This window comes from Manduca sexta, chromosome 26 (assembly GCF_014839805.1).
Source record: "Manduca sexta isolate Smith_Timp_Sample1 chromosome 26, JHU_Msex_v1.0, whole genome shotgun sequence".
NCBI classification, from domain to species: Eukaryota; Metazoa; Arthropoda; class Insecta; order Lepidoptera; family Sphingidae; genus Manduca; species Manduca sexta.
This window is the reverse complement of record NC_051140.1, coordinates 12,582,447-12,726,625: the sequence shown is the minus strand read 5'-3', so window position 1 is coordinate 12,726,625 and position 144,179 is coordinate 12,582,447. Positions and strand designations below refer to the sequence as shown.

Sequence of the window (144,179 nt, the reverse complement as noted above, 5' to 3'; positions counted from 1 at the left end):
TACATTCATATCTCTACAATTATTACCTAATATGCTATATTATAGTATTTATCAAATTACATATTATTAAGACTGGATTACATTTTAAATCGTTACAAACCATTGGCACACTCCGAGGATTTTAAATAAATTATAGTCTAGCACCAGGTATATTGTCTACTTATATGCTTGGTCCAATCTATAAGAAAAAGCGCCAACAATGCTGATTAAAAAATATAGAAGCAAATCATTCACATGTATGGGTATTGGGTAGTAGTATATTATTTATTGGAGATAGAAAAATAGAAGGAAAAGCTATATTATTATCTGTAGGTGAGCATTGCCGCTATAGTATTATTTACGGGAAATTTCATTCTCTGCGAATAACTAATATAACGATAAACTTCCATGGCATGTATCTTACATATTTTACCAAACTTCCAAAAAGAAAGAGGTTCTTAATTGGTATGTGTATGTTTTTATAGTATAAAATTGAAAATTATAATAAAAGTAATTGTGCAATCCAGAAATAGACTAGACAAATAGAAAACAACTGTTATATGGAGTCTTTTTCATATTGTAAAACAGTAAAATTGCTTTTCACGCTTAACTTAAAGACACGATTTTGTAGGAAATGACCGCAGTTGGAAAACTGTTTAACAGATAATGCATTTTCAATTGCCAAAGATAATCATGCCTATATACGGAGATATAGTAGACGTAAACATCGAATATTTTAAATGCAAAACTCTGTGAAGATATTTGAATAAAACTAAAATACTATAAGTAACATATAGAAACTACTGAATAGATTCGGATAATTTTTAGCACATAGATTGAGTACATCCTGATTTAACTTAGGCTACTTTTCATGTCGATAATATGCTTCCGCAGGAGATAATTGAATTTGTCAATTTACATAAAACCGTAATGTATTATTTACCTAAATCTGCCATAAGAATTGCACTTTTTTAGTAAAAACTGTACAAGAATCCTTTTAGTAGATTTTGAGACAATCGATCACATACAGACAGACAGCTTTTGGGGACTTTGTTTTATAATATACATAAATTTTGCTGAAGAAAATAGTACCATAACTACAATACTAAGCCTGATCCACAAGTGTTATGTACATATTGGACATTCAATATGAAGTTAAAATCAAATTCTCTATAACAAAGCGGAAATCGACGCAAACGGCGCCATCCCCTAAGGCAAGTTGGAAATTTAGTTTAACTTATAGGTTAGTTACACAGCGCGAACTGTTGAGCTGTCAGTGAGAAGCTCACGCTATCGTTAACTCGCATATTTAGTGCCTGGAGTCCAGTCGGCTGGTCATAAATATAGAGCCACATCATGGAATGAGCTTTTCTCTCCAGATGACAAGTGATTACGGACAGGAGAGTTATATAGACATAAAGTTGTGTTTGGCTAATCATTTTATTTTTCTAAAATTCTGATTGGTCCACGTCCAGGCATGCAGAGCGGATAACTTCTATACATACTGACTCTCTTCATCACAGCAGATTTACAGGAAAGAGATAGGCGTTGACCGCCCATTTGATATAAATAATGCCTCTTCCTACTGAATGATATAATTCAAGTAGACCCTTCTTATATATTTAGCTATAAACTGATAATTAGTTGTTTCGGTTTTGGCGCACTGACACTCACAGACTTCTGTCATATTTTAAAGTCTGAACATAGGAATAGTAACTATTATATTAAGTGTGACCACAAACCGCATGACATAGCCACTAAACACTATGGCACCGCTTAGACGCCAAGTTTACCATCCAACCACGACTTACCATATAAAATATGCGTCCAGTTCCGGCGATGTGTTTCAAACCGGTTTTACACAAGAAAATATAGTTTTTATAGCACAATGTTTTAAGTGAATTTGACAATAAATGACTCCATATCTATAATCTTTCATAAAACTATGAAGATGACAGAATGCATTGCAAAGATAAACACTCAATACATCCAAGGTAGGCGATTTTTAGTTCTTAATTACAAGATGATCATTTTAGTAATTAATTGGCGCAATTCTACAAATGTATAATTGTATGAAAACAAAATATTGATTAGATGTCATTTAACATCAACAACATGTATGAATGTACTCCGTCTATTCGTTAAATTGAACCTAGAATAGGTTCCTCCTAACCTCCTAAGGAGGAGGATGGTACAGGGGATGTGATAATTCACATGCTCTGTTCCATCCTATTCTCCTCGGTATTAATCATTAATTAACTAGTATTAATTAACGAATTTTATGAAGTAAAAAATAATAAAACAAGGAAAAATAATAAATACTCGTAGTTTTTAAACGCTTAGCGCAAACGCAACCGACTTGTTGCACCAGACATAATGCACAAAACGTCAACGAGCTGACAGTACGTCGTTTCATAATTTTCAAAACAACTGCTTTTCCACAATTACTAATATAATCACCAGTAGATTAATTGATAGTTGCTTTAACTAAATTGTTGAGATTATCAACATTTAACGCTACTTACAATCTTTAAAATCTGTCTGCTAAACTTAATGATTGATTTATCAAGATTTTCCAAATTTATTGTCAATTAAAATTTCATATTCGTGTACTTATATTTCTGGGTATTAACTGTTTTCAATTCTCATTTATTTTCTGAACTTTTTATTAATTTAAATCATTTTATACACGTCCTCACCAATCAATATTTTATTCTGTGTTTAAATAATTGAAGCAATTATTCATCAAAGACTTGAAATAATGTGATCTGTGGAATTTTTTTACAAAATAGTGTAATGCGTTTATTACTGACGGGGTAAAACACTAGTAATTTTTATATGGTAACGAACGAGCACATGAATCATTTAGTGTTAACCCATCTTCGTCGTTTGAATGTGCCCTGTATTAATATACATGTTCGTTACCATATAAATAAATTCCCTAATGGGAATGGCCTGCAACCCTTAAAGGATAGATTAAGGAGGAAAGCTGGGAGTTTGAGCCTTCGCAAATCTCATCCACTATATCGCAACAGCAAGTTGTGACTTTCAGTCGGATTTTGTAAAACTGTGGTATTCTACCTTTACAGTCAACCTATTTATATCTGTACACAAACAGTAAGGCTACAGTACTAATCTACCACTTTAAAGGATATTATCGTATAACAGAATGGTATATAATACCGATCTTATGTTGTCAACTAGGGTACGATAGCGTGTGGCAACGTATCGCTTCACTGAGAAATTCTGAAGTCTACACTTGGTTACCGTTTACAATCTGTACGAGCGCTAGTGCAACTACAATGGCCACGGACTCTACGATAGAGCAACGAGAACAGATAAGAGGTATGTTTATACATGATGTTATGTATTGTACACAAATACAAAGTAATAACGTATTTGGAATAAACTAAATAACCTGGGGACGACTCAGACCAAAGTTTAATACTATAATTATTCAAAAGAAAAGACGCCATTGTTGATAATTGCAAATGAAGATAAGTGTTAAAAATTAATAATATTGTGATTGCTATTACAAAAAAGCAAACAATTCTATATTCGTCATATCCGAGAATTCATGCGTCACAGGTATTTTTTTAAAGAATTTTACAGTTCATAAGTCCGCGCAAATTATAAAAAAAAAATATAACCACTAGTAAAAACATACTACAAAAAAATATTAATAATATTTAATGTTCTGAAAATATAAAATGTGGCATTGTTGATTATCATGTTCATTTTGATAATGTTTTTATCACCTGAGGTGTCATCCAAAGAATATAAGAAACCTTATTGAATAACATCTATATATATAAAAAAGAATCCTTATTTCTCTTGATCATGCTATCACGAGTGAACGGTTAGACCGATTTGACAAATATTTTTTTTGTTGTGTTTGTGATTGTCAAGGAACAGAAATTCAAATAATTGCGCGGGATATTAGAAAATTTAAGAAAACTTAACGAAAATATTAATTTTATATAACTGTCAATTGTTTGAAATAACTGTCAGCGATTGACAGAATGCGCGCTGCAAATTCATAGTTAAGACGGGATAACGTCTGTCGGGTCAGCTAGTTATCTTATATAATTAATTACAAAAAAGTATATCTTATCTTACGTCTTACTAGTCTTACATATATTATAAATGTGAAAGTTTGTGAAAATGTTTGGATATTTGTTACAAGTAAATGTAGTAGCAACTGAACTGACGATACTTTTTATATAGGTCAATTTCTGTCGCGGGAAATAAAGTAATTTATAAGCTCATTAAAATATTGGAATATTGCAGTATATTAAAATCTCACTTACGAATTAATACAAGTACCGGGATATGATTGTTATTACGTGCTTATATTAATTAAATTTTAATTATAAAAACATCATACGGAAGTTTAATAATTATTATTGAAATTGGATTACGATGGTTATATGAAATAATTGGACGAGCTATTCGGAATCATATCCACTTTTAGTTAGTGGCACGTGAGTATGAACAAATATTGTTATTTTCATTGTATGTATATATAATGTATGTATTATATAAACATCCTCACTGCCTCGATTGTCATGACTGCCTCGGTGGCTTAGTTGTACAGCACACGCGTTACGGCAGCGCTCTGAAGTACTGGGTTCGAATCCCGGGACGGGCAAAGTGATATTTGGATTTTTCTACTAGGTATCAGCCCGGAGTCTGGAATTTTATCCCGATATGGTGATCGGCTTGCTACCTGTTACATCATGGGACGTAACACACTGGGCGAAAGGTGGGTGCCCTGGTTGCGCTTCTGCATACCACTTCAGGGATAACAGCGTGATGTGTTTTTTCTAAGCATCTTCGGTACATCGGTACATGTGTGTCACGATAATTATTGCTTTTCTTCTACAAAAACGTCACGAAAGAAGCGAGCCGCTTGATGGTAGATGAGATGATTACCGAAACTATAGCAAGACTAGCCAAACTTTGAATTACTAATGCACTTAATGGCATTACATTGTACTCGTCACCTTTAGACATTACATATTAAATCTCACAATGACCAGTAAATACACTACAATGTCCTTCCAACCGGAAAACAACTACTTATATTGCTTGTCGACTGAATTAGACATTGTGGTTATATCATAGATTTTCCTGTTATATAAAAATATTATAATTAATAATAATAAGATAAAGAGAACGAAAACCTCATTTTAGAAGTAATGATCAAATATGATAGTAAGTCATCTGATGATAGCATCCATAACGCCACAAGATTCGTGGTTTACCTCAAAAATACCATCGAAGCATATAATTATTACCAAAACAATCACAAAATTAGTAAATACTCATTAAACAATGTTTAATATAGATACAACCGAAATAGTTTATATTTTTATATACAGTTGGTGAATCAATAGCACACATTTTTTCCTAATTAGCCCAATATTCATATACTAATTACATACATACAACCAGCCTTTGACATTTCACTACGAAGGTACTGCTTCTTAATTTTAAGCTGTTGCTCCGCCTCATACACGCGTATAATATGCTCAAGCAAATCGATTGGCGTCAAATGGGAAGCATGTTTAAATCTTCAATCATCTTTGTGTTTTATTTGCAACACGTTGTTATAAATACGTCAGATTTGTTAAATATAAACGATGAGTAGTATCGGTAAAGTCTTACGAAAAAAGAAACGTATTCATCTAGTTGAAGGCCATTTATAATACTGTGTTATTTGTAAATACAACTACTATGGGTATGAATGATGGTGTGCACGAGACGGTCACCAGATAGATTACTCTGGGAAGCTCGAACACGTAGTAAGATGCGGAAAATGATGCTTCTAATTACTAAAAAGCTTTGAATGTTCACACTACATAATGTACGCTTGTCATGATCGATAACATCTAACTTACCGTAAGATTATGTTCGTGGATTATTATCCAATTATTATTACGTATTTAGAACTTATCGCAGTATTTTATACACATTACTGTTTATAACACAACTGCTAAAATCAATATTAATACTATATTTAATATCATAAACTCAACGTGCGTTGCGTACCTCTCTCTAATATTACTCCATTACTCCTAATAACTCCGTTCAGTTATTTTACTTTTTAAAAGATCAAATGATTTACCTACCAGTTTGAAATATAACCTTTAATATTAACAAATGTTAAATTTAGTTTAGGTTTCGAGTTTGTTTTTACTAATCAACAATGTGTTTAGCTAGTTAGTACACGTTTTTGAATAATTAGTAGAGCATCTATTTTAACAAACATAACATCATTTAAAGAATCTAGATTTGCAACGCGACAAGTCATTCGAGAATGACATCGATGCATCCGGCCTTAAGGGGCGGTGTCAAGAATTTAATGGTTCAGATGAGCGAGAACATGTGAATACAAATGTGCATAATCACATGCACACACTCATCGTGCACCTCATTCACCGTTTAAGCTCAGAATCAGGAAGCAAGAATTATAAACGTCAAGTGATTTGCACTGGTGTCGTGCAGGGCGCGGCGTGCGTGATGGCCCAGTCGGAGCGCGGCGCGGCACACACTAGGGCGGGCGGCGGACACGGCAGCGTTACGTCAGCGCGGGGTGAGGGGCGCGCGGGGCCGCGGTCGCGGGGAGGGAGCGCCCCGCACTACTGCATCCTCCGAGCGCCCATCTTCGTCGACTCCAGTGAAAACGTGACATCTCCGTTCCGCACCGACCGCGCCTCGCACGACACGACTCTCGCTGTCCGCACTCTCTCCAACTTACCAAGTCTACAGCTTGGTGGTCTCTCCACTAGGATAAATTATTTTGTCTCTTATTCCGAGTTCGGTTTCCTAATTGATTATGTTAATTCCCGAAGATAGTTGAATTTGTGTCATTATTTTCAGGTGTGAAATAAAATACATTCGTAGTTTAATAGTTTATTTTTCTTTTAATAATAATAATAATAAAAAAACAAAATTTAAACTCTAAGAAATCCTTAAGAAATTCGGCAATCAGCAGATAGAATGGAAAAAAATAATTGCTAGAATTTATGAACATTAATTAACTTACGAATAAACTCTTAATATAACTAAGTTAAATTATGAGGTAGATGTTTTCAAATAGTCTTTCTTTAAAATCTTATAAATAGTTACATAACTACACATTAAAATGAACGAATGAAACCCGTATTGTTACAATACCCACATATTTATATTTATCTCCTACTGAAATTCTACCACATCTGTTTCATTGCAGCTTGTTTAATAAATTAATATGTTTGTTTTTTACTATTGAACACGTACACAAGAAGACTACACACGAGCACACATTTCGACAACTAGTATTCTACATGAATGCTTTTAACAATTTATAAATGACAATACACATTTAATCAAGACATCATCATAATTATTGGTATGTTAAACTAAAATATCTCGGAGGTCTAAACAGAGGTGAAGGCGCACTTATTGTCCCGCAGCGGTGTTTCTATGCTGTGTGAGAGGCGATCCTTATCTTCATATAGTAAAATTACACGTCAAATTAAGACTTTGCTAGTTTTATCTCATAAGTTTTCTGTGATTAAACCAATGCAATGGAGCAATATAATGAAAATATATCTCCTAATTGTTCTGTGATTAAACCAATGCAATGGAGCGATATAATGAAAATATGATCTACACGATGGCGTCATAAGTGTGTAACTTATATGAAGAAAACGTATAATCTAGAGCTGCAGAAACTATTGGCATGGCGATAAATATTATTATAAAGTACTTAACTCGTAAAAACTTACTCATCGGTGGTTGTAAAATGACATTGAACACAATAACATAAAATCTTATTAATATATCATAAACACCTTAAACTACTTGAGGTAGATTAACGCTAATATTTTGTTACTTCGATATTACATTGTTACGTACTTGAATATATAAAATTTCAAACAGCGAAGGTTAAATATTGGTTATTTCTTAATAATTGTTTTTTTCACATTGTGTGAATGATATGATTGAGATATTAACTACGTTTACTGACGGTTGCTCTGTTACATTTATTTGCGACAATTGTAAAATTCTACAACATTCGTTTTTGTAATTTTAATGTTGAACAAATTACATTACAATTGTCGTTTATGATTTTTATAAAATCTAATTTTCATAGTAATAATAACATTTTAACTCATCTTACAAAATAAAAAATACGTTACGGGACACAAAAATTGTAGCACACGATTGCATTCAAATCTTTGGAGGATTCTGCTCCCTTCAGTCACCTTCATTATAAAACACATTCAATACTTAACCTTACGCTTAACAAACAATTACATTTGAATTATTCAATTGCAAGAATAATTAAGTACCTACATGTTTATTGACACATCTACTTATTATTAGGCTTTTGAGCAAAAGTAAATCGCAAATGGTTTTACATTTTTAGTAGGTATTCGTTATCGTTTTTGTGAACAGTACTGTTTACAAAATATATTGCAAAAACCACTATCATTATAAAATCAAGGCAAGTTAATTGAACATAAGCTACACTCAATAGTTGTGTTAGCGAGTCACTCTTATAAAATAACTTTAGAATTATTGCAACAAGGTAAATTTTACTTTGGCACATTAATCTTCTACATTTACGAAGTACATAATAATGTTGTGTGCTATCAACATAATACGTGGACATGTAGATCTTTTACGCTATATATGTAATTATTCATTTTAAAATTATGTCGACTTTACAAATATTTGCATTACGCAAATATTTGTAATAATTTCAGGTAACAATTCTAATCATTTCAGTTTAAGTGTCATGAGTAACATACGATTTACGTTTTGGTATAGCACTGAACCATATTAAAGAACATCAGGGTTACTTTCCCATGGTGGTAATATTAAATTGCCTGTTTACAATAGTGGGGGGAAGAGTTTTAGATATTACCGTTTTTGTGGCACTCCATTTTTGTTCGTAGCCAATTAAAAAAAATCTTATCTTAATAATTTTACACGCTAAAAGAACTACGTTAAAATGACGATAATATAATATAGCAACGAAATTAATATAAACACACGCTTAACTTTGGATAAATACCAAATAATGTACGTAAAAAATCAAGATATACGACACTCGAACACATAAAATTTGTACTTATGTTACGTTAGCAAACTTAGGTCACATGTTGTTAAAATAATATAGTTATAAGATTGTAGAGTTTGTATTACTAATGGGTTTGTACTGATCAGTCTTAGTTTACATTCTATTTTGTACTGAAAATGAGGTAGTGGTTTCTTTATTCCTAATAAAATTAGCATTACAAATTAAATATTAATCGTGTCTTTAACGACAAATAGACGGAGGGTTACTATTGCCAGTTATCTGTCGGAATTTTAGAAAAATATTTATCTTCTCTCATGTGCACCCATAAAGATGGAGTGATGAACATTTTGTTATTGTAGAGGTTTTGTTATTGGAGACGTTTCGCATGGAGTCACTATTGCGGAGGGTGTTGTTGACTGCCTTGGGAACTGCTGGAACTCTTGGATTGCGTTTCGTCCTTTTTCTTCTCAACCTTAAATTACATAAATAGTAATATCTTGATTATTATCATATGTAACTTTAAACAAATAAAAAAATACAAAATAATATGACTCTTGAGTCAGTACGTAATTGCTAACTCACCATTTTTTTGAGTTTCGTGAATGCTTAAATCTTGCGAATTGATTATTTTTTTTACTAAAATATACAACATGATATTTAATATGAACTCATTGCATCATGCTTATTCTATTATAATGCAGTATCGGCTTTTGAAAATCAGCTTAATCAAGGAATTACCTGAAAAGGGTCGCATCAGTGACAAACCGTTCAGGTTGGATTATCCCCAGTAATTTACTTATGTTAGAAACCTCACACAACGAACACTTTTGTTCCATAGTTCACAAATAAACATATAGGCGCATGTAATTTTGATATTGTACGTGTATTCCACAATTTCTTTTTTACCTTCCCATACATCACTCCAGTATGGCGACTTTTTTGACGGATCCACTCCGGGACAAATCGTATTAAAGAAATTACACAATTGTTTGCATGACATGAAAATCTGACCGATTAATTTTCAATCTATCCCCTATTAACGCTTTCAGTAGACCCATAAAGCGAGGTTAGATTTTTATAGAACTTATGCTTCTTATAATCACAATTGGAATGAAATTGTTGGTATAAAATAAATATTATTGTGGTTTCATATCTCTATTAAACGATTCTGAATCTCTTAATCGTAAGAAAGATAATAAACGTTACCTTTATAGGACAGTCAGCAATCAGATGATCTTCGCTCTTGCAGTTGTGACACCTCTTTGGTTGTGGGCCGATGCTGCATTTGGCAGCGATGTGGTTGGCAAACTCCCCGCAATTGTAGCAACTAATGAAAAATAGAACGTCAGTTTGTGAGTTTTTAATAAGAGTTTTGGGATTTCCCTATGAATCAGCCCGTCTATGGGTATTCAAGTATAGGTACTCTTTCGTATTCTAGTTTGCAGGATATTGTAAAATAACATAATTAGCGGGTACTACTCATTGGGAACTCAACTTCTAATATCACAGGACATTCCAGTTACCACAAAGTGAGCAACTTGCTACCTCACCATTAATTTGTAAAAAATGACCCACACAATACGTGATAACATGGGCGCCGGTAGGGGAGTGCAAGTAGGTGCACGTGCACACACACAATAAACGAATAATATAAGTCACTGAATATTTCTGCAACAGTGGGAACTATCGACCACAGAGGTTTTTTAGGATAAAGCATTTTCAAAAACATGCGCGACTTGAATTTGAAAAAACAATCTTAATGATATTATGCAATATAGTGCAAAGGTGCAGATGCACCTCTCTAAAACTAATCTTGCCGGCGCCCATGCGTGATAAGGTAGTTTGTTTTAAGGTTTGCATTCTTAATTTTTATAGTTGAAATCCAATTTATAGTTCTATATTAACAAATTATAAATTTACTTTCTTTGATTTGTACTAGCGCTATCTGTCGGCATACCAAGAGACCAACAGCATTTGTACAAACATCATTCCTCCAGCCTAAAGTTTAGTACCAATTGGAATATGTGTTTTAAATTCTAACTACCAAACCAAATTAGTCATGATGAAAATTGATTATGGGAATTTATGATCTCCAAAGCTTTGTGAATAACGGACAGCGATCCCTCCAAAACGTGTAACTTTTTTGTTCTTAGAGTCTGATTCAGCTACCGACTAATTGTTACTGTAATTCGTCAAAAATACTCCATAATCAATAAAAAGTTAGGCACGTTTGGATATTTTACCATAACATATTATATCTATATTATTATTATAAAGAGGAAAATATTGTGAGTTCGTTGTATTGATTGTTTATATGTTAAGTTTGAAGGTCTAATCTCTGGAGTTGCTGAACTGATTTTAAAATTCTTTCACTAATAGAAATCTACATTACTAGGAGTAGGATTTTTATAAGCTATTTTTAACCCGAGAAAATAATTATCCCATAAAATCCTTATCACGAGAGCGGGGCGCTGACAAAAAATAGTAAGAAAAACTATTTATGATTAAACCCCACAAAATGTTTTCTTAAAGAACTGAAAAACGCGATGAGCATGGTGCTCGTCTAAAGACAAACCGTATTTATTTCACAAAGAATTTTGAAATAACACGTTCTGCGTGACATTAATTGCACTCGTTATCCTAAAACCTTAAATTTTAAATGTCAGCGAGCATTACCCTGACTGCAATGTCCTTCAAACTGAAACGATAGTAGATAGATAGCGATACTACTCGTATACTGCGTCTTGGCAGCAGAAATAGACATTCCCGTTTAATAGTATAAAAAGAAACCTATAACCAATTTTTAATTTTTGGTATACCCATAAGAATGTAATATCAGACACATGATATAAATAGTTCAATGTAACTGTTGAAATACTAAAGGGTTTTACAACATAATAATAATATTTGAGAACATCTTGCATTTGAATGTTTATAATCGTGTAACTGTATTTTCCGTGCTGTGATAATGCGATAACCCTTGTTTGCCGATGTGAATGGGAACACAATCACATAGTTCGTAAATATTTCTTGTTGCACAACCGCTGTAGTTTCATGATAATATACGTATTTCGGTCGTATCTTGTTACAATGTAACATTTTCTTGCAGAGTGTTTATTCCGTGTAAAAAATAAAAAAATATAACTAATTTGACTGTCGCTTTACAATAACAGTATTTTTTTTTCTAAATAACTATATCCTTTCAGTATAAATAATACACAGTATGATAAAAGAAGCAGCCATTTCTATTAACCTTGAGCCGCAAAACTATGCACATCTCTGAGAATTTACTAAGCTATAATGAGCCTAAACTGAATCAACTATAAAAACAAGAAGAACTCAGTTCAAATTGAATTGTCAAGATAAATAAAAAAAAGGTAATGACTCCCACATTTGATTTAGGTTAAGCATAAGGCAATTTACAACTAAAAAGGTTAGATGCAAAAAGGTCTAAATTATGAAATCTTATCACATAATTAGTTAAACTTATTCAGGTTCTATAAAAGGTCGGAAAAATAAACAAATAATCCAAGAAGTTCATAAGGTATACGGTAATATCATTAGAATTATTATATCAATTTCCAATGTAAACTAGTTAAATAATAATTTACCGTATTTTTCGGAAGCGTTTCTTGGAGAGCGGACGGCGGTGGGAACCTTGGCAGTCCACGGACGATGGGCCAGAGACACGTGTCGCCTCTAAACCCTTATCAGACTCCTTGCACTCAAACTCTACATCTTCCTCGTCGCCGAGTGATCTAAACCCAGGCATTTGGATAACACTCTGAAAGAATATATAAATTACACCTCGTTATTTCCTATACAAGATAGTTTATGTATAAATTTGTAAATACCTAATATAAAGCGACAAAATATGTATATTAAGAATCCTATTTCCCATCTCCTAGACAGGATAAAATGGCCATTAAAATCTGTTACAACTGAAATGCACATAACTGTTAACAATATTTCGTCTATAAAGTGGTTAATGGGAATGGTTGTAAATTTACTTATCGGTTGTGAGAAAAATGTCAACGTTATCGGCATCCAGTAACATAGTCTTGACCTAATATAAGTTTTACCGCTGGCGTTGTTGCAGCCGAACGAAGTACGAGTTTGGTGGCGCAAATGTATAGAAAAAACATCCGGCCTTGATAAGCCGAACAAACAAATAAGCGCACTATCGGGTCAACCGCTAGATACGCCACAACATTTCGTGAATGGATTTACTTTTCTATTTCAATAATTTTAATGTAGCAACTTCGATTTTAGAACGTTACGACTCAGTTACATGTTTACGGGATATATTTTCGAGATTGCAAAATTATAAAGGGCTCTTCTGTCCATCGGTAATTGTCCAAAAATATCCACCTGGTGCACGAATACGTCTTGACCGCCGTCGTCGGGGGTAATGAACCCCCATCCCTTCGCCACGTTGAACCACTTGCATCGTCCGCGGCGCGTCACCCCTGTCACGCCGCTGCCACTCGCGCTCGCGCTCGCGCCCGCCACACCTGCAACAAATACGTTACCTCTTATTATCATGTAGCTTTTACGGCAGCTTCGCTTCGTTGCTCGCTCGCTTTCTTTATCGGCTTCTAACAACACCGCCATCTTCTGGCACTTAACATTACCTATGTGTGGAACGCACCTGGAATTACCTTAACATCGACAACTTTAATTGTTATACATTAAAGCATAGGAAGTCTATTAAATGTATACACATTCAATGCATTTCAAATAGACAAAAATGTAAGTAATTGTTAACCTAAATTAAGTGGGTTGTGTTGTTTTTTAATGTATGCACAGACATTTAACGTTCGAAAATCTATTAGTAATAAATAAGGGCCCACGATCGTTACTGAACTAAGAAAGGGTATGCCATTCCCCTTATCGGGCTCTTACACAAAAAATAACGTGGGAACCGAGTGAAATAAAAGACATTTCTTTTTGTATTACCGTAGCTATTAACTGAGGATAGATAGCTAAACATGGATATTAAATTACCGACTTATATAAATATATTATAAAAGTTAGAATCAAGTTTATTATTCAGCAATGACTAATGTATAGATTTCATTGAACTGTTGTGAGTAACATTCTGAACATTCCTCAAATATCGGATATAGATACGGAAATTGTAATAATGGATAGCCGATGACTAACAACTCCTAGAATTAAAATAAGATGACAAATACAATGACTGGACGAAACGTTCGCCCATTCTCACGTATTTAGAACATAAACAGAACGTGTTAAAATTCTTAAACCCATAAGTTACAAATGCAGTAATATAAAAAGAAGACATCTTTACCACTATCTTGCTCAATCCATAAAACTTATCATCATATATAAATAGTAGGAACAACAACATAAACATATAAAGTTCTACCCAAAAACTTACCGACACAAACTTTCATTAATAGAACGCATAAATGCACAAAGGCTTATTTAAATGATTGCTGTTAGCTATATGATAATTTATAGGTAGGTTCGCTAATTCGATATACATTTGTATGCGTTGGTATGTAAGCTAAGCATATTATTTCGGGCGGCGGCAGCGGTAAAAGCGAGGTGGCAGGCACACGTGGCGACGGCGGGCACTGGAAGAATGTTCGGTATTTAGGTTGCGTTTCTGGTACCTTTTTCATTCATTGACGTAACACTGCACCGAGGCCTCGTGACGGCGTGCGCCGCGCGCCATACTTGCCTTGTACTCGCGCACGCCTATCGTGTAACCTCACCTTATAAAAGGCTTCTCTACATTTTCTTTCCTACTTTAGCCTTACTAAGGAACGATACCTAGACTATGTTTTGTGTGCAGACAGCGTTCTACGTTAATATTTAGCGCCTTTATATAGAATAAACAAATAAAACGCATCATTCGTACGTATGACAAATATTTCCAGAGAGGAATGTAACCGGTATCTTGACTCTTCTATTAGTTTATAGTGACTTGTTTGAAAGTGGGAATCTAAATATTTTCGGACTTGCTTCGTAAGTTTTATTACGAAATAAATTGATTCACGGCGTACTTTTTAACGCTGACTTGTTACCAATCATTACCATTTTTTTCTTTTATATATTTTTTATAATATATAATAGGTACTATCGAATAATGGATTGTACGTTAGCAAGGGAAATTTAAGGGAATTCCGTTACATTTCGAAATAAAAGTACGTTATCTTTGCTTATGTTACCCGAAGGTTTTTATGAATAAGCTAACAAAGTGACAGTTCCTTGTGCCGTCGACTGCACCGTGTTATGAACAATGCCTGCGTTGACATAATAAACACAGTAGGAGAAAGTTTATTCACAACATTCCAAAAAATACTATACAAACTGTGGAGTACGCTGTACGCTCATCTACATCAGTTAAAGCCCGTAATGCGTGCCGTAACTGCAGCGTGCTCATATTTCTTCGATATTTTGTGTTCATGACATGATTGTCGACAACTTGTGTGTGTCTAGGTATCCTACACAGCAAAACAAGTAATAACTTAATTCATATAGCATTTGAGAATTCAAACATCGACCGCGGTCGTATGAAGAACCAGTAAGTAACCAAAAACTCAATGAGGTGTGTTGCATTGCGTTATCAATGTTTACGCGAGTAGTTTATTTTAATCTGTAATATTGGTGCAAGAAGCCAGCCCGGTATTTATATACATGTCAGAGAGAGGTAGCAGGCAGGCAGCAGCGTCGGCCACTCGTGTATGTGCTATGTGCCTGTTTTGTAGTTTTGTTTACTCAGCACGCAGCGCGTGAGTTGCCGCCCGCCCGGTTGCCCCGCTTCGCCGCGCCATGCCGCCGCACCGAGCTACGTGCTGCGACCTGCTACACCTCAACAACAACGCATTACCAACTTAAATACATTCTACCGACACCGCTATACTTTTATAAAACATTATTTTATTTATCGCGCTTTAATTTTGTTATCATATTGTCCAATGCAACACCCGACCGAAACATTCCGAATGTTTACCCAGAAAAATAGCAGGAAGTTTAAAAACAAAATATAATCAACCCATCTAAATATATCTGAAAAATGTTAACACCACAGTAACACGCATATATAACAGAACAGAGACAAAACTCGTGACATTTCTAGTTTATTGTTATTTCTTGAAGAGTCTATATGGGCTATTTTTAAAATGAGCTTAATTTAAGTTGGTGTTATTTTAGAAGCAGGAAGGGGAAATTCTACGCATATTTTAAGTGGATCGTCTACTACTGGCAGGCACCCCATCCTCGACCATAGTTATTACGCACGCTACACGCCACACACCCGCTTACATTATTTAAGCACTCACTATAAACACAGCGACTATTGAAGGACCCGTATCATTGCGTTCTTTCTCACAATCCTTCAATATCCTTTACTGATATTGTAATCAATAATTTCATATATACTGTAATATAAGTCACATTGTTTTTTTACCATAGTGACATGATGTAGGTAGGTACTTAACTATATTGAGTTTAGTATGAATGTCAGGACTATAGTACCATATAAGAAGTAAGCTTTTTAATATATGTATTTTTTATTTTAACGAATGCTTTAGTTAATTACATTTGATCCCTTTTATCGCGCCTTCTTTTTAAATTATACTAATAGGGAAAGATAATATATGTAAATATGATGAATGATAACCATACGAAATAGGAGCCATTATCCATGTTATTTATAATTAAAAAATGTAAACTATGTTTTCGTAATCACACGAAGTAAGTTCAATAATAGCACAAAAAAATACATTTTGATAGTACAAAATGTTAATTTAAAGTCCGCTTGGGTATTCCAATCGATACATTTTGAAATATTGAAACAAGCTGCATAGCTTAATGAAGCATAACAAAAATTAAAGTCGAGGCATCAGCGTGATCAAGTTCACCTGTCTTGCGATCTTTCCCAGCGTTTGAGTCGGCCGTGGGTCCAGTGTCATTGACCCACGTGACTACCGGCGGACTATCCAATACATGTAAATATAATTTCCTAGTAATACCTTGTTGTACCAAGGTATGTGTGTTACGTCCTATGCGGGTCGATGATTCGTATCAAATGTTTGAGAACACGATAGTGTGCGCGTACGCCGCGGTGCGTTGAGCCCCGAGGAGCGACGAGCGAGGAGCTGACTAGTGGTGCAGCTCGTCAGTGCGAGTGCCTCGCCGCCGCGTGGGTGTGCTAAACATTTTTCAAACTCTCAACTGTATTGTCATTAAGTACACAAATATATGCTCAATCCATAAATCAATATTGTTATAAAGTCTTTAATGCTTATTAAAGCCAAATAGTTGATGATCTTACATTTATTTGTACATGTTGAAATATAAAAAATATTTAAATATCATTAACATGTTTATTTATTAATAGCCGTTAGTTCCCTATGTCCTGAAATATTATTAAATACTTAAAGTTTACAATTTTTCATCTCTAATATAAAAAAATAAAACAGTCATTGCTATTCTTATAAAATTAAAACTCGCAAAGTTTCCATACAGTAAGTCGAGTAGTAAACAAAATCAAGGCACGTTTATACAACGCACGTCCAGCAAGCAAATGAAATGACCTAAAATGTTCTGCCATTCACTACTTTTGCTGTTATCAATCGTAGGCATGGAATTTAAAACATGAATCATCGTCAAGTGGCGCTTATACTTCGGGATCTTGAACTGGGAGTGAAAGAGACAACCAAACGTACCACCATTCAGATTTAATTGACTGGTTACGAACTCGGACCCTGCGTAGGGACGTCACGTTACTTGACATCGACTTTCTAAAAAATGTTCACTGGCTACTACTCCATGGATATGGTAATTCCTTGAGACGCTGCTGTATTTTAAGCAATAAATATATTTCCAAAACACAACAAACGTGTGTGTGTTATGCAGGCCTCGGATCGTCACCGCGTGTTTAGATAGAGAGATATATTATACATAACTATGGGTTAAAAAAAATGACTCATAATAACTACAAAATTAAAATGAATTAGACACTACCGCCTTGACAAGAATTCAACAAAAACATGTCCTGCAGGAGGAAGGAGAAGAAGGGAAACGGAATAACGCTCCATCCAAAATGCAGTCGGCACACTGACGAGCGAATTACCCACACACACACAAATAAAAAATTAATAGCATCAAATAAAGTATAAACTTTGTAGGGATAAATTTAGGGTAGAAAACGGCGTGCCATGCCGGGTCGAGTGTTACGTTATACGCAGGCACTACGCATGCGGACGGCGAACGGTATCGTAGGAATAGTAAACAATTAGCTACTCGGTGCGTACACCCTGTTTAATAAAAATGTTCACGCCACATATTCCAATACGGCGTTAAATACTACTACTACGGGTCAATTGGTGAGAAAACTGCATGCTGTTTAAATGACTATAAATGAACGAGTTATGCCACTCGCTCTAAAATATTAGAGCTATTGTAAAAATCACTTATACAAGTTGTAAAATACTGCGTAGGTAAGCATGACGTCATACGATACAAGACATTCTCTAATTGGGAAGTACGTATTTATAATTAGTATATGTTGTTGTGGATCAACGTTATGCCCAGTAAACATGGCACACATATGTGCGACATCAGTGAAACGAGACTCTATTAACCTCAATTTGAATAATTTCAATGATGCTATAAACAACTGTTTATGATTGCCTTCCCGGGCACTGTGAACTGAATGTCCTCTTAGTAAATGCATTATACCAAGAGTCTATTATTAATTATTTGCACACCATAAATGTACACCCTTTTCATAATAATAAACAAAAATAAACATGCACAAAATAAATAAAATAAAAATAATAAAATAAAAGGAATTAGGACTCGTCTGAAAGAAAGCATTAAATCTTATACTACTTACTCGAAGAGGGAACTGCATTTCCGCCTTCCCTCCCGCTCATGGTAACTAAAATTATAAACTGGCACCACAAATATCACCTCTGCGTAACATACATCCTCCGCATGAACCAAAAACACTATCGTGGCGGCGAGTTCATTTATTGTTGTACTTCCCGCACGTTAAAAACTTATCAACTATCAAAATATGTTGAGTGCATGAAAGCGGACGCGCGTGCGCGCGAAGCGACCGACGACGCGTACGCAGGTCGACTGCATCGAAAATGAGTGACAGTGGCGTAGAGTGTAAACCGTAGAGTCGAGTGTCGAGCGCCGAGGGCGGCGCGGCAGCGCGCCGATGCGGTCGGTCCCTTCCCGGATATCGTCAAGCAAGTACTTTTTAAAATAGAGAAGTTAACGGAACGTGTGCACCGCCCGAAAGCACCGGTGGCTTTACCCCAACCCAAAATGTGTCACTTGTTAACGCGCCGCAACATACTGTGCGTTCGCCGCTCGCTCCTGCCACTTCCAACAGAAACGGGCACACGGGCGCGTTGCAGGGTGAATGGCACCAACTCACTACCTACTACTCGCATCTACCACACACTGCCTACAAATACCCAACATCCAAAACTCACAAAAAATATACTCAATAAAACCCGCCAACGGCGCTTGTGTTGGGATCTTCTAGAGCCCTAATACTTCGAACGAGCCTATTGTTTTTTTTATGTTACTCGTCCCCGGCCATTTATAAATAACATCATCCACTTGCCGTGACAACTATACCTCTAGATAGATTTAAAAATAATGGCATTTATTACTTATCGCAAATAATTAATCTTTTAAGGGCTATATTCATAATCACTAATCGATAAAAACATAAAGTTCCTTCAACTTAAACATAATTTTACAATATTTTAAGAAAATCAGTATAGTTTGTCTCTATGTATAAACATTTTAATCAATAAAATATTATGATTGTTGAGTATATTATTTTACGACCTATTTTTATGCCGCTATCTATGTCAAATGTCATCATAGACAAACATTAAATCGTCTGATATAGAGTGGCAATGAGTGCACACTACTCTGTTATGCCAGATGAACACGAAGTACATATTTTTAGTGCAATATAGTACTAATATTACTATTAAAATTACTTTGATGTAGCTTGCAGCTGTATGGTAATCATTTAAACCGGACCAGAATAATATTAACCACTTTTATACCACTATTATACCACTCATATTATTTAGCTGTTTACGAAAAATGAACGGAAAGCTTGTGTGGGCCTTATATTGCGTATTAGCTAAATACGCACCATTATTTTATAAAATCTAAATTAATAAGCACAACACCTATCAAATTCATATAACCCTTTAAAATATACACTTCGAGACCAAAGCAACTATTATAAATCTTTGATCAATAACTACAATAACAATAACTCAACCAGACAATTTTCATATTTCATGAAATTAAAGTGGTTTTAACTTTCTATTAAAAGTTGTGGATTAAATGAATCGTTAATTTATAGTATGATAATAATAAATTGTTGCTTGTGTTGGTACTTCTTTTTCTGTATTACTATTACATTATGAGTTAATAACACATCAAAAGTGCTCATAATAAGTTAAGATAATATATAAATGCACTTTTAATATGCACATTCATCGTTGTTTTTTTACGTTAACGAATTTGTAATTGCAAATCCCTTACAGATAAATATTTGTTTTTTATAGAAACAGACGGTTGACACAACATATCCATGCTATTAATTTATTAGGATTTCGTTTAAACATAATTAAACAAACGACATAAGTTTTCTCTTTTTAAATACATTTCTGAGCAATATAATTTTCAGTTGCAATTAGCGTAGTCGATTCGCGCGCAGTTCGTTAAATATTAGCAAACAATTGTTCCCCCAAGCGTCGGATCTGTTTCCCCTGGAGAGATGTCGCATCGTGACGAGCGGACCAGTCGACTCCATTGTTGTCCATCTAATCCACATATGATTATGCATCAAATAATATTTAACAAAAGTCGTCACAAGAAATACTTGTTTCCAAATAATAAAACTCAACTTACGTACGTGTTCACTTTCTCTAATCTTTTCACCCCTAAGAACCTAGCTAGTTAGTTATTCTATCTTTTACGAATAAAATGCAAATTAATACACTGATTAAATCCATTGTTAGTACTTCCTTTTGTAAAACGTTGTGAAACTTGCGTGAGTCAACCCATGATCTATACTTCTAAAAATATGAATACCAAAAAAAATACTACTTCGTTTATGGTATACTTCAACAAATTTTAAATATTACGTTTCTAAACCAAATTGATTAATAGAATTTCTCCATTTCTGGCATCAAGAAGCAGTGTACAAATAATAACTCATAGAACGGTTTAATAAACTTTGTGCATTATAGTTAGTTAATTACTCAGCATTTCGAAACTGAACCTTTAACACCTGCAGGTAATTAGGGCATGCAATATAAGGGTAGTATATATAATAATCAAAATCACTGCGCTTAAATAAAGGAACTACACTAACTCTAACTTTTAAAGAAGAAGACACGTAAGATAATATCTATCATTGCTTAAAGTATGTTTTTTGTTTAGACTTTTTACCTTACCACGCCTTGACCAGGAGAGGAAAATCCAAATATGTCTACATTCAGTATATAATTTTCATCAATTTTGTGGCGCGGCGTTTGATATAAATCCTCATGAAAAAGCATTTTTTTTAAAATAGGGAAAAGGTAATAAATAAATTTTATTTGTACTTTTTTACTTTCTCAAATGCGGTAGAGGCATTCTAATACAGTTATATACCTATAATATATGGAAATTTATTATTAAGATGTATAAGCATTGAAACGTCACAATTTATGTGAACAGTGAAATATGTGTTTACATTTACACCAGGACAGGAAAAGTGCACATGCGCACCACTCTTTTTGTGCCAGCTGTATGAATTGAAAGAAACCTGTAAACTAGGATACTGAAATGATGCGTCATTCTTCCATCATCATTCTGATAGACTCCCGGCATAATAAATACTGTGAATTCAAAAATAAAGACGAAAAAATAAAGTCTACTTAATACAATCATGCAGAACGTTTTATCGTCAAGTAGTTCCAATATCCGCCAGCTAGCTTCATTTGGTCATTAAAAATTTGATGGGCGCCGAGGGTTTTACTCAACATTTTTTCCGATGCCACTACATCCTCACATTCAACTTGTGATAAAAGAAAGGCGTTTTATCAAACCTTCAATTGCTGGAATGATGGCAACGTGCTTGGTCTTTAAACCATGAGTATCATTTCAACACACACACCAATCATTCCAAACGTATGTAGATTAGGCGAGAAATATTCTATGTGATTTGTTTTGAAAAACATACTAAAGTTATAGGCCGGGGTTGAAACTTGTACCCAACTTGTGTTGTGCTTTAGTCCAACACTTTATTTGCTTCTATCGCCCATGATCGTTTATAATTTATTCCTATTGTTTTGTATGTTATTATAATTTTTCCAAATATTTTAATGTATTTTTTGTTTCTCTTTAGTTCTTAATGTCTTATATTTATGTCAGTTAAGAAAGAAATGATCGATTACTAAAAAAAACCCATAGCCAGCCTTTGTTTCGTTGACTGCTGCTGTGATCGAACACTTAATTCATGATAGAAATAAAATAGAACAAAATCTTAAAATGCAGCCTGGTGAAAGAGTTAATTGGATGTACTTTACATCATCTTTTCTTGACCTGCTAAGGTCTTGGATGCATATTCTTATGCAGACGAGGCCATTTTCGACTGCTTTTTTGAGAATTACTGACCATCTTTTTCAGAGGGGCCTAGCGATGTCTATAGTAATTGTAATCTAGGATACAAAACAGATATATAATACTTTAATCCAAATGCAACCAATAAACCTTTAAGAACCCTAAATACTAACCATTTTGAATCAGTCGTGATCGCCGTGTCAACAACCTGCAATGCATTTAGTTATTTAAAAAGTTTCAAATAATTGTTTCAGATTCGATTGTTTATATTATAAATAAAGCCATCTATCTGACTCGTAATACATTTTTATAGCAGGTACAGCACAATCCAATAACATTATTTCACGGTTATTATAGATAATAATAGTTGAAGGTTTAAATAACAGATGGCAATAGTGTCGTGTTTTAGCGCCATCTAGTATATTTATTTAGAACTAAATGAAATTCTTAGGGTATTTTAAACCGCAACCCCATGTGTACGTATTGTGTTTTGAATAGAGGCGTTTCCTAAAGGGGTGGTGCCCGCACCGACCCCAAATATGTCAAGTAGGTATTTTATAATATTCATGATTCATGACTCGACATTAGACAATGTCGAGTCTTACACCAAGGCTAAATAAGTAAAATTAATAATATTTTCAAAATAACACACTTCAATTTAGAACTCTGTTATATTAATATTGTTAAATAATTTGCCTCAATAAAAAAAACTACTCCCGATACAGAGTCCATTTTCTTTATCATCTTCACAATGGTTACCAATTAAAACCGAACTAATGAACCACAAAATCCTTTAGGAACTCTTAAAGTGTCGTTAAACATATTTTAAACTTATACAAATTTGTTGTATTAAATATAAACATGCAAATTCAATGTGAAATTAAAAAAAAAATAACTTAACGTGGAAGAGCTTAACCTCTATTAATAATAAAAAAAATACAATGTTTTATAACTATGACTACTAAACGTAAAAGAAACAAAAATATATTCTGGTTTCAAGAATATCCATTGTTTCTATAAAATGTAATAAGTGAATGGTTAAACAATAAATTAAAAAATGCTATCTCTTGTTTATTTTATTTTCCTTGAAATTGTAATAAGTGTTGGACTCGAAGGGCCTTCCCAGCGCCATCCGGCAGGTGGGCGGTTTAACCATTCTACTCGATTTGTTTATTGTTCAAGCGAGTTTTGAGATTTGGTTTATATCAATTATTTTTCAACTTCGCAATAAAATGAAGTTTCTGGGCTATTGTACGGAAGTTGTATCTTTGCTTACTCATGGCGAAAAAAGGGTGCTTTAGTTAAACTTGCGCCTACTCCTTAAGAGATAACTAGCGTGAGTGTATGTGTGTAACTTTGTTGCAAATGCCGATACAATTTACCTATTCGCGGCATTTATTATTTCAACTCTAAAATTCAATTAGGTTGTACCAACAATAAAAAAAAAAATAACAAAAGCACAACCTTTTCCAGATACCCGGGTTGATAGTCTTGAACCCCTCCAAGAGGTAAACAGGAAACACTGTTATTAAGCGTCTTCGTGTCCTCTAGGCGTAAAACTATTATAGTAAGTAAAACAATTACTTATATGACGTGATAAGACTAACTATTAGTTAAAAACCTATTATAGTCTATGTCCTCTGCTCTCGTGCGAACATAGTTTGCCGGGCTCTATCCTATGATATAATACACGAGAATTTAATGGTATGTCGAGCGCAAATTCCAAGCTTGGCTAACTCAAGCGTGTTTTCGGAATGTAAAAACGCACATAAACAATAGGATATCCTACGTTTATTATTTCTTGCATTTATGATTGCAGCAAATTCAATGCACGTTGGCTGTGAAGACCGACCGTGAAATGAAACAATGTATGTTTAATTTGAGAAAGAAAGAACGATGCAATAATATTATACCGGTTATTTCTTTTTGATATGTATGTACTTTTGATATGAACACATATGTATTTTCAACTCAGCTTTGAAATCTACATATAGGTGTTAAATTATTATGGACTACACACCTCTAATTCCATGATTTTAGGTACCTTCTTATCATCAATTCATCGTTAAGGCGATACCTCAAGGTCCATTTTCATACATTTTGTTTCACCTTTAATCTGGGTAACTAAACAAGTATTGGCAAGTAAAGAATTTAAATTCACGTCTTGTTAGTGATTAGTTCTCGCAGTTGAAAGAAAAACGTAAAAATAATTAATAATCATGGATATTTCTGCCTTTAAAATTTCGTCATATTAAATTTTCCTTGAGGTATCGCCTTAAGATAAATGGTTATGTAAGTAGGTATCTACGCAAGAAACCTGTTGTGCGATTTTGTTTTAAATAAGATCGTTCTCGAACAAAAAATTTAACCGCCTTCAAATATCACTCAAAACCAATAAATAATTTCACATAACAGGTGTATACTGGATACCAATTTTGGAGTCGGTGCCTAATTAAAATTGCTAGTTAAGCTAGATAAATACATTAATAAATATACAAAAACAATGTGCTGCCAGCATACAAAGTCAGCAAGTCAGATCGTCGCCGAGGATAAACACACTGCTGCAGCACATCAAATGGAAGCTATTAAGGTAATATTTAAATTTGTAATCTGTTTACTACCCAAATCATTCCCCTGTTACATATAGCTGGTCAAAAGTGGGTGTATTACACTCCCTGCCCCGAAAAAAGAGGAAAGAAAAAGGTGAAACACCATACATGTGCTTGGTATTACACCTTTCACTGTGTATGGTTGTTAGTAGTAAACGCATACCTACAGCTTTTAACTCATTTGAAAGAAATATAGCCCATAGATGGAATAAAATCTAACTAAACTAGCAATTTTAATTAGGCACCGACTCCAAAATTGGTATCCAGTATATACATACCTGTTATGTGAAATTATTTTTAGGATTAAGTAGTTTTTGAAGGCGGTTTAAATTTTTGTTACAATTATTATTATTTAACACTGATAATATTAAAGGTTAAGACTACCTACGCTATGGCAGGTCAATCAGACATACTTAAGTTATTTTATCAAGATTCAAGATCTATACAGCTTTCAGTGAATTGCCAGGAGATGGAGCGCTTTTATAAATTTTACGCTGATTAAACAATTTTTCCACAAAAATTACTAACCGATCTATCCCAATTTCAATTAGCAACTAAATCCAACCGTTAAGAAAAACCTTTACTAATATATAGTTATAGATACATTTTAAAAAAATATGGTATAATTGTTTAAATATGCGGAGATGGAACAAGCTGATTCATAAATCTTAGGATTTGTTTATGCGCACGAGTCTTTTCATGTGATAAAGGACACGGTGTGCATTCTTTCTGGATTGTCTAGCTAAATGGCAGTCTATGTTTTAACATAGGACTTAATCTATCTGTGCAACACATTTCACCAAATTATAATTTGTAGTTCATAGATATATAACAAAGACAAAATATCCAAACATCTTTACAGGTATTTTCATTCATAATATCAACAGGATTCTAAATTTATCATCATATTTTTTAATTATAAGTAATATTGGTTAAAGTATCACAGACTCACAATTTCCGTTGTAAAGTTGTGCTTCGCCATTTACTAGGCCATTAGTGGTGTCAGGAGGAGCGGGTAACTTGCCGGGGTCGATCACGTGCACCCATGCCGGCGAGCCTGCCGCGGCCGCTGCTGCCGCTGCCGCCGCCGCCGCCGCCGCTGCTGCTGCGCATACGCTGCAATCTGTAATCATGATTACACAAACAATTAGGTATATTACTTGAACAATTAATTTTATACATTTCGAATATATATTCATAGGACGGTTTTTTGTACTTTTAGATTTAGTTTTAGAAGCTTTTTATATGCAATATTAGATATATAATAGATCTATCTCCACGATGCGACGTTTGGCTGAACATGTATGATTATTTGACTGGTTTTAATGACTAAATAATAGAAAAGTATATATGTATGTGAAAATCTATACCAATTATAATAATTTAACCTCTTTATCTAACCATTTTAATTGATTAAACTTTTATTTTTAAAGTTCTTGAAATATTTTACACAGAGCTATATTTATATTACAGACCTATCGTTTAAGTATTTTCCAATTAACAAAATTCTAATAAGAGTCACCATTATAAATCTAGATATTATTTCATACAAGTAGTATTTTTTTAGGTGTTCTGTATTCCTATGTTTAGTAAAATAAAGGTACTAAATGGGTAATAAAGTAATGTACACACTAATAAACAGAAAGTATCGACTCAACTTTTGGAAAATAGCATATTTTACTGTATTATTACAATAATTTATTTAATAAGTTTCAAGAGATAGGTACAATAACAATACCTTATTATAGAGCCATTTTTGTAGTCTAACATTATTTTCATTAAAATAAATATAAACTCACTCTGTTTATGTTAAAAAATATATATTACATATAGTGATATAGCCGATAAATGGAACATTACTTAATACTGATGCCGAACTTGTTTGCTGCAAGACGAATTCTCATCAGTTTCTTATATAAACTAGAAATTGTAACTTATGTAAACGAAAGTCTAATTTAACACTCATTTACGCCATGCCGACACAGTATAATAATATTAGAATAGTTCTTACCCTTCATGTATAAAATAAATATAGCTCTCTCAACAAATAACCCCAATCTATCAGCACATAGTCCTTTTCTCAATACCACACAACTTCGTGTCTCACTATAAAACGCACATAACTTCTTTCTTCTTTTTACAATTAATGTTTATATTGTATCTATTATTCTCGTAATAATTTTGGTATACATGGCCCAGTCACTAGCGGAGCGATTGACGATGAACTGCGTGCTACGGTTTGCGTGAATTAAGGGTGACGCGCATGATTGGGGGATGCTGCTATGTTCATATTAAGTAAATAAATACTTCACCACATTCATCACATAGAGTTGAGTTTTTTACATTATTTCCTTTTTTTGTTTAATTTTAATGAATATTTTTTACGTTTATGGTCTTAATCGATTTGCAGCTTCTGATAATTAAAAAGGCCTAAGATCTTTGATTGGTATCACGATATCCGAGAAGTAAATTACGTTTATAAAAATAATATTTTGATTCTTACACGTAAGTAATACCTACCTAGTTCTAAAATGTAATGGAAAAACAAAACCGTGTGTATCCTAATCTTAAATGGTCTGTGTTCAGTTTTACTATAGGTATCGATCATTTTATTTATAGAACGGTAATTCTCGACATAGCATTCTCAAAATAATTAAGTACCTATTACTATTCAACTTTATTGTTATTTGATCAACTGAGAGAAATAATATTATACTTAAATCATTTTTTGTTTGCGGTTAGGACTACCTAATACCTAATACCTATATTATCTTAATAGAAGTTTTTAGGAATCGTCAAATTAAAGTATTTAGAATGTAAGTATTTCACTTTATATTCGAATTATTCATTAGATAATAAAAAGGATTTAACAATAATTTCACAATAAAAGAAAAATTATAAAAGTATCTACAAGGCTTACCTCATTTTCAAACTTCGGTTAGTAACAAAAAATCTAACTTGATATTGTTCTTAAAATAACTACTTTGCTATTCCATAAATTTGAAAATAAGTTATAAGTAGGTATCGCAAGTAAGCGTCTACAATAATAGTTGAGCATAAAATTCGTATTAAGTAAATGACAAAAAATACAAAAAAAAATTATACATTCCCTTTTTTTTCCAAATTGATAAGTTCGAAATATTTTCTGGAATTTGTAAATAAATGTAAAATTATTTATCTATATTCTGTAATGTCGGCCATGTTGGCACAGATTTAGTCCGGGTCCCGGTGTGCGCATGCGCCGTGGCGACTGGGCACAAATACACAGCCGGCCGCACATCTGCTGGTCAGTACAGCTCGTGGACACAATACACGCTCCGAGCACCATTTCCCACATAGAATCGGAGACAATCCTACTATCAAGCGTGAAACGCAATGCTTATAAGTCATGTCTGTGTATTTTAGGAATTAGATACATACGATTTGAATAGTGTTTTATACAAATCTGAAGTCACCATGTGTAAAACAATGTGATGATCTTCCACTTCTGAAATGAGACTTACGAAACACGGTGAAGAAGCGTTCTTTCACATTACTAACTCCAGGAACTATATTCTAACTACCATTTAGAAAACTGCGACAAAGTCAGTTTAAACATCAATATATTAAAGGAAACTAGGGCATCTGAAAGAAAACCGACATACAGGAAACATTATAGTTTTTAATTTTCAAAATTTAGTGAGACTGCCTGAGACCCGCAAAATATCATTTTTTTTTTTCTAAATTAACATTCCTTTTAAATAATTTGTGAATAATATATTATACATTTTTGGCGTGATGGTTCCAGTCCAACAAAATAAATACCTACCATCACTGAAATATTTTCAGTCGAAGTAATATGGTCAATAAAGGTTTTACTCTTTTCATTTCTCTGAAACATTATAGGACTTTTTGAATGTCGACAAGTCTTTACTATTTTGCACGAACACGAAAACAGAAAAAATAGTCCAATTCGATAACATTTAATGAATGTACCTATGTTATTTATATTTTTAATTTGTAACATTAAACTGGTAATTGTATTTACAAGAATTGGCAATATCATAAATGTATGTACAAGAAACTAAATGATGGACACCTGAGCCGTACCTGACTCACAACTTGGCCCCCACGGCTCACGCTCAGCGTATGCGTTAATGCTCCATTTTTTTTTTCAACACACTGCAAAAAGTTTTTGATACGCATATTTTTAACATTATTTGGTGACAAGCAGTGAAATTCTATAAATATAATATAATAAATATACGCAAATCATTATATTGAAATTCATATTGCATATTCAACTAGAGTGTAACATAATTATTATAGAATCTTATACGCAACCTATGAATTTACAATTTGTACCCAAGTAGTAGTAGATATTATATTGCAAAATAATATATATACAGAGTCATTTTGACATCGCATTACTTAATGAAACCACATACTTTTCTACTTTGAAGTAACACAATAAGTTATTTGAGCCATATATGTAAAATAAATATTAAGTAATGAATGATTTTTGGCACAATGGAAGCAAAGGTTAAGACGAGTCTGTGGTTTCATTTAGTAACGCAATGTCAAAATTTGCTTGTATGCATTACATTTAATTATTTTAGAATTTAAAATTTAGTGAATACCCAAATCATTAATTATTAAAATATTCTCATATAAATCAAATAAAAACGTTACCGAAAACAATAATTACGGATCGGAGATCATAAAAAAATTAATAAAACCACGCTGATAATGTTTCATGAAATATTTATTTTTAATAAGCCTTCGGATCAAAGGTCCCTGCTATTTGTAAATAGGGGAAGTTTTTTTGATAAAACGAAAAAATCTAATAAAAAAAGTGAATCAGTCGCGTGCCGTAAAAATACTAACGTACATACAATAGACACATCATTTCGAATTAGCTAAGGATTGTCATGCGTTTATTTTTTTATATGTATTGTGAATTCACACAGTTATAATTCTAATTTATATAGATGACATTTTTATTAATTAGGTCTCGTAAAATTCTGATAATATGATTGCTTCGTGGCGAAGCGGTTACATCACTGAAGTTCTGGGTTCTAATACCGAGTTGGGTCAAAAATTGTTGTAACTGCGTTTTGGTATCTTAAAATAATACTGTCACAGCTGGGAGTCGGAAAGTTAGCTTTGCGATACCCCCGTGTCTCGACAAGCTCATAAAGCCGTCGATCCTGCACTTGATTTATCTGTGGTCGTGTCGAATTGCCGTCTCACTGGACTATGAGAGTGAAGGAACAGAGAGTGCACCTGTGTATTGCACACACACTATAATATCTCCTGCATACTTGGCTGATCTTCGTCGGATTAGCAACGAAATTCTGCAAGGAGGGATTCATTAAGTATGTAACTGGAGATATGAGAAACCAGAAAAAATACTGCAAATGTAGGAAAAAATATGTTTATTTCTTGCAATTTCCTTAAAGTATTCCGTTTATGAAAAATAAACTAGATCACAATGCAATCAGGAAATACGTCATTGAATTATTATTCTTATTATTTTGCCAGACATGCAGATGGCAATTTGCGAATGACCGTTGTACGTCAATCAGAGCTTAGGGGCCAATCTAAAAAACTGACCCCTCATTGACCACGCAAAAAAGATGAAAAAAAAATGACAATGAGTATAAAAAACCAATATCAGTGTGAATGAAACCCCATAGTAATGGTGCGACCACTCGCTGGCTTAGCCACGCGTCACCCCTTAATTTACTAAAAAAAATCTTTTAAATTCGTCTACGTTGTATCGATCCAGTTGGATAAATAGAACAACGAATATTATTAATTAGTGCTTAAAATTTGCGTAACTATTATGTGGTATATTGATTGTGTTTAAAAACATGATGGATTCCAATCACTATATAGGACATAGTCATACTATGTGGAACAAGTTTAAGTTAAGTATAAGTAATATGCTAGCCTTCGGTCGTGGCTCCACTCATGGGCTAACGTAAATGCAGGAATATTCATAATAATGATCATATCCAGAAATCAAAATAATTAGCAAATGATTAACAACGTTGATATCTTTAATCGTTAACATTATTAAATCGTTTAGGATGTATTCGTTTTTAAATTCTATTAAAAATATCACTGCATAACTTGTAATTGCACATATATAACACACATATATAATAAATAAATTTTATAATAGGTTTCAAAATGTCCCCAGGTCACAGTACTGCGATCATTAGTATGTACCCATACAAAGTTGCGAAAAATCTCTAAGACATTAATTTATTGGTAACAATAGCTCTGGAATCCCATACTTATGCATGGTAACTATTCTTTAACTTTTTTTTTAATCCAATGTAAATGTTGGAAGGAAGTAAGTAAGAAGAATGTTCAAAATCGATGCATGAAAGATGTACCTAGTTTGTACTAATACGTAACTCTTACATAATGTATTATATTCTACAATTATTGTCTTGAAATTTCTTTTATTATATAAAAGTGACGATTAAGTATTAAAACAACTAACGCTATAAATATCAGTTTTCATTTAAACTATATAGTAAGTTATAGACCGGACAGCGAGCCAAATTTTTGCTGCAAATGTTGTTACCAATTGGGTAATAAATCGCTGTCTTATTTGAAATGAAAATATATTGGTACAAAAATAATATGTTTAAAGAAAATATGCTACTATTCGCATTTGAAACGTAAAAATCTTGATATGGTAAATATATTAAGTATTTTACATTGATTTTGTTATATTACGGTATTGATTAACGATCACATAAGCGCCAAATTTTTGTATGACAATATTCCCAATGTTCGCTCTATCTATGGTTTTTATCTATTTAATAAAATAAATTAAAATTGCACCGTATTATATTATGTTTGCTAAAGGCTAAGTAGACCGTTTTCTTTGCTTTTAATATAACTGTGATATAATAATTAAATTATTTTGACATAAAAAGTAACTTATGTAAGTGTTGGCTCGGGGATAGCTTGAATTCATTTATTTTTAAGATGATTGAATACGTATATAAAAATAAATTAACGCATAATGTATATAAAACAACTAGCATATTAATACGTAAATATAATTGCAAACACGATTCAAATATTGTAACGAAGTGATGACATAAAACATTGACTTATCCGATAAATGCAAAATAAAATAAAAATGAGATCTTTGAAAATATGAGTGACGTGCAATAGGTCGCAGAATGGTCGTTGCTAACAGAACGCTCTAATACTCAGTATGCATCGTGGGGGCGGGCGCAACCCCAACTAAATTGACAACTTTTTGCGACGCACACAATGCTCGTCAATCGTTGACTCACGTCCACAGTTTACATACTCACCAAAATAAGCTCTCGCGCTTAAAATTCATCAAAATAATAAAGTTGACTCATCGTGAATTTGTATGTAGGGGATTTACACCGAATATTTAACTAACAAACTTAGGGCGTGTTTTGATGTTGAGTGGTACACTCGAGGGATTTGCCTAATAATCACAAGATTGATAGTATACTCGACATTTTATATTTCAAGTGTTCTGCAATTTTCGCGGTAAATATTTGTTATATCAATACTGTAATATAATATGTAAGGTTTATTACATTTTAAAAGAACATAATATTACATGCATCGAATGAATTTACAAAAAATAATTATTTTGAGCCTATTTATTATTATTGGATTGAAACTGGTTTTGAAAAAACCTTTTCGAAAACAGTTTTTTTTGTTTTCCCCAGCACACGCTAAATGAGTACTATTTAAGCTAATATTGGACTAAATTTATGTATTTCTCTCTTAATAAATTCGTGTGCTTATTTTTTATTTGCTGGTGAAGATACAATGTTGACATTACAGTTATATCTACTTTAAAAATCTTTCTATTCACTGAGGGCCAACCTCTCGTATGTCAGGGTCTAGTTTAGTAAGTACCACTGCAATGCCAATTTCTGCCGTCAACCAGAATCCTACTTTCATTGTAATTTGGATTAAAGCACATTATTAATACCTAGAATGATGCTCACCATCTCATTTTAAGGAGTGCATCACGCAGTGCATTGAAATTCAAGTTTGGTTTGTATAGCTGTTTAATGGCGGTCGATAAGATTGTCTTCAATCGAGTGGCTTAAATGTATCATGGTAATATCACTTTCAATAAAAACATAAAAATATTTATAAACACACATGATTTAAGCCATTATCCCTGAAGGCGAATGCAGATTTGCAACAATATTTAGTAGAGCTACCTAATGTACTATAATATTAATAATAGAGCTTGGTAGAGCTTATCTGATAAAATATTACATTTGCATTTGTAATTTTTGTGTAAAGCAAAAAAAATCTGTTTATAAATAGCGGAAGTGATAACGCCAATCTCACGAGAAATATAATATATGAAATAATAAATATTGCATAGTATTGCATTTCATGCTAATCACATGGAAGAAGATGAGTTTTACGCAACAATCATGTTACAAAACCATTTTTACTTCTACTTATGTCGCAAAATATATTATGTGTTATAATTATTTTGAAAATAAAAAGTTTTGGAAATAACGCCGCGACTTATTAATTCTAATAAGACTTGAATATTTATGGCTTACAGTAATTATTTTATATATACTTTCATTTACAATAAAAATTAAGAATGCAATTACTGTACGACATTTTTCAATAATTATACTGTACATATAAATGTAGTTTGATCCTAAATTTCACGATACAATCCACCAAATAAAATTTTTGCGTGTAACAGTTTAGTTTTTTTTTATACTTCGTGAAAAGGGCGAGGACCCTCGCTAATATGAGCCTTGCTATTGGTTATTTGGCGGAGGGACGCGGTGCACCGCGCCGAGGGCACCAGTGCGTGTCCGCGCAGCCAATCAATTCACTTATTTTTTAAATAAAGGACAAAAATGGTAAAAAACATAGGAGTTTTTTAGTGTTGCATGCCAACCCCTATGTAATGATTACGCAAAATGATTGATGTTTTTTTAGATTATTGCATATAAAGTGTAATATGTACGTGATTAGTGCGTACTATTTATAATTAATTAAATTATATGAATAAAATATTTTCTCAACATACTTACATTGATAATAAATACTTAAATAGTTTTTTAAACCTATTATTATTTCTAATCATTATACTAAGAATTTAATAAATAAGGAAGATTTTAAACCGTCCATTAATATGTTTTATTAAAAAGTTTTTAATTATTCAACAATGTAAATACCGTTAAAAACAAATTCTTTATTAGAATAAAGTATTAGCTAGTTTATAAAATAATCGTCAAATGTAGAGTCAAGTCCTAAGTAGGTCAACATTGTGGTCGAACAGTTGTGGAATGTAGCCTCTACGAGCCTCGTGGTATAATTTATTTTAAACAACAGTAAGTACTTTTTTAACACTAAAACTAATCGACTAATTATAAATTATTTTGTAGGAAAAGAGTTAGAAGGACTTAGAATAATAATATATTCATTTAGTCTTCTATGAAGTCTTATTATCGTATAGCTTAGTACTGTGATTTAGAGAACGCCATCTATCGAAATAATCTAGAACTTCTTGTTATTAGAACTGGAATTCAACTCTAATAAATTAACGTGTTGACGATTTAGTACTGTTAGATACCGCAAGATGCCAGTAGTAGCACCGCCGCGCTATTTGTAAATTTTAGAATAGAGTACCTACTTTGCGATAATAACAGACAATATTATTCATTTTTTTATCTTTAAAAAATAATGAATACAAATCACCAATCATGTGTATATTTTCAAACATATAAAAAACAAATTGAGTTTATATTTATGATTGGAAAAATGGCATTTTTTAAACTGATATGTTAGTGTTTTTTTATAGCAATCGGCATGCAAAACAAAGAAATGGATCACATCAGTTTTTATTAATCACATCACACCATGAATAGTCACAATAAAAACTTACTGATTCGTTTCCCATCAATATTTTATTTTAGGGTACGATAAAGATACTTTAGGGCTTCGTTTATCATATTATGTAACACAAAAACAAATCCGCATTCCCCTACAAATGGTGTATCTACCAGCCTGGTAGAACCAGCATATTTAGGCTATGTACAAAAGCGCCCACAGAGTGACTCTACAATTAACAATTTGAAAATACGTAGATATATGTAACAAATACAAAAATATAGTAAAGATATTCTCTTAACACTGAATATTCTAAGTTACGTTTAGGTGAAAGCTATTAAATCATGATAATTAAATATAATAAATAATCTTTCCGTAATTTTATTGTGGTAGAGCACTAATCTAAATTTTATGACGTGTTATAAATTCCGGCGCTAGCAGGAAGGTATGGCCGATCGTCGGACTGTGATTTACAAAGATTATCCCGGCAGAGCGAGGGCGAGGGCCGGCTAACGGTACCGCGTGTTTCGATTTCGTAGAGCATTTCTCCGCGCCGTCCCGTTACTCGGCCGAAAGTACTTTTGTTGGTTGCTCGCGCTGCGCCCGCGCTCCTTCATACCACCGATCGCTAGAGTTTACTGTATTGAGAACACAGCGGTTGTTTAGTTGCCATTGCGACTGCGTTCAAAACAAAGACCATATTTTCTATAATAAACGAAAAGTCACACGCTTAATGCTAGGTTCAGTTAATCATACAGTTATATATTTTTGAATTTCTTGGATAATTTAGAAAACGTAATAGCTACTTTAAATAACTTTAAATAATTTCTGCACATTATTTCTCACGTTCTCTCTGTTAACATTCTAGTTTATAAAGAAAAATTATTTCCTCTATGCGAAGGAAGTCAATAAAAATTAGTGACTGTTGTGTAAACGAATGGCCTTGTGCGGGTCGATGACTGCTGCGCTGGTCGTGGAAGATGTTTACTACATCGACTGAGTGAGCGTAACCAACGAAAGTCCGAACGCTAAAATATGTTTCCGAAAAATTTAACACCACCTCATTTTTCATCGAGCTGCAAAACGCGTTTTGCCTTCATAATCGCGTAATTTCACAACATACATTATTTCATTAGTCATTACGCTTCTCTGAAATGCACAACCAGATTACACTTTATAAGTACATATCATTTTATAGTACTTTTATCTACTGCAATATTGTTTGCAAAATAGAGCCAGTTATACTTTTTAACTATGTTTGCGATATTAACCTTTAACCAAATTCTTACGTTAGTTTATAACACACATTGTAGGCGATTAAAAATGTATATTAATTTTTTGTATAAATATAGACTCTAGACAGTACGCAACCCTATCGGCGTAAGGGTGTTGTATTGACGTGGTGTCTGGGTGTCGAGATGTGGTAGCGAGGTGTCGCGGTGTCACGGTGTCGGCGGGGTGGCTCGCGCGGGTGACGTAATCCCTGCGGTTCGATACTCTCGAAAGGCTGCGGGGTCGACGGCCGCTAGACGCGGAACCGCAGCCTACGCGACTGCTCAATTAAACATTCCGCATTTACCATACATCAAACTCACATCTGCCTATTGACACTAAATTCAATATTTCAATAGTTTCTCGTTGCACTACCCTCGTCATTTCACGTTACATTCTTTTTCTCCGAGATGCGAGGGTTTATTTTGGATTGAATAAGTCTATAACTTCTTTTAGATTCTCCCATCTGATTATTTGTTTAAATGTGATGTTGCTGACACTGTTTTACAGTTTTCAATGATTCTTTCCATTTGTCACAGGTACTTTACTTTATCCATTTACTTTGAGAATACGTAATAAAATAAAGTTTTAAAAATTTGTCATTAAACGACGTAAATTATATTTACAGCTGTACTATCGTTTCCAAAAACATGTTTTGTTTATATTTGACTTTATCTATTCTACTGTTAAAGTTTTGTAACATTATTAATAAGTAGTAGACATATTAAGATGTGTTTTAATAATGATTTGTTTCACAATGAATCAAAAAAGGTTTATCCAACTTATAGTGCTTTAGTAAGCATTGTAAACTTTACTTAATTTTTTTTATCATTATGTAGCATTCGACAAACCGGACTAATTTAGACAAAAAATAACTCGAACATAATACAGTGCGGGACAAAATCTGGAATGAGAGAATCGTTAATTTTTAATTTAGAACTGCATTTTCATGGTTATGTTTCTTTAACATTTTTTAAATGTCACAAAAAGTATATTTTTGGATCGTTTGATTATAATTTACATAGCCTTGACGAATTGCATTTTAATAGTGGCACGAAGTATGATTAATTTTTCAGCAAAGGTAGTGTAATATTAGTTTTGCAGTACTCAAACAATCAGTAAATGTTGTAAAAATCTACATTAATTAGGCATAAACTACTATTAAAAAAAACGTTAAAGGACATTTTTCTGTAATTACAAATATTTAAATTAAGACATTCGTCCCCACGAGGCTAGTTAACATCACTTTCGTGAAAAGTAAGTAAGCTAAGTGCAATAATAAGTCCAAGTGAGAGGCGAGCGAGAAGGGCCGCCGAGAGCGAGTTGCACAAGAAGGGTTACAAAACTATGGCAATGAACCTGAGTGAACCTGAACCTTGCGAACCGCTAGCCGCCGATGGCGACAGGCGTTGTAAACGTTCGAATCGATGCATTCCCATTAAACTGCAGCCGATGTGCCGTTTTTATTTATTCGATGTTGTGGCGCGTGTTACATGTACGTCTTATTGTTGCGTTTGAATGAGGATGTATTCTGATGGATCACCAATTTTAGAATGCGATTATTCTGGTTTCTTTTTCTAAAGCTAAACTATATTTTCCCAGAACTTCTAGCCTTCGATGACTAACCATACACTGCAATAACATGCGTAATGTAAACTAAAAGTTAGAATTGAGGTTTTCCTCATGTTGCTTCATTTAAACGCAACTCTTTTGGCAGTTCTTACAGGAAAATCAAAGAACACTATACATCGTCACCAATAATTTTGTTGTATGATTTCAAAATACTGACATTGCATTAGATGATTTTTATGTTTATATCACCTTTCATAACAATGTTGCGTTAGTCCTTATTTAATTGTTATACAGTCATTTTTCTACTTATCTAGAAGCAATAAAAGATTGAAGAGCCCTGTCGATCGTGATGCAAACAGCTCGGCAACGGGCGCGGAAATGTTCTATGCAGGCTGCGCGGTGCAGCGCCGGCCGAGCGCCGAGCTCGAGCGCGGCCACTGCGCGGCGCAATGCGGAAACTAACCTTTTTGTGGCTCAACCACTCACGTATACCACAGAAGGATCACTGGCATAAAGGGAACTTTAGAAAATGCATGTATTTGTATATTTGTGTAAATATAGTACCAATTAACATAAACTGCAATATATTGTCAATGTTGTTATTTTTTAAATTTAATAGTAATGCTATATACTTACGTGAATTATAAAAAAAATCATGAAGATTTATAGAACTTAAGTATGCTAAGCCTCCTTCAAAAGAGGAAAAGCATTTGGTTTGTGGGTTTAAAAAAACGCTTCGCATTTGTTTTGCAATAAATCTCTATCTTATACTTTTTGCCATTACTGTGATGTAACATTACCGTGTCTAACTTTAACATATTATTTATCATAGGCTCGTTTCTTTCGCTAAAGTTTCCTCCGATTACTTTTTTGATAGTTTCAGCAAAAAGAACATCTGATGAATCTCTTCTCGTGTTTATACTCTCAGACTTAATATGATAAAGTAGATTTATTAATATGTATCCAGATTTTAGAACTTAGAAAACACCAGTCATGAAACTATACCTGAACGTTGTTGTTGACGACATGTGTATGTATAGTTGCAGTACCGGGGCTCTTACTGCGCGTACCAGACATGCGAAGCACGTTTAGTAATCTAGATGCAGCGTTATCAACCCTTCTCCCCTTATCTAATATACAACTATGAATGAAGGTATAATATGTTTTTATGCTCACTGAAATATTACTTGAATTGATTTGGATTGTACTACCGACTGCTTATCCAATGTCCACCCTCTTGTAGATTCCAACCCAATCAAAGCATGTTAGAAAAAACTTACATAATGTTGCCCAACCTTGGAAACCATAGTTACTACGGATTAGTAGTTAACAAGATAAATAATATCATACTGGTAAACCTAGAAGAGGATCCATACAATATAGTTTTTTATAATATTTATTGAATATTTATATTATATGTTACTATTTAATTCTCGTCTTTTTATAAGACTAGTAATAATTAATTATAATAGCCGCCAAACAACTTGAGCTCACTACCTTTTATGTTCATAAACAATGGTGGAAGATTTCTTTTGAACGTAGAGGTACATAGGAAAAAAAAATCCCCACCACGCGAATGCTGAAGCTATTTATATATAAAATATAATATATATTGTATAATTTTTATTAGTAAAAGTGTAGTAATGGTTCTGTAGTAGAGTGTTGTGTTGTGGTGAGGTACTCGGAGCGCGATCCGCCGCACTACGACGCGACGCCACGCTCATAGCCACGGCTGGCATTGTAAATTAAAATAAATTGCTACTTATTATCTCTATTTGATTTTTTATGTTTTTACAAAAAGTACTGAGTGAAAAATATGAACCTTGTTTGTTTAGACTTTATGGTTTAGTAATACTGTTGTATTAAACATTGGTTTAATACGAAGCTTTTGCACTTTGTACAAAATTTAGTTCTAGACATAGATAGGAATATAAAAATCTGTCGTTGTAACACGTAATATATTATCCTTTATTCATAATATGCATCTCGTAACAACTCAATATTAATATAAATTAATATTTAACAAAAATTGCTCAGAGACTAATTTCATTAGTATTTCCACTAGATAGGCGCATAATAATTATATAAAATCAAATAAACAGTAATTATAAAAATTAGTAAATTTTATCAAAAATATGTTTTAGTTTTACATTATTAATAATATTTATTTATTAGTCATAATTCCGCGTGATTTTAATTTATATATATATACTTTATTACCATAATATAAAACGTGAGACAAGTTCATGTACCATAGCCTGTTTTCCTTATATAAATAACCTTCAAATACACAAAAGTTCTTCGCTCATCGCGACATAGAAGCTAAACATAGTTTCTTATACAAACGACATCAACGTGCGCGTACACTTTCAACATGCGCCTGATTGCTTTTCAATATGTTGATGTTTACTTAGTAACATCATCGAATTTTAGTCACAAGTGTTCTTTCTTTATGTTTAATGAGTCATATGAGTCAATGAACTATTAGAACAAAGTTCGTTTACATTTTCCATTTTCAGTGAACGCTTTTTCATTTATAAATCTGATCAGAAGTATCTAGTATTTGTAGAATATGATACAAGGCTTTGATTATTCGTTTTAAATAATTCATATATGTATGTCTGTTGTCAAAACAATATTGAAATAATCCATTGAAATTGTTTTTAAGTAACGGCATCTGTCTCCAAATGTGATGTTTGCGGGTTAGTTAATGTTACTGAACATTGTGGGTGCTGCAGATTCAACAGTGTGAAATAGACATGTGAGTATCAGTGTCTAGCTCCAAGCGAATGCCAGCAGTGTCTCGGAGAGCTCGGCCGCAAACTGGTGGAGAGCCGCCAAACGCGGACTTTGCGAGGTCGTTGAACCTCCTCCACGCTCATTTGCTCGATAAAAGTAAAAACTTATGCTCTCTGAGTTGCTTCAAACTGGTATCAATTTTTTAAATATCTTTGTCGTTGAATTTTAATATCATATGTGAATATGTAAACATTTGTCGTCGTACTGGTCTAGGATTTGGTGAAGTATATTTTGACAGTTTCGCAGCTGTACTGTCCAACTCTCCACTCGGGTCCCTCATCCCTCTTTTGGCTTTCTGGAATGTTAAAATATTCGTAGTGGTTGCGACGATATTCTTATCGTAAAATTAGCATCATATATTATCTGAGGTGTTATCATAATAATATTTGAGCTTAAAACATGAAAGCTTAACTGTAAAAAGATTACTTTGACAATAAAATCCTTTTTAAATTGATACTAACAACACGTAACAAATTTTATAAATCTACACAAAGCAACAATAAATAGTTTTAATCGGTAAAAGAGAATTTTCATTTCACTATTCAAAAAATAAATAAGTTTATCCATAACAGAGTGAGCGTAGATGAAAAGTGAATCAACCTGACGTTTGGTTGCGCGGCCACTCGCGTTCGTTCACCTCACAAATTTTCGTTTCGTTAGCTGCTTCGCTGTGTGCGTACCCTCCCCCCCGCCCCTCCTCGCATGCGTCCCCCATTCCGCCAACTTAGATCACGACTAGGCACAAATACGCCATTGTTCGAATACGAGCTGAAAAAAAATCAATGTTGCTCCAACGCCGCCGGATACATCATATTGCTTTCTGAACGTCAATCATAACATCATGCGTGTTCTCTTCGCCAATTAATACCACCGTGATGTCTTATACCCGCAAACACGCAACTGGGAAAAAATAATTGAAAGGATTTGCAAAGGCCGGATATGGATATGCGAACACATGAAAACAGTTTTTGAGTAAATCATAAAGACATATTGCATTCGAATGCTTTTATGTTATCTACACCTGGTCTATTTTCATGGTGCGCTTTTTCGATCAATTAAAACCCTGATCATTTCCAATTGACATAACATTAATCCTATCCTGTGGATATAAGAACACAAATAAATCTAACATAAATGTTGTTGAATGTATTCAAAGCCTCGCCCGGCGTTATGTAATCAAAGTTTGAATATTTAAGTATTACGGCCACAACACGTTTCCGTCGAGCTTACTTCAATAAGCTTGAACAAATTTACTCTTATAGACAGAAGTCGTTGTTGATTCAAATGGAACAGTGGTGATGCAAGCTAGGCCTTGTCAATGACCTCTATTTCGCCACCGACCATTTGGAGGTACCAGAGAGGTCGTCGATTCGCGTCAATCGCTTTTAACTGACAGTACTACGCCACACCGTGCCGCCTTCTTGTCAAACATTCTCTATTGGAGATTTATTTTGTGATACTTTACCTCAATATTATTTATATGCAATTGTTGCTTAATGTGACGCGTCACACATAAAATGTGATTTCATAGTATGTACATGTAATGTTATTTATAAACATTATTAGTTTGTTACACAATAATTACGCAAGTGACTTTTATAAACATATTATTTTCTACCTGTATAACCTGAATTAATATTTTTGACATCAATTTATAGTTCTAATCGCAGCGCACCGGGGATGTTAATCCTGAGGTTCTAGGTTCGATTCCTAACTCAGGCTTCGTAAATCTTGTGATTTTTCGAATCGAAAAACACACCTGAAATGCCCTATACTGAAATTTATAACCGACAAGGCGATAGGCTCGCTCCATATTACATCAAGGGACAAAAGCTATACTATTTTTCATCTGCCTACACCTATGGGACGGTAATAAAAGGCATGAGGATACCTATACCTATACCTAATGGAACGAGAACAATAAATTTCGTGATATATTTATTACTTAATGCGAATATGATAAACAGATAAGGTCAATACAATTATATTTGGATTATGTCAGAAGCGAATCATCAGCGTCATCATCTGTTTTAAATAAAGGAAAAAGAATTAGAAAAGACATTAAAGACAGTACTCTCATCAGGATATATTGTTGGTCGCATTAAGGCAGTCATGGTTTATAACAATAAGAGTGGACATTTGTGAAGCGACGCGGGCAGTCATCTGATGGCGAAGATAGTCATGATGACATTGATAGAATGACGATTTAGTGAGTAGGCCAGCCACCACGGAAGACACTGCTGCAGTTCACCATGGTTCAACGTGACACTTTCCGACGTCATAAACAACTTTCCTACTAGCAATGCGCTCGCAACTCGGCGCTCAGGCCGGCTCGGTGCGACGCGGCAGACGATGCCAGCGCCACCGCCGCGCGCCCCCACTCGCAACAATCAAACGCTCGTATTCGACTTATGCAGAAAAATATATTTTTACAAAAATGTCATCATTGCGCCGAAGTTGCATCGCCGGTTATCGGTAACTAGGAGTAATACGAGAGAAAGTTTAGTTGTATTAAGAAGTATTTGTGAATGAAATGTTAAAACTAGCGCAGCATTAATATTAATGTGTTGAAAATATAAAAATATACTATTTTAAAAGCATCGATATTGTTATAAAGATCCTCAAAAGCTGCTTTGGTTAAAACATAATAAAATAGTCGAACTATATGTTTATTTTAATGTACTTTAATATTTTTTGTAAATGTGAAATACGATATGATACACGATATAATATAATATAATATACGATATGCAAATAATAAAGTAATTGGTGTGGAACTTATTTTTACTTTGCACCATGGATATTGGATAGGTACAAAACGATTAAAGAAACTTTTAATCATAAAACAAACTCCGTCTAGTATTTTCCCTGCGGCCTATTTAAAACATTAGATATAAGATTATCCGCGGACGGTTATCGCTGGTTTCTTTCGGCGTAAAAGATTATAAGGATCAGCAACAAGCTAAGACCAGAAGATTAAGCTCCTACATTCAGTTTAATGGCTCATCCCTTTAAGCTCGATCCCCGTACCAATAATCATTATTAAACTACGTTTTAACGAATCACTATTCTCAGGCCTTCCTTACATAATTCAGAAGTCAAAGAGACAAAAAACGCCTTAACGCGGTTAATCACTGATTAAAATGTTTATTATTCAGAACTTAGAATATAATCGGATAAGTAATGTTCCAAAGTTTTACTTGTAAGGTATTACAAAAATATTGTGCCGCCACTACACCAACGTTAAATTCGAGAAAACATTAAATTTAGCAGTTAATAATATAAAAATAATATTTTAAAATATTAATGGATACACAAACTAGATAAATAGTTAACTTAGTTAAGGAATAATACGGTTCCTTCAACAATATTGAAATAAATAACGTATCATTAATATGGCATGTATTAACATATGATTTTATGTCCGTAAAATACACAATTATCCTGTTTTTCCGCACAAAGACCGACTCTTGGGCGGAGACGCGAACAAAATCTAGTATTGTTACTTTAAACAATGTTATAATTGCCATGCGATGTTCGAGTCCTCAACATTTTTCGTATTTTACTCAGTGGCGTCGACGGACGCATTGTTCTCAAAAGATGTCGTTAATCTTCAGATTTATAGCTTCATCATGAATATGTGGTTAATTAAGAAGGCACGCCTTTTGCGTTTTTATTAACTATAATTATTTTATAAAACGTAGTTTTAGTAACATTACCAGTATCGATGTCTTATAATGAAAATTCTAAACGACTCTATTGTTCAGGTTGAGTTAATTATAGATTATTTTTTCACTAAACAATAATATTTTTTTCTTGGTTTGGTAGTGTAAATTTACTTCAAAGTCTCTATAAATATTAAGCTCGTGACCCGTAATGGTTCAAAGACTTTGTCTGAAACGTGAAATTGAAATCTTTCATGTTACGACCCTACCGTGGACTTAAAATAAGAATAGAAGGAACTTATTAGCAATCCTTGTAGACCCAGTTGTTATATTAACAGGATTTTTAATCTGCTCATACTGCTTTAATAGCAATGTATTCCTTGAACATTACATAGAAAGCATTCCCTATCGGAAGCGACTGGTGAGGGAGTCTCTCCCTTCTGGACAAGGCAAAATTTCTCATTATAGTTAAGCAACTATACCAACATGTTGGCTTATGGTGGAAGCCCACCATAAGCCAACATGTTGGTTTATTGGTAACTGGCCCAATACTATTTAGTGAGCTAAAAAGATACACCAGAATGAGACTCGTGTAAAATACACGTCATACAGTTAGTTCAACAAGGTCAGCTTGGACCCTAAAGATGTTACATTTCCCAAACGCACAAATACCTTTAATGTATACACGATTTTTGTTAAGAAAAATACTATGATTGATATACTATGAAAATAATATAATTTTTAATCTAACAATAATTATAGTTTTCCTACTTATAAATGGTATTTTGCATACGAAATATGAAATCGTTGTTTTATAAGCCAAGAAACGAATTGTAATAGGTCTGATCTATTTGCTATGTTTATGATATATTATGTTGACGTCCCATAATATTAAAATCTAAATTTTCTATCAAAATAAAAATAATAAAGAATGCACGTTACATCTTTGGTAGGCAGCTCCCTTTAAACCCATTTTTGAAATTTTAGACCAAACATATTATTCTTTTTCGTAATACATTTAAATGCTGAGATGTAAGTTAATGTTGCATTCAAAGCCGTAGCTAGTTGGCTAGTCTGTAGGAAGTGCGGGCTTCCTTACTCATCCCTACATAAAGAGGTCGTTGGCACACGCTCATCGATCCCTATCGATTGGAATAAAGATACATTTTAAATATTATTCAATATGGATGTTTGTGTGATAAAAAGAGAATACGCCATAAATTAAAATCCAGGAAGTTCTATACTAGAAAATCTTACATGAAACACAATATGCTAGTATTTATTTTCTAATAAAATGGCTGTACAACAAACAAAAGTATATTTCTAAATATGTCGAATTTATTGAAAAATAATCATAATTTTATACCTTTGTATTTAGTATATTAATTTTATTTAATTTCTATAAAGATATATAATATCACGTAGTATCTTTTGAATTGGTTCAAAAAGATCTAAGTAACTGAGAAAGTTTTTATTTTTTTATTTATCATTTTCATATTCTGAAACATTCATATAAAAGTAAAGTGGTTTCGACATTTTATATTCTCACTGACTAAATAAAATAGGAGTAGCGAGCTGTCAGTTCGTCTATTAACTACGCAGCAGGAACCGGGATTCTAACGGGACTTGTCCTTTCTTTTTACTTTTTTTAACCTCGGCCTATTTGAGGTATGCGTTCGCTTTTAAAAACGCCTCAGTAACTTTACGCTCGTGATTTCCGATTCTAATTGTATTCACTTCGATCCAAGTACAGGAATCTCTATTCCTGCTTTTAATGCATTAGAGAACTTGTTTACAAACATTTTTGTCATATATCTAATCAGTATAGTTTGGCTTACGAATTATTTGTCGTGAAGAAGTAAGTGAGATACAGCGATGAGTTCTAACTATTATAAAATATAATTTATATTTAAGGATATACATAATTAACCTATCAATTTTATACAGGTACAATATGTTTGAATTGAAAAAAAAAAAGATATTTCCACACTTTGTCACCATTTCTTATAGATTTTTTATATTGAAGCAAATCGAACGTACGAGACGCTGAAGTTCTTCTGTCCGTTCATTGTTCTTTAGTACCCTTCAGTGGGTGTTGCAATCAATATCATTGCTTCGTATCAATATAGTTACAAAAAGTATTAATATTAATTATTATATTTATTATTATGTCGTGTGTAATTATTGCTTTTCTGAGTGTTTTATTACACATTATTTTTGATATACCGCAATGTTTTAAAACTTTGGCTCTTACGTGTGTTGTAAAAACACATATTCCAACGTAATGGTACCATTATACATTTTAGCATGCATTATAATACAATCAAGACGTAATTATTATATTGTTAATACTATCAGGTTACACTGTAAATAGATTTTAAAAACCCGAAATTTATCCCATTAATATCTCTTCTGTGTCGTTTTCACAATAATTTTAACTGAAGGTCTTGCCCGTTTTGGTAACCCTTGTTGGTGGCGCTGAGGAACTACTTCTACTCCACCCAGTCTTGTGCCTGCTGCAGAACATCCGTAACTGGGATTCTCATGACTTCTCTGATAGTGTCAGACCATCGGCTAGGCCGTATGCCGTCTACTATCCCCACTACCACCAGTTTACCCAGGTTGTCTGACTGCCTTCTTGGTACATGGCCTAAGTACGAGAGGATCCGCTAGTAGCAGATTGTGAAGAGTCTGGTTTTCATCTTAAGATGGCTGAGTATGGATACATTGCTTCATTTTGCGGTCCACGGTATACGCAACATTCTCCTCCAGCTCCAGATTCCAAATACGTCGATCTTTTTCCTGTCCACGGCGCGGTTCGTCCAGGATTTGGATGCGTACAAGAAAATTGAGAATACCAATTTTCGCTATATAAGCCGTGATGACATAATGCCTCAAGTATTACAGAGGACCAATCCGCACCCTCGTATTCGTTCTGCGAATGTTTAGCGCATGCATACTAAAACTGAGCTACAGTTTATGCTAATAAAATACTTAGAAATAAATAATCTAGAGTCTCAGTCGATAGAGAAAGCTTCTTAAATAAAAAATATATCATTTCCAAAAAAACCTTTTATAATAATAGTGGTCATCCAGTGATCAAAATTCCACTGTCGAATTTAATATTTTTGCAACGAATACTATACATAAAATTTTATTTTTCTGTACTTCTCTATGTGAATTTTAATTATGGCAAATAAAATATATCTCCGTGCTTAAAATGGGTATAAAGTTAATTTTTTCATGTAAAGATTAATGTATACATTATCTGATCTTTTACTGATAGAACAAAATGCTTTCTTATAAGTGTTTGAATATTCATTACCATATTTTATTCCATTATTCTTTGTGTTGCACGTCACTCAGCATATTGGTTATTGTTTACATTGAGATTGATTTACGATGCCAGAAAGACAATGCGAAGTGAGTAGCGATGTTGTGGTCAGGCCATAGCTGCTTTGTGCGCGCGCAGTCTGCTGCGTGCCCTTTGTGTAAATAACGGAACCTAGCGACGCTGTATGACGTTGTCTTTGTGACGTCACATCGTAGATGTACTTTTTAACAAAGTGCGTTTATTTGGACATGCGGGCCCGGCACAATGTAACAGTTCCTGTTGTAAACCGGGATTTATAGTAAATAACTTTTTCTGAGAATCAACGGACGTTCGACAACAATGCATTGGAAAGATATATGACTGACCATTTTACTCCGCACCGTAACTAATCTGAGGTTTAGATACCATATCATCAGCCGACGGAGTTTTGTTTTTGTTTATATTTGACGCGCAGGTAGTTTAGCGGTTTTAATGAAACAAACATTTCGTTACCAATAAATAAAGAGCGACCTTTTTTGTAATCATTTTCCACTAACCGTGATTTTTGATGTATTTAACATTACAGTCACAAAATATACTGTTATGTTCAATATGTCACAAGTAACAGACAGGCATATTACTATCACGCGCAAAAAGAAAATAAAAAGTAGGAATACAATTAAGTGTCGTTGATGCAAAAAATGATTATAGCGGTCTAGAAACTCTGAGACGGCATCTATTGGAAGCAATTCAATTAACATACCTCCCATGCGTGCAAATGTCTTCTTTTTTATGTAACAGATACTGTTACGACCCTGACAAAGGAAAGGGGTTTAATGGGGAGACTGCAAAAACCCTGTGATTACTTAACCCATATCCGTTATTTGGGGCATATGGTCCCGTAACCCTTTGGCCCCGTTATGTGCCCTTTGTTTAACGACAGTTGCATTATTAATATAATAGGCATCTTTTTATCCCCAAAAGTACAATAGCCTACCAGATGTTATTTTTTTATCGATGTGATTTGTTCGATACTACTTTTTATAGTGAAACATGTATACAATCAACTATGTCAGTACTTTTAAAACATGTCTGAGGTATAGGTTTTATCTAATACATAGAAGTGTTTAGCTGATTGCTAAATTATTTTCACTTTTGTCAATGTGACAAGTAAGGCAAGAGAGTTGATGTGTGGCTTCCAAGTTCCAGGAATCGCACGCTTTCCATAGCGGAGGAGCGTGCGCACCACATCTTCCCGAGGAAATGCACGCGGGTTCGTTGCACTTACAAACTCATAACCCCCTTTCTAAAGCGCCGATCCAATTATGTGCACTTTCGCAAGCCGCTACTGTCACTCGCCTAGATACGGATAGGAAACTCGGCGCGATGCGCTTGCACACCCACCTGTCGATATAACCCTATACGACATCGCACCCGTGCGTCGCCCGCGCAGAGCAGCCCGGCCCGACACTCCGCACGCTCCATGCCTACCACCGAAATATTATTTACAGTTTACCATTTGCATCTGTAAAGCAATGAATGTTTCATTATAAACACGAAACGAAAAAGCTATGATAATCATCTAAAACCAAAAATTTATTTAGTGGGAACACTTGCTACAAGAAGTTTAAACAACATTTTGCGGGCCTAAATTTAAGAGTATTTTGTGTTATGAAAAAGAACTAGGTATTGAGGTTGTCACACTTTAAAAATTTCAAATAAAGCCTAAGTATTTGATGTTATAAACATCGACATTATGTTACGTCAATTATTTAATCAATTACAGATATTATTGGTAAAAATAATACCGTAAATTACCGTAATTACTTAAACACGTTTCGCTTACGATATTCTGATAATAGAATTAAGTGAATCAATGCAGTTCGTGAAAGAATATTACCAATTATATTATGGTAATCCAAAAGATGCATTCTACGAATTCCTTACACCACGTGGAACATGAAAGTTTTCCAGTCGTAATCAACGCCCGTAGCGCACGCCAATGAAAACGAGACAAGCCAACGAACCTGACATATTGTTGCTCCTTACTACCAGTTATTTATCGCTTCAAATTCATTATCAGTCAATACAAAATATTACATAACTTTTTCGTACTGCAAAATGCCAAATAGAGATTTAGATACAAATATAGTTGAGTACATACGTAGGTCATTGCAGTCTACAATACTTGAATGGCAATAACATTAGATAAGTATTAAGTAACAATACTTAACGCGCGCATTTTTTATTACGCGAATTTGTGCTACATTAGGATGACAAAAAAAGCCAAGTTAAACTTGTCATGAGTGATTGCAGTAAAGAGGGTGGAGGGGATTAGAGTGCATCGGCACACTTACCTACTGCACACTGCAGCGGCGAAATGCAACGGCGACGGCGCGTCGTAGCTTCTGTGGATATACCTGGAAATCGACCAACACAGTAAGACCTACCGCACCCCGCCTTACGTGAACATACGCAAATCGCTCAGGGGAAGCTTACTCAAACTACGGAGTTCTAATTATCTTAGTCGCGTTATAAATCACTGACGCCTCGGAAAAGTGGAATGACGTCCGTGTGGCCACGCGGTTTTCACTCACTAACACAAATTTAGAGAGAAATGGAAAAACTTGTTCTCTTTGCTTAGGTTCTAATTGCAGTGTACAGGATCATTAGTAATGCGTTTCTCGCCATCAAGACAGTCGTACAATGTAACAAATCTAAAATGTAATAATTCATAGCGGTCACCAACGCAATTAGCATTACACTATACTAATGTTTTACAGTAACAATATCATGTTTATAACTCAATATTTATTTATTGAATATCATAACATTTGTTAATAATCTGAATTCATAATTAAAAACATGTGTGTATTATTCAAGAGATAATGATGACCAGAAAACAGATAAAATTATCTCGTCGGGAACTTCATTGATTTTAATACTGCCATTCAATATGCCCTATTGCTCTTTAAAGTGATAACGTATGTTTTTTTTTCTTAAATAAAATAATCATTTTAATAGTGAGTAGCCCCCAGAATATAGCAATATCATTGTGTTATTATAATATATTTGTACTTTGGAACCCATCACCAAAGTAAAAAAAAAAACATAAATTTTTATAATAATTAATATTGAACAATCATGTTGAGCATTTAGAGTATACACAATAAGACGATGCAACGTTAATGCGAATTGCACTTGACACGACGGCGAGGTCAATGGCAGCGTCATCGTAGCCGCTCGTAGCAACAGTTGAGCCATTGTTACCTCTCACCTCGCAGGCCGCAGCGTGCCCGAACTGAGCTCGCGATCGCATTGTCACTGACCCCACAATAACTGCGGCTAATTATATTATGAATTAACACTTAAATATCTAAAAACCTCAAAACTGTCCAAAAAATAAAACAATCAATATTATATAGAATTTCCTTTATTTAGAAAATTGAGGAAAAGACATGTAAGTCTATATGTACCTTATAGCACTGGCCTTATATGTTATTATTAGCTTTTTAAGTAACATAAAACAGTTAAGTAATCCGTGTAACCTATACATAGTGAAAAGAAAGTAATAAACAAATTGAGGTGAAAAGAAATAGTGAATTTATGTCATACGGCGGCGAGCGCAAACTAGGCTTTATATTTATCCAGTTTAAACAATTTGCCGGGTATATACACGTAGTGTGCAATGCATTATGAGGTGACAATGAAAGTACGTGTCGCATTTCTCGCTTGCGATAGTTCGCTGGAATAAGGCCAGCGGCGTTCATCGGCCTCGATCGCGCCGTTAGAGCTCGCTCCGAACCCAGAGCGCGGCATGGCCGCACGACCACGACAGCGCTGTGCCGACGCACACTCCACGTCGGTAACGACGCTGATGCACTTGGACTACTAGCCATGGACACCTACACCAGCTAACTAGCTTGAACTACTGGATGTGTTTCTCTTCCTGATATTAACTAACTTAAATAATTTTATATTTGTACCACCATCAATTTGAAACATGTTACATACATACATATATCTTACTAAATCTCCTGTTTGTGTTCTGGTATGACCTTAATGACCTTAAAAACATGTAATCCTATAATACCATCTAGAAACAATAACATGGGAATAAATATTATTGTTGTTATATTGTGTTAATGTAAATCAATGTTTCCTATTATGTAAAACAATTACAATCAAAGTTGAGCCGACGGAAAAACCTTTGTGATAGAAAGTAATAACGGTGGCAGCGCTTGCGCAGCTCTACTCGTATGAAGTGTGGCGTATGATGAGGTGAGCGCATGATTCACGAAACTTCGCCGGCCGCTCGGTGACATAATAAACTAAATTAACATAATTCCGCTGTGAGTTTCGGTTAAACCCCTTTCCTTTCCGTCACTCTTACTCACGCTGTTGGCTGTCTGAATCATCGGGGCAAGAGCTTCAAGAGAACTGGAAACTACGACCAGCGCCAAATGCCGACATGCATATGTTTCAGCGGTACCGTTACGGGAAAAACATAATTATATTGTCTACAATAAACCTGGCCGGTGGCGTTTACTTGTTCGATCAGATTGTGGAGCACTCAAAAAACTGTACGAACATCATGGTAATATGAATAAGTCCGTTTATAATCTTGCATTTTATGGAATTTCAGACACAAAAAATGGGTTATGCGTATCTGTGATAGAAAAAGAAAAGAATTTTAAGTGTGGCACATAAGCTGTTAACTTGTCGAGCAAGAAATACCACCTACTACAAAACTAAAAGTTGAAAAAAATTATAGCAGCTTCAACAAACTTCAAAATATGTAAATAGTTTTGTGTAGATACCTTTACCACCCAGACCTGAGGACCACATTTAAACCCGAATCACATCTCTGAATTTGCAAAGCCTCTAAGCTTTAGACAGCCATATTATATAGGAGTATCCATAGAAATTAAATAAAAAGTAGGTCACAACCAATATAAATATTGGTAACTATTGGACAACATGTCTACCCTAGATTTATTTCTCCAAATTTTAAACGTTAGTGTCATGGAATGGCAGTGACGTCAATCATTTAAAAACCAACAACGACAAAAATATTTTTCAATTTGCACCACTACCACAGATCAGCGAGGAAGGAAAACTTTGTTATTGCGCACATTATGAATATAATATGTCTTTTAACCATGTTTTATTGCCCTCAGACGTGGCAAGCTTAGGACATACTCGTTATTAAGATAACGTATGTATGAACTGTAAATTACGTATTATTTCATTATGTAGTTTTGAAAACCAACCATAATCATAAAATATATTGGTATTTAAAAATTCACTACACAAGCTAGCAAATTTGTAACAGTAACGACTTACTCTGATTTCTTTTTCGTTTGTTTACATAAAATATTTTACAAGTATTTTCACCATGAAGATTCTGATCACCGTGGATTTTGTTGCAGTGGAATAGACTTCTTGTACTTAGCATTTACTTTATTCATTGCATGTCATAGTTATGTCCTTATCTTATTCAAGTTCAATAAAAAAACATATTTGGACCTAAGTAGGTCAGTAATATCATTTCTCATTCATAAATTTATTTCCGGTGACGTTTTTGTTTCTACTGCGTACATGCGATGTTTAATGGTAGACGGTGACATTTGCAAGCCTCCATTGTAGGATATGTGGAGTGACGGCAATCGATGCTGTGTTGTCGGCGATGGCAACTGCGTTCCGGTAATGTAACCGTCGCGTATGCCTGTAAGAATTCTGCTGGAGGTTCGTTGAACTTTCGTGAGTGCAGAACGTAGCAGCAGGGTGGGGGAGCCACACTAGGTCACACCCGGCCATCGGCACACTTACCTTGACTCGACGCACACCGCACCACCGCCGTCACCGCCGCCACCGCCTCCGACGTCAAACTCATGCGTTTAACATCTACGCATAGAAAACTAGGCAATGCTTTGCCACTTGATTTCTCATTATTTATTTTATAAACATAAATGTCGGCCTATAAATTCTTTACTTGTTTTGCGAAACATAATCAAACTGGGTAGGTCATCGAAAGCGTAACACAATGGTCAGTGTGCATTTTTTTTAAAAAAAAACTTTTTGTTTCCTTACACTGATAGAGGTATGAAGAACATCAATAAATAGGAAAAAAAGCAAAATGAAAAATAAACAAAGTCGCTGAAAAGACAGTTTTATTCGTACTATGATAATATTTCAGCCAGACATACTCAAGTGACCACTTTAATTTATTGAAAATATGATGTCGACTTAATTTTTTGAGTAGAAGAATTTCTATTTTCAGTAATTTAATTTATAGAGCTGGTTGAATATTGATGATAGTGCAACCAGTATATCTTTTATAACTATGGCAAATTTGACCACACATCACCCTCGTTTCTCCGAAGAGCCGGGTAAAAACAATTTTAAATAGATTATGTATGTTCATGACAGTGACCACAACTTTATAAATATATTGAAACAAGCTCACGCGATTTCTTTTCTGTAGAGGTCATTTCATACGCAACGGGAAAAACGTCGAGAGGGACGCGTACACGTCGCTCATGAAGACCACGTCCTGTCTTGTCGGTGTAACTCTTCACGTGTAGACAAACTGGGTTACATCACTTCATAAAATCACAACAACATCGAAGCTTACATTAAGAATATTTCATAGGTAAAATGAATAAAATTTAATTTCTCAACAATTATTGTTTTAAATATAGAAATATTTATTATAATATAATATTTCATTTAATTTATGTGTGTCACATGAAATATTAATATAAGATTTATTGTTTTTAACTCCATAAATTATTTTTAACCAAGTTACGCATTTTAATCCGTAATGATATTAAAAAAAACACACACAAAAATTATCTTGTTACATATGCCACGAGCTTTGTTATCTAACTTGTTGCGTAACGATGTTCCACACTTTCTGGGAGAGAGGTGTGGATAACTAGCATGTTCACGTAAGCTTTACTGTTATGATATACATTGTAATAATATTATTACACATTTGATTAGGTAATTAAATTAACATTAATTATGCAATTGGGGTATCAACGACCCCCTAAAAATATTATAGGTCTTATTTATGGTTTCTTGAGAAAAACCAATATTGTTCTACTAGGGCTTGACACAGAAGAAAAATCCCTGTAATCTTTTCTGCTCTCTCTTTCTCTTTCTTGCATTCTGACAATCATTTTATATATGTTTACAATAATTGACTTTATATATGTCACAATAGTAATTTCAATTACTTATGTAATTACATTTTACAAATTTATTATTGTCCATATAGTCACAGAATGTACGATGAGTCATACTTATCTTTTTAAATTTATTAAATGACCCGTTATATCAGCTTTCGAGTTATTGATATATAATTCGTTCTTTGAACACATAACGATGTTTTATGTCACTATGACAGCAATGATGTTTTATATCGCGTTGAAAATTGTCGAGACTATAAAGTTCTCGTCGACCATTAATTCACACAACATACGCATTGTGACTATCTGTTGTCACATCATTTCTTTAGTTTAACGTTTATTATCATCTCTGAGTCAGCATTGTTCTGAACTGTTTTTGGGTACGTTTTATATAATATTTTCAATATATACAGTTGTATCTTCTTATCTTACTAATATAATAAATTCATAATTATAAGTAAAAGCAGAAACTCCAAACGATTTTAGATGAAATTTAGCATATGGTATCCCATATCTCAGCTTAACACACTTTTTATCTATACAATTTTTTATTCCAGAAAAATATACAATAGAGTAGAACAATATTAGGAGAAATGCTAGTGCTCCTTGGTCCATCTCCTACCCCTATGAGAGTAAACGTGTGACGAAGTACCACTTTATTTATGAATCATATCTCTTATTCTAATGGAGTTATACCAGTCTGTTTGCTGATTTTTACTACGCATATTTGAACAGCTTTCATAAGATGGTTACTAGGGGGCAATAACCTCTCACGTTGCTTGATTTCATTAGTATTTTAAGCAATCTCAGGGACAGTGATTCTATGGCCTTCACCTTTTTAAAGAAACGCATATATTAAAACAGGTTTGTTTCTATAAATGATAAAAAACTATTAAAAAAAACTCATTTCTCTTTCGTTTTTAGTATACAAAACTTTTATATTAGACAATTATTAATATCGTATAAGATAACTATATATACTGCACCAAATACATCTGTTTTAAAGTTTAGTATTTTTTTCAAGAGATGTCAAAAACCTTTGCTTATGCGGGTTATACGTAAGTTATCTTTCACAACACATACAATGGCAACGGAATTTAACTTGGCTTTTATAATATATTACACTGTATAATATACTATTGTATTTTTCGTCACGTAAAAATACCAGCTTCAGTACTCGATCGCATATGTATTAGACTTAGTGAAGTAGAAAGCATCAGGATTACAGGAAGGGTATTTAGAATTTCTATGCCGACGTTATTAACTATTATACATATTATGTCCCGACGTCAAAGTTTAATGATATAATTAGGAAATTATATCTATATATTATGGAACTGATGAAAAAAAATAACGAATAAATATTATAGCAATTAGATAAAATTATTTCATAAAGTAACTCAAAATATGATGTACAAACTAAAATAAAAGTTTACTGCCATTGCTCTCTAAATTACTGACGTAAACAAAATATACTGGGGTAACGGCTCAAGAGGCAATGACTTGTTAATTACACCACAACACTTGTTAAAACTCAATAATTAAATAAATCTTTAACGCCGTGAAATTTTCTGTAAATTTGCAAACGTAATATTCAAAGGAAACATGTGTGCAAACATGTTACTAAAAGCAATTTAAATGTAGTTAACCAGTCGCAGAAATTGGCTAATAGCAGCCATTGACTCTGGCGAACACACAAAAGAGTTCAACGCTCGTCGAATTCAGCTAGGTAGTCTCACGACTCTACACAATAGATTTTTTGTGCATTCCTTCTTTCGGTTATGACATCATCCTGACTAGCATTTCTATACTAAATTTTAATGTCTGAGGATAGACATATATTCCAGGATATATCTTATAATAACGTTTATTTACATTGATTTCATAGCAACGAGTATTTGGCTCTCCAAATATATTCGCTTTAAAAAGTAAGGCACTTTATTTGAATTGAAAATCGATTGCATTAGGACGGACATCTTCTATAACAAATAATTACATGATAATTATTTCCTGCCTAATAAATAATAATCCAACATGAACAAATCTTTGAAAAATGTTTTATTTTATTTTATTCAAAAGAAACAGAAAACAGTTACACATTAAATAAGTAAAGGGTAAAATTACACATGTACTGCATATACATGTAACCAACAACACTGTTCACAGTATAACAGAAAACTTTACAAAAAAGCAACAAACCTCTATAGGTCATAAGTATGAGAAAATCTCAAGCCTGCGATATTCAGTTTATAATACATTAGAAGAAAGTAAGTTATAAATTGATTTTTAAAATTTTTGTTTTGTAATAGAGGAAATATCAACACTGTCGAAATGCGTATTATAAATTTCGATGTTGTCACATTTCGTTAAGATAACCGATAATGATCGGTTAATGTAATTTTGCCGTATAAAATTATAAAATAAAATTATTCTTAGAATTAGGTATTCGTTAATTTTTTTTTAATAATATAATAGCAGTCGAAATTCTGTGACTAATTGTGATTATGAAGTAAAATTTTATTAAAAGATGTTATAGATAATATTAAAATTGAGAACATTCAAAATATATGTATACCTTGCACAAAGTCTACAATCTACACTTTCCTCTCTCATAGTAAAGAAACTAGAGACTTGGATTTGTTTTTCCCGTTTGAAAATATTGACTACAACCATCAAAAGTTATCAATTATGTAAAGTAAAACAGGCCAAATGTATTCTATATGTATGTATAGTGTAGAGTACTCAAAGAAAACAACTGACAAAAAATAAGCGCATTATACATAATATTATCTAAGCAAACAAATTACTTCAATAAAATGTATGCTAACTTGAAATACTACTAATTAATACCAAAATGAGCAGGCCACCGGATTTGACAAGAATGTCATGAAAACTTAAATCCAAAACCAACCGAATATGAATACCAAGGCACTGCGTGCGGAACCCTGTACTGCTTCCGACATTCTACGGCTTTTGAGGACTAGTCTCATAATACCCGTTGATTAGGTACACTGGCTACAACGTTTTTATAACTAGAATATAAATGTTATAAACTCAAATAAACATCGTGGTGATATTGACCCACCTGGCTTCCTATACAAAGGACCTACCACCTACTAAAACCTATTTAAAACAATATGTTGTAATTCCAAATCCTTATAATGTGATTAAATATAGGTACCTACTCAAGCAACCTTTTAAAGTTTCAAATGGTGTCCGTGTCTATAAGAACACCATTTACTAGAAGACCATGCCGCTATTATAAATACATCATCAAAATAAAATGACATATTAATTGGCAATATTCACCTAGGTGTTTATTTAAAATAAAAAGTTTTTTATATACGTTCCACTCCATTCGGTTGGAGGAAATATTTTGTCAAATTTCGTTGACCCCGCAAAAATATTGAGTCTGTGTACGCTTTACTCGCATCTGTAGTGAAAAATAATTTAAAATAAATCAATAATACGTTTAATTGAGGTACCACACTCGAGCGTGTTATGCACATGGCTCCGCTTGTGATAAATTCTTACACTGCGCTAACCATATTGCCAAAACATGACTACTAACTATCCACACTTTGTACGCGACATTTTGACAGCTCAATCCGCAATACTTACACAAAATATATGTATGTTAGGCTGTATAAACTGGCGGGACGTGCAAAAACTTAAGGAATAATTCGGTGCAGAAGGCTTCGTGCCCTCGAGCGGCGTCGGTTACGTAAGTTCATCTAGTTTCAAGGTCGAGGACGTTGCTCCCAAATCGCTGATCGCATCCTGCCTATGGAGGGGCGACTCCAACAGGCCAGTTTGGACATTTACTTTTTTTACTTTATTATACTCGCTTAGATTCTGTTAGACGTTTCTAATCATCTATTTTATGTGTTTGGCGGTTTAAAAAATCTTATAATCTGATTTGAATTTAACATCTTTTTGCTCTTTCAAATGATAATGCTAATAACGTTGTGAAACGAAAGTCGCCCTTTAACAGTAAGTGCCGCCGCTGCTGTAAATCATTAAGAAAGTACCGAGGCGATTTATAACCTAATTCTCCACCCTGAGGGTGGCCAGTCGATGAACAATACAAAGAAAGTCAATAGAAGTAGCCACTTCTTTTACAGTTGGAGCTACTGCGTAATAAAACTCTTTCTTTTGGGTTTTTGTTAACAAATGAAACAAAGAATGAAAGTATGCGGGTCTTAACGATACCCATTTTAGGTTAATATTTGACAATAACATATCATGCCGATTTTTTTTGGCTACGAATTATAACACAATGGCAAGTAATTCTATATATCCAATGCAAAGTATGTGTATATATAAGATCAAGGTTTCCGAAATTTTATCAATAATCACGCACAATACAGGATGAGAGGACGCAATAGTTTCCATGTCATTGTATTTTTGTCCCGCAATGTGTGTTTGGGTGGATGAAGAACCGTTATCTTTCTAACATGAGCATTATAACGGCTACCCTTTAAAAAAAAGTGGGGTTGGGCAGGTAGGGCAATCTTTGATCAAACTCACTGATTCAGGTAGCGAATGCTCTTACATAATATTTTTTTGTTGATCAGATGTTCCACATTTTCTTTAATGTGTTTATGTAACTGTAAAATAAACTGAATCTTAAACTCAAGTGGTTTTATTGGAACTTTGATTGCACAGATAAGGTGATATAAAGAACTTTTTATGCGGCTTTATTCTTGATGAAATATATCCAGTTACAATGATATATATTCATTTTTAAAAATACTGAAAAGTGCAAACATTTTATTTTTTTAATTTAAAAAGGTTAGCTTTGTTCTAACCTACGACAGTACCGAAAACTACCTACGTTGTATAACTCTCGCACTACCTTTCTTTTTACATAACATAATACTTTGATTAACGTAGTAACTCGTTGATTCATTGACTAATGCACTTATTGACTGACATAGTTAAACTAGTTGATAAACTACCTTGAAACCAGATGTATGCACACAAATTCCGTTTACAAGGGATACAAAGAATTAGTAAGGATATTTTGATAATTAATTCCTAAAAAGTTAAATTAGGAAGTGGTCAAACAATGTCATAGGCAACGAGGACTTGTAAGCGCGCAGTGCCGCGAGTAAAAACTAGTATTTAGTAATACCATGGGAAGTTTGCGAGAATATCTCGTGCAAACTGCTGTCACTGCGGTGACAGGGTGCACCCTGTGCGGATTATTATAATTTGAAACACTTAGTGCACTAATAAGGCCGACTCTACCAGAAACCCTGTATTAAAGCCGTTATTACTAAGTGGTAGTAACATACTCTTCAGATTTTTAACCTGATAAGACCTTCTGAGATCTTACGTAGTCAGATTCTATATTTCATTAAACTTTATGCCAGCGATTTTTGGTTTTAACTGCTCAAATTTACATATTTAGCGGTTTGCGGATATTAAAATTGTCTTAATTATAAGCAGTGAAGACAAATGACAAAATTCGAATTTTTGACCTTGAAACTTTTTAACATTCTATATAACAGCAATAAAAACGTTTACCTTAACAAAATTATCTATTGAATAACATTCATTATGCTCGCAAAAAACATAATTACTGCAAAAATAAAAACAAGATACACAAATAGAGCATAGCATTATTAACGTCGACCTTGGAATCTGACAATATAAGATGCATAGTAATCGTTAGTTACGATATGATAGTACCATAACACTTCCATCTAAAAATATATATTGTTTTTTGAATGAAAGATAAAAATGAGAATCCTTTAATTTACATCCTTCATTTTTTAGAAGCGATCTCAATACACAGACAATACCTCTCAATATCAGTCAAAGCACAAATTATTAACGCCCTCTGCCAAGCAAATGGCCTTGACATTCATTCCATAAATTTACAGCACTCGAGTTACTGGCGGGAATTTGCAAAGATTCACGAATAATTTTTTTAACAAATTTTAGGTCTTTTGAATATTTTAAACTAACAAAATATTCTTTATTAAGTTGTCCATCTAAATAAATAGCGTTGGTTGTAAATTAAAATTATGTGTACTTTAGGGTGAAATGCGCAGATTAACAATTTTAGTTGCATTTTCATTACGAATTGATTTAAACGATATCCGTTATATATATAAAAAAAAACACCAAAGTATAGTAAACAATTTTCAGTATTGTCATCATTATGTTTATTATGAATTTCGCATAAATAACTTCTAAAAATACGTTTAGCGCACCCTTTTGCTGGTAGCACCACTTTAAGAACTCAAAACATAGGACATAAAAATCTTGTATAATAAATATACGTACTATGTATATTGAGATTAAGTTACCGTATAAGAAATCATAAGATAGCCTCTGCTCTAATGACAGCACATTTGGACTGTGGGCCGAGGAGTCCTGGATTCTATAGGCACGTCTATATCACTTAGATTTTCTTGACACATGTGTAGGACTGGATCTCTAAAGGATTCGTTTGTTTTATTATAGGATAAAATTTTTACAACGTGACTATACTAGTTGATGTTAAAATATATTTAAAAAAATATAAACTGTTACTTGTATTTAAAGGTCAGATAGAGTTGAGTTAAAGAGTAGCTTTTCATTTGAAATCAATTAATTCTATTCGATCGACATCGTCACTAACTCTGCAAAGAACATTATGTAATATCCATTGGAATTTGGAACTCATTCATCTAAAGCTGACTGCCAAAAAGTCATTATCACATGTATTTATATAAATCATTCATTGTTCCATTTGCCTGAGGTATTTTATTAGTATTGAAACTACGAAAAAGTTTTTTGATATTTAATTCTATATTTCTTATATACAAAAGCGATAGTAATTCCTTCGACTAAATAGGTTATTTTAGAGATAGCATGGTAAATAACTGTCATTTAAGACACCATTAAGATATTAATAAGCTCTTCATATTCTGGTAAATTCATGTTTATTGTTTTCGTTATTGGAATATTTACACAGAACTGTTGAGTTTTTTCACACCGCATTCTTAACTATGGAATTAATAAAATACACAATTTATGTTTTAATTATAGACCTAACATCAATCAGACTGCCATAATGCATGTCCGTGTTAAAGCCTAATCGTAAAACAAAACCTTATAGCAGTTAATAATTAGATCTCGTGCACAAGTATTACGAAGATAATAGACTCATGCAAATAACTGCTCATTGTAGATTTTTATAAAATTATGAGACGATGTGAATACATCAACTAATATAGATACAGTAGGTATATTTCATAAGACATCTCGACATTGTTACAATTTACTTAGTACTACCACGAGCTGGTTTAATCCGTATGGAATTGTCTTTATTCGGGTCTGTGCATTTACCTTAATTTTATAGAAAATATGAATAATTCATCGTAAGTAATTTATGTACAGTCATGCACAAAAGTTTCGGAATAAATTCAGAACATCAATCTATATATACACGTTTCATAAAAAAATCCTTTGACTAAAATAATGTAAACTTATTATAATATAATTCATTTTAGTGCAAAAAAAAGGTCTCTAAGGGCATACAAATATACAAGCAATTGGAAGTTTTGTATTTGTTCAACAAATTTTGTGGCTGACTGTATACTCTCTGAAAGGGATATTAAGAATACACTCTCCACGTAAAATCTCCTGTTTAATGAAACTATCACAGTTAACCAACTTTTGACTAATCAGGCAAAAGTTGACTTAGATTTTAGACGACCTTCACATCGTTATCAGTTAAAAAGTTTTAACGTACTTCGTTATCACGTTTTGATAACACGTGGGTTGATAAAAATAAGCCAAAATTTTACAAAAATATTAAAATTATTTTTACAGTGGAATCTTATGAACGAAGAGATAGGAAAATTGAATGTCAGCATGGATGGACCATGGCATTGGGAAGGAGTGCGAGTGGTGAGGACAGGGGCAGCGATGAGCGCGCGAAGCCCGTGGCATGGCGGTGTCTCGCTCGCTCGCAGCAGTTCATTCACCCGCGCGCGCGGCGAGTACGGAAGAGCAGTGCTGTTGCGCGGGCGCAGGTACCGGCGGTGAAGCGGCGGAGCGCGGGCGGACGCTGTACATGGTAGTCGCGCAGGAAGGACGTCTCCGACTATGAGCCGAGCTATACTTTATCAGTTATCCGGAGGTGTCGGTGCGCCACGCCGCGTCGCTCTACGCTCCATCACCATGACCCTCTAAACACGATACTCAAGTGACGTTTTGCATTTATGTAGACTGAAAGCAACTTAGATCTCAAGATAAGACTTATTATATATTTTTATTATTTTTAAGTGACGGTTTTTGTGAGCTGTGGATTAATTTTAAGTGTTAGTGAAAACATAAACAAAACATTTCATTCAGGATTTTTCAATTTGGATTACACATCACACATTTCTTCTTCAGCGAGATATACGTCGAATGGTCAGTATACATTTTTCCTCATTCTTTACAGGTTTCTTCGGGAAAAAAATACATGTATATAGTAGTTATAAGCGTCTTAAGTCTTTCAATGAAAAGACATCAACGCGCTTCTTAAAACCTGCTTAAGAAATAATATTTTTTTTACTTGTGCTATTATTTTTTAAGTAACACTCCAATAATAATATTTTTTAACTATTAATGTCACAAAATCTTACTAGTAATTCGTTTTAAACCTTATTTTTTTTATAATGATTGCCATAACTAACTCTGTTATCAATTTTGAAAACATAATTATAAATAATAATCAGACATGGTTGCGGTGTTCAATTCATCTTAGGAATTATTTTACTTTATTGTTTTTTATAGAAGAAGGTAACAAAGCTTTATATTATAAAATAATTAATAATGTGCAAGACAAGTAGAAATTATATGCTAGTAATGGTATATACAACATAAACGTAATTTTTTATACCAACACAATAGCACAATATCTCTGTATTACAACATATTATTGCTTTCCTCATAATCAAAGCAATACCTATTACATAATTATTAATACTTTTGGATAATTACTATTTGGTAATTAATAAACTTAAACACAGATAATTAAACGCCTTAATACACCCAAATTAATCGAAGATCAGATAAAACTAAATGCGTGGAAATATCAGACGTGTAATATTTAGTTGCCAACATTACATCATGGAGATGGATCGCTCTGTTTTTTTGGGATATAATTACAGCAATCAAACCATGCGAGTCTATGATCGCACACACGCACACAAACGTAACTATTGTTGGCCCGCCTGAGCTCAGCAAAAACAGAACCTTGAACTTTTTGGAGTTCAAAATCAAGGCTAACATTTAGCACACGTGATCTACCTATGCGAGGCTTACGTAACACTCCCTGCATAATTGCCAGTATAGTGCATGTCCACATGTCAAACGTCAATTCATATCCACAGACGACGAATTCTCATGTTTCCTGCATTACCTAAACAGGGATGTCATAAGTGTACTATAAAGTTATTACTATATATAAAGCTATTTAGACTAACGTCAGTTTAGTTCAAGTGGGTAGATTTTTTTTATTAACTTAAGCTATAAGAGCGTCGTCTCATATAATTTGGTATGATTATTATATGCTATAAGTTTTCATTATTTTGGCTTTTAGTATATATGTATATTTTTATGTATATATGCAGTACGCTATATTTTAAAAACAGTAGTAATAGTAAGCTAGTGGCTCACCATTCGACTTCTACTACCCAATGATTGAAACTTGCCAGGACGCAGGCAACGAGTTCGACTCTAACCCTAGAGCACGCATCTCTGACTTCTTAATTACGTCTGATTTATATAAAATTATTCCTCTCTTCACCTGTAAAGAAACAAACATTAAGGAAACTGGCGTCACTAAATTATCTACAAAAAAATTCAATATCTTTCTCGAAAATAGAATTTGTATTGTGCTAACGTGATGGAAACATTCAACCGTCCTCTTGATCGTAGAAAAAACCCTGTGCCTAATAGGCGGAATTTATATAACATAACATTGATGGTAATAATAAGAATACTTTTATTAACTGGGACATGCAAATTGTCTCTCACGAAAACAATCTAGTTACAATCACGAACGTACACGGGTATTTATTATTTTATAATCCAAGGTGAAATAAAAAATATACTATTAAGTTCTAAACGTGAGTAATTGCAATAATAATTTCGTGAGCTCTAAATGAAAGAACACGAATTAGCACATGTCCATATGTGCATAATTATATACTCACGTATCTCATGAAGCGCAAACATAGTTGATAAAGCTAAAAAAACATTTTGGATATAAAATCGAGCACATAAATCTGGACTGTGTGGCGATCGCAAAAGTTGCAAATTACCTCGCCCGCTGCCGGTCGCGGTTTCGGCAATGACAATGACAACGACCGATGATATAACAGAAGGCTGTCAAACCCGTGAAAACTCGGTCATTGAACCGCACACTCGCAACTTGGCCCCACTTCGAGACGCTTTCGATTCTGCGACTTTTGCATTTCTGTCGAACAGCACAGAGTTCAAAATAAAGTGAGCGTGAAAAATAAATTTATACAGTTAAGATTTGTACAAAAGTCCGTGACGTGTGTTTCATATAGCAACATGTCTCTTCAGTAATTTGAAAGTATACATGAGATGAATATGTCATATATTTATTAAATTAAATCAAAAAATATTTTTTTTTTACATAAATTATATTTTATAATAAGTTAAAACCTTTTAATAAAGTATTCAGTGTTGGAACAGTAACTATGATTGGGGACTCAGTGTTAAATGCCCTCGTTCCAGAGAGTTCCAATCTTACCACACCTATTGTAAATAGGTCGAGCTTAGGCATTTATAGAAATAATAATTGAAAAATAAGAAGTTCCCCCCATTTTGTATTTTTTTTTTAGAATCGTTTTTCCTAGTTTTATTGTCATACTGTACCTAGTAACTAGTCACGAGTACTCGCAAAACGGCTGATTCATGATATAGATTTACACTACAGTCTCATGAAAGAAGCAAGACACTTTAATACCAGTGGTAGGAATTTCCTTTGGTATGTTTATTTGTCGGTTGGATGTGGGTGTGAGGATGGCCGGGCAAGGTCCTCGATGAGTAGAAAGTAAATGTTGAGTGCAGGGCGAGCACGCGCACGACGCGGGGTGCGGTGAGGAGCGGCGAGGGCGACGCAGGCGCGGGCGGGGGTGCAGTAATGCGTGGAACCTGTTCGGGCAACGGTACCTCAGTATCGTGCCCCGGGCGCACACGCACCCATTATGTAATAACCTTTTTCTTGCTTGAGTAACTCCAAGACGTAAGTGACCTTTGCTGAAATAGAGCGCACATGTGCGCACTTTGTTTAGAACGCTGCGCACGTGACCTCATTACAGAGACTGTTATATTCAAAAATTAAACTTATAAAGACTTAGGATTTGGCGTAATTTCATCAAGGAGAATTTTTTCACTTTACAACGATATTTTTTGGAACACACGTAATGATATAATGTTACGCACATTAACTCATAATAGATACTTGTTATTACAAACCATTTAGAAAACTTACTAAGACCGTTCACAAAAATATTGCATGCACAAAGCATGTTATTGATATTAAATAATATAATTCACGTACTCTGGGTATGGGAAATCAAATAAACACACTTATTTATTAAAGCTTCAGATACTACTGAGTCACCACTGTTAGACTAACTGAATTCCGTTCAACAGTTAGCCCATGTCTAAATTTAGTCGTTCTTATCTGCGCTTACGCATTAAAACATAATTAATTCGGCAATAAAAGTAATCGTCCAGGAAATGCAATAAATGCGCGGTTATAAAGGTATGGATGACACGATGTGGCCTGTCCCACATGCGTATAACAATGTGTGTCGTGATCCTTCCGGTGATCGTACTAGCGCACGGTTACCGCACCATAACTCATACGTACACATACGAGCGACTGGCGAGTAATGTTCATTCATTGTCGCTTGTCACCCTCGCTACGTTTTATTTAGGTAGTTATGCAGCACTTTTTGAAATTTTATCTACCGGCAATCACACATATATCGTAGTATTGAACATTTTTAATTTAAGTGCCTATTACCAAATTATAATTTGACAATACTGAATCTTATTTAAGCATTGAGTAATACAAAAAAAATAATTGTAATGTTCAAATAAAAAGGTTATGAATTGTGAATATCTGGACATATTATAACAAGAATTAATGCTACGATTCTGAAAATTCTTTAATTAGTAGTATGCTACACAAGCTCTACGTGCTAAAGGTTGTTTTATAAAAGCTGAAAAAGCTGCTATGCAGAAACGAATATCAAAATATATGTTTAGGTCACAAGATTTTAAATATGTAAATTTTTATCATATTATGATATTAGCTGATAATAGGTACTTCGGTCAGTCCTTATCTAAAAATTACGTAATTTATTGTATAGTTTGTTTTTTTAATTTAAAAACAAATCCTGATGTCTACATCATCAGTACCTATTTACATATCTAAAAGTAGATACAGGTGCATTGTAAAATTCCCGTAACGTAATCAGGAAGAGTCGGATCAAATTTCTCGCGTATAAGCGTCTCAAATCGATCTAACGGTATATTCTACCCAAAGGGACCTGTGATCCCTACCTTTTTTTGTTGCACTGTACCTGCGGTTTTACCAAACACTTGCCATTGTTATTTCACATGTTCACCTCAAATCGTCTTTATTATATCGTCAATATCATAACTGTGAGCATCTGTATAAAAAATAAAACGTTCATGTATTGCAGCTATAAATATATTGTTAGATAAAACAGGGCATATAATTTATTTTAACAATATTAAGCATAGAATTTTATAGCCAGTACCAAAAACTAACAAAGAAAAGTAAACCGTCAATGCTGTTCGTTCGATCGATGAAAGTAAAGGCCTGTGTAGACGGGCGAGCGGTCCCGTTAGCCGGCCCGAGCTCGGGCTCACGGAATACTAAACGCTGACATACTACGCGGCTTTTGACCCTAGCACATTCTAGACTAGTACTTCACACCTCTGTGCACTCAATTTATCTATCCACTTACACGTTCAAAATAACCTGGCAACTTATAATTCTGCGAAAACCAACAATGACGTCAAGCAAAAAAAATTAACAATGTCATTTAATATTAGATAGTTTTGCACATCACGTCACTAGAGAGTAAGAAATATAAAAGTAAAGCATCAGTTAAATGTTTAGTTAAAAGTAATAAAATACTAAAACCCACAACGTGGAACAGTTTATTTTTTTATTTGCCAGCGATTTCTGCAGTCCTTCCAAGACTTGTACTTTTTCAATGTCTCTTTAGCTATTGTTCCTTTTTTAGATACTGGCAAAAAAACGATAGAATTTGCTAAAGCACAAACAATTTGTGCAAATGGCTTTTTGGCCTATGCAACCTATTGTGCCTTAATTATACGCCATAAACCTTGCGCGTCCCTTTTAAATAAGTCCTTTTTTTAATTTCTTTAACGACCTTCACTTAAATAGCAGCCAATTAAGCAATTTAATTGCACGTCGTTTTGCTAAAAGTGACAATTACAAAACATCTCGCTTCTTATGGTAAGCCGTCAGGCAAACCATCGTGTCTAGGGATTAAATAGACATTAAGCTAGATTTATCCGTATATTCGCAAGTGCAGCTACGAGTACTATAGAAGGAGCACAGATGTAGGAGAGGACAACGACCCTACGCAAAATTCGCTGCATTGGGCTAGGTCTAGTGCATGCGCGTATATAGCGGTATCAACAAGGAAGTACCGCGACAGGGAGCGCACTATGCGCCCGCACCCTGTGGGAGCAGGAAAAAAACATGAATGAGTATTGAAGCCTACCCTAAGAAGGGGGAAATCGAGTTTGCACTGCGGGTATCAGCACTTCCACAAATGTACACCAACCATGTGTATTATACAAAATAGGATCAATAGTTCTTATTCTGCCACAACTTGCATTCTGACGATGTACAAACCGATTATATTTAAGTTTTTCGCTTATTTTGTTTCATAATAGGCAAATGTGAGAACTCTCAACGGGACAACACGGATAATCAAATTATTTAACAGTTTTGTGATGGTTTTGTAATTATAAATATATTGACATAGCTGACAATATGACTTACTTTTTTAAGAATTATCAAAACTTCACACAGGTGATTACTCTGAGACATAAAGTTTCTGTGGAACTATCTTATAATATTGTGTCAATATGAAAAACAAAGGTGGGAAAACATTCTAATGTATTATAGAACACAATATTGTAAATAGCTGAAGGTTTCATAATAAGGCTGAAGAAAATTGGTGAGGATGTCAACGACCCTGGTCCCAATACTCGCACAGTAAACGCATATCCGAGCGCACACAGAGGTCGGTGCGCACACGGCCGCGCGCGGTGCACACGGGCGCAGCATGCGATTTATTCGCGCGCGGCTGTAGCGGCGGCGGCGCGCGAGCGAGACGCCGCGCGACGTCAGGCGGCGGGGGCTAGCGCAGTGGGACGAGACGGAGGAGGCCGTTCACCCCGGAAGATTCACTGTTTTGATACCGCTCAAGCCTCCGACGCCACTGGAAAACTGCATTTTCTTTGATGCGCTTCGCTTTTCATGCTCTAATTGACCGACAATCGGATAATTTCATTTCACAACGTACATGTGCATTTTTTTAAATAGTTTGAAAGACAGTTTGACTTTTGTCTGCGCTTACTTTTGGGTTTTCAGGATTTTCTTTTTTTATCTACAACTTAAAATATTAGCCAGGCTTTGTACCACACGCACCTAACTTCTTATTAGATATACTCATAAACATCTTATGGTGTGCATTATACCGCGCCTAATGTTATGACGAATAAAATGGCCTGAAAAAACATGGTAACGTCACAAAATAATTTGTGTTTTTAAATTATCGACTACAGTATTAAATTTAAATTTATTTTAGTCGATTAGTATAATTGCATCGCCAAAAGGAGGACGTTAATAAAAAATTAAGCACTGTTTGGAAATTTGCTTTTCGTGAAATAAGTATAAAATTATAGGTATATTACATGTGGGTCTACTCATACGATAAAAATTGCACATCTTTACAATAGTTTCATAATTGTAATATCAGTAAAGTTATACAAATTTTTAGTATTCGTGAAGTGTCCAAGTACACAACAGATACGGCTGAAATAAGCAACTCCTTGGGGTAGATCGGAGACGGCTGCAAATTGCCAGACGTTTTGGTAGGTCGTTATCAAGGGAGCAGCCGTGGGGTGTGGAGACTACGTATGTGTATAAATATATAGCTATACGCATAATATAATATATATTTATTTGAAATTATCTGTAAGGCATCTACGTTTTTGTGGTATAATAATTTTACTAGCCGTTAGGTGTGATTTTATAATTTGATTTGCATCTTTAATAAGCCGTGTCGCACGAGTTATTACTTGCCTAGGTTGATAAATAAACTCAGTATTTTATAATTAATATTTATAGTTTTATACATTGATAGTCGATGGATATGCAATTCCCAAATTATAATACAGACCTATCTTATTTACTAAATACTTCCAAATAAATATATTAATAGTTCTCATATGTTTAAATATCTCAATATCAAATAAAAAGATTAGGCTACGAACTATGCCGGACGCTCGGCAAATGTATTTTACGAATAGAACAGCTTGCAGCTGTTAACAGATTACAGGCCGTAAATAGTGAAATCAATATTGGATAATGGTAGGTGGCAGGGTGCGGCGAGGCTATGCCGACAGAGAACAGCGACACCGACACCCTTACCATGGGCCGATGCTGCTGGTTTACACGTGACAATATTTACATACATCAAAATGAGACTAAAATCGATTTATAATGTCAAAGCTTTCTATACAAACTACTATTAAAAATATTATAAGAGTTAAAGTTTATCAGAAATATATATTTTTCGAGAATAGTGAGTAAGGGTGCGTGCAAGCTGTGTCGACGACCCGCGAGAGTGAAAGCGTGTTCCGGGGAGGCGCGCAGGCGAACGCCGCCCGCCCTGGCTCGGCTTTCGCTGCTGTTCTCACGCCATTCGGCCGCACTTTGTTTTTAACTTATTTTCATCAATGCTTCATAATGCTACGAATTGGCAACCTTCGATAGTTAAATACCTTTCTTAAAGATGATTAAAAAATATTATAGGTAAATCTATAAAAATACATATTTTCTCTATTTTTATATCTTTTACGCCTAAGAATTTTTTTGACTAATTTAAGAAAAGTTTACCATCCAATTAAATGTGTATTATTTAATTGGTTGGTTGTGAGATCGAATTTCCCGCGGCTCCGCTCGTGGTAATCGGTAGCCGGCAGTCGGCGGCGCGATCGGGAGCACGGTCACGGCGCGCGCTGCGATCGCTCGCCACACTACGGAAGTAATGAACTTGAATGCAGCCCGCGGCCGCACTGCACTTCGTCGTCCCGCTCTTCGCCCGTAAGAGTGCGGCAGGCGGGAACGTGACGTCCTCACTGCATTTACTGTCAAATTCGTCCGCATTCTCCGTCACAGGCCGCTTTCGTCGTCTATGTGTTTATCGAAACGAGACGCGAATATGTGTGTCGATTGCATTCTCGCCGTCGGCGTCGTAAAAGTGCATCTAGGTCGGTGGGCATAGCGGCGCGCTCGGCGGCCGGCGCGTCGTCGGCGGGTTAGTGCGGCGCGCTGTTCGGCTAGACGTGGGGCAGGTCGGCACTCGGCAGCGCGGCGGGCTCCGCGTTGCATAATGCGCATCGCGCTCTGCCGGCAAGCACGGCGAGTGGTGGTGGTTGTGCGTTCGCCCGCCGCTGGCCCGGCCGGCCCGGCGCGCTCGGCGCCCTGTGCCGAGGCACGCGGGAGCTCGGCCGCCGCGCCGACATGAGAGCGGCCCGCCGGCTCCGGCCTCTCGTCCCGCTGCTGGCGCTCCGGATACTTCTCGAGTACCTCAAGTCGCTCCACGTTGCAATCTCCTCACTGATTTGAGTTTATCATCACAGACTATAACATCCCCGTTTTAACGCAGTAAACATAAACGCTTACTATTTGTACATCAAGAATGCCATGAACAATGGAATTCCATTGTTGTAAGTATATTTTAACTATTTAAAGAAATGTGTATTAAAAATTATCGGTTCATTAATAATTTTGAAGGAATAGTTTAATTATAATACTCATAGTTATTCATTTTTATGTGTCTCTTCAACAAAATTTTTCACTTTTTTTAATGTGTCAGAATTACCATAATAATTTATATTCATAGAGGTTTTTTAATTTGTTTTTTCTAGCAATTTCCGAAATAATAAGGCTATTTTTTTTACATTTTCTTTAGTTTAAAGTTCTTAGACCATTTATACGCGCGATTACTTTTAAACTAGAACTCTTTTATTTACAAACATTTATTTTCTCCAGATATTTCATGTCGAAAAGTGATTTTTTTTATTTTATTTGAGCAGCTATTTATATCCTTTATTATGACGTATTTGATGTTTTACTGAAGTTTGTTTACGAATCCATGTATTATAGTTGATCCTTATTCTGCCGGTTCAAAGTGATACCATTAATTACCTAAATGCAAATGGCACTCGATAACGATTAATGATTATAGAAATCATCACATTTTTTTCCGTAAAAAATAACGTGCGTGTTCATGCGGTCAAGAATTCAATAAAACGATCGCAGAATTGTATTACCATTTGATTAGTATTATATTATGTTACAAGTAATTTTTAAAAGTAATAAATATACGTTTCCAAACATTTCTTCAAAACTTGCGCTTTCGCATCTACATCTATTTAGAAACGGAAATTTTGAACTATCGTTTGAGTGTTACCACAAGCAGGGCTCTTGAATAACAATCTTTATCTCGTCCATAGGTACTAACGTCTATTTGTAGAGGAAATATCTACGTATTGCAATTATTATTAGACGGCAAGGTTAGTGTTCCCGTTGCACTTTTGTACGTACAAATTTAATATTATTACTCATTATAAGTTACATAATATTTCCCTAACCCATAAAGATTATTAATTAATATTTTAACGAATCTGTTCTGTGCCTGCCGTAGTCGAATATCGACAGCCGAAGGAATAAAACATTTGCAGTTAAGTAAATCAGTGATAAAAATGATTCTTGGTGAGTCTTTATTTTATTTTTCTGTATATCAATCTTTTAGTACATTCGTTCTGTATGTCTAAACATGACTTATGTACTCAAATTATTGAATTATGCAAAACTATTTGTTTTTATTTCGAATCTGTTAATTATTTATATAAATATTATAAATAAATCTTTAAATGTAAGAATAATGCATGCTTATTTTTTTTTCTTGCTATATTTAGACTTTTACTGCAATTGCTTTACGGATATTTCATGTTACTATTCAAAAACTCTATGATAAACAAATTCTTTAATATTATCAAATTTTCCCAATTTTATCGGGTTTAGTGTGTACGTATATCTAGAACTGTTTAATTAAAAACAATAGCACTAAATAATATTAAATTCTGCATTAGCTGAATAGAAGTGTTGAAATAATACGCGTGACTAAATATGTATATACCGATCGGCAATAACTACGATACGAGGCACAATGTATCGTGGTGTATGGCTAAAGGGCAAGTTCAAGTGCAAGCGCATCATGCGCCAAGGTTGCTTCCGCGTGTACGCGACGCGACGCCCACGCGCTCCGCTGCGCCTCTACACCGCGCCGCCGCACCGCGCCGCGTCGACTCTACACCGCACCGTGCTCCCGCGCGCCGCTGTCTACCGACCGATAACTACATTATATCACTCTCTACCCAATGATAACTATAAAATCAACCATTCAAAATTAATTTTAAATTACCGTTATTTTTAATTACACAATTTGAAATAGACTGACAGAAATTGCTCCAGCTAATTATCTGTACTGACTAAGATGCGCATCGGATACGATATTCGCGCAACGCTTTGCGCAGAAGGCACAAGTCCCGTGCGTGGTATGACGCGGCGCAGCGCGGACACATTGCGCAACCAGCAACCACTCACGGTCACGTGCAAACAGCTCGTCAGTATTCGCCCTCCCGCGCCCTCTGTCACCATCTCGCACCGATCGGCGCCCGCGCTTCTAAACATACCCTTACGCAATTGTCCACACACATTTATATTGTATATAATTATTTTGTATCACATACAAATATCAATTTCTACTGCTTCAATCCTAAATATTTCATTGCAAAGTAAACCTGCTCCGTAAAAGATGTTTTTATTATTAACAGTTATCGTGTTATGACTATCGTTGTAACTGCATATTACGATTAGATAACTTGTTACTGTAACTAATACCATTAGTAATACTCAACAAACTTCACTTAAATGATTATAAATTCTCAATACGAATGTCTTACCAGCTCAAACTAATAATATATCTTCATATATTAAATTAATAATGATGTATTATACCGATATAATACATCGTTATTAAGTTCCTGTTCTGGGCAATGTTCCTAAGTTTTTTTTTCGTTCAGGATTCCAAGGTTTCATATCGAACACTAAACTTACTGATTTAAAAACGCTGCCATTAATAAAAAAAATCATGCATGCAAGGATAAATGCAACGCATAATGTTTATAAACAGAGAGCCACGGCGCTGCTTGCGTGACAATTTGAATGTCAAATTAAAGCCGGTTTCAAAAAAAATATTTTCTCTTTGGGTTCTTCGACCATAAGTCGGAGTCGTGGCGCTTCCGCACTTATGCAATACAAGCTACGAAGCGGGCATTAACTACTTTACACGCCGCGTGTAAACTTTAACTGTATTTAATAGTTGTTCTAGTATTACAACGCAGTATTTTGCCGCGAATCCAAAATGGTGGAATATTTCAATTATTGTAATTTATGTGTAAGTTTTTTGTCAATATTTCTAATTTATTATTTGTTTTAAAAAAACGAAAAAAGTTATTGCTTGAAGATATGTATGTTAGAATTATAAAAAATACAATATTTCACCATTTCCAGAAATAAAGATAATATTTGCCTTGTTACGTCTAATAACCCTTGATGGAATACACATCGTGTGTAAGAATTTAATGAAGTACGTGACCAAATCCTGGTTCCGTGTTCCAAGTGATATTGCCAAATTGGCAAATCTTCAAACTACCATCAACAACGCAAGAAATAATATTAATCCATATTTTATACTAACAATACTAAATCCTATTGATATTTTATTGGTAATATTAGATTACAGTGTTATATGTGTAATTATAACGTGACTATCAAATACTCAAAGAATTTTCTTTTTTTTTCAGGTACATGCTTTAATCCCAGGCTGAGAATAATGAAAATTCTGATCTAAATATTACGATAAGATATTCAACATGAGACTCGTAAGTATTTGTCAATAATCGTGACATTTTTTGTAAAAGACATGCTAATTTTGTATATGAATTAGGTTAGCTAATTTTGGAGGACAAATTTAAAGGTTTTATTAAATTTACTGAAATTATAAATAGGTAAAGGGGAAGTGACGGTGCGCAGTGGAAAGTGCGCACTTATCACAAAACTGGGTCAGTAGTAGCACCGCCCATTTATTGAACGCCGCAACTCGCTTCCTACTTAGCGAAAATGAACCCTTTCCTTCTGAAAATAATACTCAAACTTATAATAGTTAAACGAAATGCAAAGGGGTGTAAACTGGGAAAATGCATTCACAACGACGACTTTTAATCACAACGTTCCGTGGAGATTTTGGGATTTGCATTAAGATATGTCATTAAATTATTTTAATATATTGGTCTTCTAAATAAAAGGGAAAAATAAAATATAGTGTAATTCAATTTAAAATCATTAAATCGACAAATTCTTTAAATAAATAACAATTAAAATAACCACTAAAAATAAATTTAGTAAGAAAAATATGTATATCTAATAAAATCACATAATAACAGTCAACCAGCGAAGAAGTTCCAAGCACGACAGTGGTGGGTCGCATCAACAGCCCGGATGTGGCCGACTCTGGCGCCTACGATGTGACACGCATGCGCGAGGAAGAGTTCGAAAGGCTCACAGTGTACATAGTCCCGGATGTCCCGTGTGAAAAAGGCACTCCCAACAGAGCTGAGAAGACACTCCCGCGCAGCTTGGCTCTACGACCATCTGCAGTATTATCCACTCCCAACACACCGGTAAGTCTCACACTTTAATTACACGAGTTCATAGTCATCCGCCAATGTTTTACATAATGCAAACAGTTCACTAACATCTAGCCGCTGTTTCAGACTGAAGGTGTGTGGAGCATAGGTGTGATCCCTCGAGGTACCCGCTTCGGGCCATTCGAAGGCTCTCGAACGCCAAACAAACCAAACGACAAAGTATCCTGGCGATATTATTGGAGGGTAAGTTGACCTAATTAACTAAATAATTAAATTATACACATTGATCTGTTGGTCCATTCCCACAAAACGATAAAGAGTTATCTTTTCTTTGCTTATTAAATATGAATTAATGTGGTTGCGGCTTTCTACTGTAAATACACTCGATATCACAATTCCAACTATTAGGTCTGTTGCAAATAAAAAAGGAATAGTGCTTATCGAGCTTACCTTATAGCTAGCTCAATATGCACTATTAGTATTCTTCTACTAACCTGTATACTCTCTATTTTGGGGCAGGTACAAGAAACTGTAAGACATCATACTTATGGAAACATTAAGGTGAGACTGGGCTTCATATTCCTTTTCTGTGGTGGAGGTACTACTAGCATATCTTGCTTGGATTCTTTTATATTACCTTAAAATTTATATATTACTACCATGCCAGGGATCCGAACGTATATTCTTTGTGTAATAAAAGTTTTTAAGTTCGCAATTGATTTTTGGTTTATTACAGACTTTCAATGTTATTAGTCTAAATAACATGAAAACATGTGAGAAATGTTATATGTAATATAATCACATTACTAGACTACTGGCAGCGTACTTAGACTCTGTAATAGGTTTGTAATAATTTCTTTCTTAGGTTAATTGGCAATTCCAAAAGGGGAAAATCTTCAATTCTACAATTTACGTTGGATTTGTGTCCAATATAGCTACAGAGTCATTGCCTATTACACAATGTCTCAGATAAAATTATAAATAGATACAATCTAATGATAGATGTCCGATTTTAATTACAAACTTTATATAAGGTAACGGAACCGTTAAAAGCGCACAATTTCAAAACCTTCATAAAAAAGTTTCAAGAAAATTATATATAAAAGGTTAAAAGAACTAACAAAAATCTAAGTATGTTTTTGCACTACAACATAAAATAAAAGCCTAAAACAAAGATGGTGGGTCTTATTAGAAAACGGTTGGACTACGTTAGTATCTGTAGTCATATAGCTTCGGACGAACAATATGCTAAACAAAATCCCATGCATTTCATAATTGAAACGAACGTTATTATCCGCTTCCTACATTACCTCTCAAGTGACACTGTATCTCGTCCTTGACTCCCCACTACATTACATTAATGTAAGCATGTTGTTATCAATTGCACGCGCACTGTAAATATCCTGCACGTGCCGCGTTGCCACGTGCTACCTAACATATGTTTGGTATACGCTTTCGTAGGCCCTGCATAATATACGCGTCAAGTATAGCTACACTAGACAACTCAATTTACTGCGTGTCAATACATATTCATATAATTAGTGTACGTCGGCTATACTTCACGATACAACTTAAATGTAGTTTTCAACAGTTTAACAGTACTAAATAACAATTTTGTACTTTGCAGATATTTAAAGACAGTGATTACTATTACCTGGACGGGTCGGACACGACCGTTGCCAATTGGATGCGGTACGTGGCGTCCGCGTACTCGCTCTCCGTCATGAACCTAGTCGCGTGTCAGCATCAGGAGCACATATACTTTTACACTATCAGGTAACACATTGCACTGCACACTAAACACGGTACATGTTGTTGTCACTTCACAAACACTTTTCCATTTCAACTGTATACGTCAAACGGTGTAGTTTATCGATACCTTTAATTTTCAGAGATATCATGCCAAATGAAGAGCTAATGGTGTGGTATTGTAAGGATTTTGCGACAAGGTTGGGCTATGATATTGATCCCGAAAGAGCCACTTACTCAATATGTAAGTAATTATTATTACGCAAAGATTCATAAAAGATAATATAGTATTTAAATAATTTAAAATAATTAAGTCTAGTAGCATAATAATAGTACCTACTCGTCACACTATATTAGATAATTATACTAATAGGTACAATATTTATCTGTGTAACTAAGTTGCATCGCACTATTGCGATGTATACCTCGTGCATAAAATATAAAATAAAACGTTATATTACAGGTAAAGAAGAGACTATTAAGAAAGCGTACGGCTTGCCACCTGCACCTGTGCACCCTGAAATTGCTTTTAACCACATGAAATATGTTCTTGGCTTGACAAATGCCAAAGAATTACTAGAGGTTGAAATTCCCAGTCGTCGCCGAAAACGTGAAATAAATGACAAGTCGTTTCATGACAACCAGAACATAATTATCCGCGAAGAACCAAGATGTATCAGCAAAAATGAGAGGACTGTCGTCAGGACAGATATTTCTACAAATATAATACAAAGCAAAGCTGAAAATCCCGTAAACGAACCATCTCTCTCGCCAAATAATTTAATACCCGTAAAGATACATCATAGAGAAAATCCCACTCTCATCATTCACCAACACAAAGAAAGCACTTCACAATTGGTTATACATCAGTTAGAAAATCCAAGGATTCCTGGCAACAGAACTCCTGCTCAGAATCAGCATTTACGTGACATGCGTGGGCCATCACCAATGGCTAGCCATCCAGAAAAACTTGGAAACAAATCCCCATGTTTGAGTCACTGTGGTGGCCCGCCATACGAACATCAGTTAACTCCAAATGACGGGTCGGTGCGGTCAGACGAAGGCTATCACAGCAACGGCTATCACGATGAATTTACTCCGCCTGAAGATTCTAGTGATTCTGACGGAGATAACTACGTTTTGGATTTCTCCAACAAAACTAATGAACCCAAAGAAACAGTTATAGTGCACAAAACGGATCAGGATATGCATCGCAATGAGTACAGAAAAGTGAAAATTAAAATGCCTAGAGCGTATCAATACCAGAACCACAAAGACATGGATTGTGAGAATGAAACTGGCTTAGTGATTGCAGAAGAAGTTCCTAACACTATACCACAGAATTTATCTCCACCAAGACGTGATCCAGCCACATCTACAGTGATCGTACTTGAATCATCACAAAACACTGTGTTGCCAATAAACAAACCGTTTTATGAAGACGGGACAATTTCGCCATCACCTCAACCAGCGTTCATGAGATATTCACCACCGGACACGAGAATATTAGAGACTATCCTCACCGGAAACAGAATAGACACTAACAATAATGATCCCAACCGACGCCAGCCTAATGCTACGCCACCACCTTCATCTCCAACTGAAATGGCCTATTCTTATAAGAAAAGTCAAAGGTACGGCAATGCTTGCAGCCCCGACTCTAGTTCAAACTTGACTCCTCTGCCGTCGCTGCTACCATTGCCCCAACAACTGCCGACACCTAACGCCCCTTCCGTATATTCTGCCTCTCCTCCACATACCATTCCCCACACTACCGAGATTCGCGAGATAAGGGAAATAAGAGAAATACGGGAAACAAGGTACGAGAGCCATTATCCAAATTATTCGTACAATTTATATTCACCACCAAATTCTACAATCATAACGCAGCTGGGTTCACCACCAAGCACGTATTCCCCTACAATAACTTCGTCACATCAGTATGAGAGGCCACAAAATGGACAAAGTAATCACCACTATCCGTCTTCGTCGACCAGTGTCATTACACTTAAGAATTGTTCTCAGCTGAGTTTGATTCAAAATGCAAATTTGAATGGCCAATTGGTTACTCAACACGGTAGCATGAGTCCGGATGACAGTTGTAGTTTAATGGTGTCACCTATTAGTCCAAACTCACAGACTTCGCGTGGATATCGGAGTTTACCTTATCCCTTAAAGAAAAAAGATGGCAAAATGCATTATGAGTGCAATGTGTGTTGTAAGACCTTTGGCCAATTATCCAATTTAAAAGTTCATTTGAGGACACATTCTGGAGAACGTCCATTCAAATGTAACGTTTGCAATAAATCATTCACTCAATTGGCCCATTTACAAAAACATCATTTAGTTCACACGGGAGAGAAACCACACCAATGTGACATATGTAAAAAGCGATTTTCATCCACATCAAATTTGAAGACTCACTTACGATTACATTCAGGACAAAAACCATACGCTTGCGATTTATGTATGCAAAAATTCACGCAATTTGTCCATCTGAAGCTCCATAAACGACTCCACACCAATGACAGGCCATACGTGTGCCAAGGTTGTGATAAAAAATATATCAGCGCTTCGGGACTGCGCACGCACTGGAAAACCACTAGCTGTAAACCAAACAACATAGAGGAAGTTTTAGCTATCACCAATGCTGCCAACACAGAATGTATCGGTGAGTTTCACTTTTAATGGTTAAACCACTCCCCTATTCGATTAATATACTTATTTCTCTTTTATTTTAATAAATAAATACTGAGTATCACAATATGACCGGAGGAGAGATTATCGCACCGTAGTCGCGAGAGCAACTGCAGTGCGCAGCACTTTCTCCTCGTAGGTGAACCGCAACTTTCACTTGCGCTCTCGCTGAACGCGACCGATTTCATTTTCGCGTGCACTTTGCAGGTAATGTCGACAAAGACTGTCACGAAAGAGAGGGGCACGAGACCTATGAGGTGCACTCCCCATCGCAGGGAGGACTGGTGGGAGCCGGTGGGGCGCGAGTCTCGTTGCCTCACAGCGATACACTACTCGGCGCTCACGCGCACTCCACGACGCCGCACCTGATGACAGCGCACGGGCAGCTCTCGCCGGTGCATGCTGTGCACGCACAGTACCGGCCGCTGCCGCCGCCGCCGCCCGACCACGATCAGCAGCAGCAACAGCACTACGCCGCGCCCACCACCGAACCGCGACCGAGTGTCATCGAGTCCAGTCAACCTCTCATCATAGAATGCACTTGAACCGAACTGTCGGAGCCACAGCCGCGCGCCCGTGTGCCTGTGAGTTTCCCCGCCGCAATATGTGATTCCAGTTTTGTGATTAAGTGAAAGTTATGTATATAAACTGTCAACGAGTATTTTAACTCGCCCCTTCCAGTGGCTATGAGATTACGATAGACATTAAGATGTACAGTTGTAAAATATCCTAGTATTAAGCGCGATGCGATATTACTAAGTACTAAGTACTTCAATCAGTTTAAACTTCTTGGGATGTGTATATAAATAGTTTTTAAGTATATTAAGCATTTTGATATATTATAATAGCCAAGGTTTCAGCAAACTTTGTTTAGAGGTATAAATGCTCAATTTTACACATAAACTAGAACTGTATATAGACTTTTATTACATCGATATTATAAAATTTTCAATTCAAGTCAGAACATTATAAATGCGAGACAAAAATGCACTTGAGCAAATTATTGCATTAGCTTGGCATCTTATTTCGGATAATAATAATTATCAACACAGATTCAGTTACTATTATTTTCACCAAAGAATGTGAGAACAGCTACATACAAACTTCTACAGTGATATGATGAAGCAACGTTACGAGTCAATAAAAAGTGCTGTTCGTTATATCCGAAACAAAAATCGAATTTTAAATAAAACTGTATTAGTGGTAAGTGCCAAAAGCACGTTTATATTTAATAAGTTAATTTAAAATATTATATTCAATAGTATTTTTAAATTGTTGTTCCTAATGAATAATCGGATGGTAAGCGCATATTATGTGCATTGACTTAACTGTATTTGTAATTTAGAATTAAATCGACAAATCGTGTACATTATCCCTACGCTAGAACAAATGGTGCTTCACATCGTAGAGTAGTAGTGGCGAGCGGGTGCCGCGCGAGCGCCGTGCAGTGCAGTACGTGCCGAGCCGGTTCCTTACCACTATTTACTGTAATAATATTAATTCACCGAGTAGTTACTATTTTATATTCCCCAGTAATTGTTATTCTCCTATTCGAAAAGGCTGAAATAATTAAATGTAATATAATGTTTGGCGAACATTAAATTTAAGTGTTGGTTTACATGATGTGTAGTGTTATACTCATGATGTTGACCTCACTGAAATTAGTTTTCATTGTGAATACTTATTGTATGAGTTAACCCTTACTTAAAAGTAGCAAATACGTGATGTAAACCAAACGATAGCTTTTGTATATTTTTATTGTTCATAGTACGATTTTTACACACAATCTCTTGTAGATTTATCGTTACATTTTATACGATACAGGGCTAAATGTTTTTGTAATCACATTAAATTATTGATTTTTTAGAAATACAATAAGAAAAAGAAACATCATAAGTCTGCGAATACTAGATAACTATTCAGTTTCTTTGAAAACAGTTTTTAAAAGTTAAACGAATTTTAATTATCCTTGTATGTAGCTCGTCAGTCTTTGATAAAAATCGTACATATTATTACTATTATAATAAGAATTTAAACATTCATCGAGTGTAAAACAAAAATTACCGATGAATGTAGAAAATTGGACAAAATAATATATTTTGGTGTTATCCTAATAAGATAATTGAAGAGCCAGTGCAGACATGGGGGCAGCCGCGTGGTGCTTGTTTTAATGACCATTACACTATTCGGTCACACTCGTTTGCGACCCATCATAATATACAACTTTAGTAACATCTCACGCTTCCCGTCCTGTCTGAACTGATGCTGATTCGCAGTGTTACAGATTTTGAACATTAGAGACAACTCTGGCAATCGTTTACATATTAGCGTAAAAAAAACACAAATATGATTCGCACGTGAATGTTTAACAGATCTTCCTGCGCACCGTTCAGCTGAAGTACCTGGAATTGTGTTCACTCATACCTGTACACTTTCGGTACAGGGTATAATTTTCAATATCGCTACTATCTAAATACTTTATTAAATCTGCATACGTTATTTTGTATTATAAAGGTAATCATTAACACAGGGTTTACAAATATGTGTACCTTTTTAACAAAAGGATTTATATCTGAAGGATATTGAGGTGAAACAACGTTTTTTAATTATTTTCAATGTTTCAAATGATGTATGTTTATAATAATCATAATTTATTTACAGAATACAATAATAACATTTCCTATTTCAAACATTCAATCTTTATAACAAACACAGTATCGCAAATATAAATGGAACTGTAATATCATTTAAAAGCGTTGTAAAAGCTGCTCACCTTCGGATGTAAAGTAGAGAAAATTCTAAATGTGAATAACATTTTGTATCGTATTCACTTTTGTTGAAAGTTTTTTCTGTAATATTTTACTTATAGTATAGAGGTGCCGTTAATATTTTAGACATTTTTGATGGATGACAGAGAACAGTTTTATATGGAATGATAACTTATGTATTATAATTTTTTAACAAAATGTATTAAGACCTTTAAATCTCGCCATTCTTAATAGAAACCAAATCTTATATATTTTTGTTACATTCTATATTTATACGTTTAATAACATTATTATGTATTATTAAGATGTAGTTGAAATCGCACGAAAACTTTTAACGAGTCTACGTAGCTGATAATAATAAATATATAACGTTAGATACACTGAAACTATAACGTTTTCTCTTGTTTGCTAAACGACACACATTCATTTGGTAAAGATGCGCAGACAGGTACTAAGCTTCAATTATTGTAAATAGTTCTTTGCGAACGACGCTTCTTATTGGATTTACTTGAAATTCGTTAATTATAAAATAGCGTACTATTTTGTACCTACCTACATAAAAGTGCATAATATAATATTCGTGTAAAAACGTTACATCACCTAACAATTAGGGATTAAACTATTCATAAGTACAATACCTTACCCATGATACGGCAATGTAAGCAATATTATCATAATGTGTAATAAATTTCAATATTGTATGAATATTAATGGACTCGCATACATGACAAGAGCATCTAATATTTTAACTACTTAATACGCCAGAAACATTCGTATCCGAACTCTATTTAAAGCCATGTAATTTTGTACACCATGACCGATTATTTTGCAACACCAAATCCATTAAAACAGGAATAAAAATTATATTGTACTTTTATTCTCCTTCTACCTTCACAATTAGATACTAATTACATAAAGACCTTCGTATGCAATAACATATTTAAATTTTGACTTTATTGCTTAATATGGAATAAGCTCTAACTACTATGATAAAAAATATGCTTTAAATTATATTTATCATAATGTTAAACCTATAATTAATTATTCTAAAAGGTCTTCAACAAGTTCAAATAAGTAAGCTGATATATTTTCAACAAGAGACTTTATTTGCATAAACGTTCAATAATAATATAACTAAACACATCTTAGTGTGACAATAATTAAATGAGTATATTTCTGAGTATAAATGACTAAAATCTAGAAATTGTTAGATATCTACACATTGAGGAAACTCTAAATAATTATATTTAGGCTAGTATTTCTACTTTAGTGTTTCATTGGATTATGTCAAAAAAACAACATAGGAATAGATAGGATTAATCTTAAGAGATATAATATTATAAATTCTTTACTTTACAAAAAAACTAGAGATGAACGATCAATAAAACTCTTTAAAATAAATATCAACCTGATCTAATACAAGCTAAGATGGTAGATATTAGGGCGACTCAATCTTAATATTATCATTTGATTCCTTAATAAAGTAGACATTGATTATATTATAATAATCTCATAATGTTCAGAGGGTACTATATTCAGGGCATTGCTCTACCCCGTGTATTCCAAAAATTAAAAAATTAAAACAAGTTGGTAAAATATAATAAAACGTGCATGAAAACTAAGTCTGTGTCCATTAGCGTCACAGTTATAAAAGAAGAACACATTGTTTTATACACTAAACCAATAACAATATAACAAATCCTTTGATAAATAACATTAACATTTTCATTAAATAATCACATTCATGTGGATGACGGGATACCACATTATTGACTGCATTCAGCAGAAGTGTGTGGCAGAGGCTCAGGCACGTTGCACTTCTTCATATGGGTTCTCATGTTGGAAGACTGCGTGAAGGCCAGCTTGCAGCGAGGACATGAGTACGGCTTAGAGCCCGTGTGGAAATTCAGGTGCGACTTGAGATGGTGCTTCTTCGTGAACGATTTCGGGCATAACGTACACGAAAAAGGTTTCACACCTAAAATATATATAAAAAATATATTCTGCATTCACATAATAATTACACCAATTCCCATAATAAATGTATGGCGATAAGAAGTAAGAAGTAACTATTTTGTTCTTCATTTGGATAACGTAGAGCGCCTTGCATTATTTAAATAGCAATGTTTAGTAAAAATTCAAATCAACATTAAACGAGAAGGCACTGTCATGTAGATTTTGCTCATACCCACTAGCCAACGTGTTCATCCTCAACATCCTATTTATGCGTAAAATTAATTTACCACAAATCTCGAATCTCGTCAAATGTATGACTATTAAATCACTATCTAGGAATTATGAAACTTAAAGTAAACTAGACATCTGAAATCTTATATTCATAGGTAGAGCCAAGAGCTGTCATTTGTTTTATTTTGATCTAATTTATCCAACTTAAGATGTAATCTTGGGGGATTTAAATATAAGATATACGTACTGATAAAACTTGTATTTGAACGACTTACTAGCCCTGTTATCGAATTATTTCTAAATATTATATATTTTTTTATATTTTACCCAGTCTTCGTAATTTTGGCAATTTAATCCAGTTTTAGCAAGTTTAATAATCACAAAAAACCTATGTGCAGTCGTTGTAGGCTGCCATTGAACCATCTGATTAGACTTTATATGTCATAATCATGTCAGTTTTACTTTCGCGAATATTAAACATGTGCTTGTACACGTAAATTTAAGTTACAGATAATTAATGATTATAAAATGTCTGCTGTTGATCAACAGTTCGGGAAAATAATATGCGTACAAATATTGCAATTGTCATGCTTTCTAAAAAAACACCGAGTTTTGTATCGCGTGTTATATTAACCACTGGCTTCGATGAACTTATTTTCCTGTTTTATTCTGGCAACATTAAGACCGTACGCAAACAAAACTTTCTCAGGATCCTTAACTTACCATGCAACATCTACGAGTACTTTCACAAAAGCTATATCGAGCAACTTAGACTTACATTACGCCAGCTTATCCAGTGCACTATACTACGCGTGTGTTTTCATTTAACTTACACGTTTAATAAGAAACTTTTCAGATTTTATCATCACAAAGACAATTATTATTATAAATTATCTTGCACAGCCCATTGTATACATATATGATTATACCTTGATATTCCGTAAAATGTCAATCTCAAAAATGATCCCTTAAAATATTTAGTACATAATATACGCACCAGTATGTAACCTGAGATGCAACGTCATGTTGGATCGATCTGCGAAGCGTTTGTCGCAATGGGGACAGGAGTATGGCCGCTCACCCGAATGCGTGCGCTGATGCTGTTTCAATAGCATCTTACGGGAGAACGCCTTGCCGCACTCCTCGCAGACGTGCGGTTTCACACCTATGATCATAACATAGTATATGGTGAGACTAAAATTAAAAGTTTATGTTACACATCATGGCTATCAATCATATTATATATCGTCACAATGTATCGAGTGGTTATTTGATTTATGTTTGATATTGATTGCAATCCTAACTATACATTTTTTGGACATGCAACGTACTCGAATATAAGATTGACAGTAATTAATTTATTTATAAGAATTATTAACCTTTTAAGGTGAAAAATTTATTTATTTCATCTTTGGAAATACATACGCGTATTTTCAAATTAATTTATCAATAAACGAGCTATTTTTTATCCCGGGAATTGACACGAGCGGAAACAAAACCGTAAGAAAAAATTATAGATATGATTCATAAATATTCACCTGTATGAATTCTCATATGCATATTGTAGGCGACCCGTTGATTAAACGACTTGGGGCATTGAGTGCACTTGTATTCTTTACGATTTCTGCAATTATAGGAAATGTATATTTTTATTACTAACGTACGCCGACCACGTACCAAGAACCTAATATCAAAGCCAGCTTCTCTTCGCTAATAATATTATTTTGGAGATTTTAGAGGTAAGACTCCACGGAAAATTTTGTGGTTTAAGAGAGGACATTGGACAACAAATCACACCAAAGGATATCAAAACCGTGGACTTTGTAATTAAAATGAATCTGTATTTGTGACCTGTTACATAATAGTTTCACTATATTGTAATATAACTAAGTAATTAGTATCTTTATTATCAAGCAATATTGTTATTCTATAATTGTTACGTAATTGCTACTAATTACCTAGTAGCTGTGCTTCTAGCACGGTACTAATATGTCCATATTAAGAGCACATAAAAAAGCAAGTGGAGTGCAGACTATTGACCCCCACCTACCTGTGTATCTTCATGTGGCTGCTAAGGTAACCTCTATCATTGAAGTACTTCCCGCACACAGTGCAGGTAGCAGCAAACTCCCTGGTGCCCCTGTGTATCGACATGTGGTACTTGAAGTTGCGAAGCTGTGAAAAGGTCTTGCCGCATTCACTACACGAGTAGCGCGCGTTGGTTGTGTGCCGCTTCATATGTGCGCTCAGCATGTGATTACTCGTGAATACCTGCAATGTTTACTCTTTATTTCAACTACCTTGTTTTCTTATTTTGGAGTCACCTGTTGAAAATCTTGAAATCAGTTTTACTGTAAATATTAAGTACCCAATATTTGTTCCATCTGTTTCTATTAACAAGAATAGTTTATTTGGCTAGTTATGCTTACAGTATTATCAACACCTGCAAGTTGCTTGAGCGGCAACGTGAATATAGTCTTACCTGGTTACAAATATGACATTTATGATTACTTTTAACGTAGTCTTCTATGAAGGGAGGCAGCTCGTTACTATTGGCTACAAGTGGCATATCAGGATGCATTTGAGTTTGAATATTGTTGTTACCGTCATTAATTACATAATTTTTCATGACCTAAAAATATAAAATATATGTTTTTATATAATATAATAGCTAATGCAGCTAAAGAATATAATCAATATTCATACTTTTTCATCTTGATGCTGTTTAATACTTTGCGTTCTTCTACGGCAAGGTTTAAAAAAGTTAGGTGTTCGTGACCGCCAAGGACTTTCTAGCACTTGATTGAGGATGCCGATTTTTAAAGTATTTACACCATTTCCTAGTTTATACTTTGAATTCTCTTTATTAGTCCAATTATTCAGTAATGAATTCCACGAAGGGTTTAATTTTTTTAATGTGAGATCTATCGATGGCAAGTGCACTTCAGACATCATTTCATTTTTAAATGCAATTGGCATTAATGATAAATCTGGTCGTGGCATCACTCTATCTCCCCACATATTCAAATTAGTTTTACAATTGTCATTGCTTTGGATAACATTGTTTAAATCATTACAGTTAGGAGTACTATTCGAAATTATTCCAGATTGTGTACTGGTTACATTTTTACTTAAACGTTTAGTGCATTGTATTTCTTTGTCGAGACCAGGTGCTCTAGATAAATGAAAGGGGTACCAAGTAGCACTTTTATATGTCTCTAAGAGAGTGTTGCTGGCGTTGAGATGTTGGTCATTTGCATTCGTCAGGAGTACAGATGTCGGAGCACGATAGCATTCATTTGATATTGCCAGCACGCTTACCGCCTGACCGTTAACATTACCGTTTCGAGGATATGTCTCGATATATAAATCACGTAGGAAAGAGTTCCTTTGTCGGTCTCCGTATGACGATTTCAGATTTCCTAAAGATCTCCGCGGTTCGCTCCGTTTCTGGTAACATTCTTGCTTATCATAAGAATCGACTTTGTTCACGGAATATTGTAGTATTTCCTTGATTTCGTTACCTTTTTTGATATTAATGTACCTTTGGTGCTTATAATCCGTAAAGCCTAAAGTGAAAATTTCTTGTCTCTCTAATGACACAGAAGGAACTACATATCTGGTGTCTCGAACTTCACAGGAATTTGTAAAATATTTAATATCTACAAATATTTGCATTGCTTTAATGATATCTAGAAACCTATCGAGCTTTTGCTTATGTACAGCTACTTCTCCATTATAAATGTAATAAAGAACTGATGAAACAGCTTCGAGATCAAAATCCGGCAAGACTATAAATGTAGGTGACTCATCTGTTTCACACGAGATAAGTATTTTCTGAAAGAAAATGGTCATCTATTAGGCGTCTGCAAGCACTGTAATCCATTATAAAAATGGTTATAAGCTTACCCGTAAAAAAGTGCTAACACTCGCGAGGACCACTCGATGTGCGTTGAAAGCGTGTCCACCACACAGCAACTTGACGTCGTACCACTCGTTATACGAAAGCCATTCACACATCTGCCGGTATGTGAAAAAACATTTATCAGTGATCTCTGTTGTACTCTACTCGAAAGACACCTTCCGGTTTCGTTACCCCTTTCTAAATATGTCGTGTTAGAATCATGTTTTTTACTATTGTATGAACTTTAAGAAGGTTGGAGATTAAAAAATCAATTCCCTATTTTCACGCCATAATAAAGAAGTCTTGGCGTAACGCATCTTGAAAGAAAGAAGCGGATATGTGAAGTAGCTGGATTAGCGGTTTTTCGGTCTTTGACGATGGATTTCATTGAGTTGGTAAACGTATTATATCGGGCAATCTACCAATTTTCCATAGTCACTTTTCTTACATAAGTGTCAAGAGTCAAGCGTCGTGATGGGCAAATCACTCGCTTGAATGTAATCGCTCCGGCTGTATATAACTATAGCGCCAGACTATTTAGAATTTTGTTATTGTCTATTAATTACTACGTCTTACTACACTTTCTTCAAAATTAAAAGAAATATTTATATTTCTTTTAATTATATTTAACACAATATACGTAACATTGTAAATACATCGTAGCATAAGTTGTTTCATGTAATTTAAAATAATTTGATGAGAACCAACTGTGATCCGGCGAATAGCAAGTTAGGCAAACGTTTATAGGCACGCTATGTGTAACGTGTATAGCACACTAACATACTATGCGAGGGTAATAGGCGTGGGTCATCATAGTCACCTCTAAATGAAAGTCAATCATTTGTAAATTTGCATCAAACTTCCTTTTGAATTTTTAACACTGGTTCAAATCAGTACGCATTCTTGAAATAGCAACTAAAGACTCCTAAAATATAACTATATGTCACGTTTTTTTTCAAGTAAAATTAATAAATTATATTCTTTGTTTATAATATCTATGGGAGTAGCATTGACTCTCGGGTGCTTTTAGTTTGATCCTAGGTTAGAATTGAGATTTTCATTGTGCGTTCACCAACTTGGACTTCAGTTGTATTAAGGCATATAGTCCGTAACGTAGAACTAACAGTCCCTAGTAAATCCGGACAGGATTATGCTTCGCGAATCATAGATCGCGTAGCAGTGATAAAAAAATAATTAATGAGTTGAAAAAAAAGTACCGATTGTATACGATTCTGCAACTGTGCATAAAGTAATACTTACTAACAGAATCGTAAACATTATTTTAACGGACATTAGGTATACATTTTGATGTAGTTTCGGTCTGGAAATTAGCAAGTGACCTGATATTAATTGATCTCTACTTTAAGTATAATATATTCACAATTCTAGGTAATATGAATTATGGAGTAAAGGTTTGTGTTCGGGCTGCAAACATGTCACCATGCAATATTAAGCTATCACTTGACGTAAGTTTGTTGAGTAAAACAGTGATACATACGAACCCGAGCAAATCGGTTCATTTATACTGTACCATGTCTAAACCGTGGCTGTAGTATCTTCATGATGAAAAAATATTCAATTATTTAATTTAAATTAAACTCATTGTCGGATAATAAGATAAAATATGTAACAGATTAATATTAAAATTACCATTTACTTCAAAAAATAAATCTAAATTCGGTATTATTGAAGTATAGAAGGGTGTCTGAAAATACCTTCAATCGCCTTTAAATTGTCAAGAGTAATTGTAAAAAAATATAGAAGGTAGTCAATATCTAATTCGATGTTAGTATAAATGTTTATACTCCATGACGTGTAACTGCCATTCGTGATGATAGCTCAGAAACCAAACGCAAAAATTTACCATATACATACAAGCAGGTCAACGCTTTTAAAGTAGCGTCATTTGTGAAAGTACAGAACAAATATTTCTAATCAAACAAGAAGAAAATTAAAAGCTCCAACTTACTGGTGTGCCCCTTCCTACTCTGTTTGCTTTTATAATATGCGCCTCAAGTAGTTTTTGTTTCACGCAATCCATTTATACATACAAAAAAAATGCGGTAATTAAAATTACCGAATACTTAATAGCAATAATGACATTGTTCAACACATAATTCTATATGAAAAAATACTATGTGACATTCAAAATACACAATAACATACAACTCCCTCCTTGACGTAACTGTATTGCGTAGGTACGCAGTACGACACCACTCTGAGTACCCTGGTTTAAATCTCAGGTCGGGCAAAGTGATTCTGGGTTTTTCTGCTCAGTATCTCCACGGAGTCTGAAATTAGTTGAAGTTACCCGAAGTAGCGACAATTTCGCCTCGTAATATACTGGGACGGAATACACGAGGCAGAATGTGGGTGCCCTGGTTCCATCTCCGCCTACCACTTAGGGGATAAAAAATGGACCTATTACATACTTAATGATTTAAAAAAAAAGAGTAAAAATTTCTATAACCCAGTAGTCCAACAGAATGTCAGTATAAAAATAATTATCGTAGATACCTATATCGAAAGACTTAATTTCAAGTGAAATCCAATTTAAGTGTTGTCGTGGTATTTAATTCTTCATAAGTCTTACTATGATGCTTGAAGAGTGATACGTCCATTTCTCTACGAACATGCTTATTTTTAGTAACGACAATAGAAAGCTAGGGTCAGATGGAAATGGTTGTACATTATCGATTATTTACAGCATATTCTTTGTGCAGAACAAACATGTTATTGGAATTGCAGTAACGTAACGATAATTGCCGATTTGCCAATTTCAATTAAATCGTGAAGGCGTGTAAGATTGAAAGATTCTATCATCCATGAAACTATTTTTTATATATGTTAAAAAACTTAGAGGCACGAAATGGCATTTTGAAATCATTATAATCTACAAGTATCTAATGTAGTATGTAAAATATTTTAGTTAACGAGTTTTATTAATATGTTACTCGCCTAATATTAGTATTAGGTCTTCAAAATAGTGCAATACTTAGGTATTGCACTATTTTGAAGACGTCAATGTATATTAAATTTAGACCAAAATACGTAGAGTACGTATAATGGAATATGAAGCCGTTAAATCTTCACACTATGTTTACTAGATTACTACTCATTAGTACGTATATTTCAAATGTAAATATAAACACGGAACTTAGGTTTTTGTTGTTCTTAACCGACTGAAAATACCTACCATCTTTATTATTTGAAATGTGATGCGATGTATTCCAATCGCAAGATTTTTTTGGTAATAAATATTTTATTTGAAACAGGCCCTTGTAAATTAGATTACGTAAGGTTCTGATGATAAGAGTGGTAAACGCAAAATTAAAGCTCCGTAATGAAAAACATTGCAATTGATTCGATAACTATTATATTTTAAATTAAATATTAATGGGTATCCGTGTAACTTTATAGATAACATAAAACAGTCGCACATGATGTTTTCTCTTATTTATCACGATCAAGCTACATATATAAAATTATAGATAATAATAACACAACGAATATAATCCTATTAGGGAGACTAAGACTGTTCAGTCTGCTTAGATTCATAAAATAAATAAATATATACTTACCTATAAATAGGTACATCGTGCTCATTAATGTTTAGTTATCTGATGAGATTCACAAAGAAAAACATGAAATCACCTTCATACCTTGCATAAACGTACCTATTTAGTATAGACTAAATATTTTTTTTCAGTTCTAGTATAAGACGACTAGACGAAAAAAAAGAATTCCAACTTAAGTTTCCAAAGGTAAAATCCATATGTTCAAAAATCTGGCTGCATTTCAACCTTTAACTTATAAACAATACCAGCTGCAGAGAGTTTAGGTTAAAACTTAGCATTAGAGATAGTAAGTACCTATTGGTGTTAAAATATGATAGTATAAAAACGAATGTCTCGTCGCACTGGTTAAAGTCGCTGCTATTTATACAGTATTTATTTATTTAGGTAGCTAATTATTAATTTAATTTAAAAATAACTATGTAAAATTAGAAACCTGCAAAACATTTTACCAATTTTCAGTTCAGTTATTTTTTTTAATACTACCTGCCTTTTCGGTACTTACTTATATTAAAATAGCTTATGGTAGAGTCAAATAACTTACGGTTTTTTATTTTTTCTGAATAATTCGTGTTTACAATTATCTGTTAGCACTTTTACGGAACCTTTGTCAAATTCAATACTTTAGCGGATACTGACAAGTAGAGTACCAAAAGCTGCGCGCGAGATCACCAGACTGGCGGCAATGCAAAGCTAACAACCGGCCATGTCAAGCACGGCACACCACCAAATAGTTGAAACACCGTGCAGCGTGATATTTATTCACACTTAAATATTCTGCCCGTGAATGTCGAATGCTGTAAATGAATTCTAACGTTTACGGTCCAAGACCTAGCGCTTTTATTAAGCAGACCTAACCTAAATTTCAGATTTCATCTTTCACGCAAATTATAGTTACTAATAACTAGATCACGTAGAATTCGCAGATTTATTTTATGCAAGTATATACCATTAAACTTACCGAACGACTTTTCAGTATTAAGAAGTAATGATTGAAGTACAGTAAAAATACGAAATTGCGTGTGGGACTTGCGTACCGAAGGTTCCGTACACACTTGTAGGTAAGGTATTTAAGTAGCTATACGATATAAGTTCAAACTTAACTTTGCCGTTCAACCCCTAGACACGGTTATTGCACCAGCCGCAAATTATAAGTTTGTAATAATAAATTCGTTGTTTTGTTATTACAGTATAAAATATTTACCGTTTTCGGTTTGTTTGTCTTTACATGTACTGTAAAACATTGCTTCTTGCCAAATTTTATGATTCTAGGTCAACGGGAAGTCCTCTGAACCTATATGTTTGATTAATTGGTAATATTTTTTAATCGCATTAACTAACTTACGTTTGATTTTATGACAGCAGAAAGAGATAGTATACCTGAGTAGTTGATATAAATTTCAGCTTGATACCTTTATGCGGTACTGAGAATTATCTTGACAGACTAGACAATAAAGTGATTCTATAAGAGTTAATTTTGAAGTACGGAACCCTAAAAACGTTACAAGTGCAATTTCAGTCTAATATGTTTGTGTAATAATTAAATATTTTTTTTAGATTGTATTGCTATCTGATATCATTTTTGGGATCCATCTTTAACGCGCGTGTGTGTTACTTCACTGACTAATACATGAGCTTGTGGCGGACCCCTAATCTGCATTAAGTTAACGATTGTTAGCCAAATCTCACTAGGCACTACTTATGTAAAAGTGGGTGAGCCTTTTGTCCGAAAGTGGTGCATGGTACCTGCTTAATCGGGCAATAATAATAATATCAGCCCTGTATTATAAACTTGCCCACTGCTAAGCACGGGCCTCCTCTACTACTTAGAGGGATTAGGCCTAATCAGTATTCAGGCAATACTTAAAATAAATACTATCAACTGAAAGTACTTATGCAGCCCCTGTAAATTGCTAATGTGTTTAAGGCCCTTCCTCGAGCAAATAGCCTTGAGTAGTTACGCTACTGTGATTTATGTTACGCCAAAATTAGGAGTCGGCTACATTTCCTCCTTTACTATTACCAAGCGTTATAAAAAATAACTCTCACATCAATATTTTTTGTAAACGTAGTCACGATTGTCTAATTATGGTTAATTTCTAAATAACTGTGTTAAGTGTCAGTTTGTGATGTTAAAAGTTACACCGGTGGCAATTATGCACAGAGAATTCTCGGAATAAATAATGCCGCCTTATAATTGTCCCTTAGATAATATCTAAATTAGGCGTATACGTTCCAAAATAACAGTAAAATAATCTCTAAATGTATCATACACATAGTCATGTTCATAAAGTGTACGAAGTGTGATACATTGTACTAGCGTTTGTTGAGAATTTGGCAATGCATAATGATTTTGGCGCTAAAATCAATGCTATTTGTATAATACTCCAAAAAGATCTAAGAATCTAGTAGCTATTTATATATATATATATATGTGTGTGTGTGTGTAGTGTGTGTAGTGTGTGTGTAGTGTGTAGTCAACTGAATGACGAAAAGAGTAATCAGTACTTACTTAAAACTACTCGAACTTTAAATTACAAAACACTGCGTACCAGTAAACTGCGCTCATTACCCTGACACTTTACATATATCAGGTTATATAATACTCAGTCATTTTAGGGGCTACGATGTACCTATTCCAAACCCGGACATAAGTGTATGCACAATGCTTCACGCCAAAAATAGACATTGCGAAAAGCCTAGCTGTCACTAGTGTGTTATTAATATACTTATAATAAGTCGTTACAAGTATGACTGCTGCAGCATACTCGTCGCATCAGGAATTTATAAATTTTAGATTCCATTTCCAAGATGAGCAACCAGAATTACACCCAATTCGAAAAACAAACGTCGTATAATTTGTGAGTAGCTCATAAAATTCATCATAATGGAAGAATCATATTTGAAGTGTAAAAGGTAACTTTCGTGAACCGTATATTCATTGGTTGTGCTTCTGCAAATGCCTTTGGCCATAAAATCAGAAGCTTAAATAAGTTATATATGTATGATTTTTAAACCTTCCAATAAGAAAGTTTCATAAATAAAGTAGTTCCTTCATAAAATAGGCTCAGTTACCAGTAACTTTATCAGTCTTGCTCCAATCTTTTTTTCTATTTATAACAGAAAATATTAAGCTAATGATTGTGTTAATTCTTCAGCACCATACATTTACTTCCCTGCAAGTTCAAAAGATTAGAAACTGCTACCACATTCTATCCTTATATAACTTCCATTACAAACCAGTCTACTAATAAACATTGTATTATAACACTTTGTAATATCCAGTGCTATTTTTGATAATTGCTATGTTGAAGGGTATTATGTATACATATCATCAGAGGAGACAAGATAAAGTGTTGCATAACTGAGAGGTACATAGCATTTATTAGTAAGGGCAGGTTACAGTTTTACTAACTGCTTCCTTAATCCTCAAGCTACACAAATCATTAATAATTCCATTGTAACAAGTGTTTTAAATTGCAACAAAACTATATAACAATTTAGATTTTTCTTTAAAAAAATTGGGAAAGATTCTATTAATAAATAAATAGAATAATTGAAATCATCATATCTTATAATAAAAAAAAACTTATATACTATGGGATATTATACAGGTTCATCAAATAAATTCCAGTTCATATGATCTAAATCATCATAAGTATTAACGCAACTAGTAAAGTAATTTCCATCAGTTTCATTACTACTGTACACTTCACAAATACAATAATGTGTGCTTTTTCCACAACCCCTACACTTACTGCTATGTTTTAAAAGAATTTCATCAGGAAATTCACAACTGATAAATTCTTCTAAATTTAATTTAGGTGAAAATATTTCATCAATTTGAAGCAGATTATTTTGTAGATAGTTATCAACACTTTCAAAAGTGCCGAGATGATTAAAAACTTGTTTTTGCTCCCTGGTTAGAACTTTTTCAAGCATGAACACTAAGTGATGATGGTAACATTGGAATGTTATGTTATTTTTACTTAGATCTTTCATATCCATCCATTGCTTGATACAACTCAAAGGGGTTCTATTAGCTCCGCTGAATAGTGCAGGATTTGTTAATAATCCGCTCGCTGCCATAACTCCATCACATTGGACTTCTTCATGCATTTTATCAGCTTCCAGTAAAGTTTTCACACCGCCATTGGCCACCATAGGTATTTTTATTGATTCACAAACATGTTTAAGTGCAAGTGTGTCTACCATCCCAGTACTCTTTTGAGAAGGATTTCGCCCATGAACTGTTAAAAAATTAACTCCACATTTTTCCATTTGTTGACACATGGTTATAGTTTTTTTTAGTTCTTTCAATATTCTTATTTTCACTGACACACTAAAATTTGAGGGTAGATTATTTCTGATCCCTTTCACTAGATCATAAATAATTTCAGGTTTTGATAGTAATGAGCATCCATATCCATCTTTCATGGCCCACTTTTGAGGGCAGCCACAATTAAGATCCACCCCATCTACATATGGACACACCAGTTTTGTGGCATCTACGAAGTCATTGCGATTGTTGGCAGCAAACTGAACGATTAGTGGTGTGTCATTAGTTGTAGTCAAAAATTCACAATCTCGTGCTTTTGAATTTTGGCAAAAAGAATCAGCCATTACCATTGGTGTGAAACACAAGTCAACTCCATAACTGAAAATAATCAAATTTATAACATGAAATATGTGCAAAATAATGAACAGTGTAAGTACGTAATAGGTACTATGTAGAGTTAATACTGAACAAACTGCTGCTTAGTTACCAACAATCGTAAATTACAATGTAACCGTCTTTGTCAATAATTATAGAGAGAAATAATTTGAAATTGAAATCAACATTACGAGTTTCTGTTAGCAACAAATAAATAAAGAAACATAAAATATGGTCAACATAACCTATTAGTCAAAATAATTCAATTCCAAAATATAAGTAAAAATAATTTAATAGTAAAGTACTATTTATGTTATATAAAATATATATTTTTTTAATGTTTATACTATTACTTCCATTATAATTTTGGATCTAAGGTACACATTATGTATTTTACTTACTTTTTTACAAGCGTCCTAAACTGAACTTTACTATATCTGACCATCGGTGCGCATACTTTTATATAGCTACCATCTAACTTAGCACTTTTAAACAAATTCGTAATATCAGTTGTTTTTTTCATGTTATTCATATAGAATTTACCATCAAATATGAAATTCAAATTGTTTTTTTCTCAGATTTTTTTGCAACAGGTATCCAGAAAGAAAACCATAAACCACTTATCAAATCATGTAGGGATGTGCGCAAAGAGAATTATAATGATGTGCGTACTTACGCGAGTATTTACTTGCAATTACCCTGAGCAACTACCAGAAATTAATCTATGGAGACAGAAAGAACTTAGTATTTCGAGAACCCAAATGCAAGAAGTTTTTATATCTGAACGCGATCAGGTTCTTTATTGTATCGAAACACAGGTCAATTTCCGGTCCAGAAAGAAAATACTTGGAAGTATTTCAAACCCTACTTTTTGCCTTACTTGTAAAACCTAGTATGCGATTTTGTAACTACGAGCAATGAAAATAGACAGTAGACATTGACGCTAACGTAGTGTTACCAACTTCCCAAAATGTTATGTTCCCCGAAAGTTGAGCATTGCATAACTTTACACGATCATGCATAGCATCTTTAACGTGTATGACCGTTTAGATGTATTGATTGAAGCGCATAACATGCAAATTACGGGCTGATAGTTTCATCTTTTTTTTTTCTATACTTTTACCTTTACCTGTGTCCACGCACAACGACCCGACTTACTATTACGAGTAAGTGCGAAAAAAGGAGCCCCTCAATATGTTGAGGGGCTCCTTTTTTCGCCATTGACCTTTACCTGTATAAGCGGTTTATTTCAGGCCCCAGTGGGGCGGGTAGAGCAGCAAGTCACTGCGGCATGACGCGAAACGCGTTTTAACTCCGAGTAAAAATGTAACTAAACTCGTGATTTTTTTTTTATCAATAATCGCTGAGGCATCTTTTCTTATTGTGCAGTGTATGCCCTGCACACGGGGGCAGTATGTTAGGGGCGCCGAGCGCCACTCGCGACACCTTCAAAATGACATGCATCGCTCGCGACACTGGCGTTCTCAAACAACCTGCACCCGTGCTGAGGCCAGCAAGCGGCTTCTTTACTTTACACAATAACTTTTGATTTAATATTATCAAATTTATTTAAGATTACATTGTCTCCTAGGGGGCGCGGCGCCAAGGAATTTCTTGCACACGGGCGGCTCATGAGCTAAAGCTGCCTCTGACTGATAACCTACTTCTATTTGAACGCGCTAAACTTGTATATACATTTCTATGTAACGTGTGTATGTGTGCGCACAAAAGTACACACACGTTTTTTTTAAATCTAGGGTAAAACTGAAATCGTCAGTAAAAACATTGAAAACAGCTGTCAATTGACAGCTGTTTTCAAGCTGAAAACACATTGACCGATTATTGTCAGACTTCAGTTCAGAGACAAACTAGAATTACTAATTATTGTCCTGTCTTGTCGTGTTATTTCTGGTGTTATTTACGGTTTACTGTTTTATTTTTCTAATATATTTATAATAAATAAGTAAATTTAAAAAGTTCTAACTTCAACTAAATTTGGATTAAAATATAACTCTTGATCGACAGTCTCAAATAATCGTATTTTTTTTTAAATATAACAATAATTAATGAGTTCTTATGTAATAAATGAGTATACTAGGAAGTTATAATCTAAAGTGGTATAAAGATGGAAAAAGAAGAACGTATTCAAAGGATAAAAGTTATGTTAATATTATCGAAGTATTTTTTTCCACATTTCACAGATGACAAAATAATAAAAACATAGAATTTTATAATACATAATATAGAAAATTTATTTATTTTTCGGACAATATGTGCACTGCATCTAGTCATAATAAATCCTAATCTATATTTCCTAAAGTTTTATTGTACCTAGGTATACTTCAAGTTCTATGCTGGAAAGAAGTACAATCTTCATATAATAATATGTCATACAAAATACATTTTATATGTCTGTCTATAATGAAGCCAGGCTAACCAAAGATATTTAAGAATGCAATATTTTGTTTCTTTACCAAAGTCATTATACAGTAAATGCAATTAAACTTATTTGTATATTAACTTCTTCTGTAAATAATAAAGCTTTTTAAATTGCAGCTGGTGCATTTTTAGCCTCAGTTGCAGGGGTTTCTGCATTCATAGGTTTTAGTGCCACACTTTCAACAGCCAAAAAGACTGACCCAAAATATTTTAATAAAGGTAAATTTGTATTAGGTACATTATATTATCTGCCTCATACAATAGCCTCAACATTGTTTTAATGCTGGAGTACTTAAATGTATAAATATTGTAATTATTTTCCCAAACAGGTTTACATAGTGTAGAATTAGCAGATACCGGTGCTTTACTTGCCCTGAGAGCTCTTGGATGGGGCACTTTGTATGCAATAACGGGCACAACTTGCTTATGTTATGGAATATGGAAACTGTCTGGTGCGAAAGATGTAAGTTGTTATTGTATTTACATAAATAACTTTTATTTTTTGGGAAGAGAGTACTATAGTTTATAAAGTACATGAAGTGGTGCCCCACACCTAACCGCACTGCTTGTAGTGAAGATATTCTGCTATTGTATTGGTGACATATTATATTTATATTATTGATTACTTTTTGTTAATAATTACTGTGGTCTTTTATTTTATTGGAATTTTGTTATTGTAAGCCCTGTTAAAGTTACGATTCTTATTTTTATTCACTGTAGGGATTTCCCATGATTTGTTGGAGATCTTTAAAAAAGAAAATGATAACACACGAATAGAACTTCAGCTTCTTAAAACAACTATTCATTAAGATTTCTGTATGCTAACACTTGAGATTTTAAAGTACTATATTTTTTTAATGTATGTATTGGCACTTAAACATTTAACATTTTTATTGTATAAATAAATAATGTTCCTTCCACTAGTCCTTACTACCTCCTAATGAACGGCTGTTGTAATACATTTTGTCCAACTACATAAGCTTTGAGGTATAAAAATATGCACATGCATAATGCATATTCATCCATATAAATATACTCCTCTATCCCACATGTTATTTAAAGAAATGATGAAATAGAATTCCCAAAATATATTAATGTAATATCTTGTTTCAGCTAAAGGACTTTAGAGTTAAAATGGGACAGATTTTGCCAGCTTTGCCGAAAAATGATCCACCTCAATCAAGAACAGAGTTTAGTGGCATGAATGATTTATTAACTTATTTATCAGAGGAGTATGGTAAAAAATAAATTATGACTAAATATTGTAATTTATCATATTAAAATAAACAAAATATATTTTAACAAATAACATTTTATTTTAACAAATCTTGCTTAATCATAAATTCTTGTTTATAAGCCGGACCCTCATTACAGCTTGCCCTGCATGTGTATACAGCCAACACACCCCAATCAATGCTGTTAAAATCTATACCCACATCAATGAAGTTTAAGAGCTGTGGCATAATCTGCAAATAAAAATAATATCCTAGTACTATAATTTATTGTTTATTAAGACGTATCAAAATACTCCATTTATGTATAATTATACATATTGTAGAAGCTATGGGACAAATTTAATAATCTGTCTAATGGGTAAAATTATTTAATGAACAGCCAGACAAAAATGTTTTGTTAATTATGTTTCAGTAATAATATTATTGCCTAGGATGAATTATTCTTTTGACTAAACTGACAAAATATTGTAGTCTTATGTTTTTCATGTATATTGAATTATATTAGCTTTTATTTATGAAGACTTACTTGAAATTCAAATTGTCTATCTTCATTGCAATATTGACATTTTGGAACATGGATGACACTTCCCTCATTGCTTGTGATCCACAATGGACAACCTCCTCTTTCATATCTCAACACTTGATCTGGGTGGCGTGCAACTCTTTTACTGAACTTGTTAAACACTTTATCTTCTGGCAGTGTTTGTGTATACTGTTCCAATTCATTATCACTTATGTCACTGAGTGTACCAGCCCGTTTTTCCTGCATCAGCTTTCTTAGCTTATCCATTTCTACATTAACATCTACATTTTTGTCATCTCCCTTGAAAATTAAACCATATTTTTAACTAAGCATTTTTTTTACATATAAGGAAGGATAGTATGAAGGAGCCTGTGTATATTATAATTATAGTGCTTTTAGTAGCAATTAGATTGTTGCTATGTCTAAGTAGGTGTTATTGGAATAATAAAGTGCTAACGAAATGATAATTAAGAGTTGTAATATAAGTATTAATGTTAATGCTATGAGTAACATAATATTGTTTTTATTAAAATCTCCTTTACTGTAATTAAGTCTATAAATAAAGAGCAATATAAATTAGTTTCACTAAACCTTATTGTCTTATATGAATATAATGTTAAGTTGGGCTAATTAAGGAATAAATGATTACCTCATCTTCCTCGTCCACGATCAGCTCCCATTCTCTGAACAGAAGAGATTTTGCAGCCTCGGTTACTTTGAAGTAATTGTCACTGCAAATACTAGATCGGGATACCTGTAATCATGTTGATATGGCATAGTCATTGCTCATAAGAAAACTCTATTTAATTTTATTTTTTTTTACCTTTGGACAGTTTTCTTTGTGGCCTTTTTGCCAATCAAGAATTTGATGTTTTCGACTGCAATAATAAGTTTGTTTACACTTTGAACAATGTGATGGTGCTTTTATGCCACAAATTTCACATAGTTTGGTCCATTTATCCATTGCAAATTTCTGTGAAAATTATTATTTTATAAATAAAATCATTTCTTATTAAACCATAATATACTATAAAATTCAAAATCGCTTTATTGGCATATTTATATTACAGTACGACTGCGGTCTTGGGTTCGAGTCCTGGGACAGGCTTAGTGATATTGTGATTTTCTACTAGTCTAGCATCTGGAATTTTGCCCCATATGGCGACAGGCTCACCTGTAACATCATGAGACGAAATATACACAGCGAAAAGTGGGTGCACAATTGAGGCCTATGCTTACCTCTTTTTTATTTACTTACTTTAAGATTTACTCTTCTTCTTCTTCTAGTTCTTTACAAAAAACTTGTGGGAGAAAACTTTATTAATATTTGATTTTTAAGTTTGTAGTGGTTTTTGGGAGCTTTCTTTGACAGTTATACTACATATTTTATACAAAATGAGTTCTAATCCTATTGTATTTTGATGATGAATCTTTGATGTTCAAGGTCAAAACATATTCTATTATGGTAGTATGTTAAAGCTATACTGAACCCTACACAACAAGAATCATCAAATGCTATTTGATAATGATTTATGTTTACGCCAATGTTAGACATTACCATAGGGCTATTTTAGGGATATTATCACAGTTTTTATCATTTAAAATCTGCAAGTAAACAAGCCACAAACCCTTGCCAAAGAACACCGATTGTTGTGTAAAGATGTTAATACATACATTTTTGTCTTCGGCCAACATACGGACTTCTCGATCTTGTCTTGTGGTCTTTATACATACATAGTAATATAGAACCATACAACTCACTCCAATTTCTTTTTTTCTTAAGACATGTGCTCCCAGGAGCCTTTTTTGTTCCGATAGTAATGTCAATAGTAATGTCAGTCTCTTGTCTTCTTTTTTTAATAATATTTATATTGACTGTTTTTTTTTTACCCCCACAGCAAAGAGTTTATATTCGAATACATATATATTTATGTGTATTGTGTATTTATGTATATTGTGCTTCCAATAATATACTAATAAAATTAAAGACCGATTTCTACCTTGGATAATTACAAAATCTTCAAAAATTGCATTATGTAATACTTGAACAGTCCCTTAAGCCAAAATTTTAAAGAAAAAAAAATGCAACAAATAGATAATCTCCTTTGAAGTCATTTACAATAGATGTTTACATCTGATACCTAACAACAGTGGAATTTTCTAATGTTTTTCAAATTAATCTAAAAATTTTATTGACTATTGATCTGATTAAAAAAAATCTAATTGCTTGAAATGAATGCACCAAAACAAGGTTGGATTGTAGTCATGTAAGTCAAATTTTGCATTAAAACTTACAATGTAAACAAGGAAGTCAAGGACAATACTAAGCCAAATTGGTTGTGATGTTTGCGATTTTCACATAATGGCTTTGGTTATTAAATTGAAAATTTATCATAATATATAATAGTGATTATACCTATTAATAAATATCATACCTCATTTTCACATTCTTCATATGGCTCATATGAATAAAAATCATTTTTTCGTGGTAATTGGCAACGCATTACTAAAAAATTATCTGCCGTATTGGTTCCACAACATCCACCATTTCTACACACAAATACAAATAATGTTCGGTGAAAACAGTCATCAGATTCTTCATATGGTGCATAAACCTGGAAATTTAAAGATTGTTAATACTTCATTCAGAGTTAAAAACATTTCCGATTATAATTTGAAATACTGCGAAATACATAATAACTAATTTAGAAGGTGCTTAAGTTTGTTATTTAAACTGTAAGACCACTTAGCAAGTACCTTAATAATGTTACACACCTGACACAAAAACACCAAAGGTTCTTGGCATTTCTTACAACTGACTTCTTCTGGTTTCGGTAAATCTTTTAAATTCAACCACGCTGGTTTACCTCCAATTTTACTCGGAAAAAATCTTGGATGCAACAGCCAATTTGATTTTTCTTCTAATATTCCAATGTCTACTTTGTTGGACATGTTTTTTTGGTCTATTGAATTATTCATGTAAAATAAAAATCCAAGCAATAATTGTAGCGTATACCGATTCTTAGTTTTAAAATGATTACTATAAAATATGTTGTACTTTGTTAGGTTAAATTCAATCAAATTCAATTTTAGATTGTGGCTACCAGTGTTGCCAGGGCCCTTGAGGCGTAAGTTACGTTTCGTTTCCTGAAATGTTACATTTTTGCTGCAAAAGTTACATTATTGTTTTTTTTTTAATTTACGCGCTTTTGGCAAGCATTTCTGTAGCGACGAAACCGCGGGGACTCGCGTAGTAGAAAATGTGCGCGCGCACACTCAAGCAAAATCAAGTTTTAGTACATGCAAAATACGTTTCATTTTGTCATGGCGAGCCATCCTAGGTGTGATATGGAGTGAAATACTTTTTAGACCCGCCAGTTTTAGGCGCGTTCAATTTGGATGCGTTGAATAGAAATGCGTTCGTAAACTGTTTACAATAAATAATTTATATTACAAATCTCGTTGTTCTCAAAAGTTACGAAAATTGCCTTAAATATAAAAATTACTTACATGTTACGCGAGAGGGTCAAAAGTAAAGAAAAATGTAAGAAATGTAACCTTCTGGCAACACTGGTAGACAGATTGACAGATTTTTTTTTTTTGGTTTGATTTTAGGCCATGTCTGAAATAGTCTCAATTATAAGGCCGAAGCCATATCTGCAATATTCTCAATTATAAGGCCGAAGCCAGATTGACAGATTTGTTTTTTTTTTAAATCGTTCGATAGGGAACCGGCTAAGGTCATAGGCCTTGCTGGCATGTGCTAAGTAAAGTTCAAATGTCTTCAGTACATAGGTAGGTACTAAATCTTCACTTTCATTATAGTCATTTCATCTACGAAGACGCGCCTCATGGCTCCCTACTTTTTGGGCAGGGGTATCGCTGGGTAAGGGGCTGCATCAAGCCTTAGTTGCGAGCCCTTAGCAGTATTATTTCTGATATGGCGCGGCGCCTGTACTATCGATATGAAACGATTTTGTCCGTTTTCTAATGTAAGAAAAAAAAATATGGGATACCAATTTGAATTGTTGCAAATTTTTTTCAATTTGCAACAATTCAAATTGGTATCCCTTTCCATTTATTTTTTACGGGAAAATCCCACCTATAGCTATTTGTGTTCCTGCCTAAAAAAATATTCCTATATATATTTTATTTTAAGTTTTTTATATTGCGAGATCCGATTACCTTCTTTTATTCAGGCAGAAAAAAATATACTTACTTATAAAATTATAATATAAAACATCTAGGTTTACTTATTACTTTTGATAAAAAATATGTAATTCCTGAGTAAAGAGATTTATTGTTATTTCGATTTCTCTAATATATCTATACTATTACATATATAAAGCTGACGAGTTTGTTTGTTTGAACGCGCTAATCTCAGGAACTATCGGTTCGGAATGAAAAATCTTTTTGTGTTGGATAGCCCTTTGTTCCTGCAGTGCTATAGGTTATATATCATCACGCAATGGCCAATAGGAGCAGAGCAGTAATGAAACATGTTGCAAAAACGGGGAAAATTTATTAGTTTTGAGAGCTTCCGTTGCGTGCGCTGCGTAAACGGTTAAAGTTATGCAACAATGCTGTATGACGGGATTGTTCCTCTTAAAAAGTTCTACAAAAATATACTTTTATTATAAAGTCCCCCGCTGCATCTGTCTGCCTGAACGTGACTCAAAAACTACGCAACGCATTAAGATTAAATTTGGCATGGAGACAGTTTGAGACCCTGGGAAGAACATAGGCTCCCGGGAAAATATATAGCGTGACTTTTATAACGGAAAACTTTAGCCCGAAAAACGTTATAATGCGGGCGGAGCCGCGGGCAAAAGCTAGTTTATTGATATAAATAGTAAGTATAAATTAATTTTTATGATGTATGCCCAGTTTTTGGTTTGATTAGCAATGGAGAAATACTTAGTAATTCTTAGATAATGGGTAGCGTACGGACTGCGTCCACTCGCCAATTCGCTTTTAAGTTCGATAACCAAGTTAGTGTACTTGGCTTGTTTTTTTATATATGTAGTTTTTAAATTGTAAATTTGGTATAGCGATGTTATAATAATGATAATATAATAGCTTAAAGGTTTAAAGTAAAACGATTTCATTAAATATGTATTGCTGTTTTATCATATAAGGTGCGTTCGTGTAAGTTCGGATACGGGGTAAGATCGTAAAACGAAAAAATACCACGAAACTATGGTTACTTTTTAATTTAAGCTACACAGGCACTGGCGCTTTTTTTTTGCCCCGCCCTATATATCACAGTTGAGTTGCTACGACCAAGGACAGGTGTGCTGTGTGCAATGACACAAAAAAGATGGATTTCGCTCTTGTTAACACTGATCGGGACTTCTATTTGATTTTGTAGACCTAAACATAATAGCTTTAGAATGGTTATTAGAACGAAGTCTGAACTTACCCCGCGAACGTCAGATCTTTTCTAAGGGCTTTAAATTTCTATAAGTACAGATATTATCACCTATTTTTAAGCTTACACGGAGAGAATTGGAATATGATGAAATTATCACATAAAGTAGCATTAAAAATAACCAGTTTCATGTATAAAATGCCGGTACTACTTAAAAAATTTATGAGAAAAAAAATATTTTCGTGACTCCTCGCAACACATGGAACAACTGTCCGGAAATTAGACGAACGCACCTTACCTATGTTTGATCTAAATATACTTACTTAATACAATATTTACTTGGCAGTTCTACCGATTTTGTATTTCGTCATTCGAGACCACTACGTCAGCGGTTCGATGCACAAGAGTTGTACGATCCATGTGGCGTATTTTTCAAAGAGAATACAAGCATTTTTTTTTACTCATCTTGATAGTTGCTCTACTTATTTTTTTTATTATATACTTAGTTCGCGGCTTCGCCCGCGTGAGTTTTCCGGGGTAAAATGCAGTTCAATATTTTATTATTTCCTAGGGTATCAAAATATCTCATAAATATAACCCTGCGAGCAATTCATATTAATGTAGTTATGTCAAAAATCATAGAACAAACATTGCTGATTATGATGTAAGCTATCTAGTCCTGCGAGGTTGCTGATGTTTATCAAATAACCCTGTATATCTTAAGTCTTATAATAAAGTTTGTGAAAATGTTTGGGTGTCTGTTAAAGTAAACGTAAAAACAATTAAATAGATTTGATTAAAATTTACCACGCGGGTAAACCCATACACACATCACGCATTTATCCCGAAGGGGTATGCAGAGGCGCAACCAGGGCACCCACTGATCGCCAAGTGTGTTCCGACCCGTGATATGATAGGCGGCGAGCCTATCGCCTTATCGGGCACCAATTCCTCCGGGCTGATATTGAGCAGAAAAACCCAGATATCACTGCTCGACCCGGGATTCGAACCCAGGACCTCAGAGCGCTGTCCTACCGCGCATTTATTACAACTATGTCACCGATGCAGTCAATAATGTAAGTACGATTCATCCCGGTAAATTGTTGCCATAAGAAATGTGATATTTTAATATTTTAAATAGACGGCGCTGGCGTCGTAGTGTTTTAGAGACTTCTCTAATGGGAAAGGTATTTCAAACGGGCGAACCCGCGAGTGAAACCTAGTAGCACTATGATTTTTATTATAAAATGTATATGCTCATTAGCCATGGCTCATAAATTGTGCCTAGGGTGTTTTATAATTTACTAAAGACACATACATATTATGAAACGACGATTTTCAATTTCTTAAGTTTTTATTTTTTTACACAATTTGCCGCCCATGTAAAGGTGCCGCGCGGGGCGGGCCGACCTAACTACGCTACGCCACTGCACTTTCCTGAACATTATGTTTATAGGGTGATATTATAATTAAGATCATTACACAATAAAGTATGAGTCTTGTATTTCATTACTTTCAGTTTTGTATTTCGTGGAAGCTAGTATGATACACAAGTAAATTTTAAAATCTTTACAATTATTTTATAAAATAGTTACAGTATTAAATACACAATGTTAATAGTATTTACCTCCTAATATTTACAAGTCCATAAAACAACTATACATAAAATAAACATAATTTAATAGACACAGTATGGACAGGCAGCCACTTTCAACATTCATTCCTCTTAAACTTTTTATTAGATTCACTCATTATATCTTCAAGTTTATTTACCCTTCGTGATTTAAGGAATGAAGTATCACTCTCGCCAACATTTTGTCGAATACAGTTTATAGCAGATACATTCTGATTATGTACACCATGTTTTTTATCACCCATATTTTTATTATTCTTATTAACTATTAAAGTGTTTTGAATGTCTTTAACTAAGTCACTGGCTTGTAACTTTATAGGTATCAAAATTTGATTTTCGCTGTCATTTTTCTTGAATAATTCTTGTTTGATTTGAACCATAGATCTGTTCTCTGAATCACTCGAGAGTCTGATAGTCTTTCGCACTTGTATGGTGTCAGGAGAATCCGAGAAATTGCGTTTCACTAGAATATCAGCACCAGGAATCTGTTTTACAAATGTCAGGGTTTGTACTTCAGACTCTTTGCCCTCAGACTTTAGTGGTTTGCTGGAACTTGAATTAGCCTTATCACCTTCAGAACCTTCATCTTGTTGATCATCTGATTCTATTAATTTACCTATGAACATAATATTTAAAGCCATATAAATTAAGTTATCTATCAATAATAGTTCAACTAGCATTCAAAGATATTGGCACAATTCAAGTGTGAGGATGCATTTTTTCTACAAAATAAAATTAAGTGTTTTAATTTAAAAAATCCAATATGTTGATCTGGAAAGCTTTGGGGGAGGCCCATGTTCAGCAGTGGACATCCTGCGACTGATAATGATTTTAAAAATCATATTTCTATTTGATTACATTTTGATACTTCTATTATATGATTATGATGCCTATTATGATATTGAGAATAACCAAATCTGATGATGGGTCAGTACTTAAAGAATACTTTGCACTTAAATTAGCCAACTGAATTTCTCTACTGTCATAGTTGTAATTTTCATATTTTCGTTTTCTTCACTTTTTGTAAACTTCTACAATTGAGACAAGCATTTCGGGTACAAGTGACGCATTCTGATGTAATGTAATTATTTTGAGTGATGCTTACCATTTAATGTAGGGAATGTTATATCAGGTAAAGTTAAATGCGAATCTGGATTATATTTGTGCATTAAACTTTTTAATAAATTTGAGATCTCTTCCCTTTTGCGAGTAACAACTATTTCATCAAACCAATTTGCTAACTGTTTAATCGGGAGACTATAATCCATAACTGGGTCCTGAAATAATTATTAAAAAATATTACGGTTTTATTTATAATGGTTTAGAACATTTTTTTTTCAGAGATTACTCCATTAGAATCAATTTTTATACAAAGCCCGTGGTACGAAAATATTATGAGTGAAATTAATGCATGTGTTAACTGAAAAAAATAATATTTTTCTGTGGAAATTTACTTGCACACCTTTCACCTTGAGTTTATATTTCTAACCTATTCTTTGAGATCCAATCCTGTGATATTTTTTTAGAAAGTAGAAAATAAAATTTTGTTTGCGTAGGTGTTGAAATGTTGCCCAAAAAGTGTTTAACGGTTCAAGGGTCACCTTCATTAAAGTCTCTAGGGTATAATAGCAACTAGCCTTTGAAGTGAAATTGTGAAAGTAGTGGAGGGTTAGATCAGTATAATGTATACTATGTTTTAATGCTGATCAAACAAGTGTGTTTATAAGATAACTTTATTTTATCACACCACTTAACTATGTATCAAGACTTTTGTCCATGCATGTGAATTATATTAAGGCAATCGTACTTAAGGAGTAAACCAGTAGTGTGTCATAGCTGACACACACTTTTTACCTTAAAAAACTGTTCAACATATTGCAACAAATATAAACCACAGTCTGTAAAATTATTTTGTTGCGGAATTTTTGGACAGCTGCCTTTAATGTTATCTTTATTAAAAATCTTCGTCTGGGCTACCTGTAAAGAGATAACATTGAATTTATTAAACTTATTTCTTATGCCATTCATAAATTATCCAATGGGTGCCTCACCTTTGCTTGATGTTCACACGTAAGATAATCTCGTAAAGTGGCTACGACACGAGATCTCGACGCACCCGCGAGAGAATCAAATATCAATATACATGGTCTGAAACAAAATAAACAACACCTTTGTTATGTATATGACGGATAAATTTGTGTTATTACAAAAAGAAAATAAAATGAAACTAACTGTTTAATGGGTTCGTTTTTTCTAATAATATTTTCCTCTACTTTCTTTTCAACAGGACTCTTTTCAGGTTCATCCTCATCTGAATCACATTGCATATCCAAATCACTCTCCTGAAATTAGCCATATTTTTAATGTTTGGTAAATAATAACCAAGATTTATTCTAACTACAGGATATTCAAAATTATACCTCTGCTTCAGCTTCATCACGCTCACTTAAATTATCAGAATCACAGCTAAGAGTAAGTTGTTCCTGTTTAGTTAGTGGTGTTATTGTTGTATTACCTATTTGCATAGATGATCTTCGTTCTGCAACCATTCAAATACATAAGTTGTGTAAAGAAGTAAAAAATATTAATTAATTAATATGATCTATAAACATATTCAGAAAATAATTTATGAAAGTACCTTTCTTTTTTATTTCTTGTGGTGTAACAGTGCGATTGTCTACCATACTTCTACATCCATCTAAACTGGGAAAACAAATAATAGCCACAAACCAATGGCAATTCTCATTAATAGGAACTACAATAAAATCTTTGTCAAAAATATTAACATTTTTTGTCCAGGTTTTTACCCGAGCATGCCTCTTTTGGGCTGGAGTTAAACTGCTATCCCACTCGTGAGGATTTGAACTTCTATTCACTTTGCTAGGTTTGGTAGTGAGCCTTTTATAAAAGAAGGTACTAAAAATATGAGTCTTTTCTCTCTGGCTATTTGAGAACATTTCATGAACCAAATATTTTAGATAAAAATCTATAATGACATCATTTAAAAACTGATCTTGAGCTAGACACATATAATCTTCTGTGTTGATAGGAATACCGCCTTTCCCAGGTGGGTAAATTAATATTTGTCTTATTTCAGCAGGATTTGAGCTGAAAGGATGGTATAATTATATGATGAATATTATATAACCATATAACACATTTTATATAGATTCTTAAAATAACAGAGTTCAAAGGACAATTACCACTGATAAATAAATATATTGGTTTGTAATTTTATCATTGAAGTAATACTAATGAACTTGATCTTAATAATATTTGGTATTTTATATGTTTAAACTTCCATGCGTGAGGAAGCATGACAATATATTATTTTGAAAATTTAGAACTCTCTTACAAAAGAACCTCAACAATTACCTCTTAGTTGCTGTAGTGGAAGCACTTAAAGACCTAGTAGTCATTTTTGTGACATTATTGCTTTCTTTAGGACATGTCCTTACTAAAAGTTCATTTGCTTCTCGAGAGTTTAACTCATCCATCAGTTTTCCAAATAATGTTTTTAATGCCAATTTAGCGTCGTCGGGGATAGAGTCTGGTAATAGCGTTATCCTTTTATATGGATCGATTTTTGACATTGGATTGTAGTAAGGCCCTGCACAAAAGAAATAAAAAAAATAACCACATGATTTAGGACAGAAACTATAAGATTATATTATGTAATCACCTCCATCTTCTACCATATCCAGTGCTTTCCTTATGTAGTTACTGCATTTACTCATTGTGTATAAAAATATCACTGGTAATCCTTTGCCAAAATGCACTAATAGTTTCACTACTTCTTTTAACTGTATCTGAAGAGCAACCTCTTTGGACTCATTTTTCAATGATGGTGCAACTATTTTTATGCCTCTGGATGATATGTATACCTGCAAATCACATAACATATTAATAATTGTAAGAAAATAATTTTTTATTATGTTTCAAGACTTAGGATACATTATAGGAATAAGTTTATGGGTAGATTGTTTTCGTTTCGAATTGTTAATCTATGCAACTACTTAGGTTTTTAAAATATTATTAAAGAAGCAATCAAATTAAACTGTGAATAATAAAATACATTCATTCTTGCATATCCCATATTCAATATGTTTTTATATATTGTACCTTTTCTGTAGGTGTATATCTGTATGAACCAATTCTGATTGTCCGACAATTAAGAGATGTAACAATTCCTTGTAAAGAACTTGGGCTGATTCCTTCCCTACTGCAATCTGAAACAAACATTTTGGTTTTAATATCAAGTTAAAGTGTCATTGCTTTACCTAGTTTTTATTTTAATACAGGCTTCGCAAAGGGACTTCACCACACTGCACTTGATGCTAAATCGAGTATCCGATTTGTGGCGACTTGTAAAAGTGATCCCTGAATGCAACACATTTACATGGACCACTTTGGCATGATTATATGTAGGATATCGAGATGGAAAGAAGAAATGGACGAAACAACGTAGCATACTTTATATTACAGTAAATGTTCTTAGGGATAATGACACAGATAAATATTAAAATTAAAAAGTGTATTAATATCAACCTGTACTTTTTGTGTATAAGATGAACATTATAAAAGGATTTGTTAATTTAAAATAAATATTTGATATACAACAAGCAGCAAAATTACTCTTCTTTTCATTTGGATAATCAAGAATATAAATATTATTGTTAAGGTAAATATTTCATTTTAATTGTGAGGAAACAAATAAATTTCAAATAAATTATAAAGTGTTTTTATTGAAAACTGAGAAACTAAAATCCAAATTTATGATATATAATATATTTTATTAATGATTGTTTTGTACAGGCAAGTTGGTTCCAGTGAAGGTAAAATTCTTAAATCATAAAAATTACCTATAAACAATACCAAGATTACTTATAATTGAATAACACAATAATCAATAAGACATTGAATGCATATCCATCAAGATGTTTAATGCCATGATGTTTGAAAAAAAATTGTCATATGGGCGAAGCTGTGAGCAAAGTCTAGTATGTCATAAAACTGGTTTGAAACCATTAATATATAGATGCCAGTAATATTATTAATGTCAATGCAATGGTAGAAATTTGACACACAAATGGGCCATAATATGCTGTATTAACATATAACAGTTATCTTTTGTTTTGGAAAAATACACAATACCTGTGTAATTTTTGTTTACGGGAAGAAATTTACAAAAGCAAAGATTTATATCATGGTTATTTAGTAATTTCATATAATTTAAATAATCTATTATAGATTACTTTTTATTTCAGACAAATGTCCCGTTCAATGGGACTGTTGTTTGGGAAAAGACATTCACACATGACTAACAGTAAGCAGAAAGTAATATTATTAATATTTTAAATGCAAAATTTTGAGAAGATATTTGCATGTTTGTTAGAAGAAAACCTAGAAACTGATGAACAGATTTGTATTAAACAACAATTAGAAAATATAATATGTTATTGCCGATTAATTATATAAAAATATGAATTGTCATAGTGCTAAAGAATAAAAAAAAAAAATTCATTCCTTTTACTTATTAACTATAAGAGGTTACTATAACGCATTTGGATGATACTGATAAGATTGTAATCACTATTCTCCAAAGGCGTAAGCTATATTCTCTGTACATTTATATCTTTTTACGCATTATTACTCAAATTATTTGTTTGTAATGGACGTTATTCGTAATAGTTTCCAATTGAGATTTGTGGTTTCGCTATCACGGTAAATATCAGACTTTGCGTAAAAAAATTCACCAGAAGAACCCGCCGGACATTTTATTGTTGTAAAATACTTATTCACATTCTAAATAAAGGCCTGAGCGTAGACTTTGTCACAAAATGTAATTATAAGTTAGTACAAATTATAAAATGCACGACAAAAGATCGTAACGGCATTGAAGGATTTAGAAATGCAATATTTATTTTAAGGTTAAAATGTAGCGTACCTTTATCAAATTTATGACGATTTGCAGACATTTTTACTAATTAATTGATCTTTTTAATACTAAATTAAGCAATAAACAACAAATACTTCAAAGCACCACATTTTTGGTTACAGTAGACATTTTTAGTGTAGTTTACAGTAGAGTATAAAGGTACAATGCTATACAGCCAAATTGGCATTTCTATCGGTACCGCTATAATCGATATAAATAATCGACTTAAATCGGTATAACCAGGGTTTTTTGTAAATAATAATTATCTAATGTAAGAATTAAAGAAAGAAGATTTTTTCTGTAATAAATAAAAGAACAGCAACATAAAAAAAAATAGTGTATAATATACCTCTACCATAGAGATGTACCGTGTTTTTATGTGTACTTATCGATAATAAGGGATTCGATCCGTCGATCGAATGCGGGTTTACTCGGCTTGTGGATCCCTATCACAAGTGCCCCTTTCCAGGTCTCAGAAAAGATGCAGTTTTGAAAGGCTGCGCTATAGATGGCAGCGAAAATTGTAACTAAATGCTCCGCGAGCGTTTTAATTAATTTAGGAGAGATCATATCGCCCCAGGGGTTATTACATCTATAGAGTGCCTTTATCAGAGAGGTGACTTCTTCGATAGTTACCGGTGCAAGAAGGTCAACGACGGGCATCGATCGCGAAATAGGCGGCGCGGCGGGGGGATCGCGTTCCTACTTTCCACAAAACTATTAATCGCAACAAGATGGTCGTGGTTTATGGGAATGTTTGTGAGAGTACATTGAGACTCCAGGATGGAGATTTCGATCAACAATTCCGCTTTCTCGTCGTCATCAAACACCGGACGTTGATTCGAACGATTAGGCGGAGGTATGGATTGGTTCGAGTTCCGATATAACGATTATCCCATCTCGAATCGACGACCTCATTACTGCGACTTTAGCGGCGTAAAGGTGAACGCCACAGTAGAAGAACAGATGGTTGCGTTCCTCTATGGAAGGGGAAGATTTCCAGTCAGGCAGGTGTTGCGCCTGACCGGCCGCGGCCCCTCCAACAGTACCTATTCGGAGGTGGTATATATTCAACGCGTCGCTCAAATTGTGCAAGCGTAATCTAGGATCGTCTGTCGTCATCTTGCATGATTGCTATGCGATCAATCACTATAGTGTGTCAATACCACATAGGTCTTCTCGAAGTTCCGCTGATGTTGACGAGATGGCGGTATGTATACTAATTGTACCGCTACACGACGTTTGTCCTCACGTTGGAGGTAGCGCGCAAGATGTTGTGGTTAAAGGATGGGATTAGCCGCGTAGCTTTGAGTGAAGCATTTTTCGCAGTTTTCGCATCCTCACCACTCACCGCACGTCGTCGGGAAGTTGCTATTGATTGTGAACAATCTCCGGCACCCTCTCGGAGCTTTTGCTCAAGACGTGTGCAGGTGGTTGGTGAAGGAACGAATCGCGTCCGTCGTTTCTATACGAGTCAAGTTGTTGGTTGGGACCGCAGAAAGATCAAGGGATAAGGTGTCAGCGAGCTTGGTGTCCTAATGGCGCCAATTCGTTTCCACCCTTATCGGGTCTGCGGGACCGTTTTTGGAAACTAAATTTAATATAATAGGTCTGCGGTCTGAGTCTAACTGTTGTAGCACCTGCAAAGAACGTACGTTCTTTTCAAGTGCTATGTCGAGACTGTCGAGTATGCAGTTGTCTTCAATTTAGCTATAATGGGTAGGTTCAGAAGGAACCAAAATGGTAATTTCAATTTCGTCAAGACAACTCTATAGCATTGCACCTCTACCGTTGATCGAGTTGCAGTTCCAGAGCATTCTTGGCGTTAAGGACGCCCGCCAGAAAGATAAGACTCCCCCATACTGAGTAATAAGGTTAGTTCGTTGGAGCGAAGCTCTTTACAGGGTTAGAGATAGATTAAGATCAGAGTGATCGTCTGATGTCATGACAAGCCTGTAAACTAAAGCCTCAATGTTTCTCAAGATTTCAGGTGGATCTAGAGGTATGCAATGCAGGGACCTCTTAAAATAAACTAGCGTCTCTCCAGGGCCGTAGCTGGGGGGGGGGGGCATTGTGGGGGCAATGCCCTACCTTAATAATCAACTAAATTATACATAACTACTCTATCAAAATATATGGAGCAGCGGGTTTTTTATTTCACAATTTGGAAATTGGTCCCATACATAGTAAGAGTTATTCGTATTGATGGGTAGAATAACCTCCTTTCGAGATTTAAGGGAACTTTGTTATAATCTGTATATTACCCTAACAATTACGCAAGTATTAACATGACTCATTCATATTCACAAGGCAAGAAAGCCAAAAATCGATTGACCAGATCAGATCTAGTAACATTTTTACTTCCGCCCTAGCTGTAACCACAGCTGCCCTACCTTAAATTCAAGTTTAGCTATGGCCCTGCGTCTCTCCTTTAGGGCTACTAGTGGGATCGTTTCGCACCAGGTTGAAATTGGGGTGATTGGGGTTTCCCTGGGAGGGTATAAGACACTTTTCCTGGAGGAGGAAAACGTCTAATTTGCTATCGCAGAAAAAAATGGAGCTGTTCCAAACCTCTCATCTGAGATGTGCTGTCATTGATTAGCCCATGGAGCTTGATGATCTCTGGTGAGAGAAAGAAAGGGAAAAGGCGAAAAAAGCGTTGCCGTTGGACGCCAAAGTTGGAATATCCTCTTTAATACATTTTTATTTATGCTTTAGTTCTTTTTATTTACCTGTTTTTTATGGTACTAGCACTATGTTCGTCGTTTGTAATATTTTTAATTTTTTCACTAAAAAGTCAATATTTAATTACGCTTCTATTGATGTAACATGTTTTTTTTTTTATATGGTAGGTAGTATACGTCATGGCCTGAAATTCAATTATATCTCAAATACCTACCACGATCCAGTAGTCGGTCCGGAAGCAGGGGGCTGTGTGAAAATGGTTTAACACTTTCAACAAGAAAGAAAGAAGAAAGAAAACGTACACTTTCCTGATCATATTTCCATACATTTATAAGTAAGTTGTAAGGTAAAAAAAAAAAACTACACCAATAAAGCCGTCGGCGACCAATAGAAGTCGAATCTATAACTTACATGAATACCATAGACCGTTATACTTACCAAACTATCGCAGAGTAACGCACTTTGGCGTAATAGTCACGGCACTCAGGTTCCAAAACACAAAACACTTAAGTTTCTATACCGACCTACCGCTTCGTTGCATCTTCAGATTTTAATCTCGAAGTCTTAAATAAAGTATATCCGCGAATACGAATCCTAACTTTATTACTCAATCAATGTCGGTGCGGTATCCGTATGATAACTCGCTACGATAAATGTTTGCAATATAAAAGTGACAAATATTTGATTTTAAGAAATAAATATTAATAGAATGGACTTCAATAATATTTCACTGCTAATCACCTATATACAAGCTTATTTAAAATTTACTGAAAATCTAATAGGTTTTCAGGGAACATAAAATAAGTCTGTATAGAATTATATCTAAGTATTGAAAATGCATACGTTAAAAGATCCGTTAAAAATCCGTCGAATAATTAACGGATACTTACTATTTCTTCTCCCTTGAATGTCTGCGGATACGGATATCCGCAACATCACTAGTAGGAAGATAGATGAGTAGATATTTATTTTCGTTATGATTCTTTTAAATTAATATCGAAAATCATGCAAAATTTGTTTTATCATCTGATGATTCTAATATTGACCAATTTACAGATTCACGCACATTAAAGGTCAGAGCTCCAAATAAATGTATATGATAACAAAAAGATATTCCGCATATACATTTATTTAAGACTGAGTGTATTTTCTCATCTGCGATGTTCCGTTAAATATGTCTAGATTCAAACTGAATTATAATACAATTCAATTTTAAGCTTCTGTATGCCGATTGTTTTCCTTTGATAATGATACACTCTTCTATATATATTTTTTGAAGTTTAAGAATTTATATATCTATATATTTAAAAGAAAGTGGTGTTAGTTACACTATTTATAACTCAAGAACGGATGAACCGATTTGGCTGAAAATTGGTGGAGGTAGCTTAGAATCAGAATCGTAAAAAAGTATCCTATGTCCGGACGTGACATATGACGTGGTATAAGAAAGCAAAATTTGGTGTGGAGATAGTATAAGACCCTGGGAAGGTTATAGGCTACTATCCCGGGAAAATATATAGTGGGACTTTTATCCCGGAAAAGGCCTACACGTGGGCGAAGCCGCGAGCAAAAGCTAGTTTTTTTATAAAAGTTACTTACCGTCCATTTGGTCAAGTCCAATACCGCTGTCTGGTGTGCCGCCTTCAATCTCACTTAGCGAGGGCTCTTTCATACTAATTGATTCATTCTAAAAATATAAAATATTTTTTTTTAAATGTAGTAGTAACTACATAATTAGAATTCGCGCAGTTCCAAGAGAGCAAGCACAATTTGATGAATTTGCAATTTGATCAGTAGTCTAACATAAAACGAAATGAGAATTATAATGACAAGTAGAAAAAGGAATACTAACAGATGCTCGAACAGTTATTCATCACTATTTATATATGTATATGCAAACAATAATTCTTTAATAATTTTTTACTGTAATGTGTGATAATATTTTGCAATATTTACCTGATTACTCATCATTGAACTATTTGAGTCTTCTTCGTCTGAACTAAGGGTCAATATCACGGGCTCTGGGTCGGGCTGTTTGCCTCTTGGTTTTCTTACTCTTGTTGGTTTTTTCTCTTGTACTGGCTAAACATAAAAACATTACAGTTGATAAGTTCATGCAGCATATTCTTTCTTTGTTTAAAAAAATGAATTTTTCATTTTATGAAATAAACATAAATTATGATGTATATGCCCAACATTTGTATAAGACAAATTTATCTATTATCAAGAATTATTTTTATTCATGAGTAAATCTTTCATAATTTTAAGCACTTCTAATATTTTGTCTTCATTGAACAAACATATTCTTTATAGTTTTATTCTTAAAGCCAATATTTTAGATGAAATTTATTTTACAGTAATCATGTTCATAGTGATGTTATTACATATTGACATAAGTATAAAATTTATAATGGGAACTTACTGTCTTATTATATGTCTTCATTGTAGTCTTTAATAAATTAAGTTTAATACCTTCACTGCATGCACTGTAATAAAAAATTCGAGTTAAACATTATAGCCCAACAAGGCTCGTAATGAATGTTAGTAACAGTTGACGGAGGGCGCTTTTTAGTACTCAGTGGTTCTAAAATTTTATTGTATCCAAATTTTTATTGATATTGACAAAAAGTGCTTAAAACTGGTTAGAATGCATAAGTCTAAGAAGAATAGGTAAACAATATAAGAGGGTAGTTTTACATGCCTTATCGGAGATGAAAATTATATTCATAACAATAATCCTTATAACAGAGTTTCTATATCTCGTATAACGGAACTAATTAGTAGTGGAATAATCAGATTTATACATAAGAACAAGATTATGCATATGGGCTGATGTGGGCAACATCAAATTTAGGTCAATTGTCAAATTTCGCAAGATATTTTGTTGTTTTTTGCACTTCATATACAAATATATACAGGTGGACTTGTTATTGCAGGAATATTCCCCCAGTAAACTTTAGGTTTGTTTTATCAAGAACCTACATTTGTTAGCCAGGCAAGGGTCGGCTCATATAAACACACCGGGCTTTTGGGTGAACGCTTTAGACGCTCGCACCTTGAAAATTAAACAAATATATTGAGGGCAATCCACTAACGGATTACGAACCTCGGCTCAGGACGGTCATCGGGAAAGGATGAGGCATTAACGATTATGGATGTGCGAAGTCGTAGCGAACTAACAATCTAACCATTACCTTAATCGTCGGCACTCGGGACGGAACTATTAGAAGGGTCATGGGGACGGGGAATGCGGGGAGGTCCTCGGCGGCGAGGAATGAACTTCGGTCTTCTGCAGTGTAAGGCTTTCGAGAACTTAGGTGGTGTAGTAATTAACTAGGTAGGTGCATTGATATATAAATATATAAATAAACATAAATAAATATAGAGATAACGAGCGTTAGTTCATATTTTAGTAAGGATTATTGGCTTGTCTAGACACAGATAATCAGCGACTGTAGACTTCGTTTTTCTTCTGAACACTCGGAAGAAGGCTCCAATAATTATCTGCGATTAGACAAGCCACGAATCCTTGCCAAAAAACATTGATTCCTACCTAGGACGATTCACGAGGTTATTGAAAATAAAAAGCACCCAAATTTTAATAGAGAAGATGGTTAAAGACTTGGTGGTAAAAGTCTGAAATCCTGTTCTACATTCAATTAACTCGGAACCTAAAAGACCGGCCTAAAGACTTTAAAATAAGCTCATTCTGGGAAGATCAGACTGGCAACAGTGAAATAAATTATATAATTCTAAAATGTAAGTAGACATGAACTTAGATTTTTCGTACGACCAACAACTTAGTCCGTCCCATGACTTAAAAACGTCAAGAGATAAACATAATTTAAAAAACCGCGATAAAATCCGAAAATTAGTTTTATTTCCATTAAAAAATATAGGGCATCATAAGCCATGCAATTATTTATAGACGGATAGTAGTTTGGGTAATGTAGTCAAACGTTAATAAATTAGTATCCAATGATGTATATTTATCAAACCGTGCACACATTGAAAGGATGTCGGATTGCTGTATTAGTAAGCTACTGTGCCCCGCTTTGTATCATTAAATTATTTATTTTCTGGATGGATGAATTAATAAATATTGGATGGTGTTTCTTTTACATATTTCGAAGACGAATCAAATACTTGATGATTTTTTGATTAAATGTGTTTGGTGCAACAATGAATCTTCAGGTGTCTCTATGATACTGTAAACATAAATTACAATTGAGTGGTAAAACAATAACACTCACTTTTGTTTTTCTAATATAGTTTTTTCAGGTTCCTTTTTCTTTTGTTCTACTTTTTTACTAGGTATTGGTACACTTTTAGGCTCTTCAGTAAATACTCTTTTACACCTGAAACAATATAAAAAAAAATAAAATAAAGCACGACAAGAATCACAAATCACATATAGCATATGCATTGTACAACATTGCTATAAACCACATTATAACACGCGTGGTGTGAACTTCCTTAGTTTTTTTTTTTATATTACCCTTGGCATATGCCGCCATACTGGACTTTAGACTTAAAAATATAATAATAGTAGGCGTCACAGCCAACATATTATTTTGAATACAAAATGTATTAAATTGCGACTTTTGTTTAATTCAGACCTTTCACATCTGTTAAAGTTGAATCCAGTGTAGCCACAAGATTTACACACAGCCAGCATACCGTCCACGTGACGCGGCGGCGGAGACCGTTGTCCGGGAGAATCAGGACTATTATTTACTGTGAAAAAAAAAGAACATCTATAAACAACAATCATATATAACTTTCAATATGTAATTGATCTTGTATAAAAAGTTATTCCAAAATGTTTGCAAGTCATTTGGTGAGTATCAGTCATATAAAGTTGAAAAAATTAGAAACGAACCATTTTCCGGACACTGAATTTTCTCCGGCGTGGACATTTCACTACTTTGAGGTTGAGATACATTTGGCGAACTTCTACTATTTATATCACCCAGTAACATCTGGAATTAAATAAAATGAGAAAAAAAAATGTTATTTTCGGAAGACTAGACCAATTAAAACTTTCTGTCTATAATGTGAAAAATAAAAACAAATATTCTTTTGGAAAGGAATATAAATAACATTATAAAATATCCTTAATATAGAAGAACACTAACCGGATGATTTTCCAACATTTCTTCAATTCTAGTAGTTGTACCAACTGATACAAAGTAATCAATTTCACTACTAGTATTCTGCATACACTGGATATGAGTCTCCTCTGAAAATGGTACATTGACCTGTTGACAAAAAATAAAAATGGTATGTATGTATATGTACAATTGCTTAAATTAATGAATATTATAAAATCGTAACGAAACTGCACATACCTGTTCAAGAACTTCTTGAAGCGTACAACTTTCTTTTGGCAGTGTAAATGTAATTAGTCTCTGTTCTCCATTTTGTAAAAATATCAACATTTTGGCAGATTGTGGTTCTGAAGACTGCTCTGAAGGCCCACTTGTAGCTTCATTGTTTTCTGAAAATAATTATGGAAATACACAAATAATTTTATTGAGTCGAAGATAATGTTAACTTGGCGGTACTGGTGTACTCACCATGCTGAGGAACCTGTTGTTGAGTTTGCATTGGCGGTACTCGTTGCACTGGCCTCTGCTGCTCTTTACTTCTAACTAATGTCTGTCGACCGCTATCTCTGTAACGGAAAGGTGTTTTACAATGGTAAACATAATGTTAGTAAGTATTTTTACAAGCGAGCCGCCGCTAATTGAGCGTATCCTGTTAGAAATTTTGTTTATGGCATAGGCCTCTAAACAGTTATAATTTTAGTTAGCAATCTGTAGCCAGACACATCTGCTACATTTTTATACATATATAGTTGTTTGTAGTAATAGACAAATTGTGAAATTTTACCTAGATTGCTGTTGTTGCTGTTGTTGTTGTTGTAAAGGTGTCCGTGGTGTTTGGTGTAACCTTTTATATTCAGCTAGTGTAATTCTTTGTCCGTTTGTAAATGTTAATACTTGTCGTTCTTCTTCCGCGTTATCAGGTTCCATTAGCAATTGTGTGAGTGTCTGTGGCATCTGCTGTGCGTGGGGCTGTTCATAGGTTATTTGTTGTTGTTGCTGTTGATAATGCTGCGGGGTGAACGTCATTTGTTGGTGCTGCGCGATGGGTCCAGCGGGGTGGTTCTGTCGTATCGTCGGCGCCGGCGCGTGAAATGATTGCGGCGGCTGCGCACTAATATTCTCAGTTACCGGGTGTTTTTGAACTATTGCTGCCGTTATACTTTCTTCTAAATCATCCATATCGTTAGCATTGTTGGGCTGGACTACGACCTTTTTTATTTGTTGTTGCATTTGCTGGGGGTGGGGAGACGTTCTTTGCGGAATGGTGCTGATTGTATTCTGCTGAGGTAGAGGTCCATTATTTTGGTTTTGTTGCACAACTGCGTGTTGGGGTATTTGGGACTGTAGGCTTTGGGTGACGATTGTTCCCTGTGGTGTTATTATTCTTGTAGGCTGAGAGTGTGTTTGGTTCTGTTGATTAAGGATCTGCAAGAAAACAAAAATTATTAATATTAATATAAATATATGGGTAAATATGAAATGCCACTATAGAATTTTATTCAAGCTGGTGGGATTTATATTCTTTAAATGATATATATTTTTCAATATTTCATTTATAATATGGTATATTAAATTGAGCTGTTTTAAAAAGGAATTATAATCTCCATTTAATAATGCAGATACCTGATGGTGGTTATGTTTAAGTTGGTTCAATTGCTGGGAATGAACTTGTTGACTTATCACATGTTGTGACAGCTGGTGCTGTTGATGCGTCTGCGTGAGCGGGTGCTGCCACAAATATTTTAAGATTTATACACTTATAACTCCAAAAACTGGTAAAGTACAAAAACAAAATTCCAAGGGAATAATTTGGACTTATTGCAACATGCCTCAGTTTTTATTTAGTTTGTTAATGATTTCAGAGAGTACTGGAAATTATTCAGCTATAAATACGGAGTATCAACTATATAGCAACAATTTAGGTGGAGCATATTAAGTCCGCGCCCACACTCCTCGGAATTGCGAGTCGAGGAAAAATAGTTTATTTTACGTCGACATCATTTATAAAAAGTGTATTTTACACTTTTTATACATGATGTCGACGTAAAATAATTTTCGTCGCCTGACTCATTACGTCAACATGCCATTAAATTCTATGAAGCTCAGGAGCGGACGGTTTCTTAGGTCACAGCCTTCATCGGATAATCAACCTAATTGTTTGGATACAAATAGATGATTTAATTTTTGTTAATAATGACGTTTCTATTTGGTACTGTTACAATTAAGGTTTGTAACTTATCGAAAAGGATCTCGTCAAATTGTACATAATACATTTTATGTACCACCATCAACCCAGAATACATGTTATATATTTTTATGAAACTTTATACTCCTAGAGGGATATAGATCGGGCTGGTTGTCGCTCGGAAATATAAAGAAAAAGCCTTTAATAATAAAAAGTAATTGAAGAAATATTTTATATAATTATTAACCTGCACTTGCTGGTGCAGTGGCGTGCGTGGACGCGGCGGCCGGTGCAACGCGTGTGCGGAGTGCGCATGCGCGTGCGGGTTGAGCACGCGGGGCGGCACCGCGCGCGGTCCTTGCACGCCGCCTGCGCTCGATGGGCCCACGCCACCGACGCCACCGACGCCTGCCGACACGCCCGGCGAACCCGCGCCACACTAGCCATGGAAACAATACGTTCAAATATTCATATTCATAATATGTACATTAAGTTGTATCTAAAACAATACCACCGAAAATAAGTCGCTTTAAAATTATGCTTATAAAGTTATTCTTGGTAGATTCGACCACTATCTGTGGTCAGACGGCATCGGTGCGTCAATTCTGGGCACAGACTTGCCCCTTGATGTTTACGAAAAACGTATGCAGTGCAGTACTAGACAATACTCAGTAATTGAAGTTATGTGTAGCATTGATGATGAAGATATATTGTTAATGGATCAGAAATCTGTTAGTATTGTCATTTAGTATCCAATACAAGTCGTTTGTAGTGAAACATGAGGTGTAAAGGAAAGTTGACCTGCTGCTGGTGCGGGTTGAGCAGACGTGCATTGGGTAGCGGCGAGCGCGTGGCGAGGCGGCGCGGACGCACGCTGCGCACGGGCGTGCCGGCCGCGCCGCCCGCCGCGACGCCCGGCGAGCGCACCAGCGCCATGCCGCCGCCCGCGCTTAGCGCCTGATTCAACAACCTTGGAGTTGGGGCCCTATTTGCCGTGCCCTGGAAATTGGCGATAGATATTCTAAATTATTTCATCATTCTAAAAGAACCATTTTGTGCAATGTGTTTATAATGGAAACTCTAGCCTTTTCAGCAAGATGGAAGCAAATGCTACTAATATTATGAAATCATGACTCTTTAAATCTACTCTTATACATTATATCATATTTAACAAAAAATAATCTAGGTTCAGTTTACTAAAAGTAGTTCATAATGATATTACATGACATCATTACACCAAATCCAATAGGCAAAATTGATAGGTGGTTTGATATTTAAATATACACATTATTTTTAGTACATTACAAACCCGAGTCCACTATCTAAACAAATTTATTCCGTTATCAGTTTGTTGAGAATCAGTAGCACAATCCATTGCACATTTTTATATTTATATGTGTTTCCTTATACCAATATCTAATTTGGTTGTTTCAGCTTTATGGTTAGGTCAGTTCTACAAAAATGAATGTTGTATATAATACAGGAAACTAAAATTGCGTTCCTTGATGGCATGTAATCCAACCAATAACCATATTAATAAATTTTTATTCATTTAAAAAATAATAAGTATGAAAGTAAGAAAAAGTTACAGCTTGATTGATATAGGCCGCGTGCATCACGACTTGTTGATGCTGTATCTGTTGCGGCTGCATGTGCTGGTGTTGTTGCTGCTGCAGGTGTTGCTGCAGTTGTTGCAGGTGGATTTGTTGGTGGTGCTGCTGATGTTGAAGATGCTGGATAAGTTGTGGCGATGCTCTCGACAGCGGTTGTTGTTGAGATTGAGATTGCTGTAATTTTTAGTAGTGATGTTACCTATTAATGTTTTGCATTCTTGTATGAGTTATTCAGGGTTCTCTAATAGTCTCATTGTGTCAGTCTGTCTGTTGATTTATTTAGATGCTGTTAAGTTGATAGTAGCAATGTTTTGTACACATGTAGATATATTATTCATATAGATGCTACAACTATGGTATTTGTCCAATAAAAAAATATCACGCACATCCGACAGCCGCCCTTCATCCACTTCGTGTTGAGAACAATTCTAGAACTTACACAATTTATTGATTTTTATCGCATTGTCTTCTATAAGTAATAAGAGAAACATGAATATCTTATTACTTTTTAATAAATCGCAAAAAGTACGCCCTAAAGTAAGAATATCTCTGGGAGATATCGTTTAATATGGCCCGTCATGGCCTTATCGTTTTTAATGATACTAACAGATTGCTGAGGAGCATGTTGCGGCTGAGGCGGAAGAGGCGGCGGCTGTGGCGGCGGTTGTTGCGCAGGATGTATGACAGTAGGCTGAGATAGAACGTGTCCTGGACTCACTAGCTGCTGGCAAACAATAATTTGTTAAGGAAATCAAATTTAATCAAATTGACAGTTCTATCAGACGGACTGCATGTGTGATCTTATTGGATTAAATGCGGATTTTGACACCAACTTCGCACAGTCAGATTAAGTCGTATGACAAATTGGTGCACTTGAGTAATACAAATGCACATACATTTTTTTAAGATTATAAGCCTAGTAGGCATGTAGTCCGTCTGACTAGCAGCAGCCTAAGTTGCCTCTTCTATATTCAGTTATATTTATTACACATTAAGAATTTTTTCACAAAGATTGAGTAATTTAAACCCACTTACAATACCAGGAATCCATCAAATAATAGTATGCATGTTAAATGTGTTAGGCCTGCTAAATGTCTACAAGATATTCAAGTTAATAGGGCTAGGCACCAGACAAGAAGCAAAGCATTCCATTTTATACTGTGGTGAAATACTATGACCAATATTACTATTATTTACAGGCGGAGCATTCCATGGAAAAGCGTAATGTTACGCTCTTAAACTTTGATTGTTGCTATTATATATTTCTACACCACATCACCACATTTCAATATCCTAGTGCAATAAAAATAAACAGAAAGTGTTAGGCCAAAATTACGATAAAAGTTTTCTGAGCTTTAAAAAGAAAATTACTGTTAGATTTCCACAAATGTCTGTAAATAAATTGAATTGTTTCCAAGACAATCCTGATAGAAGAGAGAGTAAAAATAATTTTAAAATACCCATATGAGATTTAATGTAAATATTTAACACCGAGATAAATAAGTAGATTAAATTTCGTCCAAGCGCATTTTTTATTGTCCCACATGATCACAGAAAGTTCATAGACTATTTATTCGTATTCGACTGTGGAATGCTCCAAGTGAATTAAAACTCAACCATGTCCATGTAAAAAAAAACTGCTGTTTAACAAGTGCCTTTAGTTTATGCATATCTGATAAAGAAACAGTAGTATTTTTTTGATATAAAACAACTACTGATAATTGAATAAAAATAGGTCCAAATCACATTAAAACAAGGCTAACTTTTGTATAATTAAATTTAATGGGTGATTAATTGTTCTTTTTCCGATTGTGCCTATGGTTATAGGGTTTGTTCCTTAATTTTTTTTCAAAAACAAAGTTTTTATACACCCACCTAAAAATAATGAATAATCTGATAATATCAATAATAGGCATTTTCGTAATTTGTATACATTATGTGCTAAATTGATATAGTACTGCTATATCAATTTGGGGTGTTATTATTGTCACTTTATAGGTCCCATTCTCATACCTCTATTTCAGTGCCTAGCATCCACATTTTAACAGTAATTGCTGTGTGCTTTCTTTTAAATAATGTATGGTCAGCTCCAAAAAGATGGATAAAAAACGATTTATGTACTCTCAATTTTGCAATTTTGTTGCATAGTATTGTCTTTAAGAATAATAAACTCAGTATACAAGGGGTTTCCAAAAAGGTAGTATGAATTTTCTTATTTCAGAGTTTGTTAATTACAATTCTTCTTATTAATATATAAAGTATTAATTAATGCCACATTTTTTAAATGATTATGTTTAATTTACACAAATATATATTTTTTTTAAATAACATACTAAACCTGAGAGGAAAATAACCTATTGCATACATGTAAAATTTATTCTGGCTATGAATACATCTATGTGAGTGTTTAACTGCATATTTCACTGTGTGTTCTATACTGTTTTGTCAAAATTACTTCACTGTCTTTTACAATAATAGACAATAATCAAATGCTAAAATAAAAGTATTAAAAAACCAAGTTAAAAGTGACATCATGCTAAGCATCATTTTTATAGATTCTACAACCTTATGATATGTTCTCCTAAAAAGTGCATAGTAATGTAATACACAATTTAGTCATCGGACATACATGTTGAGGACGTTGTGGAGTTTGCTGTTGCATCAGAGATGCATCAAGGATCTGCTGTGCCTGTTGCAACACAACCTGAGCATCCACTGGTAAATCAGAGGTGTAGTAAACCTACAAATAAACCATTTGTCAAACTTTATGCTACACAATAACTTGTCATCATTTGAAAAAACCCTACATGTCAATGTGTGACAATAAACACAGAAAAACAGTGTATGTAATAACTGACAACGCATTGTAATATTTTACCATAGTGAAAACTGTCTATCAAAGACAAACAGAATACAAACAATTATGAGGTTGTGTATATTATCAAAACATTGAATTTATCTATTATTGTAAAATGGGTCCAAATATTTGGTAATTATTTTTGTTATATATAAATAAAATATGTACCTGATGTCTGTGTAATGCTTGTTGTTGCTGTTGCTGTTGTTGTTGCTGTTGTTGTTGCTGTTGTTGTTGCTGCTGCTGCTGCTGCTGTTGTTGCTGTTGCTGTTGTTGTTGTGCCTGTTGCTGCTGGGGTTGTTGGGGTGGAGGTTGTTGTTGGAAATCAGGACGAGGTTGAGGTGGATCATGGCGAATAATATATTGCTGTTGATATTGCAAGCCATCACTAACAACCAATTGCTGAGGTACTCCCTCACTAACAATGATGTCATTTGGCTGATCAGCTTGTTGGACCACCACCTAGGAAAAAAATATTTTTATCATCCTTAGTATTCTGCTCATAAACATATTGTTTAAGAATTTACTATAAATTACAGATAATTTGTGATGAGCTGTTTATGGCAGTCTTGAATTAAATAAATATAATAAGGATTTGTTGACTATTCTGTAGTACAAATGTACAACTGTAATAAGATAAAAAAACACTACTCCAATTGTTGGTATAAATTTCTTGTACATGTTAGTCAGAAACATGTAGTACCATTTATCACATTACTTCTGTATTTTTTAGCCCTCATGCAATAACTAATTCCAGTTAAGCAACATTAAGTGTCAATATTCCTTTAGTTAAAAATTATTCATAATTATTATTATTTTCATAAGTATTTTTACACTATGAACAAAAAGGCACATTTAAATTAATTTAAATTAATCCTTACCCATTTTCAAATATTTTACAGAAATTATTATTTAGCCTTAGAGTGCTTATACTGATGTACTCAAGCAGAAAATGTGTGACCATTAATATTACAAAAACACTTAATTGGGTAATCATCATAAAAAATAAATTTGTTTATCCAGATATTTTATATTATTAAATTAGGTTAGAAAATAGCACATATCTAAATGTATTCGACATAAACTTTTACCTGTTGTTGGCCATATTGCTGTTCATCTTGATTTACAATTATTCCATCTAAACATATATTAGGGCAGTATCTTTGTAGATCTTCTATTGTCAGTGAATGTCCTTGTCCAACAATTTGGAAATATTGTGCCATTGCTAGTGTTTAGCCTAAAATAAATATATTTTTAAATCTTAACAAAATTATATAATATGCATGCAGTTATATGAATTAATTAGATTCAACATATTTATAGCCTATCATGATTCGAATGCTTGAGTGCAATAAAAGATAGTATAAAAAGTAATTTGTATTCATTGCCTGAGAGACTTTATTATGAAACATATGGGCATGAGTAACCTGAAAATACTAATGTTCAATATCTATTAGCCCAGAATCAGGAATTTGTGCCTGATATGATGATAGACACAACCTCTACCCTATCATGGGACAGAACACATTTAGTGTAAAGTGGGTGCCCTACTTGCACCTCTACCTACCCCTATGTGTAAAAGTTTACTGTGTGTGTGTGTTTTTATCTAATAAGGTCTTATCCAGGAGCATCTGTGTTAACTAACTAAATTAATAAACCACTAATCACTTGGTATCTAATGTTTTCAAATTAACTAAATGAATAAATGACATTATATTATTATTCAGCTATAAAAATTATTAAAAGTGTGAAAAAAAGAAAGGTTGATATAAACCACACTTTTCCAAAGTATGTTCTACATACATTTCAAATTAAAAGATTAACTAAAATAAAAAATATATACCTAGAGAATGCCATCCTAAAAAAATTAGTTATAAAGATTACAAGGAATATATTAAAATCCATAATCACATATAAACACAAAAATGGTATATTCATTAAGGGATGTAAAGATGCTCTAAAATGTCAAAAAAACCTGATCAGATATATATTTAGATCTAATCAATTCATTACTTTCATGTTTGCACCCTTTTTAGGGAAGATAAAAATATGATACAGACAGAGGACTTAATGTCCTTGTAACCTAAATCATACTTTGTAATTATAATAAGAAAGTTCCTTCAATTCATGGCATACAATTATTGCAAATATAATATTTATATTTTAATTAATTACTGGACAAATAAAATATATCCAATATGTTTAAAAAAATTAAAGTGGTAAAGTAAACATAAAATAAACAAAACTTTATATATTTTATAAAAAAATAAACCTATTCTATAATGGACATTTCTTTTTAGATTTATTTATATGGCATTATAATTGGAATTCAATATTCAAGCAATAAACACATAGTCTCATTCCTTATGAGGCTATTGCCTTTCCCATACAAATATAATATAGAAGAAAAATAAAATACACTAGAATAAAAAGCATTATAATGGGAACAACTAGCCAGATAGGTATTGCCTCACAAAATTATAGTACACAACAGAATATGAGTGACTGACTGATAAAATTAAGATAATAGTATTGTCTTAATACAATCATAGTAATTAAAAAAAACTATAGGTTTCCTTATGTTATACTTGACAGTTAAAATATTATCCTTAGTTAATTTTAGTATGATATTAATATTATATGATTTGAATAGACTAAGAGCAAACCATTCACATAGACCTATTTGAAACATTGTAAAATCTATATTGCCAGTAAATATTTCATCTTCATTTTAATATTTATATTTTTTTAAATAAGGGCATATCACAATATCAGTTGTCTAAGTAATTTGTTTACATACTATCATTATAAATTAATTTATGAAGGTGCAGTATTTTTAATATTAAAATAAGGTAATCACAGAGACACACCCAAATTATATTCCATACATCATTTGAAAATAAAACATAAATTAAAGGTTTGAAATATAAAAAAAAATATATATGTGGATATTACCAATTACAGTCCTTTGATTTTTTTTTACAATAAACTAAGTTTGAATAAAATTGATAATCAATTTGTATTAATAATACAGTAATGTTGTATATACATGTAATATTTCTTTATAAAAGTAGGGAATGTTGAACTTATGAAAGGAATATGAATTGCTAAACAATTTCCTCATAACAACTTTTTACATTAATGACAAAATATACATATAATTTTGCGTTTATTGTATAATTGTTTAATCATTGATAAAACTGTATGAAAACCATATTCTGTAACCGACTTGTTTCGTAGCTTGTTTGTTTACAATGACAAAATTTTAACGCAAGGATTTCGGTTTTATGAGGTAGAAGACTCTACACAAATATAATATGTTTGCACAAATTATTGCATAAATGACAGAAAAAAAATTACGTTACGATAGAAACGTTTCCCTCTGCGATGACAGCTCTAAGCCATACACCCTGAACATTTATGTGAAGGCAACAACAGCCAGCAATTACACCTTAGTCCGTACGAACACTTCAACTATGGCGACGATCGTCCACTGCCATTTAACCACTACTTTCATTAGATTTTGTACACATCACCACTGCAATTTTACCACCATGAATATGAAGAAAACTTCGTCAATATCTTTTATATGAACTGAATTAAATGGCTTCAATACCTATGATCCAACCTAAATACTTTTGAACAGGATTGTTTTACATTATGTACTACATAGGTATTTGGTTGCATCTTACCAATATTTACTAGGGACATTTTAAATGTCTCATGTGTACATTACAAACGAATTTATAACATCAAAATGTAAATTTTTAACTCAAACGCCAAAATCTAGAAGCAATTTACATTATGGCGTGTGTGTCACTTTTTTCTAAATATTTTTTTAGGCTATGTTGCTACATTCGAATATTTAAAAACATAGTATATACGTCTAAATAAATTCTGACATTCTCGTTGTTTCACCGACGGCACGTTCGAATGATGTTTAGTCGATGAAATAATATCGACTTAAAAATTTATTTCAGACTAGAAAATTTGAATGACATGTTTATTTGTTGCTCGATGGATATCTCTAGTTCGCACTGCAACAAGGATTTTGTTATTTTAATTTATTAAATTCCATTTTATTCGTTCAAGTTTTGAACATAAGTGTTCGATCGTAGGAAGTGATATCAATTTATAATACTGGAATATTTAAAATAAGGATTAGAATCACATTAAATTTGTATGACATTTTGTTGCCGTCCTCGTATTTAACTCGTGCAAATGGATGATACAGTGACTTCGCCAAGTACGTTATTGTAATAACTTGCATCAAATTATTTTCCTGTGTAGTTATTTCATTTGGTAATTTGTGTAATTTTATTTTAGGCAACAAAATGGCAGATTCAGCTTCTGAAAGTGATTCCAGCTCACTGGATGGCGGAGCTATGTTGCCTCCAAGTACTGTCTCCCGTGATCAACTACAGAAAAGAATCGAATCATTGCAGCAGCAAAATAGGTACCTTATTCTATAAATGTATACATTCAATACTTATATCATTTTATCAATATCATGTTTGTGCCGTTTTCTTCAATATTAAATTATATGTGACATAAATTCCTATTCGAAACTGACTAGTAAAAATTTTGTTTTTCTATAATTTTATTTACAGGGTGTTGAAGGTAGAATTGGACACTTATAAACTTCGTGTAAAAGCTCTTCAAGAAGAGAATCGTGCCTTGAGACAAGCTTCTGTTTCAATTGTAAGTAAAATAATTAAATAAAATGAGAGTTATTAAGTAAAGAGCATGCCAATCGTATTTAGAAACTAATGCTTAATTCTTTAATCTTGCAGTATTTTCGAGAAAAAAGTGAATAAAAATGATTACATAAACAGGAACAATTAGGATGGACATGCACTTTTTAATACCTTTGCATATTTTTGCATCAAATATATTTAAGATATAATATTATGTATCCATATAAAGTTTAGATAATAAGTAATTTACTATTATATGTGAATAGGAATTAAAAAAAAAATAGAAAATAACTTTATTGATACATGACTATTTTTGGTAATTGATTAACATTTTATTAGTAAAGAGGACTGCCCTTTCATACTAAGTTTATAAAAGTAAAGTAATTTAAATTAACATAGTATGTTCACTTGTGTAATATTTTCTTATAAATTCACAGCAAGCAAAGGCTGAACAAGAAGAGGAGTATATTTCAAATACATTGTTGAAAAAAATTCAAGCATTAAAAAAGGAGAAGGAAACATTGGCCCATCATTATGAGCGTGAAGAAGAATGTCTTACAAATGACTTGTCCAGGAAACTTAATCAGGTTATACAGTATCTTCTCTTATATTATTACATAAACAAATATGACTATTCTATTTATACATATGTGAAGTAAGACACTACTTGTTTACCACAATAATTATATATCAGGAACTATAAAGAGCATTGACTTGTAGGGTAGGAAGGTTGATTAAGAGTCATCAGTTTGCTAATAAAGTTTTTTAGAAGTTGAAATGGTATTCAAAAGCTTAAAGAAATCCACAATTTAGACAAGATATATTAAAGTTGGAGGCTATTATTATGTTTAGAGTGTGGTAAAAAGAATTGAAGGAAATACATGAAATATTTAATTCTTGGAACTTGTAAAGCTGCACAATGCATACATTTTCTAATAATCAATTTTATAAGAGGTTGAAATAGGGACTACATATATATTTATAAAAGTCCAAAACCATTATAGGTGAAAACATGAAATTTGGTAAACATTTGTTATGGGTTAATTAGGTGCAACAAGAATGATTTTTTAAACTTGACCTGATTATCTGTGTAGCTTTCTAAGTATTGCCTGCCACCAAATCACTTACATCATGTGAATTTTGTAATGTTTGACATTTAAAAAAAGCAATGTTAAAATATTGTTTTAGCTACGTCAAGAGAAGTGTCGTCTAGAACAAACTCTTGAACAGGAGCAAGAATGTTTGGTCAACAAATTGATGAGGAAAATAGAAAAACTTGAGGCTGAGACACTTGCAAAGCAAACCAACTTGGAGAGGCTGCGTAGGGAAAAGGTATAACTCATATAATGATAAATTCTTTATCAAATTTATTAATGATAAAAATAATTATAAATACTGGGCCTTGCCAAAAAATATTCTTAATCTGGGATTAGCATTATCAATCAATGTCTTTTTGACTTACTTATTATGTGATAGAAGGATGGTAGGAAATGGTGATTAATCATGTTATAATGACACTTAAGTGTGTATCTCTTGAGTGGGACATTATTTATATATAATAATGAATGTAATTTAATTACAGGTTGAATTAGAGAACACATTAGAGCAGGAACAAGAGGCTCTAGTGAATAGGCTTTGGAAGCGAATGGACAAACTGGAAGCTGAGAAACGCTCACTGCAAATAAGATTGGACCAACCAGTGTCCGATCCTGCCAGTCCTAGGTGACAATACAATGATATGAATGTTATATGTTATTGTTATTATGTTATTTTATGTATATTTTACTTTGTATAACATGGATATTTGTAATGTAATATACATATTCTACGATTAATGATGTTTATTTCTGCTAGGGACATCAGTAATGGTGATACAGCATCTAATTTAAGCAATCACATCCAGACACTTCGTTCTGAGGTTGTTAAATTAAGGTACGAACAGGAATCGAGCTTTTATTATTATCCAATACTTTTTATCCATTATCTATATAATAATATTATTTATAATAAATTAAGCTGTTTCTCATTGTAACCTATTTAAGCCTATATTTCAATATTTACAATTTCAATATTTACATTTACAAAGCAGAATACCAATTGAAGCAGATAAAATAAATAATTTCTTCAAGAAACAAATTGACTTGTGAAATGGAACACAAAAAATCCCATGGTGATTACTAATTTATCAAATGAAAATAATCAGAAGAACTTATGTTTTGAGCAAATGATAACGTAATCTAATCTTTAAGTGTGTCCTCATGTGTATTTTTATAATATCAAACTTTCGAATAGGAATCAGCTGGCAGTCTCTCAGAATGAAAATAAGGAGAAAATGCATCGTTTTGCGTTGGAGGAGAAGCATATTAGGGAAGAGAACTTGCGCCTGCAGAGAAAACTGCAGCAGGAGGTGGAACGCCGCGAGGCTCTGTGTCGACACCTCTCCGAGAGCGAGTCCTCGTTAGAGATGGAAGAAGAAAGGCAGTTCAATGAAGCTCTGAGCGTGAGTTACGAATACATTATCAGGTGTCATTTTTGGAATTCAGGTGGCCTAAAATTTTGCATACAACTTGCATAATATATATAATACGTAGTATGCGGTTTTACCTATTGAACATATATTATAATGTTTCCATCTTAACTGTTACGAATAGTCAATGAGTTGTTGATTTGCGAAGGCCCGATCACGGAGCGTGTCGTCGCCAGGCGGGTCGCGGCCGCTGTCTCCGTACGCGTCGCCGCTCCTGCCGAACGCTTTGGGCCTGCAAATGCCGCGACCATCTCTGCATCTCAATTCGCAGGTCAGTATTTTTTTTGTGTACAAAGTGTGTTCGTAGATTACGATTAGTATATAACAGAAATATTTAATTAATTAGTTCGAAGATTACGATCAGTATATTACACGAATATTGAAGTTGTTAGTTTATGTTAAAATTGTCTTATTTGACTTTTAATGTAACCTAGATTATATTCGCATGCCCCTCCACATGAAATAATTTTCACAGAATAATTAATGCCCTGGATGAAAATTTATTCATGTAATATTATTTAGGTGTTTTTTTTTATATGAGTGTCAAATTAAATTAAAATCTGATCAGCAGTTTTTGATTTACTTCTAACAAACATGTGAAAACCTTCACAGGCCTAAATGTTTCCTCTTACTAATTCCCATTTATAATATTATTAGTAAGATAGTGGGAAGACGATTCACATGATGTTTGTACTATTTATTTGTTATTACATCATATCTTTATTTCAACAATGTTTTCTGCCGTGTTCTCAAACACTGCACAGCCAACAATAGCATTCATGTTTGATAGTTAATCTGTGCTTGAATATTTATTTGCATAATATAATGAAAATGTCAGTAATAGAACTCTTTCAAATTTAAATATTATCTGTAGTATTTTACAAATTCAAAGAATGGATATTTTTAATAGTCAACTACATCCTATTCTTGTAAATATTAATAAAGTGCTTTTTTTTTCAATTATCAGATAACATTTATTCATAGGATAAAGCACAACACTAACAATTTAAAAATGTCATAAAATTGACAATTTATCATACTCTTAGTTCACCACGGTGTCCTAGTGCGGATTGGTAAACTTTACACACCGTCAAAATTCCTAATAAATTATAATTTATTTGATAGACTTTAATCTGACAATTGAAAAAATTGCTCTAAGTGTAAAAATTAGATAGCTGCTTCCAGAGACACATTGAACTGTACTGTTTGGTGTTAGAAGATGCTGTCTTTTGATTATGACTCACAGGAATTTTAGTAACTTATGTGAGGGCTGAATAGACTTTAAAAATGAAAATATTAGCCCATCTTTGATATACATTAGGGCATAGTTTTAACATACTTATTATCTGGAGAAGACAGAGTTGTTCAGTGGGCTACAATTTGAATCCTCGAATTTGACCAGTAACAAAAATAATAATTTATATGTTGTCGATATCATAGTTGTGGAATATAAATACTGCTTCGCGTTTTTATTTAAATATCCAAATTTTCGTGCCTAGCACATTACACGTTAATCTATACTATTATATAAAGCTGAAGAGTTTGTTTGTTTGTTTGTTTGTTTGTTTGTTTGAACGCGCTAATCTCAGGAACTACCGGTCCAAACTGAAAAATTCTTTTTGCGTTGGATAGCCCTTTGTTCGTGGAGTGCTATAGGCTATATATCATCACGCTATACCCAATAGGAGCGGAGCAGTAATGGCTAATCTCAGGAACTACCGGGCCAAACTGAAAAATTCTTTTTGCGTTGGATAGCCCTTTGTTCGTGGAGTGCTATAGGCTATATATCATCACGCTATGACCAATAGGAGCGGAGCAGTAATGGCTAATCTCAGGAACTACCAGTTTGAACTGAAAAAATTGTTTTGTGTTGGATAGCCCTTTATTTGTGGAGTGATAGAGGCTATATATCATCACGCTATGACCAATAGGAGCGGAGCAGTAATGAAACATGTTGCAAAAACGGGGACAATTTATTAGTTATGAGAGCTTCCGTTGCGTGCGCTGCGTAAACGGTTAGAGTTATGCAACAATGATGTATGACGGGATTGTTCCTCTTAAAAAGTTCTAAAAAATATATTATAAAACAAAGTCCCCCGCTGCATCTGTCTGCCTGAACGTGTTAAACTCAAAAACTACCCAACGTATTAAGAGGAAATTTGGTATGGAGACAGTTTGGAACCCTGGGAAGAACATAGGCTCCCGGGAAACTACTACTTTTATAACGGTAAACTTTAGACTGAAAAACTTTATAACGCGAGCGGAGCCGCGGGCAAAAGCTAGTAGTATCCATAAAGCAGGTTCGTGTACGGTGTCCGGTGTCCACAGGGCTGGCGCGCAGGCGACAGGTTCGTGAAGCCGGCGCTGCCCGCGAGCGGCGCGCTGGGCCCGCGCGCGCTCGACGCCGCCGCGCTGCCGCCGCCCGCGCCCCTCGCGCCCGCCGCGCCCGCGCCACCCGCCGCGCCCGCGCCCGCGCCCGCTCCGCCTTCGCCCTCGCTGCTGCAGCCCGCCAGCCCCATGGACACCTCGTCCAAGGACTAAGCGCTGCCCGCCCGCGCCCGACCCGTCGGCGGCAGCTGTGAGTAGCGGCAGCGAGGCGGGCCGGCGCCGGCGCCCACGCTACCGCGCGCCATGAGAATAAATAATAACTGCGCAGACTGCATGTTCCACCATTCGCGTTCGGTCGTATCATTGAGCCCAGCCGGTGAACGCTAGCGGCATCATCGTTGTTGAATTCCGTAATGAATGCATTTTTGTCAAGTTTACATCAAAATTTCCAGTTAGATTCGATTACGCCCTGAGTGTCTAATTTATATTGTAAACTGCATTTATATGCGACTTTCATTTTATGCAAACTGTTGGAAATGGATATAAAATATAATTTCTTGGTTTAGCATTATATATGTAGTAGTTAACGGATGATATATGATGGTACAATATTTAGCAGCTTATTGAAAGTTCTGGAAGTTATTATCTAATCTCACTTCTGTTACGTGCACATCGCTCACTGCCCCGTCGATTCCGCATGCTCCTAAGACAATGCTCATATCAGCGGTACTGCCTCATCCATTTATTGACATTAGCTGCAAGCCTAACATATTCTATTTCGCATAAGATATATATGGATAAGCCGGATAGATACATTAATCAATTAGAGATGAGAACAAAATTGTATTTGAATCAGATTAACACCACACTCGCACTGCATTCGGCCCTGCCAGCCATCCCAATTAGTACTAATTTTAGACAGATAATTACTACCTACGCCATAAATATAAACATAAATTGACCACAAGCTATTACAGAATTTATTGTAATAAGTGCACTCCACTCATGAAATATCTGATTAACATATAATTATTGTTATTGTAATAAATTAGGCGTCAGCGACCGATGTGATTAGTGTTCGCCACGACGATGTAATTTAAAGTATTAATAATAGTTCATTACAAAAGTGATTATGTTCAGTTGGCACTAGTTTTGGTCAATTCTAAAATTATAGGAAAGTATTCATAAATAATAACACCCCTCATATGAAGCTATTATTTATTTATTGAAATTTAAATTGTGTTAAAATTATTAAAAATATTGACAGACGAGTCTCGCCATTGTAGGCACTACATCATTGGTTTGCAAATACTTAAAATATGGCGAATACAGTGAAATAACCCGCTGACTCTTGAACTTCCTAATACTGAATTCAGACGACGTCCAACAACTCAAGTTGTAATCTCAAGTAGCAGAGACATCACGCCCTATTTATGGGTTCATCTTTGTCGTCACGTGCACTAGGCACTGCTCAAACCCAGCTGTAATCGGTAACTATCAAATTATTTATTGAAGATTTAAGAGGAGACAAAAAATATTATATTGGTTCATTCCACGGAGGATGCGAACATTTGTAATGATCTATTAGAATAGTCATAGCTAGTTACTGAATAAAACTTTTTAAAAGTATAATATCCAGGCTTTAAAATTTGTGGCAGTGGTTTTTTTTTATTATAAGGCTGTGTATTAAATTACTTGTGAGTATAGATAGATAGATATGCGAAGATTGTGAATTGTTTGATTATATGTATGGCTTGTCACTGTTGCTTGCAAAAGTTTATAAACAAAAAGCAAAGTGGTATATCAGGGTCATTTAAAATATAAACCTTGTTCCTCAAAGGAGTGAGCTGTAGTCAGGAGCATTATGTATGATTATTCGAAACTGTCCATTGGAGTTAATACATGTACCCAAATGATTGTTTATATTTATCTTATGTATCGAGCATTAGGTTTAGAAGTACTTCACGTTGTATTAATTTGTATATGTACATTTATTATTGAACACAGGTTGTTAATAAATATTTGTAAGCTATGGTGTGCAATAACCATATATTTGCGGTCAGTCGTACTACTACTCCTATGCGATGTTCATGTGTAGGGAAATATGATAATAATTATGTTATGAATGATATATTGTGCTCTCAAGAGCGGGTTGTTGTGTTCGATGTACACTAGTAGGAGTAGTTACTACCTTCAGACTCAAATCAATTACGCAAGTTTTCACAAACATTTTTTTCATGTTATATTAAAACGAAATAATATACGCATTAATATTAGAGGATGTTTTATTATCGACCTTTCTCACTCCTTTTTCCACCCTTTCCAAGTAGAGACGAATAGAGGTTATTGCTTATTTTTTGTCGTAATACACAGTAATCCACTTCAGAGTTAATTGTATAATACATAAATGTAAATAGAAAGCATTTGCTAATCACTATATTATTTTCTTAAATTGTCTCGATGGAGTTGCGTGTGCTGTACCACATCACTGATGTCTTGGTTTGGGCAATGTGGATAGGTAATGGGTATCATTGCGCTCATTATCAGATCGGATTCTAGTATTTGTTTACAATATGGCGACAGGCTCGCCCCCTATCAAATCATGGATGGAGCACGCATGGCAAAGTTAGTGACCTGATATCTCTGCTTATCCTTTGGAGGATACAGGCGTGATGTGTTTATAGAAGATATTATTCATTTTAAATCTTTTATAGTTATGTATTGTCCGATTCTATAGTATTGATTTTTGAATTCATGCTAGCATATTTAGTTACATAATACCTAGGTACTAAACATCATGGAAAATGATCTAAACATTATATGTATGTTAGGTATTACCATATTAAGTTTTTCCATCATCAGTTTACACACACAAACACATGAACACTTTAAACACGCCTCTATGCCCGGAGTGGTAGGCAGAAGTGCAACCAGCGCACCAACCTTTCGTCGTGTGTGTTTAGTCCCATGATGTTATAGGAGGCGAGGCGACTATAGAGTCGGGCACAAATTTCAGGCTCCGGGCTGATACTGCACAGAATAACCAAAATAACACTTTGCCTGACTCAAGACTCGAACCCAGAGTGGTCCCATACCGCGCGCCCAATACAAATTCGCCACCAAGGAATTCTAACCTTTCAGTTTAATTCTATGTTATCTAACATTTTGTATTAAAGTATTTTTTTTTTTGTTTTATTTTATCACCTATTGTTTTTTTTTTGTATCGGACCCGCAGTCAAGACCGGTGGAAAACTGCGAATAGGATACTGGAATCACCCAGCTTAGCGTCTGCAGGGACTTGGAGGAAATCTGGGAGGGGATATCTGAGGGAGGAAGTATTGAGGAAGGAGAAGGAACTCTCTTAGGGTGGGAGGAGGGAAGAAGGCCAGGAAATGTTCGCGATCCCTTATAGGCCCCAATGCGAATTTGGCAACCATGAGGCATACACATTAAATTGTGTGCCTAGGGCCGCGCCAAATGTCGCCCTAATGTGGGCGTACATTTGGTGTGGAGACCGAGCGCACAAGAATTGCCTCTGGGCTAGAGTGGGTTGACATCAACCGAGCAGCTTGTAAAAAAAATCTTACCTTTAACATATTTGAAAAAATGTGCTGTGTTGACCTTAAGTTTTTAGATAGAAGTCAGGTGGAAGAAAATCTCAGTACATAAGTAACTATTTTGTAAAACATGCATGGTCTTTTTAGTATCGAATTTAGATAACTAACTATACTGTTTAAAGTCTTTGATATATTAGGTACATTTCCATGTCACAGTTTGTAGAAAAATGTGCTCATAATCATCGCAGAAAAGTGCTGTCCCCGCGCGCCGGCTTTTTCAATGGTCAAAGATATAATCGCATTTTTACACACGTGTCATAAACCTAAGCAAACTTCGTTTTAAGCAGGATAAGGTTTATTTTTATTTGTCCTAGATGCTCCTGGGCCGCAGGTAAAGTGATTTGCATAATACCTCCCACAGTGATTTTGTAAATATTTTATGATTTGTAAATACAAATTATTTTTCCCCTTCAAGAGACTGGACCGCTGATATGTGTGCGGAATACCTCAAATTGTGTATTTGTTTTTACTGCGTAGCTTGAACATCAAAGGACCCGCAAATTCTTAAAAAAATATTCTCTAGATAAGACAATTTTTTATCATATAAGTAATATAACATTGCATTAGCAAAAGAAAATTTATAAATAATACATACACAAGTATCGTCGAGAGTTTTTCTTTTTCAGGGCTAGGAGAAAGTATTATCAATCGTACATTTCGCTGTGTTATGTCCTATGTACCTACAATAGGGTTGACTTACTGGCAATAATAGACTCATCCTGTTTGACTCTATTATGTACTGAGGGCAATTCCGGACTACTGGGCGATACTGAGTAGAAAAACATCCAATATCACTACGCGACCCGGGATCGAACTCCAGACCTCACATAGCAGTCACATCACATTAAAATTACGCCTATGAGGTAGGCAAAGTAAAAGCTTATTATTTACAAACTAGGTAAATTAACGTCGTGCAAATTCAACACACGTAAATAAAATATATAGGTGTTAAAACAATCTAGATTCTATTATTATTATTGACTTATAAGTTATCTTTAAGAATAAAACTCATATCAGATGCCTAATACTATATAAAAAAAACGTTTTCATTCCTGAGATTTGATGAGCGAGTAAGTGATAATTTAAATAAATCAAATAAATTACATTTAGCAAGCAACACCTAGCAAATGTAGTAAAAGATTTAAGAAATAGTAAAATTTTAACGTACATTTTGAACGTTCAGTCACGTCATCAGATTATTAACTTAGTTAAAGTAAACTTAGTTGGAAATTAATATTCAAATAGAAACGCAGCGCGCAGTCGGACGGGCGACACTCGTAAAACATGTTTACTTACAGAGAGACGAATAGTTGGCGTAGCATTATTGATCCTTCCAATAATTATCGAACACGTTTCATGTCACCATGTTTAAGCACATGTTTAAACACAAAAGTGTACGAGTGTGGCGGATACACGGCGACACTCTCCGACTTTAGTTTACGTACGGAATCATAAAGTGGACGCAAGCATGAACCAGTAGGTAGAGCTAACAGAAAACAACAGACAGTGAGAGCAACGATCGGTAACATTTTGTTTGAGCGGAAACGTGTATTTTGTGGGGATCCGTATGTTAAACATGTACGTAATGGTAATGAAAAAAGGTACTTATATTGGTAAATATGGCCAGATAAAGTAGTAATGTAACTTTACTAACATTTCAGGGTAAATCAAGAAATAGGTAACTGTATCTAAAGTTGATTTTTTACAACACAAAAGGTTAGTCATCGATAGGGGTGATTATAGGTTATTATATTCCATTTTCAGTATTTCCACAATGCTATTCAATTTTAAA

General features: G+C 34.0%; 9 protein-coding genes across 23 annotated transcripts in view; 3 read left to right on the top strand and 6 right to left on the bottom strand.

Annotated features, from left to right (window-relative positions):
• Positions 1-5,960, bottom strand: part of LOC115444648 (protein still life, isoforms C/SIF type 2) — a 104,667-nt gene extending 98,707 nt beyond the window's left edge. The window contains exon 1 of the mRNA XM_037443361.1: positions 5,883-5,960. The gene's annotated coding sequence lies outside the window, so the exon portion shown is untranslated. The remainder of the gene's footprint in view (positions 1-5,882) is intronic.
• Positions 5,961-7,591: 1,631 nt separating this feature from the next.
• Positions 7,592-19,561, bottom strand: LOC115444682 (protein lin-28 homolog). Its single transcript, XM_030170550.2, has 5 exons — positions 18,930-19,561; positions 13,427-13,569; positions 12,667-12,839; positions 10,262-10,382; positions 7,592-9,527 (listed from the first exon to the last, which is right to left on the bottom strand). Exons 1-5 carry the CDS (start codon positions 18,967-18,969, stop codon positions 9,450-9,452), a joined length of 555 nt encoding a protein of 184 aa, XP_030026410.2. The 5' UTR covers positions 18,970-19,561; the 3' UTR covers positions 7,592-9,449.
• Positions 19,562-63,135: 43,574 nt separating this feature from the next.
• LOC115444662 (PR domain zinc finger protein 1) lies at positions 63,136-84,172 on the top strand. 5 transcript variants are annotated; one of them, XM_030170525.2, is made up of 10 exons: positions 71,633-72,047; positions 72,837-72,896; positions 75,252-75,329; positions 75,891-76,127; positions 76,221-76,337; positions 76,614-76,655; positions 77,722-77,870; positions 77,987-78,087; positions 78,307-80,514; positions 80,748-84,172. In XM_030170525.2, exons 3-10 carry the CDS (start codon positions 75,321-75,323, stop codon positions 81,083-81,085), a joined length of 3,201 nt encoding a protein of 1,066 aa, XP_030026385.2. In that variant the 5' UTR covers positions 71,633-72,047; positions 72,837-72,896; positions 75,252-75,320; the 3' UTR covers positions 81,086-84,172. The 5 variants fall into 5 exon arrangements, with proteins under 5 accessions (XP_030026386.2, XP_030026388.2, XP_030026385.2 ...); XM_030170526.2 differs by lacking the exons at positions 71,633-72,047; positions 72,837-72,896 and adding an exon at positions 63,136-63,404; XM_030170524.2 differs by lacking the exon at positions 72,837-72,896.
• A 272-nt stretch (positions 84,173-84,444) lies between these two features.
• On the bottom strand, positions 84,445-96,420 carry LOC115444691 (zinc finger protein 37). The gene is made up of 8 exons (XM_030170561.2): positions 93,519-96,420; positions 89,405-89,515; positions 88,202-89,332; positions 87,978-88,127; positions 87,546-87,766; positions 87,034-87,119; positions 86,493-86,660; positions 84,445-85,286 (listed from the first exon to the last, which is right to left on the bottom strand). The coding sequence occupies exons 2-8, from the start codon at positions 89,513-89,515 to the stop codon at positions 85,075-85,077; spliced, it is 2,079 nt and encodes a 692-aa protein (XP_030026421.2). The 5' UTR covers positions 93,519-96,420; the 3' UTR covers positions 84,445-85,074.
• Positions 96,421-96,530: 110 nt separating this feature from the next.
• LOC115444665 (tRNA-dihydrouridine(20a/20b) synthase [NAD(P)+]-like) lies at positions 96,531-98,545 on the bottom strand. 3 transcript variants are annotated; one of them, XM_030170533.2, is made up of 2 exons: positions 98,305-98,545; positions 96,531-97,631 (listed from the first exon to the last, which is right to left on the bottom strand). In XM_030170533.2, exon 2 carries the CDS (start codon positions 97,601-97,603, stop codon positions 96,581-96,583), a length of 1,023 nt encoding a protein of 340 aa, XP_030026393.1. In that variant the 5' UTR covers positions 97,604-97,631; positions 98,305-98,545; the 3' UTR covers positions 96,531-96,580. The 3 variants fall into 3 exon arrangements, with proteins under 3 accessions (XP_030026393.1, XP_037299098.1, XP_030026391.1); XM_037443201.1 differs by having other exon boundaries at positions 98,301-98,536; XM_030170531.2 differs by lacking the exon at positions 98,305-98,545 and adding an exon at positions 98,030-98,277.
• A 926-nt stretch (positions 98,546-99,471) lies between these two features.
• On the top strand, positions 99,472-101,373 carry LOC115444664 (transmembrane protein 242). Its single transcript, XM_030170530.2, has 4 exons — positions 99,472-99,787; positions 100,185-100,286; positions 100,397-100,530; positions 101,181-101,373. Exons 1-4 carry the CDS (start codon positions 99,754-99,756, stop codon positions 101,313-101,315), a joined length of 405 nt encoding a protein of 134 aa, XP_030026390.1. The 5' UTR covers positions 99,472-99,753; the 3' UTR covers positions 101,316-101,373.
• LOC115444663 (programmed cell death protein 2) lies at positions 101,362-104,952 on the bottom strand. The gene is made up of 6 exons (XM_030170529.2): positions 104,601-104,952; positions 104,261-104,440; positions 102,649-102,798; positions 102,475-102,579; positions 101,829-102,125; positions 101,362-101,533 (listed from the first exon to the last, which is right to left on the bottom strand). Exons 1-6 carry the CDS (start codon positions 104,802-104,804, stop codon positions 101,381-101,383), a joined length of 1,089 nt encoding a protein of 362 aa, XP_030026389.1. The 5' UTR covers positions 104,805-104,952; the 3' UTR covers positions 101,362-101,380.
• A 3,730-nt stretch (positions 104,953-108,682) lies between these two features.
• On the bottom strand, positions 108,683-133,059 carry LOC115444647 (putative mediator of RNA polymerase II transcription subunit 26). Of its 8 annotated transcripts, none has more exons than XM_030170500.1 (29): positions 132,911-133,059; positions 130,310-130,455; positions 129,387-129,680; positions 128,991-129,101; positions 126,969-127,085; positions 126,338-126,535; positions 125,550-125,747; positions 124,996-125,187; positions 124,187-124,291; positions 123,348-123,988; positions 123,032-123,129; positions 122,804-122,952; positions 122,591-122,713; positions 122,335-122,434; positions 122,072-122,189; positions 121,706-121,810; positions 119,875-119,938; positions 119,409-119,534; positions 119,052-119,139; positions 112,952-113,058; positions 112,512-112,713; positions 112,205-112,439; positions 111,468-111,937; positions 111,250-111,368; positions 111,062-111,171; positions 110,881-110,977; positions 110,684-110,806; positions 109,935-110,106; positions 108,683-109,445 (listed from the first exon to the last, which is right to left on the bottom strand). In XM_030170500.1, the coding sequence occupies exons 2-29, from the start codon at positions 130,439-130,441 to the stop codon at positions 108,907-108,909; spliced, it is 5,133 nt and encodes a 1,710-aa protein (XP_030026360.1). In that variant the 5' UTR covers positions 130,442-130,455; positions 132,911-133,059; the 3' UTR covers positions 108,683-108,906. The 8 variants fall into 8 exon arrangements, with proteins under 8 accessions (XP_030026360.1, XP_030026362.1, XP_030026361.1 ...); XM_030170502.1 differs by having other exon boundaries at positions 108,907-109,445; positions 126,969-127,082; XM_030170501.2 differs by lacking the exon at positions 132,911-133,059 and adding an exon at positions 132,579-132,864 and having other exon boundaries at positions 108,907-109,445.
• Positions 133,060-133,205: 146 nt separating this feature from the next.
• On the top strand, positions 133,206-141,046 carry LOC115444675 (coiled-coil domain-containing protein 6). 2 transcript variants are annotated; one of them, XM_037443380.1, is made up of 10 exons: positions 133,206-133,464; positions 133,545-133,674; positions 133,829-133,919; positions 134,353-134,502; positions 135,104-135,247; positions 135,498-135,637; positions 135,779-135,847; positions 136,208-136,415; positions 136,591-136,713; positions 138,771-141,046. In XM_037443380.1, exons 1-10 carry the CDS (start codon positions 133,440-133,442, stop codon positions 138,981-138,983), a joined length of 1,293 nt encoding a protein of 430 aa, XP_037299277.1. In that variant the 5' UTR covers positions 133,206-133,439; the 3' UTR covers positions 138,984-141,046. The 2 variants fall into 2 exon arrangements, with proteins under 2 accessions (XP_037299277.1, XP_037299276.1); XM_037443379.1 differs by having other exon boundaries at positions 135,770-135,847.
• Positions 141,047-144,179: the final 3,133 nt, after the last annotated feature.

Coding starts and splice junctions, on each gene's coding strand:
- LOC115444682 (XM_030170550.2), bottom strand. CDS start 18,969: ATGAGCGGGAGGGAAGGCGGAAATGCAGTTCCCTCTTCGA. Junction 13,570..18,929: donor AAATGCAGTTCCCTCTTCGA/GTAAGTAGTATA, acceptor TATTTGTTGCAG/GTGTGGCGGGCGCGAGCGCG. Junction 9,528..10,261: donor TTGCTGACTGTCCTATAAAG/GTAACGTTTATT, acceptor ATGTAATTTAAG/GTTGAGAAGAAAAAGGACGA.
- LOC115444662 (XM_030170526.2), top strand. Junction 76,128..76,220: donor TATCCACTCCCAACACACCG/GTAAGTCTCACA, acceptor CCGCTGTTTCAG/ACTGAAGGTGTGTGGAGCAT. Junction 76,338..76,613: donor CCTGGCGATATTATTGGAGG/GTAAGTTGACCT, acceptor ATTTTGGGGCAG/GTACAAGAAACTGTAAGACA.
- LOC115444691 (XM_030170561.2), bottom strand. CDS start 89,515: ATGTGTGAATGGCTTTCGTATAACGAGTGGTACGACGTCAAGTTGCTG. Junction 88,128..88,201: donor AACAGCATCAAGATGAAAAA/GTATGAATATTG, acceptor TTATATTTTTAG/GTCATGAAAAATTATGTAAT. Junction 85,287..86,492: donor GCATCTCAGGTTACATACTG/GTGCGTATATTA, acceptor TATATATTTTAG/GTGTGAAACCTTTTTCGTGT.
- LOC115444665 (XM_030170531.2), bottom strand. CDS start 98,160: ATGAATAACATGAAAAAAACAACTGATATTACGAATTTGTTTAAAAGT. Junction 97,632..98,029: donor TTTAGGACGCTTGTAAAAAA/GTAAGTAAAATA, acceptor GATTATTTTCAG/TTATGGAGTTGACTTGTGTT.
- LOC115444664 (XM_030170530.2), top strand. CDS start 99,754: ATGGAAAAAGAAGAACGTATTCAAAGGATAAAAG. Junction 100,287..100,396: donor CCCAAAATATTTTAATAAAG/GTAAATTTGTAT, acceptor TTTCCCAAACAG/GTTTACATAGTGTAGAATTA. Junction 100,531..101,180: donor AACTGTCTGGTGCGAAAGAT/GTAAGTTGTTAT, acceptor ATCTTGTTTCAG/CTAAAGGACTTTAGAGTTAA.
- LOC115444663 (XM_030170529.2), bottom strand. CDS start 104,804: ATGAATAATTCAATAGACCAAAAAAACATGTCCAACAAAGTAGACATT. Junction 102,126..102,474: donor TCGTGGACGAGGAAGATGAG/GTAATCATTTAT, acceptor TTAATTTTCAAG/GGAGATGACAAAAATGTAGA. Junction 101,534..101,828: donor ATAGACAATTTGAATTTCAA/GTAAGTCTTCAT, acceptor TTTTATTTGCAG/ATTATGCCACAGCTCTTAAA.
- LOC115444647 (XM_030170500.1), bottom strand. CDS start 130,441: ATGGCACAATATTTCCAAATTGTTGGACAAGGACATTCACTGACAATA. Junction 125,188..125,549: donor TCAACCCGCACCAGCAGCAG/GTCAACTTTCCT, acceptor TTCCATGGCTAG/TGTGGCGCGGGTTCGCCGGG. Junction 122,190..122,334: donor AATTCAGTGTCCGGAAAATG/GTTCGTTTCTAA, acceptor TTTTTTTCACAG/TAAATAATAGTCCTGATTCT.
- LOC115444675 (XM_037443379.1), top strand. CDS start 133,440: ATGGATGATACAGTGACTTCGCCAA. Junction 133,465..133,544: donor TGATACAGTGACTTCGCCAA/GTACGTTATTGT, acceptor ATTTTATTTTAG/GCAACAAAATGGCAGATTCA. Junction 136,714..138,770: donor CTCTGCATCTCAATTCGCAG/GTCAGTATTTTT, acceptor CGGTGTCCACAG/GGCTGGCGCGCAGGCGACAG.